Source organism: Peromyscus leucopus, chromosome 15 (assembly GCF_004664715.2).
Source record: "Peromyscus leucopus breed LL Stock chromosome 15, UCI_PerLeu_2.1, whole genome shotgun sequence".
Classification (NCBI taxonomy): domain Eukaryota; kingdom Metazoa; phylum Chordata; class Mammalia; order Rodentia; family Cricetidae; genus Peromyscus; species Peromyscus leucopus.
This window is the reverse complement of record NC_051076.1, coordinates 26,826,169-26,946,098: the sequence shown is the minus strand read 5'-3', so window position 1 is coordinate 26,946,098 and position 119,930 is coordinate 26,826,169. Positions and strand designations below refer to the sequence as shown.

Genomic DNA, 119,930 nt, shown 5'->3' with positions numbered 1-119,930 from the left:
ACATAGGCTGTAGCTCTAATAACTTCCAGAAAAACAGGTTACTTGTTTTCCTTTTAGTATTTAGAGTCTTGTTCAGTTAGTTTAACTATCCATTCACTTCTTTGTTTTCTAGTCACATGAAGTCAATTGTTTAAAGTTTTGTTTTAGCTATGACACACACTGAAACCCGTGAATACATTTCCCAATATCAAAAAGTACTTGAGCTAATTCCTGGGACTCACTTGTTTTCCTAATCATTAACCTACACCACAGTCTATACAGCTCCTCAAGTAAAACTCTTAAGTCCTAGCCTCGTGACACTTCCTTGTTCCTGTTTTCTACCCTTTGCAACCACTGCTTTATCAGGGGTGGGGGCAACACTATATCCTACTTTTACCTCTATTAATTTCCCCTCTAAACTAACCTCTACAATAATCCCTTATTATATTTATGAAAAATCTTCAATCAAGAAAATTCTATTTCAACTAACACTATTCTTGTATAAAATCATTACTTCAATTAAACAGGACATCTTAAGAGGAAATCATATTCATAACATTCCACAAGTATGAATGTCTAGTAGGATGGGATAATCTCACGAGATAATCACACTACATTAAAAGCAGTGGGGATTCCCTCACACCCATCCACACCATGCCGTTTACTATAGAAAAACGGCAGAGGCAAACATGTAAAGACACAGCAGTAGCAAGAGACACTCAGGATCTGAAGCCCTCTGGGCCTTGCCTATCTGAGATTTACCCATCAGTGCCTTGCACTGTGATGAGTTAAAAGCTCAATTGTCACCTGATGCTCTTCTGACATAGCCACCACTAGATGTATCCTTTTTATTTTTATTTATTCTTCTCTCATACAATACATCCCAACTGCAGCCTTCACTCATTCACTCCTCCCAGTCCCTACTCCCCATACTCCCCTTCTCCCAGAGAGCCTCCTTCTCCAGTCCCTTCTTATGTTGTGTTCTGTTAATATTCCTGGGAGGCATGCTCTTTTATTACTTTTTACATCTTTGATATTATTAGACACCTCTTACTTACTGGTACATAAATCATAGAACAGCCTACAAAGTTTTATCCCTAAGAGTCTAAGAAAATCTAGGCGATTTGGAGGATATCACCTTCCTAACCACCAGCATCCAGCTCCTACTGCCTATCTGTTCTTCATGTGGCCTCATCCTAACCTCACAGTCCTTGACACCTGTGTTCAGGTCTGGATGTATTCAGTGGTGACTAATAGAAATACCACTTCAGCGTAGCTTTAAAAAGTGCAAGCATGGGGCCTGTATGGTTCTGTGCCAGGTCCTCTGTGTCTATGTTATGACTGTTAGCTTGGTGTTTTTGTGAGATTCCTAACAGTGGGAGTAGGGGGCATATCTGACTTTTCTGCCTGTTCTTGGGACTCTTTTCCTCCTATTGGGTTTCCTTGTCCAGCCTTCATATGAAGACTTTTGCCTTGTCTTACTTTATCTTATTTTGTCCTGTTTGGCTGTCATCTCTTGGAGTACTGCTCTTTTCTGAAAAGGAAATGGAGGGGGAGTAGATTGGGGGAGTGAGGAGGTAGTGGGGAATCTGGGAGGAGTGGAGGTATGGAAAACTGTTGTCAAGATGTTTTGTATGAGAAAAGAATCTATTTTGAATAAAATTTAAAAATCTAAGTCTAATAGGACTGGAGAGATGGCTCAGCAGTTAAGAGAGCATGTCACTTTTCCAAAGGAACTGAGACAATTCTCAGCACCCATGTCAGGTAGCTCCAATACCAGTGACCTCCATGGATACACATACTAAGTGTATGCACACATACACAACTTAATATGAAATAAAAATGAATACATTACTTCATGAAATAATTCTAGAAAGAGGAAAGCCTCCAGGTTTAGCTGACATAGCAGTTTGTTTATGTCTCCAAGGCCATAGGTTTTTTCTGTCGCCATCTTGCTTCACTGTCAGTGGCAGTGCCCTGCCAGAGCAACGTAGGTGACATTTGAAGTTCAGGTGCCAGCCCACCAGAAAAGAAACTCTCTGATGGGAGTGTCTCATTCAAGCAAGGCTTATGAGAATACAGACTGCAGAACATCTTTTGCTTATGCTGTGCCTTCACATTGCTGCTGCCACAGGCTTTTCTCTGGTATCTTATAGGATGTATTCATACATTGGTAGTCCCCCACTGCCTGCATTGTAGTGTGTTTTTCTCACGAATGCATCACAATCTATTGTCTGTGGATCTCTGTCTGTGGATTGTCTGGAAGATGACTCCTCCTTAAGCTGTATTGTCCATTTGATATCAACAATGTTAGCTTATGCAGAGTTCTGAGGAATAAAAACAAATACAAACAAATATTACATAAGTCAGGGATTATAAAATCCCTGAAGACTGTTTTGTATCACAGCTCAGGTTGACATAGGAAAACAGTCAAATTTCCCTAGCTGCTAAGACAGCTGTACACTACTAGGTCATATAAAGCTTTAAAGTAACATTAGATTAGAGCAAGTAAGTTGCTAATGGTTTTTAAAATAAACAATTTCCAGGAAAAGCAGTCCAGTTCACAAGGACATAACACCCAACTGTCTGATTTGTTGAATAAGGTTAGATATGCAAAGCAACCTAATTGCTATGCCAGTCTCTCTTCCTAGGTCTGGCTGATAACTAAGGTAGTGATTAACTCTATACAAATTCCTAATCTTAGTTTTATGATATCGGTATGTAATCTGAAGACTCAAAGTTCAGCCAACTGACTGTTTTTCATGTTGAGTTCAGAAATTGTGTGAGTGATAGGGAGCAATTAACTGAGGTCTAGAAACAAATTCAGTTTTGTTCAAGTACACAATAGGGGGAAGATTTTCCAACTGGCCAGGGCTACAGAGAATACCTGATGTCATAGCCCTGAGAAAGAGTCGCAAGTTTCTTTTTTAATCTTTCTAGATAGATAATAAAATGACTGGTTTTTTCATTGCAGCTACAAGAAATTAGGGAGCTGAGATTTGTTTCATGTGAGTTGTCGGGATGACTCTTTTTTTTATCATTTATTTAAGAAATGGAATGTGACCTTCAAATGTAACTTCTTCATTGCCTAAAGGATTCTGTATATATTTTGTATATGTTGCTGTGAAGAACAAGTAGATTCAGAGCCAACATGAGAGAATAAGGAAAAGTAACCTTCAAGAGAGTATGTATGAGCTTTTTCCATTTCCTAAAAATCCTAAGATAGAAAAAGTTTAAGTTTTGTGAAGCTGTGGACTTCCCCTTTGAGCCCTGCTTGCAGTCTGGAAACTGGTTCTACCCAGGCTTCCATACTTCACCTATGACTGAGCTCAAAGTAGCTACTGCTGTTGTTGTATTACCACAAAACAAGGGAGAATGGATCATCTCCTTCTATAGTTCTTTTTCAGGAGACAGAAAGTATTTCCTAGGATCCTCTTCATGACTTTCCTCATTGGCCAGAAATGAATCCTGTATTGCAACAATGCTTCTTTGCAGAACTGTAAAATTATTTTTTTTAATTTTTTTTTACCTAAACACTGTCAATTCATTTACTTACAGTTCTTAAGAATAGGAATCCAAGATGTATCAGAAGGACTCTCCTTCCAAGGCCTCTCTGCTCACTTTGTAGACAGCCACATTCTCACTGCATTTTCTTATCCTATGATAAGAAAATTCTTATTTTATTTATTCTCTTACTTTTGTGCATGTATTTCTGATGTCTCTCTCTGGGTTCAAATTTCTTCATCTTTAGAATAGACCAGCTGTATTGAATTAAGAGCTGTCCTAATTATCTAGTTTTCATTTAATCACCATATTAAAAATCCTATTTCCAAACACAAACACAATCTGAGGCACTGGACAAGGACTTGCACATGAAGATACCATAATTCACCCCAAAGACATAGCTATTCCTGAAATAACTCCTGGCTAAGTAGTGAAACATCTGCCTTAAGACAATGACCTGGCCATGGGCCAGATGCTGGTGACTTATACAGCAAGACTTTGGTCTCTATTTTGAGCATCCTAACTCTTTTTTCTAGTATTGGCTGACTCCAATCTCTCTCTACACTATTGTTTTATCTTTCATCACAGTGACTGTATCTTAATCTACTACTATTTCAACTAGCAATTGTGACTCTGCAGTTACTGGCCTGCTGCTCTGGCAGCAGCCAGGCAGCTCAAGCCTCAGCCGGGTGGGAATTCTTTTCCTGCAGGCACTGACTCTGTCAATTCCACTAAAGTTAGCTTCAACTAAATCTCTATCATTCTATTTATAAAAACTCAAGACTCAAAGGCTGGGGTGAAAACCTCCTAGCTCTGGGAAGCTGAGCAGAACCTAGCTAACCTTCTCTTTTTGCTGACACCTCACAAAAAGAGACAATCCATTGGCTCTGTCAAAACAGGGAAAGCCATGCCACTCAAAATCCCTCCCCACTACTTCCAGAGGATCTCTTTGTAGCCTATCTTTTATGATTACCCTGTCAATTAATCGCTAATGCAGCCTCCTGATTCAAGGTTAATTTTATTTAATTAATGCAAATGCAAACTCAGGATTCACAGTGGGATTGAATATCCTCCAACACTGCCCTGCTGCCAAGAAGAATCCTTATAAAGCAAAAGCCTTAGCTAAGAATGATGGCCCATAACCATAACCCTGGCATTTGGGAGGTAGAGACACAAGGATAAAGTATTCAAGGTCATCTTTCTGTACATAGTGAATTGAAAGTCAGCCTGAGCTACAGATGAAAAAAACAAAAACAAAAACAAAAAACAAAAAAACAAATCAACACACATACAGACACACAGACAAAGAAAGAGACACAGACACACAGACAAACAGATACAAACACAGACACACATAGACAAATAGATAACAGACACAGACACAGACACACACACAGACACACAGACACACACACAGACACACACACACACACACACCACTGCCATCACCACATACAGCACCATGATGACTCTTGTGATCTCATCAAAAATATTGCTGTCACCCAGTATCAGCTGGGTTCAAAGCCCATGTCATAGTGTTTGTGTCAGTTACCTATCTGTGTGACTTTGTGATTTAAAACAGGACTCATTCCTTTTGTCTACGAGGCTACAGTTTGAGCAGCACGTAGAGGGCATGACTAGCTTCTGCTGTTTTAACATCTGTTGGGTCACTCCCATGCTTTCCCTCCCTTTACTGTCAGGGTGGGATTTTAGGCTGAATCACTGTCACATCTGAAAGCAAAGCAGCCAATGGCTGGCGGTCAGTGTTGTATACTGCACGGCAGCTGCTCTCTCCAGTCTTTCTCTGGCTCTCTTCGGAACCCGCGTGTGATGCAGATCAACTTCCTTACTCAGCAGAATAGAATCAGAGATGTTGGTAGTGTGTCTGCAGAACCAGTGAGTGTGTTATACCTACTGTTGGCAATGATTAACTGGGTTGTGGTGGTGAGAGCAAGGTCAGGGGACAGAAGATGCCCCAGATGACCTTTCTGTTTGTGCTACAGACTAAACTGGGCAAAGTTTGAGTCTCTGTTGTGTGTAGTGACAGCTGTAAGTTTTGATGAAGTGATAACATAATGACAAGAATATGAAAAAACTAGAGCCTTGGGTTTGATCCCCAACCTTGACAAAAAGGTGTGTGTGCAGTGAGGGGCATGCTTGCTTTAATGGGTGCTTCATCACACCTTACTTAAATTAAAAATTTTGTTTTTGAGACAGAGTTTCTCTGTGTAGCCCTGGCTGTTCTGGAATTTGCTCTGTAGACCAGGCTACCTTGAACTTACAGATTTACCTGCTTCTGCTGCTGTTCCTGGCCTTACTAAAAATTTTAAAAATCACTTTAATTTCTCTCTCTCTCTCTCTCTCTCTCTCTCTCTCTCTCTCTCTCTCTCTCTGTGTGTGTGTGTGTGTGTGTGTGTGTGTGTGTGTGTGTAAGGTATACATGTATGGAAGTTATGGAACAACTTAAGAAAGTCACTTTTTTCCTTCCTCCACATGGATTCTGGGCATTAAACTCAGGTTTGGCGGTGAGTGTCTTCACTCAATTAATCATCTTATTGGCTCTGTTCATCTTAATTGTTGAGACAGGGGCTCTCCCTGAACCTGGAGCTTGCCCATGTAACTAGACTGGCTGTCCAGCAAGGCTAAGGGATCCACCCATCTCTACTTGCTCAGAGATGTGAGTCAGGTCCAGGTTGCTGTACCCAATTTTATGTGTGTGCTGGTGATACAAACTTATGCTTGAACAGTGTGATGACTAATCTTGGCTGTCAACTTGACTACATCTGGAATCAGCTAAATCTGTAGCTACTGGGTGTGCCTGTGATGGATTTTTCTTGATTGGATTATTTGTGGTCTTAAATCTGGACCACACCTCTGGTGGCAGCCCACAAGAAGGATATGGAAGAAGGAAGCTTTTGCTTTTTGCTTGCTTGTCTTCACTCTCGATGTTGAGTTTGTATATCCTGTTCCTGAGGCATTCCTTTGCTGGTATTATAACATACTTCTTTGAGATTCCACATAGACTGGAGACTGGCAGCTCTCTAGGCTTTCCCTGGGACTCCAGCACCAGACTGGGACTGCTGGGACATCCAGTCTCTGTAAACAACTCTAAGGAACCCACTTTAACACACACACACACACACACACACACACACACACACACACACACACACACACACACAGAGAGAGAGAGAGAGAGAGAGAGAGAGAGAGAGAGAGAGAGAGAGTTCTGTTCCTTTAGAGAACCCTGAGTAATACACCCAACAAACGAGTTCATTCCCCAGCCCCTGTGAATGGAGGTCTTGTGAATAATGTCAAATTATACACAACACCCTTTCTATATCTATCAATATGATCATATTATGTTTCTCTTCAATTTACCATAAGCTCATCTTAAAAACCACCTTTTTATGCCCAGACCTCAAGTCCCAATGATCCTGTAGCAACCCTTGGAGCAAGAACCCCAAGTGAGGAGCCCCAGGTGACCCATGGACCACCTTGGGCCTGGATGCCAAAGAGCCCTTGCACAAGCAATTTCTGTCCAAGAGGATCGTGTCAATCCACTCCACCTACACAATGATCACTCCTACTGCAACCTCACCCCCAAGGCTTCCCCACCTCCCAGCCCTGTCACCACTTATGAGCCCTTGCTCAGTTACTTTTCTATTTCCAGGCCTCTGGATGCAGAGGCTGGGTAATTCTATCACCCACCAACAACCACAGCAGGAGACATCATGGAATTCTAAGTGCTTGTGGGGAGCATCCCTCCCCACCTTCTAAGCCCATGCAGAGGAGACAAGCAATGCCCCCAAAGGAGTATGGTGAGTGTTTATCCTTCTAATAGAGAAAGACAGTGAGCTCAGTGGAACCCTGAGAGAGAGGGGCACTGTTTGGGAAGAGAAGTACCACAAGTGAATAAAAAGTGCAGAGTGGTTTAACTAACTTATCCTCAAATGACAGTGGTGTTTCGAGTTAACTCCTTTGGAGAATACACAGACTCTCAAAGTCAACAGAAAGTCTTTCTTCACTGGCTGGCAGACTACACAGGGAATCATGTAGCCACAAACCTTATTGTTCTTGGCTTTTTATGCACAAAACCTTACCCTGGTTGACACACACTGAAGTTATCAGAGATAGTTGGCAATATGAAGAGCTACAAAAGCAAAAAAGGGTAGTTCACTTAGGGATCTTCCCAGAACTATGAATGATATCGATGAAGATCTTTGTTCTTGTTTTGGCAGGTGTAGGCAGCTATGTGATGGGCTCTTAAGTGAGGATGGTGCCTTGGGACATCTAACATGGTGTCAGTTGTTTTAATTCTGAGAGGCTGTTACAATGTTCCTCAGACCCCACGTTCAACACATGATCAGTACACACTTCCTCAGCTGCTCCGTTACCTGCTCCATCTCTCCTGCCCCAATGTCATCCCTCCATTCTCTGAGATCATTGCTATTTTCACTTTCCCTCAGGGGACTGAAGCCCTTCCTCCTAGGTGTTGCTTCATCCTGTACACAGGATTATCTTAATGCAATAGCAAGGCTGTTGCCTTGTTTACATGGCTCCTTCGGCAGTTCCTACGAAACTATTATGAGACTGTACTTGTGAAGCCAATATTTTCTTTGTAAATTTACACAGCTCCATAAGCCCTGACAAAAGAGAATAGGACTACATCTGGGTCTTAAACCAGTGCTCAAATAACATGTGTACTTGCTGTTACACTAGAGTTAGCACTGTCTCTAATGATGGTTCATGTTCATTCAGTGACATATTGTTGCTTGTGATTTATCCTGCATAGTACTTGAGACTTTGCTCAAATCCATGTTCTGATACTAATTAGATATGTTAGCTTTGTATCCAATAAAATGTTCCTTTCATTCACTCTGATAATTGATCTGCAGCTATAGTTTAGATTTTCTATCTAGCCATTCTATCACTTGGAAAAAATAGCTTATTTCTCCTCCTGTTTCATCTCTCTTAACATCAATATTCACACCAAACATTTATAATAAACCCTACCTCAAGTTAGTGCTGTGAGGAGTCAAATGAAAATACCAAAAACAGAATGTGTGCAAACACGTGGAAAGAATTACACTTTTCTTCCTTTGAAGAAATCTCTGCTGTGTTTCCTAGTTTTGGAGGGAGGTAGAGACCCAGATGCTGGGAAACTAAAGGGATAATCCTTCCTCATACTCTCTGGCAATCTACAATACTGGCAGATAGCCTGGATATAGCCAGTTGGATGCTGTAGACCAGAATTATGACTCTTGAGGTGGAAAAACAAATATTATGCTTTAAATATGAGTGTCTACTACAGGCCTGTGTGTTGAATGTTTGGTCCTCAGGTGGTGCCACAGAGGCTAGAGGCATTGGATTCCCTGGAACTAGTTACAGGCCACAGTGAGTCACCTGACAAAAGTGCTGGGAATCAAACTTGAGTCCTCTGGAAGAGCAGTACATGCTCTTGAATAGCAAGTCATTTCCCATGGGACACCATGAAAATAATGGCATGTCCCTGTCCTTTCTCTATGGCAGGTGAAGAGTTAAGCCAAATCACCTTCACAGTGAGGTCCTCCTGGCAGCCTTCTCTGGATTAGAGCTCCCTGATCCTGTCCTTCCCTAGCTTCATGAGTCACACTTTGCTAGAACCTGTCACTTTTACAATGGAAAAGCCTGCAGCTTTAGAATGTGGCTCATCTGTCTACTTTTTCATAGCTCCACAGTCCTTATTGATCTAGTTCCTGGACAAAGTGCTGGGGACATGTAAAGGACAGAAGTGTTTTCTAACTGGTCTGCTCACTCCCATCAACAGTGCCTGACACAGGGGAACAGGGTCAAACACGGGGGACTGTTGTTTTATATTCAGCACAGTGGTTGTGCCTTAATCTACTGCTATTTCACCCAGCAGTTGAGTCTCTGCAGTTACCAGCCTGCTTTTATGGGCAGCAGACCAACTGCTCAGGTCCCAGCCTGGTAGAAATTCTGTTCCCACAGGCACTGGCTCTGTTGCTGCCAGTAAAGGTAGCTTTAATGAAATCTCTATCATTCTATTTATAAATAAGACTTGAGATTCAAAGGGTTGGGGTAAACCTGCTAGCTCAGAAAGGGTGAGTAGCAACTAGCTAACCTCCTCTCCTTGCTGATGTTTCCCCAAAAAAGTGTGTCCTTCTGCTCCACCAAAACAAAAAGCCTTGCCACTCCAAGTCCCTCCCTACTATTCCTGGTGCAGCTCTCTGTCTTTTCCAGATGCCCTTTGATGTCCTAGGATGACTTTCTGTCAACTAGTTGCCTACTGAGCCTCCTGACCCAAGGTTAATTTTGTTTAATTAACACAAACACTAACTTTGAGTTCACAGTGTGATCAAATACACCCGAACATGGGACTGTCAATAGATAACTCATTCAGGTTTCCTATTGCTTTCTCTAATTGGAAGAAAGGTGTGTGAAAATAATGAGGAACCAAGAAAATACATGTAGTTTTTAGATTTTTTTTTTTTTTTTTTAGTTTTTCGAGACAGGGTTTCTCTGTGTAGTTTTGCGCCTTTCCTGGAACTCACTTGGTAGCCCAGGCTGGCCTTGAACTCACAGAGATCCGCCTGCCTCTGCCTCCCGAGTGCTGGGATTAAAGGCGTGCACTGCCACCACCGTTATTTATGCATGTGTGTGTGTGTGTGTGTGTGTGTGTGTGTGTGTGTGTGTGTGACACACAAGCCATTATGCTGTGGGGATCAGAGGACAATTTTACAATTCAGTTTTCTCCTTCTACTATGTGGATCTGGGAATCATATTCAAGTCATTGGGCTCGCTGGCAAATACCCCGAGCAGATGAGCCATCTTGTTGACCCCCACACCTTTAAGATGAAGAATGAGGACAAGAGGTAAGAGAAAAGTCAGCAAAGAACAGCTAGCAAAGGCCAGGTTATTAAGGAAGAGAAGGAAATGGGAAAGAAGTGGGGGAAGAGTACAGACCACAATCAATTTCTCATTCAGGACCTAAGAATTCTAGTTCATACAAGATAAATATTCTTCCTCTCCCCAACATTCATTTTAAGATTGTTTTGCTTGCATGTATACACACAACATATATGTGCAGTGCCCAAAGAGGCCAGAAGAGGGCATCAAATCATCTGGAACTGGAGCTACAGACAGTTGTGAGCTATGAGGGTGCTGGGAAAGAAACCTATGTCTTTTGCAAGAGCAGTGTAAGGTCAATTTAGAACACATAAGACTCTGTCAGAGAAAAAGGAGGGAGTGAGGAATAAGAGGAGGAAGATGGAAGGGGAATAGAGAGATGGATCAACAGTTCCAAGGACATTGCTCTTTTCAGAGGACCCAAGTGCAGTTACCAGCACTCACTTTAGGCAACTCACAACCTCCTGTAATTCCAGTTCCAGGGAATCCAATGACTTCTTTTGGACTCAGCAGGTACCTGCACATAATGTAGTGCAAATTACCACACAGAGACACGTATATACATACATAATTCTTTTACACATTTTTTAAAAATTTTAATCTTCAAAAACAAAACAAAGAAATAGTGGGTAAAGTGCCTCCTCCATGCCCTGTATGCCTCAAGATGTTTGGGAGGCTCTACTTAAAGAAATACATTTAGAAGACTGGCTGGAGGCCATGCCAATCAGAAGAACAGGTAAAAGTCTATTGTTGCTTGGAATCCTCTCACACACTTGGTTCAGATCAGTTTTATTATTATAGATGACTAGTATTAACCTGTATTTCTTTACTATCCTAAATAGCTTTCAAGGAATAAAACTTTACATTTTAAAATGAGTGCACAGGTATAATACCTTAAGCAAGAATAGAAATGTATATAAAGTATAACAAAAGCAACCTTAAATTTGTATCAATATACAAAAATCAATACCAATGTGAAATATTTGAGACCAGTAGTTGTTCTTTTAGTTTAAAAGTAGATTCAGCAATATACCTTTTTATCCTATCATTTCTATAGTCCCCCTTTTTCTTTTCAGAATGAGATCCCTAAATCTAATCTCCTTTGTTCAGCCTTTTTTCCTGACCATTACTGTTAACAACTTGTAACCAACTCCTCTAAATGATGACAAATATACATAACCCATAGAATGACCAAATACAACCCACCATTCCTCTTGGGAATGTGGATGTTGTGTTCTCTAGACTGCTTTCAGGTGTCTGGGGGGACAATGGTATCTCTAGGGGACCCTTAGAAAATTGGGATAATGATCAAGTCCTGGGAGAGCTAGTTGTTTTCTAGTCTTAGTGAGATGGGAAAATGTGGGGTTTATCTGAAGTCTGGCAGGAATAGTCTGTGAAGATGAACCTTCTCAGCCAGCAGCTTTGAAGCTGTTCTGGACGTAGAACTCTGAGGAAACTACAAGAGAGGCATCTGAGAGGCTGGATCACCTGGGCCACCCATTTTCATTGGTGTCTGGTCCCCTTGTTCTGAAATCACACAAACTTTTAAAGATAACATACATACCTGTATTAACACAAGTATGGAATGTGTGGTGTGCACAAGTCAGTTAAACATGATTTTTTGTTCCATGTTTGAGCAGGTAAAAGGCATCTGTCAACTTTATAAGTCTGGATGGACTGCATAACCAAACTGCATTATAAATGTCTATCCATGCCATATGAAAGGATGGCATGTAATAATAAGTCATGAGGACTCTGTAGCCAACAAGAGTCATCATGTCTCATCTCATTTCTGAGATGTTCCCATGCAGAGGGATCAGCTTAGATATCGATTGTCCTGTAGTCTTTCTTGTCTTCCTCCCCCAGGTTTGTAGTCAAGATCCTCAGGAATTCTCCCCTGGTCAAATCTGATCTCTATTAACCTGGAAGGAACCCACAGTCTTTCACTTCCTGTGGAAACAAAAGCATAACCTCTTCCCCAACATAATACATTTTCTCACTTCCATGTCAAGTTAAGGCATTTATTTCTAAAGTATATAGGTTGGTTTAACTCAGCAGTCGCCTCCACGGTCCAATGTCTCTCAGCAGCTTTTGCTTATTCATTAGCATTCAAAAATAATCAAAATTAACAAAGCACCATATAAGGCCCAAACTCCCTGTGTTATAGTATTTTCTAATCTTACAAGGCTTACTTTTTTATTACTTTATTTTTCTCTTTAAAGACTTTGTTATTTTTAAACTATTTATTTTTTTCTATGACTGTCTATACACTCTTTTTCTGTCTGGCCTTTACTTTATTAGGCATCATTCTCTGACCACGTGATTCAAACCTTGCACCCACCACGTAGCTCATGGTTGGCTGGCAGCTCAGACCCACAGGCAGCTGCTGGGAGGCACGTCTCTGTAATGCAGCCTTAATGAGAGACTGTAAGACTAGGAAGCCACATTCAGCTCCATTTCTGTGTGTTTGGAAACTTTATTTTTTAAAACATTCTCAGGTCTTATGTGGAAATATGTGTCTCTATGTTGGATGCCATTATGTGAATGAATTTTTCTTTGGGCTGCCAGCTTACAAAACATGACACCAAAACTTATTATTAATTACAAAAGATTGGCCTTAGCTTAGGCTTGTTCCTAACTAGCTTTTATAATTTAAATTAACCCACTTATATTATTAATATACATGCTATTGTGTGGCTCATGGCTTTTACCTCTTCTCCTTCGTGTCTGTCTTCCTCTGTGTCTGGCCTGCAATTCTGCCTTTCATCTTCCCAGAACTCTCTCTGTCCATAAGTCTCTGCTATACCTCCTGCTTAGCTATTGGCCATTTAGCTTTTTATTAATCCAGTCACAGTAACATATCTTCACACAGTGTAAAGGAATATTCCACAAAATTTTCCTGCTACTGTTTTGCCTTGTCCATGCTTAATACGAGGGGATATGCCTGGTCTTATTGTAACTTGTGATACCATGTTTGGTGGATAGCCCCAGGAAGCCTGCTCTTTTCTGAAGGGAAATGGAGGAGGAGTGGATCTGGGAGAGAAGAAGGTAAGAGAGGGACTGGGAGGAGAGGAGGGAGGGAAGGCTACTGACAGAATGTAATGTATCAGAGGAGAATAATTTTCTTTTTAATTCCCAGTCCTGATATTCCAAGAGAATCAAACAGGGGAACAGAACACTTTTGAAATCTCCCACCCCAGTACCAAATGATTCACGAAGACTCCAAGCCTGCAATGAACACAATTTATTCTCCTTTCCTGTGTCATTAGCATTTTAGTAACTTGGTAAGTTTTTCCTCGTGCATGTGAGTCCAAAACTGGAGCAGAAGTCTGGGTCCCACACCACAAGGTTCTCAACGATAGAACAGAAGGACGGCTGCTTCAGTTATATTCTGGCTACTGCTGTACCCACTGTGAGTTCCATATCCATCCCAATCAAATGCAGAGAAGTCGCCACACTGATCGGGATCAGATTTTGGGAAGTATCCTCCTCCACCAATGCAGTGCTGAAAAACAAGGGAAGCATGTAACAATGAGAGATGTTATGGTTTGAATGAAGTTCCCTCTCAAAAGGTGTTGTGTACTGAATGCCCAATGCCCAGTGTAAGTAACATTCAGAGTCAGAGCTTTGGTGAAGAAATTTTTTTTTTGGTTTTTCGAGACAGGGTTTCTCTTGTGTAGCTTTGCGCCTTTCCTGGAACTCGCTTTGGAGACCAGGCTGGCCTCGAACTCACAGAGATCCGCCTGCCTCTGCCTCCCGAGTGCTGGGATTAAAGGCGTGCGCCACCACTGCCCGGCTAAGAAATTTAATATGAGGACCCTGCCTTCATCTGAAGTTAGTCAGTAACAGAGTCACCATTTTGAACTGACTACTGGGAGGCAGTGGAGCTATGGAAGGAGGGATCTGATTAGAGGAAATACATCACTGGAGGTGTGACTATCATATTTTGAAGGGTATCTTGCCCTCGCCTTTCCTGGTCTTTCTTGGCTCCTTGCTCCTATGCAGTGAGGCATATTGCTCTGATATATCTTTTCTGCATGATATTTATCATGCCCTACTATGGATTTAAAAGCAATAGAGCCAAGTGACCATGCGTTAAAAAATTAGAGATCATTAAACTAATGAAGCCCCTTCCTTGTCTTAGTCAGGGTTACTATTGCTGTGATGAAACATATTAACCAATGCAACTTGGAAAGAAAATGCCTTATTTGATTTATACTTTCACATCACTGTTCATCCTTGAAGGAAATAAGGACAGAAATTCAAACAGGGCAGGAACCTGGAGGCAGAAACTGATACAGAAGCCATGCAGGGATGCTGCTTATTAGCTTGCTCCTCATGGAGTGTTCAGACTGTTTTCTTTTTTTTCTTTTTTTTTTTTTTCCTATTTTTCTATTCGGACTGTTTTCTTACAGAACTCAGGATGACCAGCCCAGGGGAGGCTGGGCCCTCCTTCATCAATCAGCAATTAAGCAAATGGTCTACAGGTTTGGCTATAGCTTGATGTTATGGAGACATTTTCTCAATCAAGGTTCCCTCATCTAAAATGACTATATCTTGTGTCAAGTTGTCATAAAACTAGCCAGCACATCCTTCTTTCCATATATTGTTTCTCTCAGGTATTTATCACAGAGGAAAAAGGCTGACTAAAACAGCTGATGAGTCCAGAGACACCTCAATAGCCAAGTTCAGTGAACTCTTCATCCCTCATCAGACTCTCTGTTGCCAAAAATCACTCTATTTGATGTATAAAACCCCCTTCCTTTAGTGGCATCACTGTCTCTTCCTTCCTTTCCATCAACTTCTCTGAACCTTTGTTCTCAGGTTCCCTGGCTAGACTTTTCCTTCATGAATTCCTTAAGTGCTGCTTCCCAAAGGGGACATATTTACAACTCTCTTACATTATGTTACCCCTTTAGTTTTAGTTATGAATAATTCAGTGATAGCTTAAAATCCCTGTCTCTAATGCAGATATTTCTTATTTTTAAGACTTAAAGATTGGAATGCCACTTAAAATCACTACTCAGGTTCTTCACACTACAGGTGACAACAAACAAACAAATCAAAACACGGTTACTTACAGTCACATACAACTTAAAAGTGGAGATTTATTTGGGGACGTTCAGTGACAGTTTTATTACTGTAAACAACATAGGCTGTACTTACATAAGCTAGAATGACTATGATGTTAGTAGGAAATACCAATCATCTGTGACCACCATTATATACCAAGTCCATCACTGAACTAAACATGTGACACTGGGGATGGAGAGATAGCTCCGTGCTTGAGAGCATTTGCTCCTCTTACAGAGGAGCAGGTTTGGGTCTTAGAACCCATATGGGCCTGACAACTGTTGTAACTCCAGTCCCAGGGCATAGAATGCCCTCTTCCAGCTAAAGGGCACCAGAAATTCAAGCAGTACACATACATATGTGCAGGCAAAACACTCACACATATAAAATTAAATAAATAAATCTGAAGTAAGACAAATTAAAATCCCACCCAAACAAATTAATAACATGGAGGCTGAAGAGATGGATCCAGCATTAAAATATCTTACTGCTTTACCAGAGAAGCAAACTTCAGATTCTAGGAGCCATTCTGGATCCCAGCACCCAATCAAAAGACTTTAACTCTAATTCCCAGGAATCCAATGTCTCCCTTTGACCTTTGTGATTACTTGAATACACATGTGCACATAAACAAATGAAGTCAAATAAATGTTTTAAATCCAGCATCATATGACTGCATAGCCCTCTGAGATCCCAAACATATTCAGCATCCAGACATCTTGGCTTACTATTTGATAATCACGTACTCAAATGAAAACTATGAAATTATCCAAAATGTTTTCTCTTCCCTTTCTCTGTATTTAACTATTAAAAAAATTAAAACCTTTGGAACACATTAGTGCCCATTCTACCCCCAAATTTTCACCAGATTCATCAGGCTCTCATTTGTATCATGGAAACCATTTCAATACTTATTTCCTTATGCTTATCTTTCCTCCATTAGAATCTATAACATCTAGGCCATCAGTGTCATCTTTCAAAGAAAAAGAAAGATGGGCACATCAATCTTATGTGCCCATTAAATCATTGCAGTGGTGCTCAAGATTTATACAGTCCAAAATCCACTGGTATGATGTAAAAGTTGTTTCCTGATCTAGTCTATGTTAACATTTCCAAAATGAGCTGTTCCTATATCCCACCTCCATGTTACACACAAACGTTGAAAACAGATTGCTACTCCTTTGACACTACATGCTCATTTCATCATTCCACATCACAGTCCCAATTTCCTCCTTGACATCATAGGTGCCTCATGTTGACCAGGTGAAGGACAAGCTAATGACTGAGGAATGAATAGACACTAAGACCTTCAGGATCACCTGCCAGCAGCTGACGAACCTTTTCTCAGACTGTTACTTTAGAGAGGGCTGGGTCCCAAAAGAACGTGTTATTTTTCTTTTTTTGAGACAGGGTCTTATTATGTAGCTCTGCTTGAACTGAAACTCATTATGTAGACCAGGATGGCCTCAAACTCACAGAGATCTGCTTGTTTCTACCACCTAACTGCTGGGGTTAAAAACGTGAACCACCATGCTTGGCCAGAACATGCTAACTTGTTACAGCACTCACTGTGGCAATAAAAGGGCTCCATCCTCAACCTGCCTTTGGCCACAAATTATTATATAGAAAACAACAAAACAGTATGAGTCTAATGATCTGAGGCTCAGGGGACATCAGGTTCCTGCAGTGAAGCTGAATCCACCTTCCTTGACAGTTTGTTGAGATGCCAACATCCAACAAGAGGAATTCCTTGTGATAGGGATGAGCACGGTCTGGGTGAGGTCTACCAGATGTCCAAGACTCTCCTAGGATCCCCATGACACAATGAAAATCTGTACAAGTCTTGGAAAGGGATGGGTTGGATCTGTTTCACTCTAAAAGCTAAATCTTGGGTGGGGAGTGACTCTCTTACAATCTCAGCTCCCAAAGTCTTGCACAAGACTTCATGATCACAAGTGTCACCTTGACTCCAGGTAACTGAGTGTTTTATCCTAAAATTTAAGCAAACAGCAACAGTGTATTAGAAGTTTGTAATGTTGACTATGATGTTCAAAGATATAGGATTTCTGTATCTAGAGTGAAGTTCTGATGCCTTAGATCAAGCAAGATTCAGATAAAAGTCACACTCTCATATATACACACACACTAACAGGACAGTCTCCCACACTCAGTATACACAGATTCACACTGGAAACTTCAGTCTTAGTCATGAGCATCTTTGATAACTACACAGACTCACAAACGCAGTGTTACATCCAGTGACCTTCATCCCAGCACACAAGGCGTTGGCTGCTCCCTCATTGTTAAACACTCTGAATTGGATGTATCCTGCAATGAATTCACCTGAAAACAAGAAACAGAAAACAGCATTCAATGAAAATGCTAGAAATAGCTGTCAACCCAGAATTTGATGGTGCCAGGTTCAGGATATATAGTCTAAAATATCAGACCCAATGGGGGAGCCTCATCTACTATCCACAGACCCCAAGAGCCAGTCCTTTTTTTTTTTTTTTTTTTAAAAAGTCCTCATCTGCCAGAGCTTCAGTGGAGAAACAGAAAGTTCTCTACTGAATATCTCCAAGGGCTTGTCACAGCAGTCAGCAAGTGCATCCATTCTGCTCCTGTTCACATTTACTTTGGTAACTTTTTTTTAAAAGCCTTATATCCAGAGAATAAATAAGAAGATTTGAATTATACAGCATAAGTTTAGCATTTCTAAAGGGTAGATGCCACATTGGATTCATATTAGACAACATAGCAGTCACCCATCACAACAGAAATAAAACTCCATTTTTTTCTGTTGTTCAGCCACATGGACATGGATCTGGCCTGTCCCTCAGAAACCTCTAAGTGATAATGGGGTTGCTAAGAGTACATTCTGAAAGTGTGTATCCCCAGTGCAAATGCCAACTTTCCTGCTTATGCCTTGTGCTCTCAGGCACGTTCATGGGCCTTCAGTACTCCAGTTTCCTAATCTGTAAAGTGTGTTAGCAATAGCTTCCAACCCAGGGACAATTAAGTGAATAAAGTGAAAGAAAATACAAAGTTTCATAGAAGAGAAACAGGCTGTAGTGCTTGGTAAATGACTATTAGTTATAGTAACTGAATTTATCACGTGTCCTGCAGAGGGTTCAGAGAAGCATCAGAGACTCACTCTGTCCAAGGGGTGAGTAATAAGCGGCTGTCTTCTGAGCATCACCAAAGTCATAGACCACAGGTATTGCTGGGCCATTGTCAGTCCCACACTTTCCTCCTCCATATTTCACCGAGTAATTCTACAAGGAACAAAAGAAGTCACTGGGTAAGGACTGTAGCATTGGCAATCCCAGGAACACTGCCCTACATATGTCCAGTAACTGAGGTTGTTTCCAAACCAGTCATATAAGAAACAATCCTTTCTTTCGTCTGTATCTCTCTGACACCCTAGACTCCTCTCCATTTCTCTTCTTTTCTCTCTCCCTTCCCAATTTCTCCTCTCCTCTCTTCTCCTCTCCTCTCTTTTCCACACACCCCTACCCTTTGCCCTCCTTGGCTCACTACACTTTAGAACAAGGGAAACATGGAATACAACCCACACAACCTCAAACACCTGCCTCTTTCTAAACCCCTGAAAAGCAGCCTCAGCCAGCAGTCTCCAGTACCTGGTACAGGCCAAACAGATTGTGACCCATGTCCTGCAGGAAGCCAGTGAAGGTGCGGTACCTCAGCAGGGAACTGTCCCTCCAATTTTTCAGGGGGCTCTTGTTGGGCACATGCCAGATACCCAGATTTTCAGCCTGGATCTTGAAGTAGCCGGGGTTCTGGAAAGGAACCAACACTGAGCCTGACCAAACAAGATTTCATCAAGCAAAAGACGCACATGCAAAGTCCTTGGCAGAGCTGATATCTCTGGGCTCCAGGTAGATAGATGACCAGCCATGCTCAGATACCCTAATTACAAGGACAATGGTACCCACACCTAATTACCTAAAAGCCTACTTGGGAGGATGTTGAGATTCAAGGTAAATATTTTTCACTTCTTCAGCCCTATGTTGAAGGGCATCATTCCAACCCACTCCCCGGCATACTTGTGCTACACTCACATCCTCACCTTTTCCCAAGTGGCCACAGAGTGTACCAACCTTGTAGTCATCACTTGTGGCCCCCTCTGCAGACCCAAAGGTGTTGTAGTTGGCCCAGTTGCCATCCCCCTCTGGGTAGTCTATTGTGTTGCCTTGCTGACTGGACCAGCGATCGCCCACTGTGCACTTCCCACCCATGTTGTTCTCATGCACACTGGCCACCAGGGTCCAGCCACCACCTGCAGTGGTCATGTCACAGAAGGTCTGGTAGATGACACCATTCTCCGTGCGGAGGAAATAGAGGCCATCTGTAGAGAGAACCAGTTCACAGTCCTGTGTACAGGCTCATTGTCCTTCTCTGCTCCAGAAGCAGAATGACTCTAGGAACTACAACCATGGCTAATGCCTCATTCCCTGAGTGTCCTGTCACAGGTGTCTTTCTGATTGAGTTCAGAAAGCCAAGCTTCTGTAACTGAGGCAGAACACAGAATTACCCAAACTGGCAGTGAAGTATCTCCCAAAGTTAAACATAGTATTATCAAAGGACTTAACAACTTCACCCAGTAGATACCCGAAGAACTGGAAACAGGGACTCAGCTATGTACATTCATGCTCATTACAGCTCTAATGTTGAGACCTGAGAGGCAGAAACAAGTCCAATATTTCTATACAGAAAAAAGAATAAGCAATATATTCTGTGTTGTCTAATATGCAGACTATATATTGTGTACATTCCTATATATCCAATAGATCAAAAAGAATGAAGTGGGCTGAAGAAATGGATCCATGGTTAAGAGCAAGCACTGTTCTAGCAGAGGACTTGAGTCAGGTTCCAGCTCTCACGCTTGTCAGTGTACAAGTGCCTGTCACTCCAGCTCCAGAGGACTAGATGGCCTTTGCTGGCCTCTGAAATAACCGCCTGCCTGCACATACATGTACACATTACCAAACACAGACATGTACATCTATATAATAATAAATAATAATAATAATAATTTTTAAAAACACATTAATTACTTTACAACACATATGAGCCTTGAATCATGCTAATGAAATAAGGCAAATTACTTATATGCAATAACAAGAACTGACAGATTCATAGAAGTAGAAAACAGCACAGCAGATCACATGGAACACAGGAATGTGCTGCATGGTGGCTGCAGAATTTCTACTTAAGGAATGAAAACTTTCTGGAGATGGATATTGGTGATCTATACCATTGTGAAAGTTGTTCTTGACTATGAAAGCCCTTCAAATTGGTTTAGTGGCAATTTTATCAACTATGTACATTTTATAACATTTTTGTATCAAAAGAGAAAAGCTGATCCAAAGAACAAAAGCCTGATTTCCTAACTGGGTTATTTGTTTGTATTTTTGAGACAGGGTCTCCCCAGGCTGCCTAGCAGCTTTCAGTCCTCTGCCTTTAGACTTTCTCCCAAGTGTTAAGATTACATTGTGTTCTTTAAATGCTTTGTCACTCACCTTGTGCCCAAGTCATCTCCTGCTTGATTTCCTGGCAGCTTCTGAACTGAGAGGAAGACACAAGATTGGCCCATCTGTTGGTTTCCAGGTTGCCTTTAGCTAGAGAAGATTTAGAATTTCACTCTCATGGGACACCCAGAATCCCCTTGTTATTCACCCTCAAGTCATTCCATGACTTCTGAAATCCTCACTCCGAGAATCAATAAGATTTGTAACTAGGAAGAAAGACAAGAAATTTGAAGGTGTGGAGAACTTTGTGTCCAGAGTCTGTCCTAAAAAGGGAGAATAAAGTGAAGTCCAGCTCTGTAGTAGAAAAATGCAGGGAGCCTAATGTGCCTGAAGCATGGGTAGTGAGGTCGACAGTGCAGAGGCTTGACCAAGAGACCCTGGAATAAAAGCCTTGCAAACTAGACTCACTCTGCACTGTGCTCTGAGAACCTAGAAGGGTGGGAACAAATAAGAACTCTGGAGTCAGAACTACTCAGGTGTAAGCAGCTCTATGTTTACAAGACAAGTACTTTTGGATTGTATTTACTGTGTCAAGCTTAAATTCCCTAGAGCCTAATATCAAGCTGGAAAAAAAAATGTCATGTGGAGATCAAGTAAGATGGCATTTAGGGACTTGCCCTTTTCCTTTAAATGGTAGTGAAGATGAAATACACACTTTAAAACAATGATGAGTTCTTGTAGGGAGCAGAATTGAAGACAACATTCTCTGGGCAAAAACCAGACCATTCACTTGGTATTGGAACCCTAAAGCAAATGTCTAGAGTGACTAGGATGGGACACAGTTCTTGCAGAAGTTCCCCTAGAGCTACACACAAGTACAGAATCTGTACCAGGACCGACCTCAACAATCTCATTGCCGCTGGCCATTTACTTCAAGAGACAATCAGCACCCAGCCTATATGTCAAGGCATCATCTCTATGGGGGATGAACTAGGTTGTGTTTACATGTCCAGGAATATAACAAAAAGAGACTTTTATTTTTGCAGAGTGTGGGAGTGGGAGAAAATTAGGAAAGACTTGAAGGAGGAAAAGGAATAGGTAAACAATACAATTATACTTAATTTCAATTTTTCATAGGCATGATTGGCCAAGCAGTGGTGACCCATGTCTTTCATCCCAACACTCAGGAGGCAGAGTCAGGCAGATTTTTGAGTCTGAGGCCTGCCCGGTCTACAGATCAAATTCCAGGACAGCCAGGGCTACACAGAAAATCCCTGTCTCAAAAACAAAAAACAAACAAATAACAACAAAAGCATGATCTCTGGCCTTTAGAGACCCAGGTCCTGGAAGCCACCCAGTCTAGTGCTGACTGCCTTTAAAGCTAGAGGCGACCTGTGGAATCTGGGGTCCTGTAGCAAGACTCACCCACATTGCAACTTCTGGTGGCTAGGATGATAAACAGCAGGAAACCAAGTTGGGTCATTGTCATCTAGAGAAAACCAAGATGAAGCTCAGTCTCTATTCAGACCATCTTTTCCCCTCATCCCTGTCTCAGCTCCTATCTAGTCCTACTTAAAGGTTCCTTCTTTTCCTTTAAGCTACTCAAATCTTCGGGTCCTAAATAGACCTGAGCTGGAGTCCACTTTCCTTATTCTGTTCACAGGAATTACCTTCCACTCTGTACCTAGCTGAGTCGCCAGCTGAGTCCACGTAAGCTACTCTCTCTCTCTCTGCAGAGTTTCTAGTGCAGTCATGTTGAAGCTCTTTTCCTTTTATAGGAAGAGCCTGGTGAGAATAGCCCAGACTTCACCAGGCTCTCCCTTTCCTGGCAGGATGCCACTGGAGGGGCAATTTTCATTTATTCCAGAAAAGTTCTTTGTACAGTGATGACTCATGGGATTCAAAGGCTCAAAAAGACACACATTATATGTCATATCCTAGCACTATTACAGGTTTGGGAATTTCACTGAACTTTGTATTTTCCAAAAAGGAAATAGATGATGAGACTTGCAACATTTGATATCCATTTGGACTTTTTTTTTTATCATTATCTTTCTTGCAAAACTGAAAACTGCAAATACTAAAAAAAGGGTAAATATTTATCTTCATTTCATAGGATAAGAAAACTTTTCTCTTTGGAGTGGGGAGGTTTACAATGAATAAAAGAATACATTTCATGTAGCACATGCTGGCCTCAAACTCACTGTTTAGGGGAAGAGGTCCCTGAATTCCTGATTCTTTTCATTCCACCTCCCAATGCTGGGATTATAGGCACATATCATCAAACCTGACTATAAAAAAAAGGAAAGTTAACAACAAAACAGTAAATAATCATTTAAAAATAAATATAAGCCATTTGTCTGCATAAATTGAGTACCATACAGCCCTTACTAATTTGTATTTTATTTATCATAGTTACCACAAACTAGTGAAGCATTATGATGGACTGCATTTGGAATTAAATCACTAGAAATCTCCCCCTTAAGATGCTTTGAGCTTCCTCGATTCCCAACTTTTGTCTTTCTCCAGTTCTCAGACACCACTTTGGGCTATAATGGAATGAATTGCCTTTTCCTCCACAATGAAACATCCTCAATACAAAGCTTTATTATAATACTGATTATACTGCAATCCTTTGGGAGTAAGCTTTTTGTTAAGCTTATATTTTATATCTTTTTATGTTCAAAGGACTGATTTGCACGATAGAACTCAGGTTGATAAAATAGAACAAAACAGAGACATGTAGCTTAGCTGGTAGAATGTTTGCCTTGTATACATGAGCGATAGGTTCAATCTCTAGCATTATATAAACTAGGTATGGTGGGGCATGCCTGAAATCACTGCATTTGGAAAATGCATGTAGGAGGATCAGAAATTCAAGAGTATTCTCTACTGCATAGCCAGGTTGGCGGACAGACTGTGGTACATAAGGTCTTGTAAAAAACAAAAACAAAAACAAAACAAAAGAACTGTTCACACAGAAAGTCTACAATCTTTTAATGAGTAAGTTCAAGGCCATCTTTGTATATGCAATGAGTTGGAAGCCACCCTGTCTGTGTTACTTTATTTTATTGGTTCCTAGATTTCTGCTATAAGGACCAGCCTTCAGTAGCTCAGGAATTGAAAGGGAGTCATGGAGTCTCTAACTAATCACTCAATTGATCTTTCTATCTAAGGGAGTAAAACTTAATTCTGGGGCTGGAGAAAAAGGGAAGTATACACACACACACACACACACACACACACACACACACACACACACACACACATACAGCCTTCAGGGGCTCTCTATCATCTTTCTGTCTCCTCTTCCTTTATTTTTTTAAACACCCTTTTTAGACTCCCCACACCAAGTTTATTACAAAAAGGATTTTCCTCATAACCAAAAGTTACATAGTTAGTACATAATCACTGCAGAAACATTTTTCTGGAACAAGTCAACCCCAATACATTTCTTAATCACATCTTTATGCATTGCCTGAGAAACTCACACTTAGTCAAACACTTATCTTTTAGACTTCTCACAGTTCAAGAGCCTTTCATCCATAACCAATTACACAGGCTGTAGCTCTTATAGCTGCCAGAAAAGCAGGTTACTTGTTTCCCTTTGTATTTAGAGTCCTGTCCAATTAGTTTAACTAACTATCCAATTCTTTGTTTTCTAGTCACATGAAGTCAATTGTTTAAAGTTTTGTTTTAGCTATGACACACACCGAAACCGGTGAATACATTTCCCAATATCAAAAAGTACTTGAGCTAATTCCTGGGACTCACTTGTTTTCCTAATCATTAACCTAAACCACAGTCTACACAGCTCCTCAAGTAAAACTCTTAAGTCCTAGCCTCGTGACACTTCCTTGTTCCTGTTTCCTACCCTTTGCAGCCACTGCTTTATCAGGGGTGGGGGCAACACTATATCCTACTTTTACCTCTATTAATTTCCCCTCTGAACTAACCTCTACAATAATCCCTTACTATATTTGTGAAACACCCTCAGTCATGAAAATTCTATTTAAACAACATTATTCTTGTATAAAGTCATTACTTCTATTAATCAGGACATCTTAAGAGGAAATCATATTCATAACAATCCACAAGTAAAAATTCCTAGTAGAACAGGATATCCATGAGATAATCACACTACATTAAAGGTAGTGGTGATCCTCCCACACCCATTCACACCATGTCAGATACCATAGGAAAATGGCGGTATCATACATGTAAAGGCACAGCTGTAGCAAGAGACTTTCTGGAGCTGAAGCCCTCTTGGCCTTGCCTATCCAAGATTCACCCATCAGTGCCTTATGTTATGGTGGATTGAACTCCTGAAGTCAATTGCCACCTGCTGCTCTTCTGACTTGGCCACCACTAGATGTATTTTTTTCTTTTTATTTATTCTTCTCTCATACAATACATCCCAACTGATGCTTCCACTCCTCCCGGTCCCCACCCTCCTCTCCCCCAGATCCTCCTCCTCCTTGCTATGCTGTGTTCCATTGATATCCCTGATAGGAGTGCTATTTTTTTTTTTTACATCTTTGATGTCATTATACATCTTGTCCTTACTGATACATAAGTCATAGAATAGCTTATAACATTTTAGACCTAAGAGTCTAAGAAAATCTAGGCTATTTGGAGGATATCACCTTCCTAACCACCAGCGTCTAGCTCCTACTGCCTGTTATATCTGTTCTTCACGTGGCCTCATCGCAACCTCACAGTCCTTGACACCTTTGTTCAGGTCTGGATGTATTCAGTGGTGACTAATATAAATGTCACCTCAAAGTAGCTTTAAAAAGTGCAAGGAAAGGGCCTGCATGGTTCTGCACTAGGTCCTCTGTGTCTATGCTATGACTGTTACCTTGGTGTTTTTGTGGGACTCCTAACAGTGGGAGTAGGGGGCATATCTGACTTTTCTGCCTGTTCTCAGGACTCTTTTCCTCCTCTTGGGTTTTCTTATCCAGCCTTGATATGAGGGCTTTTGCCTTGTCTTATTGTATCTTGTTTTGTTCTGTTTTGCTGTCATCTCTCAGAGGCCTGCTCTTTTCTGAAGAAGAAATGGAGGGGGAGTAGATTTGGAGGAGAGGGGAGGAGGAATCTGGGGAGAATGAAGGTAGGGAAATTGTGGTCAGGATGTTTTGTATGAAAGAAAAATCCATTTTCAATGAATTTTTAAAATGTAAATCTCATAGGACCAGAGAGATGGCTCAGCAGTTAAGAGAGCACGTCACATTTCCAGAGGACCTGAGTTCAATTCTAAGCACCCACGTGAGGTGGCTCTAAATCTAGTGACCTCCATGGATACCTGCACTCATGTGCATGCACACAGACACAAAACTGAAAATGAAGTAAAAAGTAAATATAGTACTTCATGAAATAAGAACTCTAGAAAGAGAGAAGCCTCTATGCTTAGCTGACTTAGCGGTTTGTTTATGTCTTCAAGGCTCTAGGCTCTTTCTATCTCCATCTTGCCTCCCCTATGACTGAGTTCAAAGTAGTTACTGCTGTTCCATGTAGTACCACAAATGGATCCTCTCTTCTTACAGTTCTGTTTCATGAGAGGGAAAGCATTTCCTAGGACCCTCTTCATGACTTTCCTCGTTGGGCAGAAATGGGTCCTTTAGTACGACAATTCTTCTGTGGGGAAATGTAAGATTAAGTGGCCTAAACACTGCCAATGTATTATCCTACACTTCTGGAGAATAGAAACCCAAGATGAGTGTATGAGGAGGACTCTCCTTCCAAGGCCTCTCTGCTCACTTTGTAGACAGCCGCCTTCTCACTGCTTCTTCTTATCATAGTCTCTTATTTGTGTGAATGTATTCCTGATGTCTCCCTCTGGGCTCAAATTTCTTCATCTTCAAAACAGACCAGCTGAATTGAATTGATAGCTATCCTAACTATCTAATTTTTGTTGTAGAATATTATTTTAAGATGTGTTACATTTGTTTATGCTGTGGAACATTTGTTTATTGATGCAAGGTTGTATTGTGTTCTTTATGTTGCATTTGTCTAACTCTGTGAGGCTGTGTTACTTTGCCTGTCTAAAACACCTGATGGTCTAATAAAGAGCTGAATGGCCAATAGTGAGGCAGGAGAAAGGATAGGTGGGGCTGGCAGGCAAAGAGAATAAATAGATGGAGAAATCTGGGAGGAAAAGAAGAAGGAGAGAGAGAAGGTTGAGGACAAAAGGGCCCAGCCACCCAGCTACACAACCAGGAACAGAGTAAGAAAGAAAGATATACAGAAACAGAAAAGGTAAAAGCCCAGAGGCAAAAGATAAATGAGATAATTTAAGAAAAGCTGGCTAGCAATAAACTGAAGGCATTCATAAGTAAGAAAAATCCTCTGTGTACTTATTTGGGAGGTGGGTGGTGGACTCCACCAAAGAGCAAAAGAGTAAAGAGTAATAAAACAACAAACAACTACTAGTTTTCACTTAATCACCATATTATAAACTCTATCTCCAAATAAACCCAATCTGAGGCACTGGACAAGGACTTCTACATAAAATTACCACAATTCACCTGAAATACATAGCTATTCCTGAAATAACTCCTGGCCAGGGAGTGAAACACCTACCTTACGACAATGACCTGGTCATGGGCCAGATGCTGGTGACTTATACAGCAAGACTTTGTGCTCCATTTTGAGCATCCTAACTCTTTTGTTTCTAGTATTGGTTGACTCCAATCTCTCCCCCATACTGTTGTTTTATCTTTCAGCACAGTGACTGCAGCACAGTTTTATCTTTCAGCACAGCATCTTAATCTACTGCTATTTCAACTAGCAATTGTGCCTCTGCAGTTACCGGCCTGCTGCTCTGGCAGTGACCTGGCAGCTCAAGTCTCAGCCTAGTGAGAATTCTTTTCCTGCAGGCACTGGCTCTACCACTTCCACTAAAATTAGCTTTAACTAAATCTCTGTCATTCTCTTTATAAGTAAAACTCAAGCCTCAAAGGATGGGGAGAAAATTTCTTAGCTCAGAGAGGCTGAGTAGAACCTAGCTAAGCTTCTCTCTTTGCTGGCGTCTCCCAAAAGAGCCCATCCTTCTGCTCTGCCAAAACAGGAAAGCCATGACACTCAAAACCCCTCCCTACTGCTTCCTGTGTATCTCTTTATCTCTTCCAGATGCCCGTGATGCTCTATGATTACTTTTTGTCAATTAATTGCTAACTCAGCCTCCTGATCCAAGGCTAATTTCATTTAATTAATGCAAATGTGAACTCTGGGTTCTCAATGTTATTAAGTATCGCCCAACACAACACTGCTGCCAACAAGGATCCTTATAAAACAAAAGCCTTAGCTAAGAATGATGGCCCATAATCCTGGCATTTGGGACGTGGATAAAATATTCAAGGTCATCTTGGTCTACATAGTGAATTGAAAGCTAGCCTGAGCTACAGGTGAGAGACCCTGTCTGAAAAAAAGCAAACCAACACACATACTGACACTCAGATGCAAACACAATACTCACAGACACATAGACACACAAAGATAAAGATAGACTCATAGAGACACAGACACAAGATACACAGAGACACACATACAGACAAACACACACATATACAGACACAGACAGACATACAAACACACACACCACTGCAATCACCACCATGATGGTTCTTATGATAAGGACAAAAATATTGTTGTCACCTTGTGTCAGCTGGGATCAAAGCCCATGTCATAGTGTTTGTGTCAGTTACCTCTCTCTGTGATTTAGTGATTTAAAACAGGACTCATTCCTTTAGTCTATGAGACCTAAAGCTTGAGCAGCACGTAGAGGGCATGACTAGCTTCTGCTGTGTTATCATCTGCTGGGTCACTCCCATGCTTTCCCCCCCTTTACTGTCAGGGTGGGATTTTAGGCTGAATCACTGTCACATCTGAAAGCAAAGCAGCCAATGGCTGGCGGTCAGTGCTGTAAGACTGCACGGCAGCTGCTCTCTCCAGTCTTTCTCTGGCTCTCTTCGGAACTCGAGTGTGATGCAGATCAACTTCCTTACTCAGCAGAATAGAATCAGAGATGTTGGTAGTGTGTCTGCAGAACCAGTGAGTGTGTTATACCTACTGTTGGCAATGATTAACTGGGTAGTGGTGCTGAGAGCAAGGTCAGGGGACAGAAGGTGCCCCAGTTGACCTTTCTGTTTGTGCTACGGACTAAACTGGACAAATTTTGAGTCTCTGTTGTGTGTAGGGACAGCTGGAAGTTTTGGTGAAGTGAAAACATGATGACAAGAATATGAAAAAACTAGAGCCTTGGGTTTGATCCCCAACCTTGAAAAAAAAGGTGTGTGTGTGTCTGTGGGGGGCAATATGCTTGCTTTTTGGTGTGCTTCATCACACCTTACTTAAATTAAAAAAATATTTTTGAGACAGTTTCTCTGTGTAGTCCTGGCAATCATGGAACTTGCTTTGTGGACCAGGCTGGCCTTGAACTCACATGTTCACCTGCTTCTGTCTCCTGGGTACTGGGATTAAAGTTGTATGCCACTATGCATGGCCTTATTTAAAGTAAACAAAAACCACTTTTATTCATTTATTTCAGTGTGTGTGTGTGTGTGTAAGGTTGTACATGTATGGAAGTCAGAGGACAACTTGAGAAAGTCAGTTTTCTCCTTCCTCCACATGGGTTCTGGGCATTAATTCACGTTTTCAGGCCTGGTTTGTGATTGTCTTTACCTAATGAGTCATCTTATTGACTCTGTCCATCTTAATTGTTGAGATAGGGACTCTCCCTGAACCCAGAGCTTGCCCATGTAACTAGACTAGAGGTCCAGCAAAGTCCACAGATCCACCTGTCTCTGCTTCCTCTGAAATGCGAGTCAGGTCCATGTTGCTATACCCAATTTTATGTGTATTTGGGGATCCAAACTTATGCTTGAGCAGTGCAATGGCTAATCTTGACTGTCAACTTGACTACATTTGGAATCAGCTAAAACTGAAGCAGCTGGGCATGCTTGTGATGGGTTTCTTGATTGGATCATTTGAGGTGAGAAGATGCACCCTAAATCTGGACTACACCTCGGGTGGAAGCACTTATAAAAGGATATGGAAGAAGGAAGCTTTTGCTTTTTGCCTGCTTTTCTTCACTCATGCTGGTGAGTTTGTAATCCTGTTCCTGAGGCATTCCTTTGCTGGTATTATAACATACTTCTTTGAGATTCCCACACAGGCTGAAGACTGGCAGCTCTCTAGGCTTTCCCTGGGACTGCTGAACACGCAATCTCATGCACTCAATGACCACTAGATCCTAGGCTTTTCCTTTGGAGATTCGGGAGACATCCATTGTTGGACTACTAGGACCATGGCCTGTGAGCTACTCTAATGAATGCCCCTCTAACACACACACACACACACACACACACACACACACACACACACACACACACAAACCTCTCTCTCTCTCTGTCTCTCTCAGTTCTGTTCCTTTGGAGATCCCTGACTAATATACCCAATTAACCCTTTGCCAAATGAATTAATTCTCCAGCCCCTGTGAATGGATGTTTTGTTGTGAATGACTATCAGATTATACACACTACCCTTTCTACATCTATCAAGATGATCATATCATGTTTATCTTCATTTTACCATAGGCTTATCTTAAACACTATCTTTTTAAGCCTAGACCTCAAACCCCAATAATCCTGTAGCAGCCCCTAGGGCAATAATCCCCAGTGAGGAGCCCCAGATGACTCATGGACCACCTTGGGCCTGGATGTCAAAGAGTCCTTATACAAGCAATTTCTGTCCAAGAGGATCGTGTCAATCCACTCCACCTACACAATGATCACTCCTACTGCACCCTCACCCCCAAGGCTTCCCCACCTCCCAGCCCTGTCTCCACTCCTAAGCCCTTGTTCAGAATTACTTCTCTGGTGCTACACAGGACACCTGATTCCCAGGCCTCTGGATGCCAAGGCTGGGTAATCCTCTCAGCCTCTTCTATCCCACAACCACAGCAGGAGTCATCATAGAATCCTGAGTGCTTGTGGGGAGCATCCCTCCCCAATCTTCTTCCCCATGCAGAGGAGACAAGCAATGCCCCCAAAGGAATATGGTACTTGTTTGTTCTTCTAACAGAGAAAGACAGTGAGCTCAGTGGAGCCCTCTGTGTGTGTGTGTGTGTGTGTGTGTGTGTGTGTGTGTGTGTGTGTGTGTGTATACCTGTTTAGGATGAGAAGTACCACAAATGAATAAAAAGTTCAGAGTGGTTTAACTAACTTATCCTCCAATGACAGTGGTGTTTTGAGTTAACTCCTTCAGAGAATATACAGACTCTCAAAGTCAACAGAAAGTCTTTCTTCACTGGCTGGCAGACTACACAGGGAATCATGTAGCCACAAACCTTACTGTTCTTGGCTTTTTATGCACAAAAACATTACCCTGTTTGACACACACTGAAGTTATCAGAGATAGTTGGCAATATGAAGAGCTACAAAAGCAAAAAAGGGTAGTTCACTTAGGGATCTTCCCAGAACTATGAATGATATCGATGAAGGTCTTTGTTCTTGTTTTGGCAGGTGTAGGCAGCTATGTGATGGGCTCTTAAGTGAGGATGGTGCCTTGGGACATCTAACACGGCGTCAGTTGTTTTAATTCTGAGAGCCTGTTACAGTCATCCCCAGACCCCATGTTCAACACATGATCAGTACACACTTCCCCTGGTTCTCTGTTACCGGCTCCATCTCTCCTGCCCCAATGTCATCCCTCCATTCTCTGAGATCACTGCTATTTGCACTTTCCCTCAGGGGACTGGAGCCCTTCCTCCTAGGTGTTGCTTCATCCTGTGCACAGGGTTATCTTAGTGCAATAGCAAGGCTGTTGCATTGTCTACATGGCTCCTTCAGCAGTTCTGATGAAACTATTATGAGACTGTACTTGTTAAGCAAATATTTTCTTTGTAAATTTTCACAGCTCCATAAGCTCTTACAAAAGAGAATAGGACTACATCTGGGTCTAAGACCAGTGTTTCAGAGCATGTACTGCTCTTCCAGAGGACTCAAGTTTTATTCCCAGCACTCTAGTCAGGTGACTCACTGCTGCCTGTAATTCTAATTCAATGGAATCCAATGCCTCTATCCTCTGTGACACTATCTGGGGATCAAGCATTCAACACACAAGCCTGTAGTAAACAATCAATATTCAGTTCTCTATCCTACATCAATATCTTAAACTGCATCTATGTTTTTCATGTTCTTTAGATATTTTCTCTGAATTGAAACGATTTTTTCCTGGAAGGAGGAGGGAGGTTGATTACAAGACTCAGGATGCTCATGAAATTTACTAGATTCATAAAGCCCCCCCCCCATTGTCCTAGCTCCATTTCTTTTGCTGTAAGAAGATGTTCTAGCAAAAAGCAACTTATGGAAGAAAAGGTTTATTTTAGCTTGCAATTCTGGGTTACAGTCCATCAGTGTAGGAAGTCAAGGCAGGAAATTGAAGCAGCTAGTCACATTACACCCACAGTTGAAAGAAGAGAGAAATGAATCAATGTACGCATGCTCAGTGCTCAGCTAGCTTTCACCTTTTTATTCCCCAGGACCAAGTTCTGGGGAATAATGCTACCCACATCCATTAATGCAATCAAGGAAACTCCCATCACTGTGTTAATCACCTCACTGTTTTAATAGTGGCATGAACATTATAAGAGTCACCAATAGCTTCTAATTGCATTTCAGGCCTGCTACACAAGATGAAACTCATACTTATCATCATTACTGCAGCTAATAACCTGTGGTTAGAGAGGTCCTAGATCCTAGGCGAGACCCTACTTCTATTATTCAGCTAAATGGACATAGTGTTTCTATTTCATTATTTTTAAATTTATTATTTTGAGATTACAATGACATCACTTACCCCCTCTCTCATGCTTGTCCCCTTCCTCTCAAATGCATGACTGCTTTTTTTGGTATATATATATATATATATATATATATATATATATATATATATATATATACATATATATCCTGCTCAGTGCATATAATGTCACTTGTATGTACATTTCTTCATGACTTTCCATTTGGTATTGGATAACCAATTGGTGTCCTTTTCTCTGAGAAAGAAGATTTCTTCCATGCTCAGTATTCCTTAGTTGCCTGTAGTTCTTTGTGTAGGGTTGAGGTCTTGTGAGCTTCTCCCGTCCACATTAACCTGTCCATTGGTGTTGCTGGACATAGTTTTAATCTACTTCTGATGACATTCTTATACCCATAAATCAATGCATCTCTCAGTCTTTCTCAAACCAGAGAAGCTTCTATTCCAGTAGATAATCATTAGCATAGAGACCCACAACTAGTCAAGGTGCAGACAACTAGAAATTTGGGGATCTTTTTCTTTAAATTTTTTACTATATTTATTTTGTGTACATGTATGTGGATGAACATGGCATAGTACATGAATGGTAGTCAGAGGACAACTTGTGGTAGTTGGTTCTCTCTTTCCACAAGGTGGATCCCAGGGAGGCAATTATCATTTCCTACTGAATCATATCTCAATCCCCACTTTTTCTTTAAGGGCATTTATTTCTTCTCTCTTCTCTCATTTTTCTTGTTTCTGTTCCTCCTTCCATCCTGCCCTTCTCCCTTCCTTTCCTCCCTCCCCATATTGTTGAGATATGGTCTCTATGTGTAGCTCAGACTATCCTTGAACTTTTAGTACTTTTGCTCAAGCCTCCCAAATATTGGGAAAATAGGCATGCCCCATAACACCCAGATAATGGCATCTCTTCAATAATATATTACTGAAGACAGGTAGCTGCCACAGTGTTGACACTGTTTTCCTGATCTCTCTCTCTCTCTCTCTCTCTCTCTCTCTCTCTCTCTCTCTCTCTCTCTCTCTCTCTCTCTCTCTCTCTCATCTTGTGCAGACAATACTGGCTTCAAACTTATATAGATGAGGCTGGTCTTGAAATCCTGGTCCTCCCGCTCCCACTTTTCTAGTATCACAGGTGTGCACTACCACAGCTGGCATGATGCCTTTCCTTAGCACTCAAGTGTAGTAGACACAGCAAAAGCTTTTAGATCCAAAGGCAGGCAGGCAGTGGTTTGCATGCTTCCTTGTAGTATCCCAGTACTAGCTTTCTTACCACTAAGGCTGCTGATAGTATCCCTTTCCCAAGTCCTCTTTATTTTTAGTTTTGGGGACAGGATCTCATTCTTTGTTCCTGGCTGGCTTGAAACTCACTATGCTGTTCAAGCTGTCATTAAACTTACGGTCTCCTACTGTCTCTGCCTCCTGAGTGTTAGGATTACGACTCATACCACTAGTGCTGGTCTAACCTTGCTGTATCACTTATAAAGACATCATCAAGCCGATGGCCACAGATTTGTGTCTCTGAAAGGCTCTGGGATGGAAGCTTCATTGCTAATCTGTGGCACTATTGGCAGGGCGTGGAATCAGAAGTGAGATAGAGTAGGAGGAAGTTGGACACTAGCCGTGTGCCCTTGAAGGAGGTGTTGGGGTCTGGCCTGCTTCCTTCCTTCTTCTTCCTTTGCTTTGTGGTCACCATGGCTACCACAAGTTTTCCACCCTGGTGTTTTCACCACAGGCCCAAGCAACAGTGCCAACTGAATACTGATTGAAACTGCAGCCACAATAAACTTTTCTTCCTTAGGAACTGATTATCTCAGGTATTTTGTCACAGTGACAGAAAGATGACCAACACACTGAATACTACACATTTTAGATATTTATTGAATTTGGAAAATACATTTATTTATTTTTCTTTTTTTATTAAGAGATTTTCTATTCATTTGACATACCAACCACAGATTCCCCTGTCCTCCCTCCTACCCCCTCAGCCCTCCCCCCAGCCCTCCCCCTCAGCCCTACCCCCCCTCAGTCCTTCCCCCAACACTCCCCCATTCCCACCTCCTTTGGAAAATAAGTTGATTGATGCCTTGCTCTCCTCAAAGGCTTCAGCCCCAAAGCAATTCTGCTTATATTTGTGGCTAGAACAACTGCACAGTTCAGTTTAACTTCAAAGAAAGGGAGTAGTAATCCTTGTGCCTCCAAGAAGAGAATTAATATTAATGATTATCTGAGATGATTTATGATGAGGTGATATTCTTAAAAAAAAAGATTTATTTATTTATTTATTTTGTGTTCTATATGGCCTGCATACCAGAAGAGGGCAGCAGATCTCTTATAGATCATTATGAGCCACCATGTGGTTTCTGGGAATTGAACTCAGGACCTCTGGAAGAGCAATCAGTGCTCTTAACCTCTCAGCCATCTTTCCAGCCCAGAGGTGATAATCTTAATGGATGGGGGGGGGGAAGCATTAGAGATGTATAACAGAACAATCCTCAGTCTCTCCCTCCCTCCCTTCCCTTCCCTCCCTCCTCCCTCTCTCCCTCCCTTCCTTGCTTCCTTTTTTCTTCCTTCCTCCCTTCCTCTACTTATAAGCCATACCACAACCCAAAGAACTAGACTGCTATTAGTGACTATTATTCAGGGTTCTCTAGAGTAATAGAACATATAGAATGAATCTCTCTCTCTCTCTCTCTCTCTCTCTCTCTCTCTCTCTCTCTCCACACACACACACACACACACACACACACACACACACACACACACACAAAGGATTTATTAGAATGACTTACAGGCTGTGGTCCAGCTAATCCAACAATGGATGCCTGTGAACAGAAGGTTCAAGAATCTAATAGTTGTTCAGTTCACTAGGTTGGATGTCTCAGATTGGTCTTCAGTATATGCCAGGATCTCAAAGAATATGGCTCTAATACCAGTGAAAGAATGGATTTGCTAGTGAGGGAGAGCGAGCAGGCAAAAAGAGAGATTCCTTCTTCCATGTCCTTATATAGGTTTTCAACAGAAGGCATGGCCCAGATTAGAGGTGGGTTTTCTTAGCTCAAAAGATCTGGATTAACGGTGTGTATTCACACCTCAAAGATCTGGATTAGAAGTGGATCTTCAAGCTAAGCAAAAATCCTTCACAGTTGTGACCCTCTATTTTTGGATTTAGTTAATTTCAGATGTAGTCAAGTTGACAACAGACTAGCCATCACGGTGACCTGTACCTGCCCAGTGCCTCAATCCCATCACTCCACCTTTTCACTCTCAGGCTTTGCCTTTATCTCAATTTGTACTTATTGTTATGCTATTTACTTTTATCAGACAGGTGTGGCTGGTCCAAGTTTGTAATCCCAGCACTGAGGAGTTTGAGGCAGGAGGATTGAGAGTTTAAGGCCAGCTTGAGGGCTACACAGCAAGGTTCCTGCCCTGTTTGAGTTCCTGCTCTCAGTGCTTTTGATGATGAACTGTTATATGGAAGTGTGAGTAAATAAACTCTTTCCTTCCCATGTAACTTTTGGTCATGGTTTTTCATCACATCATTGGTAACCCTAAATTAGGACACTGTGCTTCTCAGGCATTGGGATTAAGAGTACATCCCACCATGCTCAGTGATTCCAGTAATTTTATGATTTATTAGTTAATATTATGATTGAGACACAGTTTCAGGTATCCCAGACTGGTCTCAAGCTTGTTAAATTGCTAAAGATGACCTTGAACTTGAATTATAGACACATACTGCTATCATTGTTCAGCTTTATCCAGTGCTGAAGATTGAAGAGCTTCTTATATTCTAGGCAATTATTCTTCTGCCTGATTTATAACTCAGACCCTAGTGCTTTAAAATGTATTTTTATCTTATTTTATGTGTATGGGTGTTTGACTACATGTATAGATATATACATGCATGCATGCTGCCCATGAAGGCTAGAAAAGGGCATTGTATCCTCTGGAATTGTAGTTACAGATGGTTGTAAACCACCACAAGGGTACTGGAAACTGAACTCAGGTTCTCTGCAAGAGCAACAAATGTTCTTAACCACTGAGCAATCTCTCAAACCCTATTTTTTTTAAATTATGAGCAATGTGCTGCAAACATGGTTGTGTATATTTCTAGCTACATTCTAGGTACAGATGTGTTTAAATTTCATTTGGATATGTTGTGGAATATTAGTTTAAGATGTGCTACATTTGTTTACTGTGGAACATTGTTTTAATGATGCAAAGATGTGTTGCATTCTTTTATGTTTCATTTGTTTAACTCTGTGAATCTGTGTTACTGTGCCTGTCTAAAATACCCGATTGATCTAATAAAGAGCTGAATGGCCAATAGCTTGGCAGGAAAGGATAGGTGGAGCTGGTAGGCAGAGAGAATAAATGGATGGAGAAATCTGTGAAGAGACAAGGGAGATCAAAAAGTGAGAGAAGGAGGAGGACTCAAAGAGCCAACCACCCAGCTATACAGCTAGCCACAGAGTTAAAGTAAGATATACAGAAGTAAGAAAAAGAAAAAGCCTAGAGTCAAAAGATAAACAGAATGATTTAAGTTAAGAAAAGCTGGATAGAAACAAGACAAGCTAAGACTGGTCATTTATAATTAATAATAAGCCTCCATGTGTGATTTATTGGGGAACTGGGTGGTGGGCTCCCAAAACAGCAAAGAGTAAAAAATTTAAACAAAATAAAAACAACCACCACCTACATGGATATGGGTTTATAACTGCAAGTCAAATTGCTGGATCACTAGATTTGTGAATATTTTACTTTATAAGATAGTTTTAATTTATTTCCAAAAATGCACCAAATATACTCTTCCATCAGCAATATATTATTGATCCAATTAATCCGTATTCTCTCAAATATTCGGTGTCATCGGGCTTCATTATTTTTTTCCAATTAAATGCTCTTGATTTGCATGTCTCTAGTTCTTAGTGAGACCAAATATCTCTGTGTGTCATTTCCTTAGCCCCAGAGATTGAAACATAAGCTCTCCATATGTTTACTGGATGTGTTTCTTTTTCCTCTAAACACTCATTCATATCTGCAAATTTTTCTGTTAGATTGTCTTCTCTTCTTGGTCTTATTAGCTGATTAATAGAAATTCTTTATAAATGAATATTACTTGCTATTGATCTGTTGATATGTATGTTAAAATATACTTTCTCATATCTTAATTTTAATTTTATTGGCCAGGCAGTGGTGGCGCACACCTTTAATCCCAGGACTCGGGAGGCAGAGCCAGGTGGATCTCTGTGAGGCCAGCCTGGGCTACCGAGTGAGTCCCAGGAAAGGCGCAAAGCTACACAGAGAAACCCTGTCTCGGGAAAAAAAAAAAAAAAAAAAAACCTAAAAAATTTATTGATGGTTTGAGGTTTGAGGCATAGAAAGTCTTAGTGTTAAAGATTCCTTTTAGTGTTTTACAATTAGCATAGAGTTAGGAAATAAAGATGTTACAGTTTGTGTTATTTGCTTTTTTTTTGAGGCAGGTTTTTATGATGTAGCCAATTCTTATCCTCTCAAATACTTGGTGTCATCAGACTTCATTATTTTTGCCAATTAAATGCTTTTGATTTGCATTTCTCTAATTTTAATGAGACTGTATATCTCTTCGTGTGTGTGTGTGTGTGTGTGTGTGTGTGTGTGTGTGTGTGTGTGTAGTATATACATATATGTTACCTTTAGGCTAGCCTGGAACTTGCTATGTGGACTAGGCTGGCTTCGAACTCATAGAGATCTACTTGCCTTTGTGCCTTTAGTGCTAGGATTATGCCGAATATTTTCTATTCACAAGATCTTCTTTAAAAAAAAAAATAGATTTCTTTCTTTCTTTATTATGTACAGTGTTCTGCCTGCATGTGTGCCTGTAGGCCAGAAGAGGGCACCAGATCTTATTATAGATAGTTGTGAGCTACCATGTGATTGCTGAGAATTGAACTTCTAGTACTTCTTAGCAAGTGCTCTTAACCTCTGAGCCATCTCTCCAGCCCCATGTGCAAGATATTTTTTTTTAATCACCTGGCCAGGTGGTGATGGTACGCATCTTTAATCCTAATACTCCAGAGGCAAAGGCAGGTGGATTTCTGTGAGTTTGAGACCATCCCGGTGTACAGAAGTGAGTTCCAGGACAGCCAAGGCTACATAGAGAAACCCTGTCTCAAAAAAAAAAAAAAAAAAAAAAAAAAAGGAAGAAGAAGAGGAAGAGGAGGAGGAGGAAGAGGAGGAGGAGGAGGAAAAATCACCTAGCTCTTTTGTGAATACCTTTGTTTTATCACTGTAAATTCCATGTACTTTGATGACCCAGAGAGGTAAGTTTGGATAAATCTCTTGGCAACAAATACACCTACTATGTTTAAAGAAACTTTGGAATACTCTTAAAAATGTAGAGCAGAGAAGGAGGATGAGAAAATGAGCTTCCTCCCTTCCCCACTCAGATTATCTTGAAAAGTCAAGAAAGCAGGAGGTTCCAATGTGCAGAAAGTGGAGGAAAGATCTAGGTACGAGAAGTAGAGGTGATGATTGATACATTTGGGGAAGGGAATAGGACTCAAGACTTAAACATTGGGTTTATATAGGCTGGGAAGGAATCTCAGAATTTAAACATGTGGAAGCAAAAAAAAAAAATCTCTGATCGGGATTTGTAAGTCTGAAACAATGCTTTGAGGGCACTGGCATTCTGTCTCGTGCACACCAGCCTTTCTTGCACAGTCCATCCAACTGTCTAAGTGCATGCGTTGTTGCTCTGCCCGGAAGGGAAGGCAGGAAGGAAGTACTGGTGGAGAGTGGAGCAAGGGGAGGCAACAGTCCTGGGTCCTCCAGCTTAGCAAGAAGAAATCTCACAGGTATGCTTAAGGTCCACAATCCGAGGCAGCTGGAAGGACAAGATGTGCCAGAAAACACAGAGAACTGCTCACCAAAGTGTAGGAAGGTGGGAGACGAGCGAGGACTGGAAAGGAAAAGAGGAACTCATTGGAGGCAGGAAGTTAGTGCTAGTCTCTTAATCTTGTGTGGGTGTATAAACACAACCTGCAAAGTCTGTGTAGCAGTACACAAAATCAGGTTATCTGTCAGTTCTGTTACGGATTCTACAAGATAAAGAAAAACAAACAAAAACATGAAAGAATAGAAACTTCCAGGAGGTAGCTGTGTCGTCTAAAATCAATTTCATTTATGGTCAGCTGTGAATGTCCATCATTAAAATGATTTAACTTGATGGGTTTTAGCTGATGATGATACTGAACTCTGGTCACATGTATGTGTTTTTAGGGGTTCTGGGGTGTTACAGTGGTAAAAACTAAAGGCAACATGGGCTTATACAAGTTACTTTATCATTAAAATTTCAGTTTGTTCTGTTATACCTAGAACTTTCAAACTAGGTACAATTTATAAATCAGGCAATAAGATATACAGAAGCCATTGTGTGTGGTATATTTATGTGGGTTTGAAAATATTTTGTTATATTAATATGTCAAACCTCAGAATCGAAATACTTCAGAATATAACTTGTTACTAAATCAAATTGGAGTCCATAAAGTATAATAATAAAAGTACAAATGTATAAGGCAAATTTATGTTGAGCTTTAATTTATTTAAAATTACAGTTTTTGTTTAGTGTGTGTGTGTGTGTATGTGTATGCATACATAGCAAGGCAAGTGAATTTATATATACATACCAAGGCAAGTGACCTTCACATACCAAGTGAAGGTCATAATACAACTTGGTGGTTCCTGGAAGCAAAATCAGGTCACCAGGCTTGGAGGCAGGGGTCTATACCTGAAGAACCATCTATCTCTCTAGCTACTTAATTATCTGTAATGTGCACAAGGCACTTCATTGATACGTTCTTCTTGACATTTGGCAAAGGCCTTTCACTTTTGTGTGATTTGAACATGCAGCCATTCATTTTATTTCCCACCCCTCCCCACCCCCCGTGGTGCTAGTGCCAGGGTTGGAGCTTCAGTTATGTGTTTTCGGGGCTGTTTCTTCACTAAAGCTGGGAGCAGCACATTTCCCATGTTAAAATTCTAAGATGAGCCATGTTGTGAACTGCACTTTGTAACTTCCCATATAGGCTCAGGTGTGGGTGCTTCAGGCTATTTACTGCCCCATGTTTTGTTTGAAGAGGCTCCATCTTATGAGAACTTCCTTATAAGACTGTTGCATCCCTCACCGTTAACCTGAAGTTGAAGGTCGCCATAAGCAAGGAACAAATAAAATGTAAGGATCGAGTGAAGTCCTGAGTGAATGTATATTGTTACTATGGACCCAGCCATGCCAAGGATCCTGATATCTTAGCACCATGTGACTAGCAAAGTCTTCTCCAGATGAGGCTCAGAGGGATGTCAAAGCCTTTCTCAAGTCAGAGTGTGAATGCTGACCATGTGAAGAAATGGTCCAGCCTCGACCCAATGTTTACAGCTTGTTGCTCTCCCACAGACTGCTCCTATTGAGATTAGCAAAACAAGTCTCCTTGTTCAGCTGTTTAACCCTACCTCTGTTTATCTGTATGTAGTAACTATCTATATGTAATAACCCCACGTCCTGGTCAATTGTATGCAAAATCTCTACCTCCCTGTTCAACTCTCTATAACAAACATGCTAAGCTTCAGGGGTGTTGAGGCTTCTCTAGCAGAGAGCCTAGCCCATATACCCCAGCTTTTCCTCATTGCTCCTAGCCAGGGTCCTGAGACCTAAGCCTATTTCTTCTGAGATGAATACACACACACACACACACACACACACACACACACACACACACACACACACAGAAGCACTTTTGTAGCCCTCTTGAGAAACAGAGAACTAAAAAAGAATAGCTGCTTGTTAAAAGGTTAGCTATGATGCTGAGGTTTGGGTGTGGTTTGTATGTGTCCCCCAAAGGTTCATATTTCTGGAGCACAGTGTACTGAGAGGTGATTGGGCCAATAGAAGGAAGGGTCCAGTGGGAGGGGCTTAGGTTATGTGGGGAAAGTACCTACAGAGAAGATTACAAAGTACGTCTCATCGACTGGGTATAGTGGCTTGTGCCTGTAATACCAGCACTTGGGAAGCTGAGGCAGGATGATCATTGTGGGTTTGACATCAGCTGGGCTACATAATAAATTCCAGATTATACAGAATAAAATCCTGTCTCAAAAAGCCCAATACAAAGCAAAAAAGAACAATTGAGAACAACAATGGAAAAACAGTTACTTCTCATGGGACCTCTGAACTATTACCAGAATGTGTCTGACTCTTGAGAAGTTCTCTGGCTTTCTGCTTAATGATACTATTCCTTATTCCCATGAGCTTCCTGCTGCTGTGATATCCCGACATTCAAACAGAACGCAGACAGTATTGAGACTTCTAGAAATAAAGTCAATGAGTTTTCTTTTAGTGTTTGTGTCACAGTATTTATTTGTTTAATTCTTTAAAAACTGGCTAAAGTTACCTATAAAAACAGGAAGATCCTTTTTGAAAGACTCATCTTTAACTGCCTGAATAATTTTTTCTTTTGAGATGTACAGGAAAGGATGAACATTGCTCAAAGAAAGGCCTAGCCTTTCCCCTTGCCTTTAGGAGGTAATTTCTAAGCCTTGGAATATCGCTGACTAAGAGTGTCTTCATTTACCATGACCTTGGACCATGACAGATAGTCTGTGCCAACAAAATGCTTTACTGTGGAGGACTTGGTCCACTTAATATCAGATCAGCCTCTCAAGGGGTCAGAGAGTAAGGTCAGCTGTGTGCACGATGAGCCTATATGTATGTGACCAAGTACAAAAAGTCTAGACACACAGCTCACAAGCTTTCCTGGTGGCAATACTCCATACATATTGTCACATACAATTTCTAGAAGTTCATTTTTTTAAAAAAAATTCATTCCTGTCATTTATTTATTTTATATTGTTTAATGACTTTGAAATCAGTAACTTTAATTTTAAATCATATTGTTACTGAAAAGGCATTTGGTTGAACATCATTTTGGGGACAACTTTGTCCACGTGTACAATGTACTGTAGCTGTGTTTTGAGACATAAACTCTGTCTGCTTAGCTGTCTGTGGACCAGAAGCTCTGTTCATCGTCACTTTGGGCCTCCCCTGGACCTTGCACTAAGTTCCTTTTCCCTTGTTTCATTTTTGTCTGTATTTTTATTTGCACTATGAACCAGATGAAAGTAGCTTTTAATGAATTCTTTGAGTTTTCTACAGAATTAACAAACTTTGAGGTCGTCTTGAGGCTCCCAAGTTTGCAAAGTGTCTTAGAAGTAGGTCGTCTTGGGGAGTGGCATTTGTGAGGATGACCCAACTCATGGTGACGTAGTGAAAGCATAATTTGGGAAGAGGAAGGGTGAAAGTATAGAGCTGGAGGACCTGTTGCTGGAGGGCTTCTCTCCAGGTTCCACCAAGGCCTGCAGTCCCACAATCCACGTATAAAATAATCACTCAGACGCTTATAGTACTTATAAACTGTATGGCCATTGCAGGCTTCTTGCTAACTGTTCTTTTATCTTAAATTAACCCATTTCTATAAATCTATACCTTGCCACGTGGCTGGTGGCTTACATGGTCTTTATATGCTGCTTGTCCTGGCAGTGACTGCAGTGTCTCTCCTCCTTCTTCCTGTTTCCCCAATTCTCCTCTCTCTTTGTCCCACCTATACTTCCTGCCTGGTCACTGGCCATCAGTGTTTTATTTATATAGAGTGATATCACAGCAAGGACCTTTGACCTCATGTTGGCTGCTGATTTTCAAAACCCTTGTTTGAGCCTCTGTCCCAGACTTCCAGAGACCTGGAAAAGCCTCTGAGTTTACATGAATTTTGTAGGGTCTTGAATCTTTATGATAAAGTGGCTAACCTACCAGAAGTTCTGCATCCCAGAATGTGGCAAGGTAACATATAACAAGCCATCACGAGGGGAGAGACTATGATGAATAGCTTACCTCTGTATCTCATTTATCCCTTCAGTACCGAATCATCTTTAACCACCTGAAAAGAAGGCTCTAGAAATACTTATCTAAGGGGTACATTTATGTTGAAAATCTCAGGACTGGACAGGACAGTGTGTAAAAAGAAATAGCAATGATATGTGGTAGTACTTGTTAGGAGCATAAGATAGATGCATATGGCACTTCTTCCAATTCAGTTTCCAAGAGGTGATAGGTCATCCATGGCTTTGGAGAAGAGGATAGGGCTCATACTGGAGTCAGAATTAGTGAAGCAGATTTTCCTGTCTTGAGACAATGCCTTGCTTATATTGCCCTCCCTGCCTGTTACTCAATGAGTCCCAAGCAGGACTCTGATTCAAGGCAATGTCCCACTTCTTCCTCAGGGTGAAGCAGCTTTTAAATTCACTGTTGTTTATTATTTATTTCCAAAAGCTAGACCTTGTCTTCCATCTGTTACATCAGGACATCTACTCTGTTGCATTACTTTGTTTGTTCGTTTGTTTTCATTTTTTGAGACAGGGTTTCACTGTGTAACTCTGGCTGTCCTGGACCTCACTCTGTAGACCTCGACTCACAGAGATCTGCCTGCCTCTGCCTCCTGAGTGCTGGGATTAAAGGCGTGCTCCACCACTGTGCAGCTCTTGCATTACACCTTGAACACTACTTCTCAAAGTCAAGGATGCTGGTAGAGAGCTGGGAGGGAGCTCTAGGGGTTGAGGGCTGCATCTTAAGAAGAGATAAAGTAGAGGAGTGGGAACAACCATTGCATTAACAGGAAAAAGCAAAGCAGGCTGATGATAAAGAAGCAAAACCTCACCGAAGTCTGTTTAGGTTGTTGAAACACCATACACTGGGTAGCTCAGACATTTGCCTCTCGTAGTTTTGAAAGATTGACAATCCAAGATTGTCATAAGCAGGTTCTAGAAAGGCATTTTGGGGGTATGCAGACTTCTAACATTTTTTTTGTCTTCTCATGGTAGACAGAATGGGAAATGAGCAGGATTCTTGGAGCCTGTGGGGTCTCCTGACTCTGATTTTTAAATAAGAACATTAATTCCATTCAGGAGAGCTCTGTTCTCAAAACTTGATCACTTCCTTAACACTCCACTTTCTAATACCAACATATTGTGATCAGATTTCAAGATATGAATTAGAAGGGTGAGACACAAACATTCATATTTATTAATTATTAACTTAAAAGTTCAACATACAAAGTAATGAGTTTGTTATGGCATTTAAAAATATTTATTTTATGTATGTAAGTGCTCCATATGAGTGCTCTATCTGCATGTATGCCTTACTCCAGAAAACAACATCAGATCCCACTAGAAATGGTTGTGAGCCACCATGTGGTTGCTTGGAATTGAACTCAGGACCTCTGGAAGAGCAGCCAGTGCTCTTAACTGCCAAGCCATCTCTCCATCTCCACTATTATGGCATTTTTAGACATGTGTGCACCAGAGTTTTATATACATGCTCTCAGGGATAGCTATTGATTCTGAAAACTATCTTGAAAGATATTCAAGTCTTGCTGATCTTTAAGAAAAAGCACACACACGTTTATTTATTTGTGTGTGTGCTCACCCACATTTTGGGTACTTGTGGAGGTCAGAGGTGGAGTCAATTCTCTTTTCATTGTGTGGATCTTAGGGATCACACTCAGGTCATCAGGCTTGAGGGCAAGTACCTTAACCTACTGAACTATTCCTCCCACCCAAGTGCTGTTAATCTTAGGACTCAGAAAGCAATTTGCTCAGCATCACACAGGTTGTAAGTTGATGAACTGGAGTTCAAGTCCAGATGTTTGACTCCAAATTGATCATCTTGGCCAGAGCATCCATGCTGCCTCCACGGGCAGGCAAGGGTGTCATCGACGTCATCTTGCTCAATTTTGGTCAGTCTAGAAATAGCTCTTAGGATAGATAAAGAGGATGGATTTGGAGGGAACCGAAAGCATTTGTTGCTAAAGGGGAAAGCAGAAGAAAGAAAGAGGCGTAAACTCTGGGTATAGCTTTGAAGTAAATACTACTGCCTCCATCCTTCCCTGGAGTTCAAAGGAATTTTTGCTGCCTGCTGTTCTATGGCATGGAATCCAGCTGTGGATGGGGTAGGGTAACACAAATGGGCTCACATCCTTTCTCGGGGGAAGGTGAAAGGAGGAACACAATTTGCATGTGCTGAACATTTGGTGTCATGACCTCCTAGGCTGGTTAGATGCTTCCCAGCAGCTCTAAACTTTATGTCTCTTCCTAAGACCCCTTATGCATTCCTTTCCTCCAACCACTTACTCAAGGTTCTTCTTCTCAGACCACCCTACCCTTAAATTCCTTCCCACTTCTGCTTCTGCTTCCACAGTGTGTGCTGGTTTGGGGAAATCTGGGATAACACTGGCTGTTTGTTTCTCTCCACACTGTAAGTAGATCTGAGGATAAAGCACACAGGCTTGCGGCAGAACAAGGGCTAAGGCTTTGCAGCTGCTTTTGTGAGTCACTGTGCACTCTGAGCACCCGCCCACTGGAGGCAGCTTAGCTTGTGGGAACGGTTAGACGCAGTCTAGGGACTGGGGCTTTCTCAGTGGCCTTGACAGCTCACAGCAGAAGTGAACAGCCTTGAGTTGAGGAAACTGTGGCTGGAGAGGCGCAGAGGTAGTTCTGCTCCATGTTCACGTTCTACTGACTAAGCTGCTGAGCCTATTAACATCTGAGCACCGAAGAAGAGAGGGGGTCACTTGGCCTGCTCCATCTGGTGGGGATGTTGGGGCAAGCCGTCCTCCTTGCCTTCTTCCTGTTCCTCAGGGGTCACCAGGGTTACGGTAAGGATTCCTGGTTGGTGTGGGATGGGGCCTGTCATGGACTCACCAGTGCATGCATGCGTGTGTCCGGGAGATCAGAACTTGGAGCCTCTGATCATGCCCTCTACATAGTCACCTGGAATGCAGGGAGTAAGAGGAAAGATTGGAGGAGGTGGTCCAGGTCCCGTAGTCTTGTGTGAAGTGTGGAAAGCCGGAGTGAGGTGTGCCCTCGGCTTCACGTTCAGTTTTCACTCTCTGGGAGCAGCTTCATCACCGGCCATGGGCTTTCTTTTATCCTGTTTGCCCAAACACCACGTTGTCAATGTTGCCTCCCCTGCTGAGTGTCAGCGATTCCCCATCTTTCACTCTACATAATGTTCTCTGTTTTCCTATCTCCATTTTACATATCACAGTGCTTACCTATATTATTTCCTGCCCCATAGTGTCTTCTTCAGCCCACTAGAATGTAAGGTCCTAAAGACCAGGACTTAAATATTTTTGCTTCATTGCTGTATCCTCAGCATCCAGAATGGTCTCTGGCACAAGTGGACCTTCAATACATATTTATTTTCATACTCACACCCTCCTCTGTTCCCATCTGCCCCCTGAATTTGTTTTGAGCAGCTCTGTATTAAGCCAGGTGCTAAACATGGAGGACCATGCTTGAATAAACCCTTGACACATATGTGTGTGAGCCCCTACATGCTGTCAGCACGGTGCCATGCCTGATAGAACAGGTGTTCAAGGTATGTTTGTTGAGTGAGTAAACACATTATTTTCTGGAATCATGGAGGTGGACTAGGAGGATAACTTGGGTCAGGTACATAAAAACAGGGAGGGTATACCTGGGCCCTAAAGTTCATTTGGGGCCCTGATTCTGAAGAAAAGGATGGGCTGGGAATTGTGAGTCCCTGGATGCTCTGGGTCTGGGTGAGATGTGGTAGATAAAGGAAGAAAGGCTGGGACAGTGTCTCCCCAGTTAGCACATGGATTGTGGTGAGCCTTGCACTCCTCGGGGAATGATACTAGTTGTCACTGCTCTAGAGGGGACCTCAGGAAGGCTCTAGCAGGCCAGAGTCGTTTTTACTCAACTTCTGCTCATCACACCTCCTATTAAACAAGGTGTGAGTGGGGAAGCAGCTAGGTGTGGGAGAAATTTTGGCTCAGGGACCCAAAGGAACTCTAGTTCTCAGAAATCACACCAGGGGCAGCGAAATGATGTATTTACACACAAACCCTCCTTATGTGACATATGTACAGAAATGTACATGTCATTGAGTTACTTTTGGGACAACTTTCGAACAATCACATGTTCACCCCCAGTCATTACCTGCTTACTGTCTTTTCCATAAATATAAGCAATATTCTAACTTCAAATCTCACAGGTTAGTTTCGCCTGGATGTACGGGCTCCTGGCTTCTTTTGCTTGACATTTTATGAGGTTTGACTATGTTACTACCTATAGCTTATCACTTTCATGGCTGTGCAATATTTCATCGCATGTTAATATCACAATTTGTTCATTCTGTTATGGATGAACATTTAGACTTTTAAAATAATATTATAATAATGCGATGAGCCTTTCCAAACACATTAAGAGTACATTTTTGGGGTCAAGTCATGGGGGTTAAGTGTATATATTTCTAATAGGTGCTGTTTTCAGGAGTGCTTGAGTCATGCAGGACATGATATTTCATGTTACTTCAGGACAACTTTTTTTTTGAAGGCCTGTAAACAGGAAATGAAATTGCAATAATGTAGAGCCCATGAAGTAAAAGGCCAAAGCCAAGGGGCCTGTGTCTTTGGAACTTCTTTGACATTTTGCATGAAATCTATATAGTAGAGCCACTTTTGGGAGCGAAATGAAAGACATTCTTGAATTAATTAAGCAGATTTGTTATGGCTTTACTATGTTCTGAGAATTAAGCAAAATTTATCAAGGAAACAGTTGAAACTGATGTTTTTATTTATTTGTAGAATTTTTATTAAAGATAGAATTTCATGTATCCCAAGCTGGCCTGGAACACAGAGGTTTTGTCATGGGAGGCAAGGACCCTACTAATTAAGCTACATCCTCACCCTCAGATGCTGATCTGACCCTTGAGCATCTTTCAGACTGGAAAATAGGCCTGTCCAATACTAACTACAAAGGATGGCCTGGCACTGAGAGTCAAGGTGCATTTAAATGGATCTGAGCAGATGATGGGTTCTTCCAGATGGGGGTTACAAGGGAACTGGCCTGGAATGGTAAGAGCTCAGAAAACTAGATAAAGTGGACCAATCCTGGCCCAGGAAATAGATTAAATAAAAGCAAGAAAAACGTAGAGTTTGAGTGAGGAGCATAACACAGTAGTTGTCTTGGAGAAAGATGGACACTTCGGTGGGCTGAGGATAGGAGAGGGACACAGCCTAGGTCAATCTGGACAGAAGAGGGAGAATCAGATTGCCTGAGGAGAGGCTGTGGTCAGTCAGCATAGATCTAAGTGCTGAGGAAGAAGGAAGTAGGGGGGTGGCCTCTGCAGGAAACTCATTTTGTCTTGGCTGCTGCTGGCCCTGCCAAGAAGTCACTGGGCTCTGTTCACTTTCCAGCATTTGACCTCATCTGTTGTCTTTCCTCTAAGCCTGGTAACACAAGCCCAACTGAGAAAAACCTCAACGTCCTCTTTCTGGCTAGTGGGAATACACCCCCTCCATCAGAGACTGGCTCCCCTCTCAGGAACCCAGGCTTCCCAGCTTCCTGTGAGCAGTAATTCTAGGTCGGAGGTAGCTGAGCTGATTGATCCCTGTTCTGTGTCAGCGTGGGTGACTCCTTGCTGACTCGGACAGAGCCCTTGACCATTCTTTCCGCTCCCTGCTCACTTCCCCAAACTGTACTGCAGTTCCTCACTTTCCCAAGCTGCAGTAGAGCTCATTAAATTTCCCCTGTCCTTCTTCTATAGACTTAATATTTTACCTCATCCCTTCTTAACCACCGGAAAAGAGCCCCAAGGCTGTAAGAAGCAGCAACAGCGGCAGCAGTGGCTGTGCAGTCCCTGACCACCGGAAGTGGCTGTGGCCACTCCCTTCTGAACTGACAATCATGTGCACACGCTTCATCTCACTCTGAGCATGTAAGAGCTTGTGAAGTTATTTTTTCTTTCTCTCGTCTTTTCATATTAGCATTTCTTGTTTTTCCTCCCTTGAAATGTATACCTCCCTGGCATGGGGACTAAGGTCTTATATCTCTCACAGGCTGTGTCTTTCCACTGTATCTACCCATGCCCCAGCTGTTAGGCATCTCTAGGAAGTGAACACCAAGTCAATTGCCTTTCTCCTTTCACTGGACTATAGAAATCTGTTGGGATACATTATGATTGGTCGAGGTCACAGTCTGCAATAAGCCTGGCAGCTTTTTCTCTAAGCTTGGCAATATGGGTCTCCCTCCCTCCCCAGCAAGACTTCCTGCCTCTACCTGCCCTTATCTGGAGGATGTCCCTGGGCCTGGAGAACTGACCTTATCTGAAAGCTCTCTCAAAACCAGATGCCTGTCTCTAAAGCCAGATGCCTGACTCATCTTTAGCTTGAACCCTGACAAAGATCCCTGCTGGAAGGCTCTCTTGATGCACATACTAGGAGGCTTTTGATAGGAGCGTGTGTCTCTTAATGCAAATTAGGTAATGCCCCTGCCACTGTCCCCAGCCTTTATATTCCCCTTCCTTCCTGGAATAAAGTGGAGTTGTAACATGTAACTGTCTCCCCGGAGAGCTGTCTCTGCCTGGCTTAGGCGCCCAAAGCCCTGGGCTCCGTCCTCTGAACTGCAGAAACTCGAATACTGACCCAGGTCCGTAACCCCAGCACACAGGTGCTGGAAATAAGCAGATGGGGGGTGGGGAGAAGCTGCTTCCATGCTGCCTTCCCGAGTTGGCCCTTTTTAGCTTTCTGAGGGAACTCCACTCTTATGTGTCTTTTAGCTTCTCTATTTGATTGGACTTCACTTTTGAATAGGATTTCATTTTATCTGGTAGCCAGCAAGCCCTATAGATTGTCCCACCTCCCTTGCCCTAGGGCTCCAGACACATGGTCTCACTGCCTGTCTCAGGACTTCTCCCTGAGTGCTGCTCTTTCTTTCTGTCCCCATCCTGAGAGCTGCTCTAGCATAATCTCACACCCCAGGTGTGTTCCTGCCTTGCTGTAACCTCCTCTTTCCTCTACCCTCTGGTGGGGAGGCACAAATGCAAAATAGTCGCTCAGATCTGAATCCCTGTCCTCAAGAATGTGCAACAGGCACTCTGTCTGCTCTAACCATCTCCTTCTCTCCAGCTTGGTGTTTCATCTATTTTGTTTGATCTTGATTTTATGACTTGTTTTGTGTGTGCCTACCTGCCTGCCTGCCTGCCTGCTTGTATGTTCATGAAGTGAACCATGTGCATGCCTGCCTGGTACACTCAGAAGGCAGAAGAGGGGTTTGGATCCTCTGGAGTTAAAGGGACAGGGGTTTGTCAGCTGCTATGTGGGTGCTGGAATTTGAACACATGTCCCTCAGGATAACAGCTGGTGCTGTTCACAAATGAACTATCTCTTCAGCCACTATTTTTAATCTATCTATCTATCTATCTATCTATCTATCATCATCTAGCTATCATATATTTATCTATCTATCTATCTATCTATCTATCTATCTATCTATCTATCTATCTAATGTAGCTGTGGCTGTCCTAGAACAATTCTGAGAGATGGAAGCTGGTCTCTTCTACACAGCCAGTTCAAGGGCAGTCTGGGTTATGTAAAAGATCCTGTCTCTAAAATAGATAGATAATTTAGATTGATAGATAGATAGATAGATAGATAGATAGATAGATAGATAGACAGATAGAACAAATAAATACAATCAACAGATGATAGGTAGGTAGGTAGGTAGGTAGATAGATAGATAGAACAAATAAATACAATCAACTTGGAATAAACAAACACAGAACAAGGGAAAGCAGTGCTGAGTATCTAGCTGGCTTATGAGGGGAAGGGGAAACCCTGTCCTAGGGTGCTTTAAAAGCCCTGGGCTCCATCCTCGTGGTACTACCTAAACTTGAGTGTGTTGGCCCATGTCTGTAATCCCAGCACTCAGGAGCTGGAAATAGACAGGTCAGAAGGTTATCTCTAGCAATATAGCAAGCAGGAGCCATCCTGGTTGAAAATGGACCCTCTAAAATAAATAAATAAAAAGGTATTTTTTTTTCTGACCCAAGTAAAAACGTTTAGCTGACTCACAAGCCTCGAGATCCTGCTCAGTTGTTTTTGCCCCCTCCCCTCTTGAGGACGTGGTAAAGATCCCGTGGAAGAAGAGTGGAACAAACTGCAGAGACCTGCTGGAGAAAATCCAGCAAACAGCAGATGTAGACTCACAGCCTCGGAGTTCAGCTGAATCCTTCAAGTCCTAGGAGTTCCTTTCCTCCTTTGAAAAAAATTAATTCATTCTTTGATAATTTCATACAATATATTTTGATCATATTCTTTCTTCCCTTCCAACTCCTCCCAGATTCACCCCCACCTGCCCATTTACCCTCTCAACTTCATGTTTTTCTCTCTTGAAAAACACACACACACACACACACACACACACACACGCACACGCACACGCACACGCACACGCACACGCACACACACACACACACACAGAGAGAGAGAGAGAGAGAGAGAGAGAGAGAGAGAGAGAGAGAGAGAGAGAGAGAGAGAGAGTTGGTCAACTACTCGAGCATGGGTCCTACCCTGGAGTGTGGTTGATATATCCAGTGTCATTTCATTGAAGAAAACCGACTTTCCCTCTCCTGGCAGCTATCAATTGTGAATAACTTCTTAACTAAGGGTAGGACTTATGCCCACTTCTCTCTGGGAATTCTTGTTTCTTTTTGGTCTACAGTGCCTTTATTCTCCCAGAGGTCGTTCTGAACTGTTACCATCTTTACAAGGTTGCTGTTCAGCACCATTGCTGCTACTGACTGAAAACATCTTTTCAGAAAATGGAAGCATGGTTAGGGATTCCCTCCCAGTGTTTCCTACCTCATTTGTTCCTGCAAACACTAGCTTTCTGGCCAGCACTAGCTTTCAACCCTTAGCCAAGTTTTCTCCCATTTGAAAAACCCGAACTGACCACTGTAACGATGTCGGTGGGTCTGCCTGACTTTCCCACTATTAGACGGTATCTCATTAGTCCAGGCTGGCTTCAAACTTGCTATGTATCTAAGGATGACCTTGACCTTCATATCCCACTGACTTCACCTCTTAAGTACTGGGATTATTAATGTGTGCCACCACAGCCAGGTTATGTGGTGCTACGAGTGAGTCCCACCCAGGGCTTTGTGGCCAACGCTCTACTAACTGAGCTACATCCTCAGCCCCTAGTTCCTCTTTTAAAAAACAACAACTTTTAAAATGACATATTTATTTAGTCTCTCTCTCTCTCTCTCTCTCTCTCTCTCTCTCTCTCTCTCTCTGTGTGTGTGTGTGTGTGTGTGTGTGTGTGTGTGTGTGTGTGTGTTCCTGAGCCATGCTGCACAAATGCAGGTCAGAGGACAACTCTGAGAGTTGGTTCCTTCCTTCCACCCTGTGGGTCCAGGAGATCAAACTCAGGCTGTAAGCCTCAGCAGCATGTACCTACCTTTATCCACCGAGTCATCCTACTAGTCCCTTTAGCACCTCTTTTATTTACAGACAAAACCATATTAGGTATATAAACACATTTAGTATTACATAAAAGCAAAAGATAGTGGTATAATTAAGTAATTGCCCTCAGTACAGTGTAGCGTTAATAAGGACTATAGATCTCACACTTTATTTTTAGGAACTAACAGTGTAGTTAAGTATACTCCTTTTTCTGTATGCTCCACATTTAATTGTGTGATAGCGGAGAACAGAATAGGTCTCTGCTCTGCTCTGCTGTTGGTTACACAGCAATTTATTTATTGTTATTATTTATGGTACTGTATGTTTTTGGATTAAGCATCTTTAGATATTTGTGCTACCTCTCACAGTTTTATGAAATACCTAAAAACTAAACTTCTGTCTGTCATTCCACTTTCCAAACATGGTGAAGAAAGCTTTGCTACAGTCCTTACTAGATCAGAGTGTTGGCACCCCAGCCTGTGCTGCTGCTTTGCCTGTGACCTCCTCTCCCTTACTCTTTCTCCACCTACTAGGCTGACCCAAAGGTTTTCTTCTAATGGTAGCTCCCAGCCACCTCCTCTGAGCAGCCATTTCTAATACCCTGGTGCAAGAGGAAAACACACTCCTCTTATTCTAACATCATACCTTCATGTGTGCTGGCTGAAGCAGCTGAGATTATACCTTTGTGCTGGCAGCTGAACTTGGTAGTGTGGGAGTCACCAGGTGGTACTGACTTTTGAAGGCATGAAGGGGTCATGTGGAGCAGCTGAGGCTTGAGAGCCCACGCAAGGCTGTTGATGAAAGTGTAGCCCAGTGGCAGCAAAGGAGCTCAGCAGTTTTGGAGATGGCAGTGCCATGGGATGACCACCAAGAACAGCGGCGGCAGGGGAGTAGAGCCACCTGGAGCCTGTGGAAGGCAAGCTGTGTGTGCTGCGGAGGGCAGAGCTGGGGAAGTGACTCAAGTCCTTTGGAGGAGTCCAGAAGATCGTGAATGGGTCCCAGATAATTGGACACTGAGTTATTAACACTGTTGGGGTTTGTTTTTCTTTTGTTCAAATTGTGACTGTGCCCTGGTTCTTCACTCTTGAAGAATGTATTTAACTTAATTTTGATTTTTTTTCAGGATCTCACAGATGGAAGACTGAACTTTGAAAAGAAATTTTAGATTTTTAAAGATATTGGATATTTTTAAAGAGATTGAACTTTTAATATGTTTGACTTTGTAAGGACTGTGGGACTTTTAAAGTTACTATGTGTATATTGTGATATTAACGTACCATCTTGAGGATAACCAAGGAAGGAAAGAATAAAACTGAACAATGGCATGCTTGTGTGTCAAGTTGACAAGGGGTCAGCTGTAATAGTTATTTTATCTCTATTTGACACAAGCTAGAGTCGTCAGAATGGATGGAGCCTCAACTGAGAAAATGCCTCCATGAGATCACACTGTAGGCAAATAGTAGGGCATTTTTCTTAATTAGTGATAGAAGGGGGAGGACCCAGTCCATTGTGAGTGGTGCCATCCCTGGGCTGGTAGTCCTGGGTTTTATAAAAAAGCAGGTTGAGAAAGCCATGTGGAGCAAGCCAGTAAGCAACACCCCTCCATGGCCCCTGCATGAACTCTCACTGCTTTTGATGATGAACTGTTATGTAGACCTTATCTTTCACTTCTCAGTCAGGCCTTGGACCTGTGAGAATTTGGTAAAACCTGTCCCTTGCCTGGGTCAGGTTTTGTTGGTGAAGGCAGTCTGTAACAACCTAGATTGATGGTAACCTGGGTCATGCTTGAGTTTCACAGCCTCAAGGACCTACATTCTTAGGGATGAACAAGGACCATGCCACAGCTGGGGGTGATGCCAGAGTCTAGCTCCAGTGAAGTTCATGTCCCAAAGAGGAGGTGTGGAGTCAGCGAGGAGAAGGAGGAGATTGACAGGATCTGAGGGGGAATCCGGATAGCTGCCCATGTATTGAAAAAAAGAATACACCTTTTATACTCCATAATCACACAAAGGATTAAGTGGGGAAAAGGATGCATGTGAGCTAGCGGGTGGCTCGTGATCAGGAAGCTAGTATTGACCTTGACAAATTAATAGGCACCAGTCATATATTCATGGAAGGGCCACAAGTTCCTCTTTCCAGAGTTAAGAATGTCTCCCTTTTTAGCAAACAGGAACTTTCTTCAAGCCTCTGAGACCATGGTTTTGTTTTGTTTAAATGCTTGACCTTAGGAAAAGGGCTTTCTCAGGGAATCAAGTGCTCCATTATAGAATATTGTAGGGTTTTTTTTTATTGCTTAGTTTATCCAAATAGCTAAAGCTTAAAGTGAGCAAAGATGAGGCCAGACAAACATTACTGTGAACTTGAGTAGATCTTAGGAATTTATAAATCTTGATTATCAAATATACCTTATTTATCAAGCATATGTTACTTATCTAATTTTTCTAGTAGCTTGGTGTTAACTTGTTTGGGAGTAGGCAGAGTTATCATGTTATATGGTTCCACAGTGACAGGGATTTTTTTTCCCAAGGGATTATTTTGTTTAGAAGGGCTGCCATTTTATACATTTTCAACCTTCAAAGCCCACTCAAAATTTCCCAAAGGAAAAGGCATAATAGTGAGATCTATTAAAAATGAAAGCAAAAGGGTGGAATCATGATCCATAAAGTCAAAAATGCTGGGACTTTGTGAAGCACTAGTGGTCACCGTACGGTCCACACCAGGGTAATGTATGCTGAAACACTCATCTGGTCCATGGGTGCCTAGGTCTTTATCTGAAGCAGGGCTTTCGTGTATGTACTTTGTCCTGCATGTGAAGTTTCTACTAGGTTCTGGTTGTTACCATGTCTGACAGTGAACTCTAAAACAAGTCTACCCCCTCCCCCAGCAACTGGTGTCTTATTTCCTGCCCTGCTACCTGGTGTTGCAAGAGGAGAGGTGAAACCTTCAGCCTCTCGGCATAATGTGGTTCTGGTAACTCAGTCTGTGGATACTGGCTTGGTGATGGGGTTGTGGCAAGTAAGTCTCACTGTGTCGGGCCCGGTACAAGGTTTCTAGCCTAAAGTGTGAACTTAACCATTCACACTCCCACATTGGAGGCACCACTCTTTACCCTGGAGTGGCTAGAGGTAGGGTGTGCGTATGTAACACAGACAACTATTCCTTTCTGTCTTTGTATTTTGTTATAATTTGTCACTGTGGTCTCTCATTGGATTTCCTTAGGTTTTATCAAGGTAATTTGGTGTGGGGAGAAGATACTGGAAGATCTTACTTAGCTAACATCTCGTCTCCCTCTGTCTTACTTTCCTCTTAATGTGCTTCATTGTTAAGAACCATTTGTATAACCAGCTCTCTCTCTCTTACTTTATTCTCTGATCCCTTCTATGCCCATTGCACTCTCTTTAAATCAAGGCTGCCATATTGATGCCTGCAGCGGCTGGGTGATGCCACATAGCTTCTTTACCAAATGGCTCCACTTACTGCTCTAGGCTGTTCTGGCGTAGCTACTTAAAGTACTACTATATTATAGTCTACCTCAACTATATTAGCAAAGTCACATTTTGATCCCAAGAGAGGTTAAGTGCAGACATGTACCTGGAAGGCATTGTTAACAAATTTTAGAGAGCTCTCTTGCAGACACCTTCTGGGTGCTAAAACAGTGGCAAACATTAATGAACACTGCCCACAGTGCAGTGCGCCAAGTGCTTTGAGAGGATTGTGAACCCAGCTCTGTTGTAGGGCTCAAGAAAGGCTATGAATTCAGCATTGGCTTCATTGGGTCTGACTGTTTAGAACTTCTGGCAGTCATTGTTGGCCATATGCGGTTGCCTCAGTGTGCTGGAGCTCAGACTTTTTGTCCCTGTGATAAATACCCAAGGACAAATTTTAAATGGGGAAAATTTATATTTGGCGTATTTAAGAGTTTTTATTTCCCCTCTTCTTTTGAGATGAGGTCTCATGTAGCCCAGGCTGACCTCTGATTTGCCATGCAGCTGAGGATGACCTTACATTTCTGATCCTTCTGACTCTAGCTCTTGAGTCCTGAGAGTATAATTGTATGCCACTATTCCTGGTTTTAAGCAGTGCTGAGGATCGAACCCAGGGCCTCATGCATGTTAGGCATGCATTTCAGAGGTTTTAGTCCATGGTTGGCTTACTCCATTGCTGTAGGACTATGATGAGGCAGAATATCATAGAGGGTATGATAAAGCAAAGGCGCTTACCTTTAGCATCTGGGAAGCAGGGAGAGACAGTCAGGAATGGGGAAGATACAGCCTTTGAAGATGTGTCCTTAGTGACTCACTAACCAAGCTCCACCTTTGTGTAGCTGATTTATGAAGTTAGTGCCTCCATGATCCAGCTGCCTTTCAATGATGTCACCAGGTGAGGACCAAACCTGCAGCATATGAACCTTTTTGTGTGAGCGGGGGAGAACTTGATGGCCAAATTGCAATGAAGTGAGTCACATCAGTAACATGGTGTTTATAACTTTGTGGTTAAAAATTATCCTCTAGAAACAGGGCATGGGGGAACTTCTGTCATTTTAGCTACTCAGTAGGATAGTGAGTTTATGGTCAGCCTGGGCTACGTAGTGACATATTATCTCAAAATCCAAAAATGAGGGTCTGGGAGATGGCTTAGTGAGTAATAAGCACTTGCTCAGAAAGCAAGAAGACCTGAGTTCAAATCCTCAATGCCCATTTAAAAAGCCAGCCTAGCCCTACCAGTGAGTTTCAGACTCAGTTAGAGACCCTGTCTCCAAAACTAAGACAGAAGGCCAGAAAGATGGCTGAGTAGGGAAAAGCACTTGCTGCACAATTGTAACAACCTGAGTCTGATCCCTGGAACACACAAAAACAAGCATCTGTAATCCTAGTACTACTAAGGTGAAATGGGAGGCAGAGACAGGAGAATCACCCGGAAGCTCACAGGCTAGCTGACTTGAACTACATAGAGTAGGAGAAGGGACAAGAGAAACCCTGCCTCGAAAGGTGGAAGGAGAGAATTAGTTTCAGAAAATTGTTCTCTGGCTTCCATATGTGTGCTACAGCCTAAGTGTGCCCCGCCTTCCCGCATCTCTCACACACAGTTTCTCTCTGTGTCTGTGTCTGTGTCTGTCTCTCTGTCTCTTTCTCTCTCATACACACACAAATTAATTAATTAATAATAAAAATAATGTGTAGAATGATAGACTCCAACATCTACCTTTGGTCTCCACATGCACAAGTGCATACACCTGTGCACACATGTTCACATACACTCCGAAGTAAATTGCATTAAAAAGTAATTGAACCAAAAATCTCTGAGTAAGGCCAAATCAGTTGGCTTCTAAGCTCATCATTTTGCTATATGGCTGGGGTTATTTACTTATTTTTTTATGTTTTTTTTTTAAGACAGGGTTTCTCTGTGTAACACCCCTGGCTGCCCTGGAATTCTCTGTAGCCCAGGCTGGCCTCAAACTCAAGGATCCATCTGCCTCTGCCTCTTGAGTGCTGGGGTTAAAGGCATTGGCCACCACACCCAGCTTAAGTATTTTCTAACTTAATTTTTTACCTATAAAAATGAGGATAAAATCTTCACAGGGTTCTTGTGAAGTTAAGTACTTGTAACACATTTGAAACTTGCCTGTCACATAGTCAGTACTCAAGAGATTCTAGTTTGGGGCTGGAGAGTTGGCTTAGCAGTTAAGAGTGCATGCTGCTCTTCTAGAGGGCCTGAGTTCAGTGCCCAGCAAATGTGGGACAGCTCACAGCTGTCTATAAACACCAGGTCTAAGGGATCCAATGCTCTCTTCTAGCCTCCTGGCGCTGGCCTCACGTACACAAACCCATACACAGACACACACGCATATACATATTTAACAAAATAAAAATAAACCTTCCAAAAGGGATTTTAGCTGTTATTGTTGGTCTGTGAGTTTCTCCCAACTAGAGGGTGGATCTTGGGGACAAGGAGAAACAGATGGGGATCTGGGCTCCTCACATTTGCTCCCAGATCCTTAACTCAAGGAAGTTACAGGCTACTGCCCACACTGCTCGGGTCTCATACTCTTTCAGGCACCTTCAGACCAGGTTTTCTTTCCTAGGCTGCTTGGATTCTATTACAAACATCACCAGAATCTCAGGAAAACTTCTCTGGCTGTGGCCTTCCAACATACAGACAAAAGATGTTTCTTTTCAATGGAAGAAGATACAACTGGGCTCACCTGGAGGAATTAAGATCCTGATTTGGAATAGTCATAACCACCAAAACTCACCTAAGTTTGCTGATGATTTCAATAATGCATACTATTTTAATGCTTCGAATTTTGCTCTTGGCATCAAGTCAGCTAAGTTGAATGACAGTGGTCTTTATGAGCTGGAGATCACCAACTCTAGTGGAGCAGTTTGCACTAAGAAATTCCAGATACTTATACTTGGTGAGTTTTTAGCACTGTTCACTCTGCCCCTCTGACTCTTGTAGGACTTTGTATTTCCAGAACCCTCTGACCAGAATCTCTACTTCCAGATCATGTTAAGAAGCCTTGCCTGCAGGGCGAGTGGAAGTGGGAAGATGGGATGTGTCGACTGTTTCTGTACTGCTCGGTGTCCAACGATGACAACGTGAGCTATGCTTTGTACAGAGGGAGCGAGCTGATCTTGAAAGGAAGGAACATTACCGACCCGAAGAACCAGACTGACAGCAGCAGCCTGCACACTTATACCTGCACTGTTAGCAATGAAGTCAGCTCAGCAAACCACACTCTGAACTTCACCCAGGCCTGTCAGAGTGTCCCTGAAAGTAAGTGGGGCACTCTGGCCCACAGCAGGGACTCCACAACCAGACTCACCTGAGACCTGGATATGAGGTCACATGACCTTCTGGCCCAGTGCCTTGAGCCCTTCCTCAGCAGGTGCCTGGCCTCTCAGAGGCGCAGGTCTGTCTTAGCCTGCTAGGATTTATATCTTCCTCTTCTACTGGAAATAGTAGCATAGTTTTCCCTCCTCATAGGGAATACCTACTTGTTTAGTGATTTTTGTGATTCCGTAAACATTAATTTCCTAATTTGAGAGATTGGAGATCCAATTTCTCCTGAGTGGTGTCTTACCTCAAGCTGGAGAATTTTCTGGGAGATAATAACACTGTACCACAGTAACCTTGTCAGTGGGAGCAGCAGGAAAATGACAATGTACCTAGCAGGGTTCTGAATTTATTGCTTATCTTGAGTTACCCGAGTTAAGGTTGTATCGTTTTTTTTTTTTAATTAGGTAGAGGCTTAATGTGCTGTCAGCATGGACACTTACAGGAAAACCAATCCAATTCAAATTCAACCCAACCTCACATAACCCACACAACCCAACCCAACTCACCCAACAGACAACTCACCTAACCCAACCCAACCCAATCCAATCCTATACAACTCACCCAACCCAACCCACCCAATCCTACACAACTCACCCAACCCCACACAACCCAACCCAACCCACCAAACCCTAGACAACTCACCCAACACAACACAACACAACCCACACAACCCAACTCAATCCAACCCTACACAACTCATCCAACCCCACCCCACCCAACCCACCCAACCCAACCCACTCATCCCTACACAACCCTACACAACCCACCCAACCCGACCCAATCCAATCCACCCAACCCAACCAACTTAACCAATCCAATCCTATACAACCCACCCAAAACACAGACCCCACCCCAACCCAACCAACCCAACCCAACTCTCAAAGTCTCTATTCTTAAATTTGCAGCAGAAAATATGTGTAGCTCCTTACTTTGGGCTTGAGTGTTCACAGTGCTAAGTTTAGGTTCATGTATTGTATTTTCTTATTTTGGGGTCAGGCACATCTCCCCTTTCTCAGAGGAGAAAAACATTGAAAGACAGAAGGAGTAGGTTTTCAGAACCTTTCCCTGGAGCACCCCTTGGGTTCCCACAGGACTGAACCTGAAGTATTCCATGAGCCACATTCAGGCCTGGACTCTTGGTATAGGTCTACTGTCATCCACCTTAGTCACAAGGACCACTTGACTGGCATTGCCATGGGTGGAGCTGTCCAGGAAGTGCAGCCTTGCCATGACAGTGTCCTGTACCATACTCCTTCCAGTTGCCCATGCCTTTGAGACTCCTCACATTAATAGGAAATCCCAAGTGAGTGCAGAATTCCCAAATTCTTACCAAGCAGCCCTAGCAAAATACCCAATTCTTAGTCTCCATAAGCTCATTACTGAGGGAATAGGGAGCCACTCCAGTAGGAATTCCAAGCTAAGAATCCCTCTGTGGAACTGCAGACCTGAACCAGACTAATCCAAGTGTGGACACTGAAGGAGAAAATGGAAGTCATAAACTAATGCTATGAAGAATCTCTCTGCCAGTGAGTTTGCTTAAAAATATTAAGTCACACAGAAGAGCATGCAGCTGAAGCATTGTCTTTGCTGGGCAGTTCAAAGGAGATGATTCAGGTCACTTACAGCTGCCCACTAGGCTCTCTTTCCAGATCAAAGGAGCCTGCCTCTGCTGAGAGGTTTGGAGAAGATGGCCCTGGCTGACAACTGCTCCTTAACACCCCCCTGCCTTTTATTAGGAAAAGCACAGTTCTGCAAGGCATCCAGGCTGACTGTGATTAACAGCTACCCCAGGAAAGCAGCTCTGGCCTAGCTTGAGATAACTGAAAATATCTTTTCATCGTAAATGTCCCCGAAGCAGTCAAACTTGCAGTTTCTGTTTCTGTAAAACACGTTTAACTGCTCAGAGTTGCTGGGACCCCAGAAGGTTTACATATGAAAGCATGTGTAAAAATACAATGTTATAGTTTGAACCTATATAAAATGTAAAGAATTTCTGTTCACTGCCGGTTCCCCTTTGTGCATTAGCCAGAAGTGTTTCTTCTTTCTTCCTATTATATAAGAATTTTTCCATTACAAAACAAAAACAGGAAAAAGAAAAGAAGAGAAGAAGAAACTTAGAGCAAAATGGGGCAACAAAACTAAATTATTCATGGGCAGAAAAGAAACAAACAGGAATGAGGTAAAGTGCAGTGATGGGAACATTGGTTTGGGGGCCTCTACCGTCACTGCCTCATCATTTATTTACTGTGATCTCAGGCAGATTCATTAACTTTCCATTTTTCAGCTGGGCAAATGAGAGTGGTAATAAGAGGTACCTTACAGGATCGTTGTTAAGGTCAAGTGAGATATTCATGAAAAGCTCGTTAGTGGACACCTGTAATATGAAACTCTTTACCATTCTCTTCTTGTTGGTTGGATTATATAATAGGGTCCACATGTAACACAAATGGTGAATATTGAAGCTCAAGTGAGGAAGAGCAGTGAGGGTAGGAGAACCAGGAAGGAGAAATGGAAAGCTTGTAGTAGTAGGTGTGTGGTGAATATTTGCTGAGGTAAAAAAACAAACAAACAAAAAAAAAACACCAACAACAGTAGATAGATGTAATAGTTGCCATGCAAGATGTTTTATAGGCACCAGATCATGCAATTAGCCCCTAGAAGAAGAAAACATTATCTCCTTTCTTCAGGTAAGAAAATTGCCTCAGAGAGGTAAGTAAGTAGCACAGGTCCTCTGGAGCAGTCTGTCACCCAGCTAAGGAGGGACAACAGGGTGGCGAATTCATAGAATGTGAGAGAGGACAATGGACTTGGAGATAGTTGTTGAAGCTAACATATGGGGAAGTGAGAGCTCAGTCCTCTTATCTTCTGTGTCTTTCAGACGTCCCATTTCTGCCCTTTTTGGTGGTCATGGTTATTCTAGTCATACTATTTCTCTGTGCTGTCACTTGCTTCTGCATGTGGGATAAGAAGAGAAAGCAGTCTCGTAAGTAGAAGACCCCCAGAGGGGTGGCTTGAGGCATCAGGTCCAGTGGGTTGACCCTGTGTCCATGGGCTATACTCTACACACAGCTTCTCCTTTACTGGGAGAGGTGTTGGGATATGTGTGAATATGGGTGGGGGAGGGCAACCGACACCTGTTCACACTAGCTGGGGTGGCTTCAGGATATTTATAACACAGTCCCCAATGTGCTGGTTTATTTAAGGTGCTGGGTTTGGTTGGTGACTTCCCAGCTTGGTGGAGGATGTATGTCAAGGGGAGGGTAATTGCTTCTACTGTGCTCTTTAGGTATCCTAGCAAGAGCATGAGCCTACCTGTTTTCTAGAGCCATTCTTAATATCTGCACCATCCTTGTCAGAGGCGTGACTTGTGAAGTAGAAGCCTGGACAAGAAGCTTTCCTAATGTTTCTGAAGTTCTAGTCTTTGTTCCCTTCTTCCCACAGAGTCTGGCCCTCATGAATCTTCAACAGTATATGACTATGTCAATGACCCAGAAGTCAGGGTGAATCAAGTAGGGCAATCTGGGACCTCGAGATCTCCTTCAGCTGTCCAGGAAAGTGAAAGGGGACAAAGAGAAGCAGACAGGTGTCTTTTCGAGGTAATCTTCAGCCCTCTTCCATCTGTTTTTCTCTATCAGTTTCCTGGCTCTGTCCAAAGGGAAAGGGGTGGGGGGAGGAAATGGAGCAGAGAAAATGAAAATGAGGCAGAACGGGCATCCTGGTGCTGAACTGTATCTGCTAAGAAGGGATGGGACTCAGCAGAAATCAATAGCAGAGGCCAGAGTGTGGCTACTACTGCCTTCCCAGAGTGCACTCTGGCATCACCCTCATTTCATCTCAGTCTTACCAGCTGGGCTGAATGCCAGGATGAGTGTAGCCTTCATATATTTATTGCCTGACCATATTCCCGAGATTAGAAGATAAGAGCTCTCTGTTGTGGTTCTCTCAGTCCCTGCCCAGGCTAGGGAGCATGAACAGCCAGAGTGTAAGAGTTTTGGAGATTCCTCGGGGGTCTGTGTTCAAAGCCTGTTGGGTAGGAGCCCAAGCGTGGCTAAAGTAGTAGACAAGACAACTGGTTTGATACAGTTGGTTAAGCTCACCTATGAAGACCTCTCTCTTTCCAGCTCTCTTCAGGACCTAGATCTTCTAGTCAGCTAGGAATGTAGAGGAGAAGGAAACTTCAGAGGGCCTGCAGATGCTCTCAGTACTGTATTGCAGGATACAATGAGAGGCTTAGGAGAAAGCTGCAGATCAGCCAGGTAGGACAAGCAGGAAAAGTAGGTGCAGATCAGCCAGATGGAAAGGGTGGAGGAGTGGAGAGGAAGGGCTTTTTTCTTCCCACCCCCGTGTCTACTGCTAGGCAGAGAGAGACACATGGGCTCTTCTCTTCTGTCACAAACCAGCTTGCTTCAGGTCTGTTTCTTAGCTGACTGAGGGCAGCTCCCTTTGCCTTCGTCCTTGTCCTAGCAGTGGAATACTGGACCGTGGAAACAAAAAGAAGGTGGATTTTCCCACTGCTATTAGGTCTGAGGGCCTATGTATCTACCCAATGCCCAAATGCTTATAAAAAAAAATAGCCTCCTCATTACCCCAAATGAAGATGACATTGGGGTGGGTAAAATAAGGGGGGCATAGGAAGAAAAGTTATTTAGAACAGAAGTGGCCTCCTGGGGACTCAGGCTGTTGACTACCTTTTGGCTTGAGGTTCCTCCTGACCTGACCTCAGCCTGGTCTGGAGTCTCTTCACTATCTCAGGGTTTTGGCTTGAAAGCCTCCACCCCAAGTTTCATGTGGCCTCCCTTTGGGTCACAGATTCAACCTTTCTGGAGTAGTTTCCATGGGTCTGGACAGAAGTAAAAGCAATGAACTCCTGTTGACTTTCTAGCTGCTAAGAAAGGCCGATGTTTCTCTGCTTCTCAACCTCCTACTTCTGGAGTGCTCAGCTACTGAACTCTCATAGCCTTCCTGACCCCCATGAGAGCCCTACTTGACATTGTGTTCTTAGAGACATCCAAGACGGAATACTTCCATCTCTAATTGCCTGTGGAGCAGGCATAAGGGGAGGGAAAGAAGGAAGGACCATGTGCTCTCTGACCTTGTTAAGACCAGGCTTTCACCCAGCATTATTACTTCTCTGGGGTTGGACTGAGGCCCAGATTAAGCTGACCATGAAGCCTGGATCTAGAGAGGGCCTTAAGACTGACACATCTCTAAAATGTTTTTACCCTCTTAATTTCAATGTCCGGAAGAGGAAAGGTTCAGACCACAGATCTGCCTAGAGTTCTGCCCATTTGTCAGTGGTTGTGTTGGCATAAAAGTCAGTGAAGGCAAGAAGGGAGTTTTACATTACTAAAGGGAAGGAAGAGGCAGGGAATCTGTCAGGTTGTTGACTCCTGGGTCGTTCCTTGCTGTTGGTCCACTGCAAATCACTGTTCTTCCCATCTCTCCTCATTCTGGGATGTTTGATGATGAGGCTTTCTCAGTTTTGCACCTCTCTCCTTCCTGGAGACCCCTTCTTTGTGATGTCCCTCACTGATCAAGCCAAGCCTAGACAGAGATTATTACATGTCCCTTCACTCTTCTCTACAGGAGCAGATGCCGGAGCAGAAACCCCCTGGAGATGGAGGTACCATCTACTCTATGATTCAGTACAAGGTACCCCTCTGGCCTCTCTAACCTATCCCATTCCAGTATATGGGACTTCCCAAGCCTCACTTAAAACACACCTTTGAAGGGAGAATGGAACATTGGGGTTCCTCGGGGGCCGGAAGACAGCCCCAGGTGCTTTAACAATTTGTCTGAAATGAGCAGCATGCTCAGAGTGTCTTGGCAGTGATTTTCATTCATTCACACCTAGCCGAAGTCTAGGTCAGGTTGTCTGTAGGAGAATGAACTTTGTTAAAGGATTCAGCTTATGTTTTTCCTCTGATTCAAAGACCTGGAGTCCTTGTATTGATTATCCTAATAGTACCACCAATCATTATCTCTATTAAGGAAAGAGTAGGTGCATATTGGTCTTAAAGAATATTATTTAGACTTAACAGTAATGGCCATTTTCTTAATAAATCTCACTTGACAGTCCTATGAAGTTTACAAATGAGGAAACCAGGACTCAGGTTAACTGATGCGTTCAAGGCCACATAGCTGAGTGAAAGTTGAGCCAGTTTCTCATTGCCATCCTACCTCTTCCTGCCGTGACTCTAACTGCAGACAATATAGAAGCTCATGCATGAATTACTACGACATTCTCTAGTATTGGCAGATAATATGACTTCATTGATAACCAGGATCAGGTGTTCTCTTCCAAGGGAAAACATTGGCAGATAATATGACTTCATTGATAACCAGGGTCAGGTGTTCTCTTCCAAGGGAAAATGCTTGGTGACATGGACAGCAGTGAAAAGTTTCTCATACAAAGCTTCTCTTCCTGTCATCTCCTCTTCTCCTCTCCTCTTCTCTCCCCTTCACTTTCTGAGGACCAAGTCCAGGAACAGCAACACCCTCAGCTTGTTGGCCAAGTTGTATCACAAATAAATACATCCCGGGAGCAATATCTGCCAGCTCACGGGTTTTAGACATGTTGGGCTTGAGAAAGAACAATTTGAGTAAATCCAAGGAAGGACTCTTCTTGATCAGGGTGCTAGAGAGAATGAGATTCCTCCTCTGGATTATCTTACCAGAGAGATGGTTGTCTGCCCTGATAAATACGCATTTCAGGTCTAGAGAAGGGAGGCATTACCAAAGGGAGCCATTGAACTGTTAAGGAAACTGGAAAATTTTGGGCCTGAATTCTGCTTCTGTTGTGTAATAGGATTATTTTTCTTCTTGTTCTTGTTTCTTCTTCTTCTTCTTCTTCTTCTTCTTCTTCTTCTTCTTCTTCTTCTTCTTCTTCTTCTTCTTCTTCTTCTTCTTCTTCTTCTTCCTCTTCCTCCTCCTCTTTCTCCTTCCTTTCTCCTCATCCTCCTCTTCTTCTTCCTCCTCTTCCTTATTCTTCCTCTTTCTCTTCCTCTACTTCTTCTGAATCTGTAACCTTGTCTGTGGTAGAAAGAACATTCCTATTTTTTAGGAATAACATAAGGGTTAGGAAAGAAAGAATACAGATCAAATAAGTACACAACAAATAGTGGTAACTGTTACTAACAGTAACAGTGGGACTAATGTCAGGCCCTGTCCCAGGTTGCTCCAGGCCTCTTCTCATTGACAAACAGAGCTTACATTTAGGCAGAGTTGAGGCAAAGGGTTATGCTGGATCTTTATTTATGAATTTTTAATTTTTTTCTCATTAGCCTTCTGATTCTGCATCACAAGACAAATATACACTATATTCAGTAATCCAGCCTTCCAGTAAGGTGAGAAGTCTATTCCTTTGGAGAGTTTCATTGAACAGATGTGTGTGTACTCTACTGTGTTTGTAGGTGTGTGTTTGCAGAGCATGTGTATATACCCCAGTGAGCTGTCTACTGTTCTGTGCAACTGAATAACTTCTGTTAAATGATTATATCTAAGTGTTAAGGGCCTAACAAGGAAAAACACCTTTCCAGTTCTGCCTGTGGAAAAAGAGCAGTTCTAAGATGCAGAAAACAGTGCATTGTAGGATTTTCTTAGACCTTTTGTGGCAGGTAAAGGGCAGGAACAGAAGTCAGGACAGAAGGATTGCAGAATTGTTACTAGGACAGCTGAGGTTATGGTGAGAACTACTGGAGGGGTTTCTTAGCTGCCTGGAGCTGGCAGTAAGAACTAGAAAGGCATTAATACTGACATTCAAAGACCAAAGGTTCTAGCCAGTCCTACAACTGGAGGCTCCTGGACTGAAGCTGCCATCATGATCCACTCAAGGCCAGCTCCAGTCTCAGCTCCCAACATGTCTGCAAACACAGAGCTGTGTGTCCTGGGGCTCATGTTTGTCCATTTAACAGGAGGGAATAGGAAGAGTGGCACTCTCCTAGCTGGAATGACAGAGTAGAGCTACAAACAATAACTCAGCAGAATGGAGAACTGGAATTCCACAAACCTGGGAGTCTGTGCAGGTCAGGGACTGTGTTTTGAAGGGGTTTAGAACAAGTTTGCATATTTTATTCATTTTCTTCTAAACCAATCAGTCATCCAATCCACTTAGATTCCACTATGAGACATACTTAGTTTTTAATTACATGCTGCAATATAAGCACATATAAATGCTCATAGGCACTGTGGCATGGTTTGATATTATATTATAAAACTCTTAGGGCTGATGAGATTGACCAAGTATATAGGAGCACCTGCTGTGCAAGCCCAATGGCCTGAGTTTGAGCTCCAGAACTCAGAGTAGAAAGAGAGAAATGATTCCTGAAAAGTTGTCCTCTGACCTTCACATGCACACTGCTGCACACATGCCCATACCTACACCATACACACAATAATAATAAAAAAATTCTACATACAGCTGAAATCATAGCTAATGATTCATAGAAGCACTGTGCTGTGCTCATGATATATGCTAAGGTTAGCACACATGTATATCCCAGAGCTGTTTATATTAGAGGAGGGTGTATTGAAATGATGCATGGGTTCAGGTAGCAATTCTATTAGAACCATTTGAGGGATGGATGTTTATATTTGTGAACACTAAGAATGTGTGTTTGTGGATTGTGGGGCTGTGTGGGTACAGGTTCTAAATTCTGACTTTAGCTCAGGAGGATACATTATAGGCCAGAAGGTATTGTGCTTCTCTGGGTACCATTAAGTACCACTTGTTGACTCCTGGCTAGAGGGCTTTCTCTTTGGGATCTTGCATGTGAATCAGGAGCAAGACATTTCTTATCTTAAACTTACACTTTCTTAACCCTCAATTTCTAGTCTGGATCCAAGAAGAGGAAACAGAACCCTCCCTCAAATTGCACTGTGTATGAAGAGGTAAGATTCAGGAACTCTCCTTCACAGTGGGTTTAATGTCTGTGGACTTCCAAGACCCAGTCAAGAGTATATACTTATAACAAGGTCATCTATACAGCCCCAGGGTTTCTGGGATTTTAGGGATCCTGTAAGAATATACTGAGATCCCAGAAGACTGAAAGTCTAACTCAAAGTCGTATCGTGTGTTCAAGGCTGGGAGGCTTGGGTTCTAAACTAGGGTTGTCTCCAAGCTAGTTAGTTCCCTGGTTCCAAATCGTTTCCTAAAATTAGAATGTTATTGGGAACTATTTCAGAATGTGGGTGATCTCAGACTTCTGTAGAAGATATTGTTCAAAAGCAACACTGAGTCTGGTAGTTAACTGATGCCCATTAGGTCTACATGGAACCAGGGAAGAGAGACATAACATTTATTAGGGTTTTTCCCCTAAGCTATAAGGCAAATTGCCAGGGGCTGTGCATAAATTACCTCATTTAATCTTCACAGAATGCTGTAAGGTAGGCATAGTATAATCATGCCCTTCCTTTATTCTTTTCAGTGCTAGGGATAGAATGCAAGGCCTTGAGTGTGCTAAACAAGTACTCTACCACTGAATTATAGCCCCTCCTCCATGATTGCAGTTTATATCCAGAGAAAATAATGCACAGAAAACACCCCAAGTATTAGCCTCAAACTATAATCAAAGCACCCGGGTGTAATAGAAATGTTATTGTTAGTCACAAGGGAGAGGCTGTGTGGTTGCTGGTGAGAATTTTTAGCTCTACAATGGTAGTACAGCCTTAAAGCCAACTTCACACTCCAGAGTTGTAGAGGAGACTGTATGGGCCAAGCCAAGCTCGAGGCCACAAAGAAGCATGGAGTAGTTTTTAAAAAAGCACCAGAACTGAGCAGAAGAATGGATTCAAGTCCTGCCTTCACACTAATCACTGGCATCGAGGAGTGTGTTATACCACTCTGATCATTTTTTTTATTAGTCTGTAATGTAGGGATAGTAGTTCACTACCTACAAGATTATTTTAAGGATAGTCCAGAGCGAAAGTTTGAAGTGTCTCCCTTTTCCCTGCAGGTTGGAAAGCAATACTTCAAAGCCCGCAGCCCTGCCCGACTGAGCCGCAGGGAGCTAGAGAACTTTGATGTTTATCCCTAGTTGGGGCGAGTGTTTTCACCCTGTGTTATGCAGCAGCTTTGACTTTGGAAGGGAGCACAGCAGAGGATGGCGATGCCGTATGAATCTATGGAACAGCTCCTAGGTTGAGAGGACGTAAAAGTTTTTTCATGGTTTATATTTTATATTTTATTTTATCTCCTTATTTTTTTTTAGACAAGATTTGACACAGTCCCAAAAGTCTGAATTTGTTAAGTAGCCAAGAATGACCTTAAACTTTTGATCTTCTTGCCTATACTTCCCAAATTCTGTGATTACAGAGGCAGGTACCACTATATATGGCTGGAACATTTTTAACAGCCACTGTAAGATCAAGGTTGTTAAAAAGCTCCCAAGCTTATAGACCAGATAAGAGCAGGTAGAAAGGTTGTGTTGGACACAATCTGAGACGTTGTAATCCATACATGCATAAATGTGGGGTAGAGGGGGATTTCCTTCTTGTGTTTCTCTAAGCTGTTATTCCCCCCGACACCATTAATATGGGATGTCTGCATTCTAGAGCCTCCCCCTGCCCACAATGAGAGATGGTGACTCAGAGGAAAAGGAGGCACAGTTCCTCTTTGAGGCTGTGCTATCTGGCTGTGAGCTAGTTGTCAGTTCTCCCAGGGAAGCTGGTGTCTCGGCTTCACTCAAATGTGGGAAACCCTGATCGTCCCACATTGTTACTTCTGGTCAGTTGTTTGCAAGCAAGAGCGGGAAGAAGTGAGAGTAGATGGTGCAACTCAAGCAGGTCTCAGACAGAAGAATCACCCAGGGTATATGCCATCCCGATAACAGGTGGTTAAGATCAGTGTTGCCCACAGTGTGATGGTTGCTTTACAAAGTCCTGTCACCAGAAATTCAGAGTCCTGAGGAGTACTCTCTGTGATATGCCTGGAGGGAGGGCTCAGACCATAGGTATCCAAGTTCAGAGTGCTGAGAAGTGCTCCCCATGAAAAACCCTGAATGGAGGGCTCAAATAACTAAAAGCTGAAGATGGGGCAGTTGGTTACCACACACTCTGCTATCCATCTTCAGCCTAGCTCCTTCAGCAATGCTGGGGGAGCAGGACTGAGGGGCTGGTTGAGTTCAGGAAAGTGGCAACTATGAACTAAAAGAGGACTTACTCAGGAGCTCCAACAAGGGGCTCAATTTAGAGTTTAGTTTTTTTTTTCTCTTGCCTTTGCTGGAATTAAAGACACAAACCTCCATGCCTGGCTCAGAGTCTTGTTCTTCAATTGTTCTGCAATTATCATGGGAGTTTGACATGAAAATTTGGTCTTACACAGAGGCAATCTCAATCCTTTGCCTGAATTAAACTGATGAACTTTTCTATATTCAGCATGTGTGGGTCATTGATTAATATTCATTAACATATCTATTTATATTCTGCTGGAGGTGGGGCTGACTTTCTGTCTAGCTGTCAGTCTTGTTCACACAGAGATAGCAAAGAGCCAGAAACCTGGGTATATTCAGCCTCATGAAGGACAGCCAGGCCATGGGGCTCGCTTGCGCTTTGCCTGATCCCTGACCCCTCTTTTCTGAACATGCCTAGCATTCTGGCTTCCCCATAGATAGAAGTACAGACAGAGCACATTGTAAAGCAAGTGACAAGGGAAGAATATATTTTTAAAGAGTCTGTGGTCTTGCGGCAGATATTGGGAGTAAGTCAAGGAGTTTAGTGAGCAGAAACAGTAAGAAGTAATGGAGAGAAGGCTCAGTGTTTAAGAACACTTGCTGATCTTCTAGAAGACCCAGATTCAGTTCCCAGCACCCATATCAGATGGCTCACAACAGCCTGTAATTCCTGCTCCAGGTAATCCAACATTCTCTTTGGACCTCCACAGGTACTGCGTGCATGTAGTGTACATACATACATACAGGCAAAATGCTCATGCACATAAAATAAAATAAATCTTAAAAAATGATGGAGTAAAAACAGTCTAGATGAACACTGAATATACTACCTTTGATTTCTTTTTTTCTACAATAATAATAATAAATAATAGTAGTGTATATTTGGGGATGCACGGCATTCATGTGGAGATCAGAGGACAACTTTTCAGAGTTGGTTCTCTTTTGACCTCTTCATGAGTTCTGGGGATCAAACTCAGGTCTCCAGGCTGTGCAGCAAGGACTTAAACCCACTGAACCATCTCACCAACACTCTCATTGATTTCTTCTGGCATTTGAAGTGTCATGGGCCATGCAGCTCTTGAGAACAGAAGAAACTCTAAGGCCCGGGCTTTTTGGAAGGCTATATTGCAGTGTGTTGTGTGTACCAGCACCATAGTGTATGTCTGATTGCTATGCTCTTGTCATAATGCCTCACAAAGACAATGAGACATACAACTAATGAACAGTTGGCAATTAAGACTTTGAGTGTGAAGCACAGTCTGAGTGCCTAGGAGCACCCATGTACCCACTACAGGGCACAGCCATGGGGATTTCAACATCATTGGAAGGACAGCAGATGAACAACATGAAAGGACCGAGGGTGGCAAGATACGTGAGACAAGAGTGTATACCGCAGGCACATGAATGTAAGTCACACACACTTCAACTTATAGGTAGGGGTCAGGTTACAGCCAAAACCTGGTGAGAGGAGAGATGCTCTGTTCCTTATCCAGTCTGAGAATAAGGTGGGAACTCTTTTGGGTAAATACAGGTATCTTATATGACAGAGGCTTTTTTTTTTTTGAGATTGGGTCATACTGTGCATCACAACGTGACTTCAAACTTGTGATCCTTCTGCTTTAGTTCCTGTAATAGATATTACAAGCATGTGACACTGTGCCTGGCTTACACATTTTAATGAACTAGGAAAATTTGTGCTGGGGAGATGGATCTGTTGGTAAAGTGCCTACCACCCAAGCAGGAAGACCTGGGTTTGGATCCCCACCACCCATTTAAAAAGCTGGGTGGGTCAGTGCACATGGATAATCCCACTGCTGGGAAGGGGAGAGGGGGTATGGGATTTGGGAGATGAGAGAGAGTAAGGCAGAGGTATCCTTGAATCTCATTGGCCAGTCAGTCAGGTCAAACTGGTGAGCCTCTGCAGGTACTTGCAGATACCCCAGCACAAACACACACACATATACCTGTAATTTAAAAAAATATTTACAAAAGGATTATCAAAATACTAATTCATAAGTAAATTTTTTAAAATCAAGCAATACAAAAAAGTATTTAATAAAAAAAAAAAAACCTCTTCAATCTAAGATTCTCAGTCCCTCCTCTGGGGGCAGCCGCTGATTTTGTATTTCCATTTAGAACTTTGCCATGCCTATATAAACATACAGGCTTAGGTTTTTCTCATCCATCTGGGAGCACAAACTATATACTGTTCTGGACTTTGTTCTTCACACTCAGCAATGTATTCCACATAGCATATTAGTCTTTGCTTTCTTTACAAGTTTGCCACTGTTTGGGAATATACCATGTATTTAACCAGAGTTTCATTAAGTGGCTATTAGATTATTTCCCACTTTCTATTTTAAATGACATCGTATTGAGCATTTTTTCACATAGACCTGTGTTCCCCTGTGTAAAAATACCTGTTGGGTTCATTTTGGGGACTGCTTAGAAGATGTGTGAAGTATGGTTAGTCTTGGTCTCCTTCAACAACATTTGGTCATAAGAAACCCTACATGAGTAGTCTTTTGGGGATGCCCTGTTCTAGAATGTTCTGTATACAACACTATGATAATTGTGTATCTGATTGCTGAACTTCTGCCATGACGCTATACAAAGACACCTGCAATGAGCCTACAAACTGGCTGTCATAGTCAGTGTTCTATTGCTGTGAAGAGACACCATGATCATGCCAACTCTTGTATGAAAAATCATTTAACTGGGGCTAGCTTACAGTTTCAGAGATTTAGTCCATTATCATCATGATGGGGAGTGTGGCACACGGGCAGATATGGTACTGAAGAAGTAGTTGAGAATTCTACATCTTGATCCACAGGCAGCAGGAAGAGAAAGCCACTGAGCCTGGCTTAGCCTTTGAAACCTTAGAGCCCACCCCCAGTGACACACTTCCTCCAACAAGGTCACACCTCCTAATCCTTCTCAAGTAGTACCACTCCATGATAGCTAACTATTCAAGTATATGAGCCTAAGAATGGGGACCACCACCACATTCCACTCCCTGGCTCCCATAGACTTATAGCCACATTATAATGTGTAGTGGGTAGCTGTTCCAGCTTTGACCTGGAGGTACTACCCTCATTGAGGCTTCCAGTAACTGTCATGCCTATGAGGCGGGGCTGAGACAGGAGCCCTTAAGACCTGAGATCCAGATGCACCAGCTCTCTTGGTTCCTGGATCCTGGACACTGGAGGTAGACCAAGCAGAGTTCTCCAGAGAACACTGCTAGACTGCACTTCACCTCTCCCGGACCCTGTAACCTATCCCTCAAAATAAACCTCCCTTTTAACTACGTGGAGTTGCCTTAATACATCAACCAATAATAATGTAAAATGCATTTAGTCAAACTTCAAAAGTCCCCATAGTCTATTACGTTCTCAAATAGTGTGTTTAAAAGTCCAAAGTCTCTTCTGAGACTTACGGCAATCTCTTAACTCTAACCCTCTGTAAAGTCAAAATCAAAATCAGATCACATACTTCTGACATACAATGGCACAGGATATATATCATAATTCCGAAAGGAGGAAAAGGAGCATAGTGAGCAAATACTGGAGCAAAACAAAAATGAAAATCAGCAGGACAAACTCCAAATTCTGCACCTCTGTGTCCGATGTCAAAGAGCTCTTCAGATCTCCAATTCCTTTCAGCTTTGTTGACTGCCACACACTTCTCTGACTTGGGCTAGTTACATACCCAGTCTGCAGCTCTTATTGCAGGTATCCCATGGCTCTGGCATCTCCAACATCTTGTGGTCTCCAAGAAAATCCAGGCTTCACATTGACAGCTTCATGCAATGGCTTCTGTGGGCCTCCATGTAGGGACACCCTTGACACATGCCTAGTCTCAGTGGCTTTCCTTAGCTATAGAGGGAGATTCTTCCCTTCTGACACTTCCTGAGCTGGGCTTTCACAGTTCAAATCACCCTAGGTACTGTTTTCCATTCTCCCACTAATATGGCCTATTAAACCCCAAATACAGCATCCAATTCTTTTTCTAGTCTAAAGTCCTGAATTCTTCCATATTCCTCTAACAAATAGCATGGTCAGGCCTGTCACAACAATACCCTGCTCCTTGGTACCAATTTATGTCTTAGTGTTCTATTGCTTTGAAGAGACAGCATGACCAAGGCAACTCTTATAAAAAGAAAGCATTTAATTGGGGCTCACTTACAGTTTCAGAAGTTTAGTCCATTATTATCATGGTGGGGAGCCTGGAAGCATAGAGGTAGACATGGTGCTGGAGAAGTAGCTGAGAGTTCTACATCTGAATCCACAGGCAACAGGAAGAGAGAGGCACACTTCCTCCAACAAGGCCACACACACCTCCTAATCCTTCTCAAGCAGTGCCATTCCCTGATGACTAGGAATTCAAGAATATGAGCCTATGCAGGTCACACTGGTCACACTTAGGCTCCCACTGAGTATAAAGCTTGGCCGGAACCTCTGGGCACACATATGTACACAATGCAGGGCACAGAAGCCACGTGGATCCAAGGCCATGTGCAGGAGAGCACTCTCCGCGGGGTTTTAGTTCAGAGGAGGAACTCTATGGGTGAATAGAGAAAAAGCAAAGATGTTCAAAGCCTATAGGTTCCAAAGAGCCTCTGCCTGACCTATATATGGCTTATGAGGTAATAGGGATGAGAAGAAGAGGAAGAGATCAAATTCAGGCAAGCCTGAGCCACAGCGGGATATTCCAATGTGTTCTCTCTGCAGAAACAGCAGGATTTATGAGGTCTGTCTTTCTTCCAATCCTCACCCCAGGAGAGAGATAGCAGCTGCTTTTCACTTCAGGTGAAATTTTCATAGAGAGAGTGTTCAGGAGGCTCAGCATTTTGCTGAAGAGTTGGCACCATCTAGATGAGTGAAAAAGAACACACAAGAACAAGGTTAACAGAGCTGTGGAGGAGCTGACTCTTAGTTTGTGCTGGTGAGAGGCTAGGCCAGGGTAAGGCTGATCCATTTCATAATCTATGGGAAGTCTCCTAGTGCTAAGGGCCTTGGGCTGGACTCCCTGTAAGGGTGTATCAGAGAGCTCAGTGCAGCAAACTGAAGTCTCCTAATGCTAAAGGCCATGGGCTGGACTTTCCTTGGATGGAGGGGTAGTGGACAGGTAAGTGTAGCAAATCTAGGAGTTAAAAAAATGACAATAAAGTATTGTGCATTTCAGAAGCTACCACTGAGTGATCCCAATCTTCCCTGAACTGGAAGAAAAAGGGCAAATATTTATGTAACAATTAAATGGAAGAGGTTAGGTTCCAGTTAGACCTTAGTCCTTCTGGGTCCAAGGGTTCTAACAACCTCTTTGTCTTCTGGAGAAGATATAGCATATGCTCTAGAGAGAGGATGATACCTGAACTGATGATGGTGGGGGAGGGGAGGGGTTAGGACTCATTATACTGCCCAAAAATGTGTGTTAGAAAATGATTTAAAGAGGTCTGAGAGGTTCTTGACCCAAAAGTGATGGCCTTGGACCCAGAACTAGGACTCCTAGTCCAAAATTTTCTGAAGACAGATGATAAATTCTGTCAAGAACATAGCTGAGGAAATACACTGGTTTCTACTTACTGTAGGTTAGGGTGGGGATACTATGTAGACCTGCCTGTGGTGGCTTATAGCCACTTTAAACATCAGAACAAAGACTCATCAATATTCCTGGCTTTAAGTTTGAACAGTTTTGACCCCGAGAACTAAGCTGGAGAGGAAAGCAGTTCTGAAATGTAGTCAATTACACAGATTTGTTCTCAAGGCCAATGGCGGAATATGTAAGCATTAAACACTGGGCTTTAAGTCAGGAGGAGGCATGATGAACTAACTCGCATATCTGATCAAGTATTTACTGAGTCCATTATATGTTCTGTTTCTTCCTCCTCCACCTTGACAGGGTCTTGCTATATAGCTCAGTTATCCTAAAACTGGCAACTCTCCTGCTTCAACCACCTAAAGGTATGCCACCATACCTGGCACAGTATCTACCTTTTAAAGCCCAGTTCAACTTTCTTCTCCTAAAGTCTTATCTGTTCTATCCCTCAGTGCAGTGACAGCCACTCTATCCCTCAGTGCAGTGACACCTGCTCTATCCCTCAGTGCAGTGACAGCTGCTCTATCCCTCAGTGCAGTGACAGCTGCTCTATCCCTCAGTGCAGTGACAGCTGCTCTATCCCTCAGTGCAGTGACAGCTGCTCTATCCCTCAGTGCAGTGACAGCTGCTCTATCCCTCAGTGCAGTGACAGCTGCTCTATCCCTCAGTGCAGTGACAGCTGCTCTATCCCTCAGTGCAGTGACAGCTGCTCTATCCCTCAGTGCAGTGACAGCTGCTCTATCCCTCAGTGCAGTGACAGCTGCTCTATCCCTCAGTGCAGTGACAGCTGCTCTATCCCTCAGTGCAGTGGAAGCTGCTCTATCTCTCAGTGCAGTGACAGCTGCTCTATCCCTCAGTGCAGTGGAAGCTGCTCTATCCCTCAGTGCAGTGACACCTGCTCTATCCCTCAGTGCAGTGACAGCTGCTTCATTCCACAGTGCAGTGACGGCTGTTCTGTATCTCAGTGTAGTGACAGCTGCTTCATCCCACAGTGCAGTGACGGCTACTCTATCCCTCAGTGCAGTGACAGCTGCTCTATCCCTCAGTGCAGTGACAGCTGCTCTATCCTTCAGTGCAGTGACAGCTGCTCTATCCCTCAGTGCAGTGACAGCTGCTCTATCTCTCAGTGCAGTGACAGCTGCTCTATCCCTCAGTGCAGTGACAGCTGCTCTATCTCTCAGTGCAGTGACAGCTGCTCCATCCCTCAGTGCAGTGACAGCTGCTCTATCTCTCAGTGCAGTGACAGCTGCTCTATCCCTCAGTGAAGTGACAGCTGCTCTATCCCTCAGTGCAGTGACACCTGCTCTATCCCTCAGTGCAGTGACACCTGCTCTATCCCTCAGTGCAGTGACAGCTGCTCTATCCCTCAGTGCAGTGACAGCTGCTCTATCTCAGTGCAGTAACACCTGCTCTATCCCTCAGTGCAGTGACACCTGCTCTATCTCTCAGTGCAGTGACAGCTGCTCTATCCCTCAGTGCAGTTACACCTGCTCTATCTCTCAGTGCAGTGATAACTACTCTCTTTCTTGGTGCACTGACATCGGCTATTCCTAGCATCTGAAAAACACTTGGAATTTCACAAACAATATATTAAGTCAGCATGTAGTGTTTTTTTTTCTCCCTCCCACTGATAGATTTAACTCCTACATCCCCTATCAAATGACAGATAAAACAACAAATCCTCAAGTTCAGGGTGCTGCCACAAACACATATGAATCCTCATATGACCAACCCAATTATGGGCACATAAAGGGTATTTTTTTTGAGACAGGGCTTCTCTGTGTATCTCTGGCTGTCCTGGAACTCACTCTGTAGACCAGGCTGGCCTCAAACTCAAGAGATCTGCCTGCCTATGCTTCCTGAGTGCTAAGTTTAAAGGTGTGTGACACCACCACCTGGCTAAAAGAGGCATTTTATAAACATTAACAATTAAAACATTAATTACAGATAAGTAGCATGTTTGAAAAGATTTAGAGCTTAAATAAGTCTTATTGAATGTTTTACAGAAGGTAGGTGAAATTGGGGGTAGACTCAAAAGCGTAAGTGGTAGAATAATCAATGTTTTTAGGAAAATGAGAATTAAATGCTCAGCCAGACTCAGAAGAAGAAGAATTGCTGAGGTGTATTTAAAAGGAAAAAGAAAACTTCTTAAAACTGATAAATACATTAAGCAAAGGGGCAAGATACACATTTGATACACAAAGTCAGCAGCTTTCCTACAGACCAAAGAGAAACATGCTGAGGAAGAAATTAAGAGAAAATGCCATTCACAATTGCTACTAAATAAAATGGAAAAAAAAACAACAAAAACCAATAGATACAACAACAACAACAAACCTTGGAATAAAGGTAACCAAGGAAGTGAAATGTATCTACAATGAAACTTTAACATTGACTAAGGAAATTAAAGACACCAGATGATGGAAAGACCTTCTATGTTCATGAATTGGAAGAATTAATATTGAGAAAATGGCCATCTTGCCAAAAGCAATATGCAGACTTTATACAATCTCCATCAAACTCCAATACCATCCTTCACAGAAAAATATATCTTAAAGTTCACATGGAAGCACAAAGACAGCCAAAGTCAAACCAAACAAAAGGAATAATGCTGTAGGTATTACAATATCTGATTTCAAGTTATAGTATAGCCTCACAGTGACAGAAACAGCACAGTACTGGCACAAACAGCCACACAGCTCAATGGAATAGAATAGGCGACCCAGATGTAAAGTCATATAGCTACAGCCACTTGATGTTTGACAAAGATACCAAAAACACACACTGGAGAAAAGAGAATCTCTTCAGCAAAGAGTGATGGTGAACTGGATGTCCACATGTTGAAGGATGATACTAGATTCTCATTCTGCACAAAAGTTAACTCCAAATGGATGAAAGGCCTTAGTGTAAGTCCTGAAAGTTCTGGAGAAAAATAAATTGGAGAAACATTCAAGATATAGACACAGGTAAAGACTGAACAGTAGTCTAGGGACTAAAGCCAACAATCAACAAATGGGACTCAGGAGATTAAAAAGCTTTGGTATAGCATACAGTTAAATGAGTGAAGAAAGCCTATAGAAGCAGAGGGTTTCATTGTAATCTCGACATGTGACAAAAATAGATATTCTAGAATATACAAAGAAATGAAAAAATCCCCATCAACACCAAACAAAACAAAACAAAAAACCCATATAACCCATTTGATGAACAGGCTGATGAAATGAACAGAGAACCTGCCCCCCGCCATACAAAGAGTCTATAAACATATCACAATGTTCAACTTCACTCACCATCAGAGAAATAAAACTAAAAAGTAGATTGAGATTCCATCTTTCCTAGTCAGAATGGCAGTCATTAAGGAAACAAATGATAAATGTTGGCAGGGATGTGCACAAAGGGAACCTTATACACTGTTGGTGGGAGTGTAAAGTATTGTAGTCACTATGTAAGAGAGTATTGAGATGTCTTTAAAAACCACAGAGAGGATGGAGTGAATGCTCATTGTTGAGAGCACTGGCTGCTCTTGCAGAGGACCTGGATTTGATTCCCAGCACCTGCATGGTAGCTCACAACTGTCTGTCACTCCAGGCCCAGGGATGCAATGCCCTCTTCTGTCCATGTGGGCACAGCATGCATGAGATGTAAAGAAATACATGGAGACAAAACATGCATATGTATATATTTTTTTATTTAACAATAACAACAACAACACAGAACTACAGTAGATCTACCATGTGTAACCCAGCCATCCCATTACTGGATATTCACCCAAAGGACAACAAGTCAACACATCACAGATATATATTCTGTTCATTGCTGTACTAGTCACAGTAGCTAAATTATGGAACCAACCTGTGTATCCAACAAGAGAGGAATGGTTAAAGAAAATGTCGTATATTCGAGGGGAATCTGTGGTTGGTATGTAAAAGGATTAGAAAATTTAATTTAAAAAAAAAGAATCTGTGGTTGGTATGTAAAAGGATTAGAAATTTTAATTTAAAAAAACATAAGAAAAAAGAAAATGTAGTATATTCATGATTTTTATCCATATAGAAGAATTAATTCATATTATCTGAGGGAAAATGGATGCAACTTGAGATAAAATAAGTGAATTACGTGTCTTGGTTAGGGTTTCTATTGCTGTGAAGAGACACCATGACCATGGCAACTCTTATAAAGGAAAAACATTTAATTGGGGTGGCTTACATTTTTAGAGGTTTAGTCCATTATCATCCTGGTGTGACATGGTGGTGTGCAGGCAGACATGGTGCTGGAGATGGAGCTGATATTCCTACATCTTTAGTTGCAGGCAACAGGAAGTGGTCTGTCTCACTGAGCATGGTTTGAGGATATATGAGACATCAAAGCCTGTCCCCACAGTGACACACTTCCTCCAACAAGACCACACCTACTCCAACAAGGTCACACCTCCTAACAGTGCTACTCCCTTTGGTACTATTTTCTTTCAAACCACTATATTAAGGCAGTCTCAGAAAAGACAAACATCATACGTTTTCTCTCATTTTTGCTTACTAGATTGTATACATTAATAGACACAAATTATGTATGTATATATGACATGGAAGTAAAAGCAAAACTGTCTAGGGGAACCAAGGGAACTAACTATTGGGAGGGGAGGGGTGAGAAAAGGGAGGGTGGTGGATACTGGGAGGAATATTCTCAGGTCATGATATGTACTTGCACGGAAACACTTAAAAATGTAAGTGCTTGTGGTTTGTGGTACTGGAGCTTTCAATTGTTGTCAACCTGACAAGAGCTAAATTAGCTTCTGTGAGTCGGCTTCTTCAGCTTTCAAATGTGAATGACAAGACATTTCCAGAGATTGTTACAAGGATGGAGGGGAACACGTTTGTGAATGCCTTATGAACTGTAGAACTTTCTATAAATGTTAGTTATTGTGGCCATTATTATTTAGTGGTAAATTCTACCATTAAGAGACCCATTCAACACTATAATAAATCAAATATATATATATGTATATATATATATACATATATATATATACACACACACACACACATATATGTCTTATCAACCTATGGTTGATGTTAAGAATAATCAACATGAGATATTAAATTAGCTATTAAATGTTCAAAGGCTTTGGTCACACAGGTGTGAGTCAGACATCTCTGATGATCACAGAATGTGTCAGAACCGCACATCCTGAGCCCATTTGACTTCCTCAGCCGCAAGAATCTAGGACTTCCAGATAAAATGGTTGGGAACAGTTTCTTACTTAATAGGTTTAAGAAAAAGAAAATGGTTCTCACCTTCTTAGGTTTCTGTACTGAGCAGTAGATTGTGTTCGGGCTTTCTTTCTTCTGAGGAACTGGAATCTTTCCCTGAAACAGGTGAGCAGATCAGCATTAGTCATCAAATGAGAGCATTCCAGTTTAAACCACCGTTGTGGAGTATTAGTTTAAGATGTGTTACATTCGTTTATGCTGTGGAATATTTGTTCAATAATGCAAAGATGTGTTGCATTCTATTATGTTGCATTTGTTTAACTCTATAAAGCTGTGTTACTTGCCTGCCTCAAACACCTGATTTGTCTTATAAAGAGCTGAACAGCCAACAGCTAGGTGGGAGAAAGGATAGGCAGGGGTCTCAAGCAGAAAGAATGAATAGGAGGAGAAATCTAGGCTCAAGAGAAGAGAGAGGAAAGAGCATGAAAAAGATAAGGAGAGGGGGACACCAAGGGCCAGCCACCCAGCTACACAACTAGCCATGGAGTAAGAAGAAAGAAGGATATATAGAATAAATGTAAAAAGTCCAGAGGCAAAATGTAGTTAATGCAGTTAAAGAGAGATGGAATAATTTAAGTTAGAAAAGCTGGCTAGAAACAAGCCAAGTTAAGGCCAGGCATTCATAACTAAGAATAAGTCTCCATGTATTTATTTAGGAGCTGGGTGGCAGACTCCCAAAGAATAATAAAAAAAAAAAATAAAGAAACAAAAAGATAAAACAAAAACAAAAAAACCTAAACCAAAACAAAACAAAACAAAAAACTTACAACCCACAGCTTTTGAGGTCAGAGTACATCCCACTGTGTTCTGGTCTCAAAAACTGGGAGCTTCCTTGGAGCAAGGGATAGTGCTTCTGTTTCTCTCATCCCTATGCTGATGACCCAAGAATGGGTTCCTCCATTTCAAAGGATCTCAAGGTTTGGTAATCACAGCTGGACAGAGTGTCTGTATGGTCCTTGTCCTATCCCCAGACAGACCCCCTGTTTTAAGGACTCGTCTATGACATCATATAGTCCTAGAAGCAGAAAGAGGATGAAGGTGTGTTAGTCAGAAGTGCTCACCTGCACATTAAGGTACACTTGTATGTATGCAGTGTCTTCCTCACCCTCAGACTTGACCACTGTGTCATCTGGTGCGAGGACTTCATGCTCTGCTTGCCTCTCAGAGGCCAAGTCACGTGCACTGTCCCCCTGAGTGTCCAGGTCATACGCCTCACTTCTGTGCATTCTGGTCTTTCCCTCATCCTCCTCATCCTCTTCTATTGTTGCACTGCTGTCAGAGCTGGTGTCTGAGGTGGGCTTAGGCCTCGTAGTCTCAGCAGGCATGTCTAGTTTCTCATACCGTTGAGAGAGCACAGAATATCTCATGTGGCCAGCTGGGGTTTCTAGAACACATTGTGCAGGGTTAACACATCTTTCTTGAATTGCTCCAAAGACCCAATTTGTTCTGATATCTATCCTAGGTAAGACGTCAAGGCTGCAGGAGATTTCCTGTTAGGGAGCTCTATTCTGTTCTCCCTTTCTCCTTTTCAATGACCAAATAATTTATTCATCTGATAGCTAAATATTCACTAGATATAATGTCTGATGGTCTTTTCAGCAACCTTAGTGAACAGAACTGGGCCACTGGATAAAACCATGCCAAGGATACAGGCAGAGGTACTCTGGGAAATCACAAAGATAAAGTATGTCTGATCCTAGAGTTCACTGTCTAGCTGGGGGAGAGGAGTCATATACATGAATAAACCATTAATGTAAAGTGGTCTCTGAACGGTATCACATGAGAGGTATAAGAAAAGTACGGGGGTTGAAGGTCATGGCTTCTGTTTAGAACAAGGAAGACCCTGAAAGTGGCAGAATTGAGGTGGGTTATAAAGGCAAGGTTTTGATGAGTGACAGGATGTACTTTGTATGGAGAGCAGCAGGATTAAGGCAGTGTAAAACATGGATCACCCTCCCTTGAGGAAAGGATGCATTTATAATACTTAAAAAGTGCAATGGCCCAGGCACAGTACAATCAGAACACGCGCATGTCACAAGTAACTAACATGGCACACTGAGAGGGTAGAAACCTTGCCTTGGGGCACATCAAATAGCTCATTTGATCCAAATGTAGAAAAACAAACACGCCTATCATTCGCTAAGTATCTATGATGTGTCAGGCAATGTTCCAAATGTCTTTAATTTGCCTAAAACACCATGAAGCACAGAAATGAGAAAGCTGAATCACATAAAAGTTAAGCATGTTCCCACCTACATAGTAGAGCCAAGATTTGAATGTAAGTGGCTTGGTCCCTGGTGTTCTTGCCACTACCCACTGCTTTCTCTGGCTTTGTGTGGGAAAAATAAAGTATGAGTTGTTCTAATAGTTAACAACAATAATAACTATCACTGAGTAGCCACTATGGGTATCACTCCACTTTGGTCCTCACAGCAGATGAAGCAACCCCATTTCTCCAGATAAATGAAAGTTAGAGCTTGAGTTATCCATGATGCTATCATTGGAAAGGAAGAGAAGCAGGGTCCAAAACTGGCATGTCTGACCTGAGTCCATGTGTCTGACAACTAGTTTATGTTGACTTTTGACCACAGCAGAGCCATGAGGAGTCACTGATAGTCTTTTTTCCATTCCCATTTGAGGGGGCACTTTACATTTATCTCTCAGAAAGTCTACATTGTATAATGACTTCAGCCCCAGTCCCTCTTCTGACCCCACCTTCTTGGTAGATCTCCTCCATGATATGAGAGGGTTTTTAGAAACATGGTTTGGTTTGAGGGACTTCCTAGCATGCCAGAACTCTGGCATTTAAGGTGGTAATTTGGGGCAACATGGGATTGACAGGAGGACATAAAAGCCAACATTTAAGTTCTTCCTCCAAACCAACATCCACTGAAACAGTTCTCTTTTACATGTTGAATAAGAGTTCCTTTCAAAAAAGCCTTCCTTAGCTTAGGTCAAATTAGAAAACCATTGATTAGGCTTCCTAATGTTTCGACCCTTTAATCACACAGTTCCTCATGTTGTGGTGACCCCCAACCATAAAATTATTTTGTTACTACTTCATAACTGTAATTTTGCTACTATTATGAATTGTAATGTAAGTATCTGATATACGACCCCTGTGGGGCCCTGGCCAACAGGTTGAAAACCATTGCTTTTGAGTAATAGGAATATGCGTACCTGATTTTAATTAGCATCTGGTTTTGCTCCTGCCACAGTTTTATTATTCCACCTGGTCTTTGTTTCTGTGTTCTTAGAATGGAGAAAATAACCCATCTTTAAGGTAGGGCATGTTCAAGTGCTAACAGTCAACATCCAAGGAACCCAAGAGACTCCTGTAGACAGAAGACCCCTCTTAGTTCCAGCAATTACCTCTACTGGATCCATCTTCCAAGAGCTTTTGTTCCCAAACCACCTCCTTTCAGCATACTGCTTTTTCAAACTTTATCAGGCATATAGGTCATCTAAATGTAGATTAGAATACTGAATACATCTAATTGTATTCAGTATTCTGGTGGTAGCAATCAAGATTCTGCATTTCTAAGCTCCTAAGTAAGCCACATTGCTGGCTGCCTGACTATACTTTGAGTAGCTAGGCATTGGAACTTCTACCTGGAACAGGACCCCCATATCCAGAGTCACCAATGATATTACCTGATATTTCAGCTGGGGTCTCGGCTTGGCTGCACCTGATGGCCAAAGATGAACCTGAAAAACCAAGTAGAAGAAGGTTACCAAAGACGACTGTGAGTAGAGAGATATCTTTGGTTCTGTGAGACTCAAAGGAGATGGGGAGAGGCTTCTGAAGACACAGTCAGGGAAGAGACTATGGAGAAGGAGAGGACCCCAAGATAAGCACAGGACCAAGGGAAGTAGTAATCAGAGTCTAGGGTTGTCTTCATCTAGGAAGAATGCTGTGGGACTTCCTGGCATTTCTCTGGAAGAGAGAGCTGTAACTCTTCTAGAAGTAATTCTTCCAGGGTCCATGTGTTTTAGCCTGCCTTTTTGGGAGAAATTTTTCATTATCACTCTAATATTAAGATTCTAGAGGGAGCTGCTAATCACGAACACTTATTTCCTTGTGTGCAGCAACCACATGATTTCAACCTGGGAAATCAGAGATATTTCTGACATTTTTCAGATTGAAGTTGGAGGGAAGCATCCTGCCCCAGCCTAGTGTGAGAGTTATTAGTATGTGTATCTCTGAAGCTACAGGTTGCTGTGCTGTGGTAAGCCCCTCTCCTTGACCCTCAGCTATACTGCAATAGGACAGTCAAGTTGGCTCAAAAAGAACAACACAGATAACATACAGAGAGAGCTGGTGGTTTCCCAGCCTCTGCTGACATCTACCCATCGAGGCCACTGAGTCATGAGCTAATAAATCATGCCCCTATTCTTCCTCCACATTCTATAAAAATCTAAGCTAGGGTTGAAGAGTTCGTTCAGTGGTTAAGACACTGGCTACTCTTCCAAAGGACCTGGATTTGATTCCCAGCACCGATATGTTGTCTCTCAACCATTTGTAACTGCAGTTTCAAGGAACCTGATGCCCTCTTCTGGCCTTCACAGGCACCAGGCACACACACATGGTGTACAGTCACATGTCCAGGCAAAACACTCACAGCACATAAAATAATAAAAACGATAAAAACCCAAGCTAATTTCAGTTGGTCTACAATTATTTTTAAAGATCCTCAACTAATTCTCAGCCTCCCCATCACTCTGAGAAGAAACTAGGTCTGGAGCAAGAAGTAGCAGGGACTTAATGGGAGGATTTAGAAGCCTGCAAGTTTCTTGAAAACCCATTCTTGAAAGCATGGGTTTCAAGCAAATAGACTCCTAAGGGTGGGCAAAGTTAAGCTAGAAAATTTACACTGTTTCTTTTGCTTCAAAATGCACCACACAACCAGCATCACTAGGGAACAAAGGATGAGCGCCATAAGCCAGATCCAAAACTTCAGGTTTCTCTCAAAGCCTTGAAGAGAAAAACAAGAATATTAATGCAAACGTTGACAGAGAAATCAGAGCAAATGACTGATATGACACAATGACCACCCTAACTGACTCTTAGAATCTCACGGCAGCCTAAAATACTTTCATTTATTCATCTGATACCTGTGTTTTGAGCAAGCCTTGTAGGCAAAAGGTGACTGCAGTACATAGGTAGACACAGACTTTCTGGAGAGCTATAGGCCAGAGCTTTAAGTATCTGATCTGCCAGGCCCAAAGCAGCCTTTCTCTATGAAATGAGACAGAAGAAAAAAAAAGAGTTCAGATTCCTATGAAGCCAGGCTCCAGATATGTCTTCCTGACTCAGCCTGACCCAGCACCATCGCATCTTAGGTAGACTTCACCCTTCTGCTTCCGTCTGGGGAAGAACAGAGGCCAGGCTTACAGTTCCAATGCTGCTTTTGCTGTCTGGCCTGGGTAAGTCCCCCATCCTTCTGATAGTATCTTTATAGAACAGGGAAAATGATAAAAGCATTCCTTTTGTAGGGCTGCCGTGGAAATGAACTGGGCAAGAATGCACAGAGTTCTAGAGTGGCGGCCGACATTTATTAAGAACCACCAGAGCCAGGCATGTCAGCATACACCTTTACTCTCAGTGCTTGGCAGAGACAGATAAATATCTGTGACTTTTAGGCCTCTCTGTCTACAGAGGGAGCTCCAGGCCAGCCAAGGCCATCCTCTGTTTCAAAAAACAAAAAGCAAAACAGAACAGGAAAGCTTCCTCTTTTAGATTCACTCACACAGCCCAAAGGGCCAGCATTCCTTTCCATACACTTCCGATTACTCTCCAAACCTTAAATTCCGTACTGCCCAGTAAGCCATGGCTTTTGACTTGTAGCTGGCGGTGCTTACTTTTGTTAAAACTAAGTAATAAATGGTGATTCAGTTCCTTGAAAAACTGGAGTTCATTTGGAAAAACTTGGATGTGTACATTTTTTCTTGAGCTGTGTATTTTATAGCATCTAAATAAGAAATACTTTTGATAAAAATTTAATATACAAGTTGAGATACAACATAAGTATAAAGCACATGCTGACTTTTAAAGCATTAATATGTTTTACACCAAATTCACATGAAATGTTGGTATTTTGGCTCTATTAGGTTAAATAAAATACATTATAAAAAGTAACTATTTTGCTTCCTCCCCTTGTCACTTCTTCCTTTTAAATTCTTTGGACACGATCTCTTGTTAGCCCAGGCTGGCATCAACTCTATGTTGCCAAGGATGTCCTCAAACTCCTTGGTCTTCCTGCCTCTACCTCTAGGGTTGTGGGATTACAGGCATTATGGACCTGTACCTCTACACTCAGTTTTTGCAACGCTATGAATTACACCCAGGATCTCAGATGTACTAGGAAAGCCCTCTAACAACTGAATTAAATCCACAGTTCTTTTTTTGTTTTGTTGTTTTGAGACAGATTCCAACTCTGTAGCTGGAATTTGTAACCCTTCTGATTTAGCCTCCCAAGGGCTTAGATGCAGGTAGTTACTGACATGTCTGCCTCCTCTTGCTTTCCCTAACTTAGCCGTCAGAACCTTAGGATTATACGTCTGGACCTCATTACACTGAGATGATGCTCTAATGGACCCTCCCCCCACACTCCCTCTCTGACTTTCATAAACAGTTTAGGATACAATCACTGGACTTCAAAGTCCCAGCTTCTGCAGCCTGGGTGCAGAGAGAGAGAGAGAGAGAGAGAGAGAGAGAGAGAGAGAGAGAGAGAGAGAGAGCAACCTGAAGAGATGAAGAGATGGCCCCCAAAGAAAACTGGCTGGAGCTGTTGCTGACAGGGTTATGGGCGGTGCATGTGAAGCTGGGCGGCCTTTCACCACATTTCCAGGAGATGTTGAGGAGTGACTCCACTTGGGACATAGCAGCTTCCTTCGGCAGGACCGTCCATGTGTATGTCACATTGTTTCCGCCGTCTTCCACTGAGCAGGTTAACTGTACCTTGCAGATGCCGTCCTTCCTGTGCACATGGCTCTGGTCGACACTGGGTTTCTTCAGTCTCTCTGTGTTCAAGAAAGGCGAACTAGACTTGTCAGCAAATTGGCTTGCCACCAAGGCTGATGTCCCGAGTTTGAGTCCCAAGATCCACATAGTAGAAGAAAAGAACCAAATCCTGGACACTATCCTCTATTTGATTGTTTGTTTGTTTGTTTGAGACAGGGTTTGTCTATGTAGCCTGAAACTTGTTCTATAGATCAAGCTGGCCTCAAACTCACAGAGATCCACCAGCCTCTGCCTCCCAAGTGCTGGGATTGAAGGTGTGTGCTGTGGGTTGGTCTGTATGTCAAATGTGTTGCTCTGATTGGTCAATAAATAAAACACTGATTGGCCAGTAGCCAGGCAGGAAGTATAGGTGGGACTAACAGAGAGGAGAACTGAGAGAACAGGAAGGCTGAGGGAGACACTGCCAGCCGCAGCCATGACAAGCAGCATATGAGCCATGTGGCAAGGTATAGATTTATAGAAATGGATTAATTTAAGATGTAAGAACTAGATAGCTAGAAGCCTGAGCCATTAGGACAAACAGTTTAAATAATATAAGCATCTGTGTGTTTATTTTATAAGTGGGCTGTCGGACTGCCAGGGCTTGGCGGGACCCTGAGAGAAAACTCTCCAGCTACAGGCATGCACCACCACCACCCCACCTTCTTTTAGATTTAATTATATTTTTAACTTTTAGTATTTGAGTCACCATATGCAACTCACATGAACCTAGGCAGCTTGTCGAACACTTTAACAGGACTGTGGATGGATGGTTAACGCATTTCCCTAGACATGAGCAAAGGGCAGGGACTATGCTTACCCTATGTGAATAGACAGGAAAAAGAGCTGGCTGGCCTAAACTATACAAAACACCAAGCCAAACTCCTGCCAAGTCCAGGGATGAGAAGGAAGAATGTGAGATCTGTGTCTCACATTCTGGGGACCTGAGTGGCCCATCCTCTTGAGTCACAGTGTTTTGAGATATCAAGAGAGCTTCCCTTCAGGCTACTCTGCTTCCACCCTAGTCATGCCCACCCTTGTTCTAAATGATAACGAAACATAAAAGTACATACTGACAAAATTAGGTGTCAAAGGCCTAGATAAAGGAACACTTGGCAGGTGGGCTTTGCTCATGATGGTTGCAATGTTTCCTTATGTGAGCACACCACTGTGAACTGACTAGTTGTTAATAGTGCCCTGAGGCATTTTGGCAGGAAGGGAAAGTGAGAGAGGAGAAACCTTTCAGGGAAAGAAGCAGTCAAGGGGATACTCACGGTAGATGAGCAGGGTGAAGTATCTCACAGTGGCGTCTCTGGAGGCCACTGAGCACACATAGGCATGGTAGGTGCCGGCATCCTCCATCTCCAGCTGGCTGATCTTCAGGGAGTGGTCCTGGCCAGAGACCCACACCCTCTTTTCTTTAGGACCATTGGGCTTACGGTGAGGATCTGCTGTTTCTGCTCCTTCCCATTCTTGGCTGATAATTGACTTGTTAAACACCCAGACAGTGTTCTTCGTGTCCTGACTGTACAGAAACGCCAAGGACAGGGTCATGGGCTCTCCCAGGATCCCTACCACTGTTTCCCCCACTGTTTTTCCTCTGGAGGCTCCTGAATTTGAAATCAGAGATGAGATATTACAGCTTCAGCCTCTGTTCCTAACTCCCTTGACCCGCCCCGTCAAGCTGACTGGGACAGGAGCCCCTTCTCCCCTCCCCTTAGCTCCACCTCCCATGAGACATCCCTACTGCCTGCCCAAGACCATCTGTCTTACTTAGTTCTTTTCACCTCACTCTTGGCCTGTCCAGCCCTCCCCACTTTTGAAGTGGTCCTGGGAGACACTACCACCCAAATAAAGCTCAGTTTGGTTCTTTACTTCAGAACCCTCTTTTTCTCCCTTGCTGTACCCTTGGGGTGCCACAGTGCCCTGGGGTTTCCAAGTCCAGCCAGTATCTCCCAGGCCCCTGAGCAGAAGGCCTTTGGGCTTATCCTCTTTCTTTTCTACTCCATCTGTGTGTCACCGAAAACTAATCTTTAAACCCCACAGGTACTCAGGCTGTTTCTAGAGTCCCCTGAAAGATCTGAGTGGAGCCACTTGCCTGTACAAAACTGCCAGACACGGACAGGTTGGGAGCTGTTCTGGCTGACTGGGTTCCGGGCTGTGCAGGTATATGGTAGGTCTGGGTCACAAATACTCTGGGAAACGGTGAGGATAGGGTCCCTATGGGATTCATTAAAATCGGTGTCCTTTTGGGTCCAGCTGTATTGGACACCGTCCTTTCCCCCATTCACAGTGCAGATCAGGGTGATGGTGCAGGAACCATTCTCAGATGTGGTCACAGACTTCATGGTGACTTGAGGCTCTTGTAGCTGTTCTGAGAGGAGTAAGAGTATTGAGACGACTCCCAGATTTCTTCCTTGTCAGGGAAAGGCTGACCAAAAGAAGGAAGGGATGGTAGAGAAGGTAGGGATGGAGGAAGGTCAGCATGTTCTAGGGAAGAGGTGTCTGCAGGCTAGGGTAAGCGCCTCTCCTCTATGTTTCTGAGACATTCTCTGCAGGTCTTATTATCACAACAGCTCAAAATTCCTAGTAGTGTGGTTCTCTCTCTCTGCCCTGTGCTTGGGACCCTAGTGCGCTGAGTAAACTCTGAATAACCTAGGGAGTAGGAGCTCACTTTCCAGAATTTGAATCATCCCTGCGTCTTGGTCTGAGCTTAGGATCCACTACTCTCAGTCCTTTCTTCCTCAGCCCCCTTTTTATTGCATTTCCATTGTTCAATCTTGTGCTTATTTTTGAATAGGTGATAGGTATACACACAAAATTGAAAAAAAAATGCAGAACGGTATATGATTTTAAGAAAAGTAATCATTACTGTCCCCAATACCTATTTCTTCTTCTGCATTAATTTTTGAAGGCAGTTACTGCTAAGGGATTCTTTTCAAAGTAATATTTTTATTAATTACGTGAGAATTACATGTGTATAATAATGTATATAATAAATATGTGTATATTTTGGTCATATTCCCCTCAGTGGCACAATCGACCAGTGCACAATACTTACAGTAAGAGTTTCATACTGATTTCTCTGGAGATATTTTAGAGATAGCTATATGTACGGCAGCATGCTATTCATACTGTCTGGAACTTATTAAGCATTACTGATACATATGAAAAATTGCTACATGTTAGTGATCTATTCTAAATTTATTAGTTGCACAAAACTTTCTTTTTTAAATATATACAGAATAACCTACAAATCAATAAAGGTGTCGAACTACCTGGTTGGTAGAAATATGGTACTAAGAAATGAATAATTTTTTTCTCAAAACTTCTTATATTCAAATCCTAACCCCCACCATCTCAGAATGTGACTCATTTGGAGACAGGTTTATGTTTGGAGGTAGGGGTAAATATCTCAGAGTAGGCCCTAATCTTATTTATTATCCACATCAGAAGAAGACAAATAGCACGCCAATTACATTGACAAACATCTGAGGACATAGAGAGAAGATGGCCATTTTCAATCCAAAGACCGACTTCAGAAGAAACTAAACAAACATATCTCAATCAGATGCAAAGTTGTCAGAAAATGCACTTCTATCATTTAATCTACTCATCCAATAATATATTTTTTAAAATTTATGTGTTTAAGTGTTTTGCTTGCATGTATTTCTGTGTATTACATGACACAGTATACATGGAGGCCAGAAGAGGACTTGGAACTGAATAATAGACACTTGTTAATGACCATGTAGCTGCTGGGAGTTGAACCTGGTCCTCTGGATGAGCAGCTAGTGCTCTTAACCACTGAACAATTTCTCCAGACCCATCAGCCAAGAATATTTTGTTATAGCAACATTAGCAAACCAATAGAGATTTTGATACCAAAAATTAGGTGTTGTAACAAGTATCTAAAAATATGGAAAGTGTCTTTGGAACTGGCTAGTGGGTAGAGATTGGAAGAATTTTGAGATGTATGTTAGTAAAAGCCCATGTTGCCTTCAAGAAGTTTTTGGTAGAAATATCATGTTAGAGCCAGTTTCTGAAGACTCAGAAAGAAAAGAGGGGCATTGTAAGGACACAAGCACAAATGCATGTGAACACACATATGTATGATAATAGGTTTCCATATATATGTAATAATCAACAAAATAGTGATAGAAATGAGAACAGTTAAGGTCTTTCTGGTGATGTTTCAGAAATTGGGCATATGCCATTAGAAACCAGAGAGAAGTGAATGTTTACAAAAAGTGGGATAAAACTTGGCTGAAATGCATTCTACTGTTTTTGTGGGAAGTAGAATGTTTAAGTAATGAAACATATGTCTAAGCATAACGTTGAAGGTAAGGAGCTGGAGAGATGGATCAGTGGTTAAGAGTACTTTCTGCCCTTGCAGAAGACCACAGTTCTGTTCCCAGTACTCACATTGGGTGGCTCACTTTTGCTGGTGACTCCAGCTCCGGGGGATTTGACACCTTCCCCCTGTCCTCCATGGGCACCCACGTGCACGTGCACATGCAATCACACACATCTACACATAAATAAACAAAAAAAATCTTTAAAAAGTGTTGAGAGCACTACCTTGTTTCTTTTAACCACTTAACACAAAACAGAGGAGAGAGGTAAGTGGAAGGGATTGTTAGGCAAGATAGAACCAGAACTTGAAAAGTAGGGATTTTTTTCCTATTTATATTGCAAAACATATGAAAGTACATCTGGGGAGAACATGGGTGTGCACAATGTTTGCTGAAGAGAGAGTGTGTGTGACTTAAGGACTATATTGATTAACCACCACAATCTTGGGCTGAAGGAACAAACACAGGGTAGAAAGAAAGCTGACAGACTTTTGGAATTCTATAAGACAATGCAATGAGCTGCAGGCCTGTAAGTGCATGTTGTCCATCAAGAAGGAAAAGACACCAGTGGTAGTTCAAAGACTTTCAGGGCTCCGTCTGTCACCACGAGCCCAGAAGAGACAGGTGTAGGGTAGGAATTGATGGTTTTGTTTGTTTGTTTGTTTGTTTGTTTTTGAGACAGAATGATGTCCAAGGTCAAGAGGTAGATGGTCACCCAAGGGGACATGGAAGACATTGCTACCACTATAGTGGACCCAGAAGATAAAGCACTGAGCCTTAAAATATAATGAAAATAGCCACTCTGGGTTTTAGGCTTTGTCATATGTGACTCCTTCTTTTCTAATTTCTCTCTTCCAGAATTGGGGTGTTTACCATATGCCTAACCTACCACTGTATTCTGGAAGCAGAATGTCTTGTTCCATAGGTTTACAACTGGAGAATGGTCTCAAAATGAATTATACATCAAGTCTTATTCATGGTTGATTCAGATGATACTTTGGCACTAAAGTTGATGCTAGAGTGGGTTAAGACTTCAGGGGTTGCAACACAGGTCAGCAACATAATATCCCAGAGGATCTCAAGAGTAGAAGCCAGAGACCTAGAGCCAGATCAAATGGCTCTTTGCCATGAAAACTGGCAAGTAAAGATATATTGACAAAGGGGTTCATTGTGTGACTCATGATGGCACACTACATCTTCCATGAGGAGACTTTTAAGGTTTCCCTTCCCTATTTTACCTTTTTATTTTATCTTATTTTTTCCTTAAATTTTATTTTATTTGGGGGTGGGTAGCCAGGGGTGGAGGGTGAATGCAAAGGGACAGGGAAATGACTGGGATCAAGATACATCATATAAAAGACACAGAAAAAAAAGTATTAAGAATTTGGAAAAAAAGACTTTGGGGGCCAATGGAATGAGGTTTTTCCACACATTTTGCATTTGTGGAAAGCATGCGTTTGGGTAGGTCAGAGGTTGTTAGGGATCAGTAGGAGACTGGTGGTGGTGTCAGGGCGGAAAATCCCCTAAGCTCTCTAGAACTCACCATAAATGCCGAGGATGAACTTTTCCACTCTGGTGAGGTCAGAATTCTTTTGGTTTATCTGAGCCTGGTAGGATCCTGAATCATTCTTGGTTAGGTTACTGATGCGCATGGAGTAGGTGTTGCTGACATTGAGTCGGCCACTGTAGTCTTTGTCCACAATATATACATGTTTTGGGGAGAATGCTACAGCCAGAGACTTTGGGGGATAATTCCAGGCAACACTCTCAATCTCTGCATCCCCTGAGATGTTTAGGGGGAAAGTCACAGAACCCCCTAGCATCCCTGATATCACTATTGGGGGTGTTTCCTTCTCAGAGGCCCCTTGTCCTGTGGAAACAGAGAGGGACTTGGAGGAGCAGCTGAACTCTTCAACCCAGCTTTCATTTGTTCATTCATTCATTCATTCATTCATTCACTCAGTAAACATGGATTTGCCACAAATTCCATATGCTGAGAAATGAATACCTAGACCTTCTACTTCTAAGTCCATTGACTAGCAAAGTCATTCATTCATTCATTCATGCATGCATGCATGAATTCATCCACTCACTCACCAAACTCTCTCCCATAGAAGCAGCTGTAGTAATCATTAAAACATTCCTTCTAAATTTCTGTTATAATTGGGAAGTTAGCCTTATGACTGGGTGAATTTCTGAATTTTTCTGAAAGTCAGATTATTGATCCATAAGACTGGTAAACTCATCACAGCTAAGTCATCTACAAGAGTTACGACAAAACATAAATAAAATCAGGTTGCTGCAAATTGTAAAGAGCTAGAAAAGCAAAAGACAGCGTCTCTTCAAAATTAAAATGGGTAGGTAGATGCCTAGAGAGGCAGAGAGATGGCTAGGTGAGTGATAGAACAAATACGCTAACACCTTGTGTGCCCAGCGTGGGGAGAAGGTTATCATTAAGAGACTAGAAAAATGAAAATTCCCTGATAAGGGCTGTTCCCTGCTGCTGTACTAAGCCTATGAGCATTCAAAATTCTCTCACTGTTTTCAAGTTTGAGAATTTCTTTATTAGCCTACTTTCTGCCTCATCCAGGGGACCTTCAATTGTCTTTAGCTTAGTCAGGTCAAGTTTGGGGTTAGGAAGAAATGATAACATTGGCCCACTCCTGATTTTTTGGCTCAAGCAACATCTATATTTTTGAAAAACATTGTTATTCAAGCTCCTAAGAGCTTTGGTCAACACAGCTAATTTTTCTATGACAGCTCTGAGGTATATGCTGGGTGATCCCAGGCTAGACTCCCAAATCCCAGGACTCCCAAGGCTTTGAGAATTTAGGTCAAATCAGACAAGTTCTGTAACATGGCTACTCCAGGAATTCTGGGTGAAAAAATTATATAAATATATTAGAGAAAAAGAAGACAAAGAAGTCTAGCCTAAAGGGAAGGGAGTAGGAGGGCGAAGAGGAAGGAAAGACGGAGGAGAAATCACATTGCCTTGGGCCACCTGATCATAAGAAGTCCCTACAGTTCAGGGGATGTGAGAGTTAAGACAGGAAGTGGAAGAAAATCTAACAGTTTTTGTTCCCTTAGGACGTCTCCGGCTTATCATCAGAAGGGTTTACTCATGTCCCTCTGTGAATTTATATACATTACATAGGAAACAAACTGGAGTCAGCATTTTTTAGCAGGAAAAAGTGAGGGTAAGGGGAACATGGTTTGATTCCAGAATTATTTGAGATTGGGGCTAGAATGTCACCTCCTCACGGTGCGTCAATGTGTGTATGCACACACACGTACAACATACACACACACACACACACACACACACACACACACACACACCATACATACTCACTCTCCCGCATGTACAGATCTCAGAACAAAGTAAAACTGCAGCGTAATTACCACAAGGAGGGTAATTTCCTGATTTCGCCAATAAGAATCTCTCTTCCGGGCAGAAGACCAGCCTCAGAGAACACAGCAGTAAGTGGCAGTGCCTACAATACGGACTTACCCATGAGCAGAAAGAGGAGAGGGACACATAGAACGGAAGAAAGTACCTCCTGCTGTCTCTTCAGTGGCTTATCAGAGAAAGGCTCTAGAGACCAGCCACACAAATACTTCTTTAGATTCGCCATGATGGTATCTTTTCAGATCTCAGGTCAAAGGAAGATGCCCTTACCACAGCTTCCTCAAGCATGTGAGTGCACGCCCATGCCCATGTGCGTGCGCATGCGTGGTGTGTATGTATGCGCATTTCCCAAGAAGAGCTATTTATATCGAGCACTACAAACCTGTGCATCTGCTCAGACTAAGTTAGGGTCCCAAGCTCATCCAGATCCTTAAAGGAATTTGCAAACCATGCTGGGCTTCACTTGTTTTAGCATCCAAGGTGGGCTCTAAGCACCAATGCTAAAAATGCCTGCTAAAGAGCTTCACTCTGGACATTCATGTCCTCATGTAGTCCCCTCTTCTTAGATTCTGGCTGGACTTAGTTGCTGCGGGCCGCAGGAATACCATAAGAACTCAGCTGGTTATGGCAAAGTCACTACCTGGAGGAATCAGGGAATTCCTCCAGAGGAAGCCAAATCCCAAGGAGTTTTTGGTGTTACTTGGCTTGTTATATATCAGCTGTATTCTGTTATGAAAATCATGTGTGCCTTCCTAGTTTTCCCAGTTGATTTCTCCCTAAGAAGGGCTAACAATGTGGACTGATCACTCTCTAGACATACACATTCCAGGCATTTGGAGAACAGCCTCAGGAAAGGCTTTCTCTGGAATCAGATATCTCCCCTAGCCACTTTCAAGGACTAAAGGAGACATCACCCAGGTGGTCACCCAATTTCCGAGGATTAACAGTGATAACAACCCACAGGCGTGTCTCCTGACTTAAGGTAAATTCCACAAGGGGACACCACCTAGGTCAGGTAGACATTAAGTAATAGCTTTACACAATTCAGCTCGGACCCTCCTTTCTTACAGCCTTACCAACTTTATAGACCTCTAACTCCTTACCTAACCACTTCTAGGAATATTTAGATAACCTTCTTCACTGACAGCTATGCTCAGCCAGAACTCCCAGTTCAAGCCTCCCTGTAATTATCATTATTGGTAGCATCCGGCCAGGTCCATCACCGGATGGAGGAAAGTACCTTATCAGAAATACCTCTGTACTCTCTAAGAACAGACTTAAGCATCCAGGCTACCAGTTTGAGAAGGCCTGGCGGATGTGCCAATTAAGCCTTACTTCCTCCTTTCCTAAACCTTACCTCTAGTTCCAGATCTCCCTTTAACTATCACCAGAGGCATCTAGCTGTACACAGGTTGCCTAGCGACTGAGCACACTTTCCCCCACCCTGCAGAAAAAACGGCAGATAGCTTGGACAGATAGGAGCTACATGAAAAAAAAGAAGACAGTTTTATTTTCTCCCATTGACCTAGCAACTTATAGATTCTTAACACTTTCTACCAACCACGTTTAAGATTATAGTTGAGCACATAAGAGCCCTCTTCTTAGATATTACCTGAATTTAGCCTTTAGTTAATTCATTTCCCCATTGGTCACTTCCCTTTGGGGTTGCAAGTGATAATTAACGGTTATTGCCTCCCTGTGTGATTCTTATCACCACTCCATTTGACCCTGGAAGCCTGGCTTTGCACTGCTAAGGGAATACTGCTTGTAGGTGTATATATACCAGAACTTCCAGGGCACAAGAGGACAGAGAGGAGAAGAGAATGGAAGAACTAGATGGGTAAGAACTTGAGAGGAACAAACTGAGATGGGGAAGAAGTAGATTGAAGGGCTACAGCAGAGTACTAGAGGAACGAGATGGAAGATGAGGAAGAGCCAGATGAGAGAGAAGGAGACGGGAGAGGAGATGATATGGGAAGGAACAAGATGGATGAGAACCTAAAAGGGGCAGAACTAGATGAAGGAATTAAGATAGAACTTAGAGGGGATCGCAGACAAGTGTAGAGAGAAATCAGGCTAAAGATGACCTAAATATGAGAGCAGAATATAAGCTTATAACTGTCACAGAATAATAAAGTATATGGACTAAGGATTTTTGTGTACATAGATTCATTTCTTTTCATCAAAGATTAATTATCAGCTGGTTGTAGATTCTTCTCAGACCCTGGGAGGGGACTATCGAGGGGCTGGACCCCCATAGTCCACGATACTTAGTGACTGCTTATAGTGATATAATGTGACAGAGATAGTGGGATGACACTTCTGAAAACAGGGTTAGAGAAAGGCAATGGCTTCCATCTCCTTCTTTCCCATTTCCATTTCCTCCCCTCTCTTCTCTCCTCCCTCTATTTCTTTCATTTCCACAGTCTCTCCCATCCACTCTCTCTCTATCCCTACCCTCAACTCACACCCTTAGTTTACTCTGAAGGAAGCCAGGTCTTAAGATGTAAGCCAGATTTTGGAGAAATCGCCAAGATAAGGAACTGAGGGGAAACCTTCAGCCAATGTGCATCAGGGAATTGATTTCTGGCTAACAATCTATGGGGACTTAAGGCCTGCCAAAAGTCAAGTGAATGAGAACAAAGTGGATCTTTCCTGTTTTGAAGTAACCACATCTCTGTCTGATACCACGTCACAAGTGTTCTGGAATTGAGGGAATTAGTCCTCTCTTTCCACTCTGTGGGTTCTGGTGATCAGACTCAGGTCATCAGCCTTTACACAGTAAGCCATCTCATTGGTCCAAGTCTTAGAGAATTGGGTGCGTTAAAAAGGGATGTCGGAGCAGCAAAATGGAAACCACGAAGCTGGGTTCCTTTAATAGGCCTCCTGTCCTGCTTTTCTCCTCCTCTGCACCTGCCCTTGCAACCTGGAAGCTTCCATACTTTAAGGTCTCTAGCAAGGCACTTGAGGGTCTCTGGGACCTATGGAGAAGAGTGGGTAGATGAGTTCTGATTTAAAATAGCTACGATCCAAGATGGTCACTGATTCTCAGTTTAACTCTAGAAATATAAAAATATTTCCAGTCTTCGTATGTGTCCAGCTCAGTCATGTGGGGGTGACTGGGGAAAAGGGGCATCACTGTGACATGAGGAGTGTTCCAGTTTGGTTTCTGTTGCTGTGATTAAACACCATGACCAAAAACAACTTGAGGAAGAGAGGACTTTTTCATTTTACAGGTTACAGTCCAGGATCTAAGGAACCCAAGGCAGGAGCTTGAAGCAGAAAGCATGCAGGAAGGCTTCTCACTGGCTTGGTCCCGGGCTCACATTCAGTCACCTTTCTTATACAGCCCAAATTCACTACCTAGGGATGGTACCATCCACAGTGGGCGGGACCCTCCTACATCAAATAGCAATCAAGAAGATGCCCCACAGACACAGCCACGGGCCAATCTGATGGAGGCAATTCTTCAGTTGATATTCCCTTTCCCTGTGTATCACATTGACAACAAGGTTAGCCTCCACGAGGAGAAACTTAGAATGGAGGTCCCTGCTTTGGAAGCAGTGTAGTAAACAGGATATCAGGCTGGGGTCCAAAGTGCCTGTGGTTTTTTTGTTTTTGTTTTTGTTTGTTTTGTTTTCCCTGCTACTTTGTTTTCTTCATTGGGGGAGTATGGGTAAATTCTTAGGTTCTCTGAATCTCGTGATGTTCATTCATAGAATGGGAAGAGAAATCTTCCCTTACATGTCTGTTGGGAGAGTTCTAGAAAATAACATACATAATGCACCCAGACAAGAGGCCAGGTGCTGGGATTTGTGTCCTGTATCTGAGTCCCTTGTGTCACTTTCCTGTCACTTGAGTCAAGAAATGGACTTCACTCTATAAGCCTGACACAAATTCTGGGGCATGCCTAATTCTGGGGCAAACCCAGCCAGCCTCATACACACACACACACACACACACACACACACACACACACACACACAGGGGGGGGGAGCATTTTATTACCTTACCTTATTACAGATATTTATTACCCTCCATCTTCTCCTACCCTGGAGGGACTCATGGCTCTTGCAGAAGACTCATACACAGCTCTTCGTTTGAGGCAGAATGAAGTACATATTTAAAACCAAACTGGCCAATAAAATGTCCGAAACTCAGGGAGGGCATGGCTGGGCCAGGATCATGGAACTGGGAGAAGGCTGCTGTGGCAGGGGAATAGTGACTATACCAACTTCAGGGACCCCAAAGCTGCTTTCCCAAGGTGGGATCCCCCAGGGTATATTTCAGGAGAGGGGGGCAATGCTCAGAGAGGAGTGTGTATCTGGCGTCGGCACTGTTCTCCTGTGGCTGAGTTCTAACAGCCGGCTCCCAGTGGAACCAGAATAGCTCTGCAGAGGATGTGAACAGTATATATCCAGCAGATTCAGTGATGAGCAAACCAGGATGCTGTGGTTCCCTGGCATGCCACCAGCCTGGCATGCCACCAGCCTGGCACAAGCTTGGCACTCCACAGGTACTGTAAACAAGGCTTCTTAGTTGAGCTGTGTGTGTGTGTGTGTGTGTGTGTGTGTATACATGTGTACACACATACAGAGGTCAGAGGTCTATGTAGAGTGATTCCCTCAATTACTTTTCTCTCTTTTTTTTAATTCTTTTTTATTTTTTGAGACAAGGTCCCATCATGTAGCCTTAGTTGGCCCAGAACTTGCTGTATAGATCAGGCTGACCTTGAACTCTTAAGAGATCCAATTGCCTCTGCCTCCTGAATGCTGGGATTAAAGGTGTGAGCCACCACACCTAGCCCTGCTTTATTTTTTGAGAGAGAATCTCTCACTGAGCATTGAGGCTCATAGATTTGGCTAGATTGGTTGGCCAGCAAGCCCCAAGGGCTCCCGTCTCCTCCCGTCCCCTCTCAGCACTGCAGTTACAGGCATGGGCAGTGAGTGTGTCTGGCTTGCTACACACCTGCATGCTGGCTTGGCAAACACTTTACTCAGTGAGCCACCTCCCAAGTCCCCTGGTTTAGTTTTTAGCTGGTGCCTTCTCATTGCACTTAGGTACAATGAATGACATGGCCAGCACTCCAGATCCAACTTGGAATCCAGATCCAGATCTTCCTGGTGCCATAATGATTTTTCTCTTTAAATGACTGTGTGGCAGAAGTTGGCCAGCTTCAGACTCTCTGCTTTTGGAATTGTGGAAGAAGATCCAACCCAGGGTCTCGTTACCAGTAGAATCTTCTAACAAAGATGGGTCATACTACTGAGGAGTGGATTTTAAAATGTTTCTACATCGAGGCATGGTGGTGAATTCCTTTAATCCCAGAATTTGGGAGGCAATTTATGAGTTCAAGGCCAGCCTGCTTTACATAGTGAATTCAAGGAAATAGGGAGTTATACAATGATATTTTGCCTAAAAACAAAGTCTTAACAAGAAAGACAGTATTGTAATTCCAGTACTTGGGAGACTGAGACAGAGGAACAAGAATTCTAGGTCATCCTTAGCTATACATTGAGTTGGAGGCAAAGCTGCACTACATGAGCCCCTGTCTCAGAAAACAGAACAAAATAAAATGACTCTACAAGGATGTTGAACAATTTAGATGATGTGCAAAGGAGTTATGTCCACTAATGGCTTCCAAAGACACCAAGGACCTTTAAGAAGGGCTGAGAGGTGATGGCTAAGCGGATAAAGACACTTGTTGCCAAGTCTGATGCCGCCATGAGTTCAGGCCCCAGCACCCACATTGTAGAAGGAGAGAACTGAGTTCTGCAAGTTGTCCTCTGAGCTCCACCTTGCTGTGGCATGGGCATGCCCCACCTCCAATAAATATAAGTGTGGTTTTAAAAAAAAAGAATCTTGAAGAACACTAGTGATGAATTCTACTGAACTGTAATAATTGTAGTGCATGAAAATAAAGATAGCGAGTAATGTTTTACTGCCTTATTTCACTTAGCCCTCACAAAATCCTAAATGTCACACCCTGTTTCACAGGGAAGCAAATTCAGAGTCAGAGAAGGTAAGCAATGTGATTCAAGACAACAGCTAGCACCTGGTAAAAACAAGAGTTTGAACTTGGCTGATCTTCTTGGTGCCCAGGACATAGACTCATTTCTCAAGTGCACTTAATGTTGGGATCTCAGCAAATGCTTCATGGAGCACCTTTAAATTGTCTTAGTCATCATGGTGCTAATCTCGTTCCCAGGAATCATGGCTGGGCCTCTGAAGAGCTGTTTGGGGCCATCAGCTCTTGGGATGCTGCAGGACAAGAACCCCTACAAATGGATTCTGACTTTAGTTCATCCATCAGCAGGAGTGACTCAGTGGCAGCAAGATCATAAGGTATTTTGCAAGAACTCTATCCAGGTAGCTGTTTCTTTCTGTGTCTGTGTTGAAGACAGCCCTCTGCTGGGAAGGAAGGGAATTGCACCCTTACTCTAGTTGACCATCCAGCTGTGTGGTACTGAGCAAACTACCTATATTCTTTGGCTCTCTATTTCCTCATCTCAGAAATGGAGTTAGTAAGTCCCTGGCTTGCTCTCAGACATGCTGAGACCTTCTGCTTATTCAGGATGACGTGAAACTTCTGCGTTCACAGGGCCAGGGGCTTTCAGGGAGTACGAGAATCCCTGGTGGTAAATGGGACCTTTGGGGAGTTGATCACTCTACTCCCGGAGCTGCTGTCTGGACAGCAGGTGGACAGCATCTCCTGAACATCCCATCCATAAGCAAGGACACTTTCCTCTATCACAGTGGTAGAAATCGGGGGTAGGGGTGGCTAGACACTTTACCAGGCAAAACCCCCGACCCTGGGGGTCATGTGAGCGTTGTGGGCCCTGACTTCTCTCAGCAGATTAGTAACCTGAACCTGGAGGATGCAGGGCCTTGCAGGGCCCACATCAACCTGAAGCACTGTCCTGTTACCTCCACCTGGAGGTACCACCTGCAAGTCTGGGGTGAGTATCGTGGGGAAGGCAGGGTGGGGGACCTTCAGTCTGTGGCCATTGTCACAGCCTTTGTCACATTTACAATGTTCTTTCTAACCATAGGAGTAACATGTGCTTACTGTAAGATTTATGAAGAAGAGTTGCTGAAAGTCCGCTGGTCTTGGCTGGTTCTGTGGGTCAACTTGACACAAGCTAGAGTCATCAGAGAGGAAGGAGCCTCAACTGAGGAAATGTCTCCATAAGATTCAGCTGCAGGACATTTTCTCAAAATAGTGATTAATGGGGGAAGACCCAGCCCAGGGGTAGGTGGGGCCACCCCTGGGCTGGTGGCCCTGGGTTCCACAAGGAAGCAGGCTGAGCAAGCCATGGGAAGCAAGCCAGTTAAGCAGCACCCCTTCATGGCTTCTGCATCAGCTCCTGCCTCCAGGATCCTGCCCTGTTTGAATTCCTGTCCTGACTTCCTCCAGTGATGAATAGTAATGTCGAAATGTAAGCCAAATAAACCCTTTCCTCCTCAAGTTGCTTTATGGTCATGGTGATTTTTCACAGCAATAGAAACCCTAAGATAAATTGGTACCAGCATAGTGGGGTATTACTATGACAGACCTGATCATGTTTTTGGGAGGACTGTGGAAGGACTTTGGAACTTTGGGCTAGAAGAGCCATTGAGTGTTTAGAGATCTGTGGGATGTTCTGTGTAAACTTGGACGATAAGAATGTTGAGAGCAGTGCAAAGAATGGAGACCTGGCTTGTGAAGTTTCAGAGGGAAGTTTAAAGACTCTATTAGGGCCATTTGTTGTTTTGAATTAAGATTCTGTGGTTTGGGTTAGCTGGGGCTGAAGAATCAGCTGTGATTAACGAGATACCAGAACCACTTAAAGTGAAACTTTGCTTTGCTGGGATACTTAATGCTGATCATCTGCAGGTAAGAAATTAGCAGTGATTAAGAAGAGACCAACGTCATTGGGGTGAAGTCTTCTGGGAAGTGTTTCCTGAGAGCACAGAAAAGCTATGTTCCAGAGGCAGCCAAGGTTGCACCTCATGCTGGCAGCTGGATTTGGTAATCAGAGTCACCCAGGTGGTACTGGTTTTGAAGGCATGAAGGGGGGCATGGAGAGCAGCTGAGGCTTAGCATTGTGAGAGGGCAGAGGAGGCCATTGGTGAAGGTGCAGCCTCAGTGGCAGGTGGAGGCCCAGGACTGCAGGGATCATGCAAAGGAACTGAGGCTTGGCACCATGAAGAGGGCCTATGAGAGACTGTTGGTGAAAGTGAAGCCCAGCTGCAGCAGCAGAGGACCCTAGCATTTTGGAGATGCCAGTACCATGGGTGACCACCAAGAACAGCAGCAGCCGTGGAGTAGAGCCAACCAGAGCCTAGATGACAAGCCATGTGTGCTGCAGAGGGTGGAACCAGAGAAGTGACCCAAGCTCTTTGGAGGAGTCCAGATGATGGTGAGTGGATCCCAGACATTGTAAGGTTGGAATTTTGCTTTGCTTTGACTTGTGACTGTGCCCTGATTTTTCCCTCTTGAAGTAAGGAAGTATTTTACTGGAGCCCACAGTTGAGAGACGTTGAATTTTAAAAGACTTTGGGTTTTAAAAGAGATTGGCTATTTTAATGTGTTTGAATTTGTAAACGGCTGTGGATCTTTTAAAGTTATTTATGTTTTTAACGTGAAAACTTGGGGATGAATAAGAAAGGAAGGGTTGTGGCTTATAGTGAAGGGGTCAGTCAGTTTTGTGTGTGAACTTGACACAAGTTACAGTCATCAGAGAGGAAGGAGCCTTGGTTTCGGAAACGCCTCCATGAGATCCAGGTGTAAGGCATTGTTTCAATTAGTGATCAATGGAGGGATGACCTCCATTAGAGGGACTTCCATTGGTGACCGTGGTGGGTGGTGCCATCCCTGGGCTGGTGGTCCTGGGTTCTATAAGAAATCAGGCTGAATAAGCCAGGGGAGCAAGCCATTAAGCAGCACCCCTCCATGGCCTCTGCACCAGCTTCTGCCTTCAGGTTCCTGCCCTGTTTGAGTTCCTGTCCTGACTTTCTTCAATGGTGAACAGCAATATGGAAATGTAAGCTAAATAAACCCTTTCCTTCCCGACTTGCTTTTTGGTCGTGATGTTTCATCACAGCAGTGAAACCCTAACCAAGACAGCCGAGGATCTGCTTCACACCAACTGGAGCAGAACATCTGTGTAGGCAGCAGGCACTGAACAATTTTAGGACCTGAGAACTGGGTTTTGCCACAACCTATTCCTGAGGTTCTGAGATTCCCCCTGCTGAAATAGAAGCATTACATTTCGCTGAGAATAAACACACTAAACAGATGAGAGGAACTTCTTCTTTTCCTCAAAGAAAGTTTAAAAACTTTTAGCAGGGGGAATTACCAAGCAAACTGTAGTTGTGGGGTGAAGTACACACTACCTTGGAAAGGCCAGAACCTGACTCAACTGGCCAGTAAGGAGGTCACGAGCCACTTTTGGGTTCAGTTAGTTTATTGCTTATATGGAAATGAAGGGGAATCAAAGGTCCAGGGCTGCAAGGGCCTTGCCTGCCCCTCGCCCCCCATACCAGCAAAGATGATACTGAAATGAAAGAGCCCAGGAGATGGCAATGAAAATGGCGGAACATGAGACACTAAGGATTCTGGTCTAGACTGTAGCTGGGGTGGGAGTGGTATTGTAGGGGGTTGGGGGTGGGAGTGATGAGGGGTCAGGAATGGGTCACACTCTGCATCTATGCTCTATGGGGACCAGGAGCCTCAAACCAAGAGGAACTGTCTAGGACAGCATCTAGGGGAGGGAGAGGCAAGATATAATACCTCATTGGCTTCCCCCATGTCCTCTCCTGTTCTGGAATTTGGCCACAGCCATGACTCAGATTGGCTGTGGCTCCAGCTTTGCCTGGGGGTGATGGGCAAGGTCCCAAGGGGCCATGGCAGAGCTCTTCTGGAGTAGGTTGGATGTAGATGAGGGAAAACTAACATAGTTTTCTTATTTTCTTTGGGTTGCGTAACAGGAAATGCTCATTAGGTGGAGACATTGATGGGACAACCACCCTACCAGGTGTGCATGACTGTAGGCAGCATTTTTGTTGGTAAATTGGCCTCAGCTGTTTATGGTCTGATCCTTGAAGCACTGGGGTTGAGGCTGCAGGAACCTGGATAGGGTTGCTCACTAGGGTGGGTTCAGAGCTGAAGGGGAGGCTTCTTGCCATGCTGGTGGGTATCCAGCAGGATGAGCTCAAGTGTGATATCGGTAGCAAGAGACAAAGCTTGCTGACCAGTCAGCGTGAGTGTTCCACACAGCCCCTCACTCTGGATTCCCTGCATCTTCCGCACATCCCGTCCCTCTGGGATGTCCTGCCTCTTCCACACAGCCCCTCACTCTGGATGCCTTGCTTTTCTGTGTTGCTGACATGTCTCCTGCGCCAGGGAGGATACCAAGAGGGACTGCAGAAGTCAGAGGAGAAGGGTTTCTTTGGAACTTGTCTTACAGAAGGAACCCCCACCACTACCACCAAAAAAAAAAAAAAGAATCAGCAGAGGGTCTCCTGGCAGTAGAAATCCAGGCATCTCCCAGAAGATACTCTGGACACAACTGACCACCTGTTCCTGGGGCAGCCAGTGACTAGGCCATAGAGCTATGTCTGGACAACCGAACAACCTTTTCTTGGCTCTAGCTAAGTCCAACCTACTTTGTTCATCTTTGTCTGTAGCTGTTCTTGCTGCCTCCAGAAATGTTCCTGGTTCTAATAATGAAAAAATGGAAACCTGAAGAAGACAATGGAGTGCATGTGCCTGGGGAAAGAGGATGGTATATGTAGGACCAAAGGATGTCAAAGGACTGGGAGAAACCTAAAACCCACAGGCAAGATCCCTGGAAGCCTTGGTCACTCACTACCCAGAAGCTCAGTGTATGCTACAGAGCCCACTGGTGGTGGAAAGGGAAAATTACAACACAGTTCCATGCTTCTTTTATATGCTCTGGGCAGGGGTTATGGAAGCCAGGAATAGGACCAGATCCACAGCATTTGAGTCTGGGATTCACCATTTAAATAGATGAGACTTTGGGCAAGTCATCCAAGCATTCTGAGCATGTGAGATGGAATAGATGTGACATGTGCCTTGCTTACACCATGGAAATTCAATGAGATACTAAGTGGCGTAATTTTGTAATGGTCAAAGTTCTAGAAGAGATGTGGGCAGATCCTCCCTCTGTTGTTCCTTATGGGTTCTCAGGGTGGTGCAGGTTTGGGTGACAATTGCTTGTGCTGTCTTTCCTGCAAAGTGGAGGCCCAGAGACTTTTCCTAGTTCCAGGCTGTTACCTTTTGCACACACAGAGAAGTCAGCCCAGCTCCATGTGACCCTGAGCTCCAGGAATGATGATATGGGACACTGCATTGTCATCCTGACATGTGTAGCAAAAAGCAGATGAGGCACCATGACCTACAGCTGGACACCCGTGGGTTCCAGGACTATATTGTCCCATGGAGTGTCTGTTCTCTGTGTCTCCACCAGTCCTGACGACAGTGCTCTGACCTTGGCCTGCATTGTCAAGAACCCAGTCAGTAACAGCAGCTCCTGCCCTGTCTCTATGCCATAGTCCTGCACAGTTACCTGGCTGCCCAGGAATCTGAGCATGCACCTTTCACAGCAGCTTTGGTGTGAACAGAGAAGCTGGAGAAGAAATCTTGGTGCCCTGAGGAACTCTGAGAAAGAGAGCTAACATCTTTGCAAAGGCAAAGTGGTGCTGGGGTGGATGACATGGGCCCCTGTGGTCATGGGGAGGCGGGGGTGACAGGGCCTGTGGCTGTTCCACATGAGCAGGAGACACTGACAGGGTGCTCTGCTTTCTTTTCCTTTCTCTGGCTGCAGGGTTGAGAACCCCACGGCAAAACACAGCAGGCAAGACAGTGATTGGCACCCTGGAAGAGAGGTTGGCCATTCTGCCCCTGGAGATTCTGGCAGAACAGGATGTGTAAAGTGTTCCTTGGAGCTCTGAAGGGCTGGTTGCTGTTCTGCACCCAAGACTGGGAGGCAAAGCAGTCTTCCAGAGCCCTACATGGGCCAGTTGAGAATTCCCCACCATAGCTATTCTCTTCAGATCAGCCCTTTAGAGCTGCAGGACTCTGGGCCCGACAAAGTCTGGATAATTCTTCATAGTCCCTTGATAAACATCACCAAAGACTTCATCCTGAGAGTCTATGGTGAGGAGAGTGGAGAGACCCACATTTGGTCCTTTACTTTTCCTGTGCCCTGCTTGGCCAATCCTGAGCTTTTCCTGTGCCCTTCTTGGTCAATCCTGAGCTTTCTCACAGCTTGAAACTTCTCTTCTTGGCACAGAGAGGCTGAAGAAGCCTGGTATAACTGCCAGTTCCCAGATCGTGAGGAACAGGACCTGCATGAATACCCAGGTCTGCTTCCTGGAACAGGCTGGAGAGGATGTTCAGTACCACTGGGGCCACCATGGCCAGGAGGCACTTGTGTCCCGTGGGGGGACCACGTTGAGAGTCTCATGGACATCTGGTGACAGTGACAGCGACTGCTATGCTGTTGAGAGCCCTGCCTTCCAGAGCTCCAGCTCTGTTCCTGTCAGCCTCTGCCGCCCGGGGAATGTCTTCCTTCTGTTTCTCTCTTTTCTGGGCATCCTTGGTGGTACAGGGATTCTGTCACCAGTCCGATAGCCAACTGAGAGGAGCATTTTGGTCCAAGAGGTGGGGTTTTCATTGGGGATGGAGGTGACTGAGAGTAGAGGCTGAGAGCAGAGGAGGTCGTGACCTTTTCGAGCCAGGAAGCAGCAGCAGTGGGGCTTTTCCAAGGTAGCTTGTGACCCACCTCAGGTTTTTATCTTATATTTTGTTCTCTAGTTTTATAATAAATAAACGTAAAAGAAATCAGTAACGTCTGGCACCTAATGTGGGACATTGCTAAACGCGTAAAAGCACGTTCAAGCACGATCGGCTGCTCTGTGGTCCAAGCCATGTCCAGCCTCTATGCTGCGCTGTGGGTCTGGTGGAGGGTGAACACCCTTCCACCAGCCCCTTTGGCCTTCTTTCCTGGTTCGGAGGTTTTCCAAATCCTGCTCCAGGCTGCCAATCCAGGCAGCTCAGCTCTCCTTGAGCTCCATTAGCCTCAAGACCCACTCGGGATTTGGAACTTTGCAGCTGCTGTTACCAAGTCACTGGCCGCAGGCAGGAAAGTCAAGGTGCTTGCAACATAGCTGCTTCTCTTGGGCCAATTCTGCCTGGCCTCTTGGGCACTGGCCTGAGGGCAATCGGAGTGTAGAGTGCTGAATCAGTGTAGCTTCTTAGGACCTGTACTTACTGCTGCCTTGGTGCCTCACCTGCTCCACCTGCTAGCCAAACATCATCACTACATCTGCACAACCCAATCCGCTGAGGATTGGAACTGATAAGACACTTGGGGGGGGGGGGTTGGGGATTTAGCTCAGTGGTAGAGCAATTGCCTAGCAAGCTCAAGGCCCTGGGTTCAATCCTCAGCTCCAAATTAAAAAAAAAAAAAAAGACACTTGGGAACTTTTAAACAGTAAACTAGGCTATTAAATAAATTAATTAATTAAAATAGATAAATAAATAAAAATTAAAAAAGAGAAAAGGGAGAAAGGACAATCTTAAAACCTTTCCCATGTTAAAAATTGGAAATACCACAATGCAGGGGATTAGGACCCTATTCACTGCTTCTATGGATGGTATGCAAGTAGAAAAACTAAATGAGATAAACAACTTAGTTGGGATTGATACAATGTCAGTCATAATTAATATCAGCCTGGTAATTCATATTTTATCTTTTAAAATGGTCTGATAACTGTGCCAAATATGAGAAATTGACTGATAAGATATAAGCCTTAGGAAAGGGTACCACTGATAGTATGTAAACCTTAGAAAAACTTACTATTCAAAAGAAATAAGCCTTAGAAAAAGTTACTATTGATAATATGTAAGACCTATAAATAATTACTGAAGAAAATACCACTTTGATAAGTAGCAAGCCTTAGAAAAATTTATTAAAACAGATAATAAAAAATTCAGACACAGAAGAATTTAGAGGAGAACCAACCTCACCATTACATTAGGAAATTAGAGAGGAGCAGCCCAGGGTTATTAGAAAACCAACCTTAATTTATCCATTTACCATTTAAGAATGGCCACCAAATGATAGGTATCCCCAAGGCTATTCAGAAGTTAACTGGAATCCTATAGAAATGTTAGATTTGAAGAGATTTAAGGAAGCAATAGTTTCATATGGTATGTATTCACCTTTTGTGATGCAGATGTTAAATTCATGGGCCACTTGGAACAGAATTATTCCACAAGACTGGAAAGATTTAATTACAGCAGTATTGGAATCTGGTCCTCAGTTACAGTGGAGTACCTGGTGGAGAAATGAAGCTAGGGCGATTGAACAGCAAGGTAGGGCTAGAGGTTTTGAGATTTCCCACGTTCAAATCCTTGGCGAGGGCCATTATGCTGCTGTGGAAAGACAGATTACATTTGATGATCACACCTTGGCCCTATGCCATACAGCACCTTTGAATGCTTGGGACAAGATTGAAGAATCAAGAAGGAGGATTGAGTCATTTACTAAAATTACACAAGGCACAAAAGAAGTCTTCACTGATTTTTTTGCAAAAATTGATTTCAGCTGTAAATAGAATGATATCAGATCCAGAAGTTAGATGAATATTAATTGAATCTTTGGCTTCTGAATATGTTAATTCACAATGCAAACGGGTGTTTGGGCCTTTAAAGGCAAGATCAGCACCCATCAAGGAATGGATCTGACATGTAGTCAGTATGGAATCTTATAACCATGATGATACTTGGATAGGAGAGATGATTTCCAAAGGCTTGAAGAAAAGTCAAAATGTCAAATGTTTTAATTATGGCGAACAAGGTCATCTAAAAAGGGACTGTAGGCAGGGCATTCCTAGATAACCCAAACAGGAGGCCCCAGACTTCTACAGTATGCAAAAGGTGTGGCAAAGGCCGGCATTGGACCAATGAATGCAGATCTGGAAGGGACAGACAAGGTTACCCTTTGCCATTGGGAAATGCCTTGGGGGAGCCTTTTACTGGCCCCCATGTCAAATTTGGTTCAATCATTCCCTGTCATCACAGGGGAAGCTCTTCTACAGAGCAATTAAAGAACCTAATGCGTATTATAAAAAACCATACTTCAGTGGATGACAGAACAGCTTTAGAAGATAAAACAAAATTTTCTGGAGAAACCATAAAACAAATATTTTGGCAAACTTCTATAAATGATCGAAGACTAAAGTTAACAATACAGATAAATGGCATTAAAATTGAGGGTCTAGTGGAAACAGAGGCAGATGTAATTATAATTGTGCCAAAATCTTGGCGTCCAAATTGGCCACTTCAGGGGGTAAATGTTCAGCTTCTAGGTATTGGAACTTTATTTCAGGTGAAACAAAGCACAAGATGGGTAGAATGCATAGGACCTGAAGTACAGAGAGGAAAACTAAAACCATATGTGGCCAACATAACAATGAATTTGTGGGAACATTGTGGGAGCCCAAATTACTCAAGGTCAGAGAATCTGAGCCTGCTCTACACAGCAGGGCTGCATAATGGGGTGATTTGGCCACAGGCATGGTAACCAGGTGTTTTGAAGTGTCTACACTTGACTGTATGTAGTGCATTGTTCTTGAAAGGGGGAGGTCTTTTGCCTCTTCCCTGGGTAGTAGATAAAAAGCCCTCTGTAATAAACCATGAGATGACGGGGTATTGACTCAGGGCCCTCCTGAAGCTATACTATATCTCTGTCTGTCTTATCATCTCTTTCTAATATTTCCTCGTTCCTCTCTCTTCCCCCCAAGAACCCTTCAACAGGTTAGAGCTGGACTCTGGCAGACTCCCATAGGACTTGATTTATTACAGCAGTGGAAAACACAGATCATTATTCCTCCAATCTCAGAAACAAGCCATAAAATAGAGAATGCTTCAGGGAGAAAAGGACCAATTGGGTCCTTCCTCGCACTGTATGGGGAACACCAATATCTGGAGACCCTACATTCTGTACTGATGCAAATAAATTAGGAAAGGCAGTTATAAATCAGGAAATTTAAGTAAAGTGGCTCAAAGACCTTATACTTCCATTCAAAAGTCAGAATTATATGCTATTCTCATGGTATTATTAGATTTTTCAGAACCTCTTAATATAGTTACTGACTCTCAATATTCAGAAAGTTGTTTTACATATTGAAACCTCTGAATGTATTCCTGATGAATCAGAACTAATTTTGTTATTTATACAGTTACAGGAAATAGTCAGGAATAGGAATTGTCCCATATAGATAGCACATATCAGATCCCATACGGGTCTACCAGGCCCTCTAGCACAATGTAATGATGAAATTGATCAGCTATTAGTAGGAAATGTGCTGGAAGTCTCAGAATTTCATAAGAAATACCATGTTGATAGCAAGGGGTTGAAAAAAGGAATTTTCTATCACTTGGCAACAAGCAAAGGAAATTATGAGGAAGTGTTCTACTTGTTCTTTGTATAACTAAACTCCTGCTTACTCAGGTATTATCATTTCCTTCTCAGGTCTTTGATAAGGTTTAAGACTAAACAGTTATAGTTACAGTTCTCCTGAATCTTGGCAAAGGGCATATTAGGTGCAAAACTTTGACTCTCCAGGAGAGGACAACTAACAGAGTAATCTCTATAAATTTGCCAATTACTTATGGACTGAACATTGAGAATGTATTTCTTACTTGATAATTGTTCTTATTGTATGTAGTTTCATTTTTGTTAAGGTTATTACCTTTCCTTTCTATTTGGACAATACTTGATAACTACTTCTCTAGTCAAAAGACAAGAAGTGGGAAAGGATTCCATCCAAAGCCACAACCTCCCAAGCTGCATCTCCCTCCTGGACACGTTCCAAAGGAACAGGGAGAAGTGTCAGCAGGAGAAGAAAGAGTGGGGCTGAGGTGTGTATTAGCACTGGCTACGACATGGTCCAGGGCTTCTCTGGCGCCTGTGTTCGTTGAGGGAGAGACTGAACCTGACTGGGAATCTGAGCCTAGACTCTGTTAAAGCACCAACCCTACTGCTTACTGGCCACATAACTTTGACCATGTCAAGAACAGAGATGACAGTATTAGCTCATTTGGGACTGTAGTATTAGCAGCATAAAATGAGCACAACTGAATGTCAGGCCAAAAAAAAAAAAACTTATCGTATATAGTTTTACTATGTTAGAACTTTTCCTTCTTAATAGACAAAAGGGGGGAAATGTTATGGGAATTCTGTCACTGGTCTGCTAGCCAGTTGAGAGGAGTTTTTGGTCCAAGAGGCAGGGTTTTCATTGGGGATGGACATGGCGAGAGGAGCGGTGGAGCAGAGGTATGTGTGGCCTTTTGGAGCCAGGAAGCGGTGCTGACGGGCCTTTCCCAAGGTAGCTTGTGACCCACCTCAGGTTTTTGTCTTCTATTTTGTTCTTTAGTTTTATAAAAATAAATTCAATAGAAATCAGTAACACCTTGGTCCATCCATCACTAGCCTGCCTTTCTCTTGGATCTAGAAGCAGCTGAAGTAAAGGGGACATAAGTTTGCCACAGGGGGTATTTCCATGGTAGCAGGAGATGAAACCTTTGGAGCCACCATCCCAGGGCCCAGCTCTGTCTTCATCTGTTAGCCTCACATCTATCATGCCTGCATTTACCCAGACTCAGCTGGGTTTCTTCTGGTTCCTGGGACTGTGAAAGAAGGTATCTCCCCATCCTCACTCTGTCTTGCAGAGCATTCCACTCACCAGGAATCCCAACCTTTCCTAGGCTGTGTTCCTAGAACTGTTCTGACAGGGACTGGCGGCAAAGCTCTTCTTCCTGGCAAGGATGGACTCTCTTTGTTTCTCCTTTCAGCTTGGAATGGTTGGAAACATGGCGGGAAATGATCTGCAGTCTCCACCCCTACCTGCTTTTGTTTACTTTCTCTTTACTCCTATTTTGAGCCACTGTTAAGGCCTCCTGACTACTCTCCTTTATCTCTATCCAGCTTGGGTTGTCAGAGGTTTTATTTTTTTATTTATTTATTTTGGTTTTTTGAGACGGTGTTTCTCTGTCTATATGCTGCAGCTCTATAGACCAGGCTGGCCTCAAACTCACAGAGATCTGCCTGCCTCTGCCTCCCGAGTGCTGGCTGGGATTAGAGGTGTGCACCACTACTGCCTCGATAGAGGCTCACTTTTTAATTAAGATGTGTGTGCTAATTTCATGCCTAAAACTCCTAACACTGCAGAGGAAGGGGAGATGCAGATGAATTGCTGTAAAACTTCCGATAGAAGAGGGTATGGGTTTTGAGACCTATTAGTCAACAGTATGACTATAGTCAATAATAATGTGGTTTAGGGACATGGCTTTGTTGGCTACCATGTGTGAGACCACATGAAGTATTATATTTCAAAACAACTAAGAATAAACCTCAAATGTTTCACTATGAAAATTAGAGTAAGCAGGGTAAGGAGAATATTAATTTGACTTAATTATTCACCATCGATTGCATATGTGTATGAAAACATTACATTGTGCCCTATATATGCATGTATATGTGTCTATATATACATATACATACACACATATATGGCTAAAAATAAAAGGAAGCAGAAAATAGAAGAAATTTTAAAATAATATTGGGGCTGGGATGTAGCTCAGCGGTAGACAGGCAGCTTGGCAGAGTTTGGGTTTTCTTCCCTGGAGAATAAAATTAAAAAAATGGAAACTCCTTGTGTTATCTGCCCCACTGTCAGAGGTATGAATATTTTAGCCTCTTTTATCCATTTTAGCAAAAGTATACACTAAGTATCTTTTAGCATTCTGTAAGTTTTACGGATGGTACAGTGTAGAAGAGGTGTGGATGAATTTCCGTGGAACTCAGTTATAACCATCATGACCTGCATCCGATATGTTTCTTGGCTATTTTGTCACAACAGTGAATAATTTTCGCAGGATGTCGTTGTTGTCCATGTACGGCCACGGCTGTGCTGCAATGTAGGCCTGAGTGTCAGGCTTTCCTGTGAGCAAAGCCTGTCTCAGTTTCTCTGCAGCTCTAATGCATAGTATATAATACTTATGCTAACAAATGTTAGCCTGACAAGGGAGTATTGATGGAGCACCTGTGCTGGGTATTATGGGATATGAGGAGACATGTAACTGACTTCAGACATTCACATTTCTCTTTTCCTCTCTATGGAGCCTGCATATTCCAGTTCCTACATATTTATAGTCCCTAGATTCTTCTTTCTAAGGGTGCCTACAACTCACTAATACCTTTGACTTTTCTGTCTTCAATATCTTTCCATTTCTTCATCTTCCCGTTTTTTCCTCTTCCTTCTAGTCCAATTATTAATCTATGGCATTGTTCATCCAGCCTCCTTCTTACTCTGTCCTTGAGGAAAATTTTTTCTTTTTCTCCTCATCCTGGGAGTTTTTTAAATTGAACTGATCTGAACTTGACCTTGGAGAAGATCAAGAGAAGAATATAAGCTTGTAGTTACCCTGGAGACTCAGAAATGAAGGATTCTCCAAGAGGACCCTGGTGGGTGCCAGCCTCTCTTGGAGTGAGTGACAGAGGGACATTGATTCTAACTGGGGCATAAAACTCATTTCATTTTCAAACTGAGCTCAAAATTCCAAAGAAACTGATATAGCTCTTATGTTTAAAAATAATCTGCTTATGCCGGACAATGATGACACATGAGTTTAGTCCCAGCACTCAGGAGGCAGAGGCAGGTGGATCTCTGAGAGTTCTAGATCAGCCTGATTTACATACAGAGCTAGTTCCAGGACAGACAAAGTGACACAGAGAAACCTGTAATGATACAGCACATGTAGGAGGCCTTGGCAGGTTGGACCAAGGTGCCCTATGGTGGGTGAGGCAGACATGCCATACAGACCCGGTGGCGGGCGGCATGGCTCATTGGAAAGTCTCTCGCACCCCAGGCATAGCATCCACATGGAGAGAGTTTATTATAATTTTGTGTGTGTGTGTGTGTGTGTGTGTGTGTGTATGTATGTATGTATGTGTGTGTGTGTGTGTGTGTGTGTGTGTGTGTGTGTGTAGAGAGAGAGAGAAGGGGGGAAGAGGGAGAGAAGAAGAAAGAGAAGGGGAAGAAGGAAAGCAGAGGTGGGCACACCTCATGGTGGGGAGAGAGGAAAGGGGAAGAGGAAAAAGAAGGGAAGGGCTTTTTCTTAAAAGAGATTTACATCAGGACTCAGGGTGGTCCCCAAGAGGTGGGCCAGAGTGCCAACATTCCTCCGTTTTGATTATTATAAGAAGGCGAATTATGGATAGCAAGTAGGGAATAAGGGCGCTGAATTTTCGAGACTGCTTCCTGCTGATTTGGGGGCAAAGTGGGAGGGGGAAGTTGGGAGTTGGGGTCATGCACAGTGGGATGTGTGAGTGAAGGAGCATTCAGTTGGCTGTCATCGTGGAGACCTTAGGCATGGAGATCTCAGGCATCTGTTCCTTGAGGGAGCTGAGAAGGCAGATTGCTAAAAGAAAAAAAAATAGGTTATCATTGGCCTCATGAGTGGGGCTAGCCATGGGAAGAGTGATAACTGCCAGAAAGAATGGAACAGAGAAGTGCCCTGGTTTTACAGAAGAGGTAAGTGTGAATGAGTGAGACACAAGACAGATATGCCCTTTATTGGAGTATCTTGGAAAGCCAGGTTCTGGTTTTTGGGTAGGTGCCTGCTTGAGCCTGGAGTTTATATTTGGAAGACAACCAAGGGAAATCCAAAATCCTGAGTTTGTGACCCAAACTGTATCAGAACTTTATTAATGTTAAAATCTGAAGTTTTAAAATCTTAATATATAGAAGGGGGAAATAGTCTGAAAATTTTAAATCATTTATTTATGTGAAGAGACCTAGTAGCTTTAGGAAAAGTAAGGCTTAATTTTTATCATCTATAAAATGAGCTGGCAAGTTGGCCATATCACAGCATGTGGCTCTGCTGATGCCCAAGAGCCCCAGAGGGGATAGGATAGGTCTCTGGGCCCCACCCACAGGAGAGCTCAAGAGGCTGTGGAAGAATGAACATCAGGCTTAGACTGGACCTCCACCCCACACAGACGGCTTGAGTGCCGGGCACACTGCCCATGCTTGAGCCACTGACAGGAAATGACTTTTATGCGGCCCTTAGTAAAGATGATGGTAATGGCTTATCCCTCTTTGATCTTAGCCAAGATGGCACCTGCCTAACCACATGATTGCCCTTATCAAATATGGCGATGGAACCATATGACCTGTCTGTCTTTGACCTTAGTCAAGATGGCGCCTGCCTGACCATGTGATGGCCCTCTGGCATCTGATCATGTGTTCATATGTTTGTTTGTTTAAGTAGGTAAATCTAAGTCATAAGGAAGGGAGAAGAAAGAAAGTGAAGAATTTTTTTCTTGGTTTTCCTGACTATCTGGCCCAACAAATACTGAGGCCAGTCTCACATCCAAGGGGATGATCAGAGGTGGATAGCTCCGCCAGAGACCCGAGTGGTGGTATTGAATGGAAGGCAAAGCAGCCAGTGAACAAGAAAGCAGGCTTGTTACAGGCAGGAGGGAGCATTTTGGTGGGTCCTGCCAATGTATGCTACCAAGCATATGCCAAGGTATGCCCTCAAGCAGATATGCCAAGAGGTTTGAGGGAGAAGGAAAGGAAAAGAGTGAAAGACCACATCAGAGTAGGGGCAGTTTTAAAGGGTGCACATGCCGTGGAAAGGGACCTGGTGACAGATAATGATGTAACTGCTGGAGGAGCATGACGGAGGAGGCAATAAGGAAGGAGCTGGGATAGGAGAGGGTAGGTGCATTTTTCACAGTGAGGTAGAGGGTCCAACAGACTGACCTCCAGCGTCCCAGAGGGTCTGTGAGGACCAGCAGATCGTCATCTAAAGGCTATGGGCCATGGAGTGAGTGGGGGCATGCTGTACCATATGCTGTTACATAGTAACAGGGGCCAGAGTAGAGCTGAAAGCCTGAGACGCGTGGTTGCTGGCACCAGAACGATGAGAGACCACAGTCAAGAGGCTAGATGAATTCTCACTTGTGGAAAATGGCCAGAAGGGAGGGAAGTAATCTTACTGATAGGGTAAAGAATTCCAGTTGTTCTCCAGTTGGAAAAGTGATAAAGGTATATTAGACAGTACAAGGTCCCAGCATTTCTCAGACCTCTGGCAGATAGGAGAAAATGCCAGAGGAACCTGCCAAGTCACACAGCATCAACGTAATGATAGGGCACACAGGCCTTGGCAGACTGGACCAAGGTGCCCCATGGCAGATGAGGCAGATTCACCATGCAGATGGGGCAGCAGACAGCATGGCAGGTTGGATAGAAACACACCCCAGGCACAGCATGAGTTTATTATAATGAAGAGATAGGGAGAGAGAGGAAGAAAGAGAAAGGGTGGGAAAGAGGGAGAGTGGAGATGTGGATATCTTATGGCAGGGAAGGGAGAAGAGGAGGAGGAACGAGAAGGGAGGGGTTTTTCCTTAAAAGAGAATTTACATCAGGACGTAGGGCAGGTCCCCAAGGGGCGGGCCAGAATGCCAACAAAACCCTGTCTCAGAAACAAAAATAATCTACTTATTTTAAAATGCCCAGAAAAAGGAAGCTTATTCATTTTAAAAAATTAAATGGCTTGAAATCATTAACTTTTTGTTGGTGTTTAAATAAATGAATTCAGAGAGCCCAGCTTCACTTTAAATGCCATTTCTTTGGAGCAGCTTTTATTATTACATTTAATTAGACCTTTGCTGTTATTCATAATAATGGTACTGTTTAAAAAATTAGGAGACCACTTAGGCTAAAATGGCTCCAGTGTTCTGGGTTCCTTCTTAAGCAAACAGAGACTAACTCAGATGATCTTAACTAATGAGAAACCACTGAATAAACTTTAACTAGGGACTCTCCACTCTAACCAACCATCTATCTTCTTTGGCTTACTTCTGTGAGCATCATATAAATGTGTTTCCTCTTTATCTTCTGGGAAGCCTGAGACCACTGTGGTCTGGTGTTGCCCAATCCATAAATCACTATTGACTCAGATAAATGCTTTAGAATGTCAACTTGCCAAGGTTTATCTTTTCACAGTTGCCAGCTCATGTCTGTTAAAGCTCTAAATCAGGATTTGTGATTAGATCCTGTTGTTGTGACACTACTGTCTG

At 42.9% G+C, this 119,930-nt stretch overlaps 3 protein-coding genes across 5 annotated transcripts; 1 reads left to right on the top strand and 2 right to left on the bottom strand.

Annotated features, from left to right (window-relative positions):
* Positions 1-13,621: 13,621 nt before the first annotated feature.
* On the bottom strand, positions 13,622-22,735 carry LOC114690754 (intelectin-1a-like). Of its 2 annotated transcripts, none has more exons than XM_028865641.2 (8): positions 22,628-22,735; positions 22,383-22,446; positions 21,009-21,107; positions 19,587-19,834; positions 19,107-19,265; positions 18,620-18,740; positions 17,705-17,808; positions 13,622-13,897 (listed from the first exon to the last, which is right to left on the bottom strand). In XM_028865641.2, the coding sequence occupies exons 2-8, from the start codon at positions 22,444-22,446 to the stop codon at positions 13,745-13,747; spliced, it is 948 nt and encodes a 315-aa protein (XP_028721474.2). In that variant the 5' UTR covers positions 22,628-22,735; the 3' UTR covers positions 13,622-13,744. The 2 variants fall into 2 exon arrangements, with proteins under 2 accessions (XP_028721474.2, XP_037067134.1); XM_037211239.1 differs by having other exon boundaries at positions 22,642-22,722.
* Positions 22,736-46,241: 23,506 nt separating this feature from the next.
* On the top strand, positions 46,242-71,210 carry Cd244 (CD244 molecule). Of its 2 annotated transcripts, XM_028865591.2 has the most exons (9): positions 46,242-46,513; positions 59,211-59,543; positions 59,633-59,905; positions 62,847-62,951; positions 63,410-63,564; positions 65,555-65,620; positions 67,252-67,314; positions 68,801-68,857; positions 69,922-71,210. In XM_028865591.2, the coding sequence occupies exons 1-9, from the start codon at positions 46,453-46,455 to the stop codon at positions 70,000-70,002; spliced, it is 1,194 nt and encodes a 397-aa protein (XP_028721424.1). In that variant the 5' UTR covers positions 46,242-46,452; the 3' UTR covers positions 70,003-71,210. The 2 variants fall into 2 exon arrangements, 1 of the variants encoding a protein (XP_028721424.1); XR_005093003.1 differs by lacking the exon at positions 69,922-71,210 and having other exon boundaries at positions 65,555-65,591; positions 68,801-68,836.
* Positions 71,211-75,439: 4,229 nt separating this feature from the next.
* LOC114690596 (T-lymphocyte surface antigen Ly-9-like) lies at positions 75,440-97,052 on the bottom strand. The gene is made up of 10 exons (XM_037211234.1): positions 96,868-97,052; positions 94,900-95,226; positions 91,100-91,375; positions 90,276-90,611; positions 88,744-89,021; positions 86,872-86,965; positions 85,653-85,706; positions 83,060-83,382; positions 82,023-82,094; positions 75,440-76,006 (listed from the first exon to the last, which is right to left on the bottom strand). Exons 1-10 carry the CDS (start codon positions 96,989-96,991, stop codon positions 75,941-75,943), a joined length of 1,950 nt encoding a protein of 649 aa, XP_037067129.1. The 5' UTR covers positions 96,992-97,052; the 3' UTR covers positions 75,440-75,940.
* Positions 97,053-119,930: the final 22,878 nt, after the last annotated feature.

Coding starts and splice junctions, on each gene's coding strand:
- LOC114690754 (XM_028865641.2), bottom strand. CDS start 22,446: ATGACAATGACCCAACTTGGTTTCCTGCTGTTTATCATCCTAGCCACC. Junction 19,835..21,008: donor GGAGATGACTTGGGCACAAG/GTGAGTGACAAA, acceptor TTCTCTCTACAG/ATGGCCTCTATTTCCTCCGC. Junction 18,741..19,106: donor ATCTGTTTGGCCTGTACCAG/GTACTGGAGACT, acceptor TGTTCCTTGTAG/AATTACTCGGTGAAATATGG.
- Cd244 (XM_028865591.2), top strand. CDS start 46,453: ATGTTGGGGCAAGCCGTCCTCCTTGCCTTCTTCCTGTTCCTCAGGGGT. Junction 59,906..62,846: donor CTGTCAGAGTGTCCCTGAAA/GTAAGTGGGGCA, acceptor TGTGTCTTTCAG/ACGTCCCATTTCTGCCCTTT. Junction 67,315..68,800: donor TAATCCAGCCTTCCAGTAAG/GTGAGAAGTCTA, acceptor CTCAATTTCTAG/TCTGGATCCAAGAAGAGGAA.
- LOC114690596 (XM_037211234.1), bottom strand. CDS start 96,991: ATGGCGAATCTAAAGAAGTATTTGTGTGGCTGGTCTCTAGAGCCTTTC. Junction 91,376..94,899: donor GTTCATCCTCGGCATTTATG/GTGAGTTCTAGA, acceptor TACTCCTCTCAG/AACAGCTACAAGAGCCTCAA. Junction 86,966..88,743: donor CCATCTCTTCATCTCTTCAG/GTTGCTCTCTCT, acceptor CAAGGCTTTGAG/AGAAACCTGAAGTTTTGGAT.